This window comes from Lipophrys pholis, assembly GCF_963383615.2.
Source record: "Lipophrys pholis genome assembly, chromosome: 18".
Lineage (NCBI taxonomy): Eukaryota > Metazoa > Chordata > Actinopteri > Blenniiformes > Blenniidae > Lipophrys > Lipophrys pholis.
Window position 1 is genome coordinate 14,686,317 of NC_137646.1, and position 117,654 is coordinate 14,803,970.

Consider the following 117,654-nt stretch of genomic DNA (forward strand, 5'->3'; position numbering starts at 1 on the left):
GGTGGCCCTCATTCTCAAATGTTTGTGCCAACAGACATCATACACTGTAAATCTATTTCATTACAGGCATGAATTGTAAATCAGTCCCACAATGGAAATACTGTGTATATATTAACTTCTCTGTAAAACACACATGGAAGCTATAAACATACATCACATGACTTTTTTTTTTTTTGGTGTGAATTTCTCAACATTAAATTGTAGAAACATCATGCCTATTAAATTAATCTTAACCCTAAAGAATACTGCTCCATGAACTGATTAGACTGCAGATGTTTAACAGCTCAAAAAGCTTCCGGGGAGCCACATTTTCTTCTCCAGTCTGCTGCGGATTCCCTTGTGAGGGTTGAATGTGAAATCAAAATTCCTTTTGTCAAACCCAAAGTGCCCCGAGCAGCCACTGAGGGCTGGCTGGGGTCTGAGGGATTCCCATGGCCTTACTGCCATCCAGTCCACTCTGCCAGCTGCTGATGGGAGCCTCGATTTACACCCAAATCTCCTGCGTTCTGCTCAAACCTCCGCGTTTCGAAAGGCTGGATTGTGCTCCGAGCAGGGTCTGCTGGTGCCTTCTGGAGGGGGAGACGCAGCTCGCGCACTGTGAATTGTTTTCATCCCCACCACAAGTAGTTAATTTTTAAGCAATACAATCTGATGTAAGTCTGGGCATGGCTGCGGCAGATTTTTTTCCCAACCCCCCTCTCTCAATCCCTCCCCAGCACTCACTCTCTCTCTCTCTCTCCCTCTCTTTCTCTCTCATGCACGCACTCTCTCTCTCATGCACACACACACTCCTAATTTTTTTTTTTTTTATATATACAACGGTGGGGGCTCTGGAGAATTTAAGGTGGCCATATTTGATAGATTTGTGTCGGGCTCTGCAATGCAGAAAGCGAGAGTTGTTGCGTGTGATCTTGCAAGTGACAGTGACACCAGGCAAGTCTGTCGGATTCGTGACTGATCCGGACTTGGAGAGAGAAAGAGAGAGAAAGAGAGCGAGGGAGGGAGAGAGAAATAGGAGCGAGAGAGAGAGAGAGAGAGAGAGAGAGAGAGAGGAGAAAAAAGGGAGGGAGGGGGGCAGACAGAAAAGAAACAAACAAGTAACAATGTAACTTACATGCAATCACACACCCCTTTTTTTCTTGTAACAATGTGTACGTTTTTAAGGAGGGAGGGGGCGCGCGGAGGGAGAACGAGAGACGGAGAGAGGTAGAGAAAGGAGGAGGGGGTGCGTTCTGAAATAATATAGTCAGCCATTTTTTATGTAAGGGGATTTTTTCTTATTGGGGGGGTTGTTAAAAAATAAATATAAGAGGGCGGCCATCTTTGTTGCTCTGCCTAGTGTAAAATATTCCAAAACGCCCCCCACTTTTTTCCCGTGCCGATTTGAATATTAAATAAATATCATATATTCCGGCGAGATAGCGCTTTTTTGAATACAAGGACGGACCCAATGACAGGAATATAATGTCCTCTCCTCTCCGGTCCTGTGAGGAAGACGAGGGCATGGTGGTTAATTCCGAGGGAGGAGATTTTGATGAAGAAGACGACGACGGAGACCTAGACGAGAACGCAAGCGACATAAACTCGCCGGCGGCGCCTCGGGAAACTGCAACACCGGCCGCGCCAGGTACAGTAAAAAGAAAGCTGGCGGACAGGTCGGGAGCGCGCACACAGGGTAGAAAACACTCCGTTTTTCGGGGGGGAACAGAAGCAGAAAAATGACAGGAGAGAGCGGCTGGTTAGGAGCAAGGCGAGAGGCTGCAGTTTGTGCCCCGTGTCTGTGCCTCTCCAGGTCCGGTAACAGTGAGCCACCGCAGCCGGGACGCCGAAAACAAACACATTAGTTGGAGATCTCAAAAAGACACGCATGTCGCACTACATTTAAAAAAAAAATTGAAATAAATGTGCTTAACCCCTCGTATTTCCACACAAAAGCTCATGTATAGGTGCCATATTTGCATCCGAGAGAGAGGAGCTGGAAAAGCGTCGAGAGCGCGCTTTTGGAAAAAACAAGCACAACTCCCAATTTTCGAGATTAAATAATAATGTTAATAATAATAATAATAATAACACGGCCGAGTAATGTGTCTCTGCTCTGTCGTGTGCACGAACATTGTCATGTCCGCTTCCTCTTCACTTGCAAAGCACATCCCCAACAAAAGTTTAAACTTAACTTGGCACAGCTGGCTTTTTTTCCCCGTCGCGAGCTCGCTTGTGAAAAGTTGCAGCTTTTTTTTTTTTAAAGGGGATTTAAGATGTCCGTTAAATCCATCCTGACAAGCTGATGAGACATGTAAATATGAGCTCGGACTGTAAGGTCGCCCTGAAGGGTAAAAAAACCCCAAACAAACAAAAAAAAAACCTCAGGGCGAGAAAACAGCCTGGATGAAGAAACATGGAGTCCCGCAGCCCGCAGGCTATATATATTTGATACTCGTCTGCTGAGGAGCGGAGATGATGCGTTTATGTGCAGACATGAGCGCCGGGTGACAGTGTGCGACTGAAACTTGCCCCACTGTCACTACACCCCCGTCATTGTGGCTGTGACAGGTCAAAATAGGACAGTGCTGCTTGCTGGCTGCTCACGTTGGGGACAGCAAAGGTGTGACAGCTCACTGTAAGCAAATCACACAAATTACACCCCCATTAAATGATTAATCTCCCCCCGTTGCTGCTCGCTTGCACATGGCCGGATGCTCCATTTCTGCAGAAATGTGCAGCACTGATCCTTTTCAAGCAATGAATGAATGCACACGACATTCTGGAAGTTTCTGTGACTTGCTTGGACAGTGAAAGTGAAAAGTAGAAATTATTTTAAAATATTATTTTAGTCGAAAGTGGGGTTATAGTTTGGTAATAAAACAGAAAATATTTCGAGTTTGGATGTGATATCAAGGGTTTGAAAGTCACGCATCATTAATCTGACAGGAACCCTCCGTGGCTTTGTCTTTAGATCTAATTAGCTCGCTCGTGCTCCGGACCCGCCGCCATGCCGTGCCAGACAGATAAATGAGTGTCGGGCTTCCCGTCGAGGACCTTAACCTCGTCACGACCTCTCGCGGTGGTCGCCGCGGTGGTGGTCGGGGTCCCGGTGAGGGAGCGCGCGCTGGACGGACCGGCGGCGGCCTCTGAATCACCGGGACCCGCGTGCGCGCTGCTGCCGCCCCCGGCGCGTCTTCGGCGGCTCGTGCGCTGCGCGGGTTCGCGGGAAGAATCGGGTCTGGTGTTTGTTGGACGGGGGTGGGAGTGAAGAGGAGGAAGAGGAGGAGGAGGAGGAAGAGGAGGGGGGTGCTGCTGCTGGTGGGAGCGCGCACCAACAAAGGCAGGCAGACAATAAAAATCCGACAAAACCCGGCGCCTATCAAACACGCTGGCTGCCTGGCTGTAACCGCAGCGGCCCATATTTTGGTTCTGCTTTAACGCTTTGCTGCTTTCCCCTCTGGAGCCGAGGCTGCTATCTCTCTCTGTGTTTCCCTTTTCAGCTGCAAGCCAGGTCAGGTTGCAGGTTAAATTGCTTTTCCCCTGGTTGGGATATTGCCCGGGTTCCATGGGGAATAACTGGCCTGACATTTTCTCATCATATGCTTCCCGAAAGCAGAGATAAAGTCATGTATTTTAGATGCACCGAGTCCTCAGTGATCCCAGTCAACCACAAGCTTTCAGACTTGCCTGCATATCTTGCCTGCATAGACTTGCCTGCTATTTACATTAATCAAATTCAACATTTCCACTTGTGACTCCTCACTTGAACCCATGAAAGTTGATGGTCACACTCTGGTTTTTCCCCCAAACCAATTATCCCTTTGTTAGAGAAACTCAACTAACTCCAGTCAAATCTGCTTACAGCCTCCTGACAAACTGTATCTAATTCAGCATGTGTCATGATTCAGAGAAGGTCAGAGGTCATGGCGACTGCCACGCAGCTTTTGTTGTGTGTAATTATGTTCAGCAGGGATTAGCCGGCTTGTTGGGAAATGTTTTCAGAAGATTATTGTTTAGCCGATTCTGATAGCTGTCTGTCTGCCTTCACGCCTTTCTCTTCCACGCAGTGGAGGAGGCCGAGATATCAGACAGAGAGGTCCCCATCAGGAAGAAAGGCCGGCCCAAGAAGAAGAAGGACACCAAAAAGAAAGACAAAGAGGGGAAACCTGTCAAAGCAAAAAAGCGCAAGAAGATCGTAAGTTATTTAAGCTGTTGTCCGCTGGATTTTTAGAACGACGTGACCAAATTAAAATGTCTTAATCAATTTTGTTTCGATCTGCCGTGCACAGGACAGCGATGTAGAGAGAGACTCTGACAGAGACCGAGACTATGGCGAGCATTCAGACAGTATTGGTAGCGACTATGGCTCTGGTGAGAAAAAGAAGAAGAAGAAACACAAAGAAAGAAAAGAGAAGAAAACTAAAAAGAAGAAAAAAGACGATGGGGACCGAGACAGCAGTCAGGAGGAAACAACTAAGGTAAACGACTCTTTTACCTATCGGTTACCGTTGATCCTGTTCGTGGTCTGATCGTGTTTTTTTTTTTTTTTCTTCCCAGCAACCGATCGAGCAGAAGACCTCCGCCCAGCTGGCGAAGGAGTGGGGTCTGGAGGATGTTGATCATACCTTCACCGAGGAGGACTACAGGGAACTCACCAACTACAAAGCCTTCAGCCAGTTTATGAGGTACGGCGTTGCTGTTTTCACTCAATCTTGATCTGCATTACTGGCTGTATTGTCGATGGCGTCTAAACAAACTACAGTCTGTTTTGGGAATTTATTGGACAGATTTTAGAATTTTCGGTGTCCCACAAAGGTTGTCAGCTGAGTGCGATACTATAACTGATTTATGAGGCAGAGATGATGTTGGGCTTTAAACGCCACCTTCCGGGGTTTGATTAAACTATATAACTCTTTGTTTAGCTGATGAGCGGAGACAGAGTTGAGACGCTCTCAGTGTGATCAAAAACGATGTTTGAAACAGTAATGTGCCGTGACTAACCCCCTGGATGTTGATCAGCGCTGATGGTTTGAACAGTTGCTCAGTCAGATTATATGATACTGTTAGGTTGAGCATGTATGTCCATCTATTTTCTCGTTTTGTCCACATTTTCCACATAATTTCATATCATAGTGGCAGGATGAAGGGCAGAGGCTTGGTGGACCTCTGTGGGAGACCGCCTCTACTAGCTCATGTCAATGTTCAGGGGTGGTGGCTCGAGTTTAGTCTTCAGAATAACCAGCTTCTCTCGTCCTCTCCCCAAATGTCACCTTCTTTTGTGAGGAAAATATGGACTCAAACTTATAAGTGCTGATTCACATCTCTGCGTACCACATAATGAAGTACAATTTCTTAGTTGCTGTGCATGATAGAAGTTCTCAGGTGTCAGTACTCTGAGATGTTTCATTCTGTTTCATTCTGTTTTTGTTGCACTGAATCACCCAAAAATATATTTTCAATTAAAAATTTTATTTTGCACCTGCATGGAAATTTTTCATCGTAGCGTACAGCTTACAATTTTAAAGGATGTGACAATAATCAGGAAAGATGACCCCCCCACCACCACCCCCATCAGTACATTTCATGTATATGACAGACAGATGAAAATGATCTACAACACATAACTAGATGGAACAGACGAGCGAGAGATCGAACCAAGGTGAAAAAAGTGCTTATTGAATGTGACGTCTGTGGCAGCGAGAAGTTGAAACCACGCGGCTGAAAGCGACAGAGATGACAGTGAGGTTGGAGCAGAATGAGAACGACGACACTCTCCTCACATCGCAGGGCAGCACAGCGTTGTGCAGGGCTTAGTACAGATGACCTGGGTGGGAGTTTGGTTTTGAGTTTCCATGTTCTCACTGTGCATACTCGAGTTGTTTCAGGGTGTGTGAACTTTATAGTCACAACTACTGAAATCACATTTTAATCATGTTTCAGTATTTCATACAAGAATGAACAGTAACGTTAAACAGTTTGCTCGGACGTCTAAACTCGCGGCTGCATGTTTGGAATGAGGTGATACCAAAGACTTGACTTGTTCCAGAGGAATCTAAATTCTTTATGACTATTTACTTTGACCCACGCTTCCACACTACAGGTTTTTTTTTTAAAACTGAAACTTTCACCGGGTCAAGCGTCACCCGTTTCATGCAACGCATCCGTTAACCTACTTACTGCCCTCTGCTGCTTTATTATCTGATTCATCCACTGCGTCGGTATTGCAGCGTTTGCCGGAAAGAAGGACGAGGAGCTGGCTTGCGAACCGCCACTTTTATTAAAGTAAACAAACAGGTACTGTTGGAACAAAGAAAACAAGGCTCCGTCGACTGACTCCCAACACAGTCTCCAGCCCCCTTCCTCGGCCCACATTCAAGCCCCTCTACTCACTCAATGTCTTCACTCAGCACAGGCAGTCTAAACAGTTTCATTTCAGGTCATAGTAGATTAATTTATGCAATGAACATCATAGTCGATATGCCAGGAAGTGAAAAGGAACTTTTGTGTTGTCGTGTGAAAATAAAGGACTATTAATTGTGTTAAATAATTTCACCTTGTGTTTTTTTGGTCACTTAATAATCAAAAATATCGTGTTGAAGTGCCAGCCATGCACAGTACTATTTTAGAAATGACAACTCCAAATATTTCCTTTAGGATTTAGTGCAACAATATACAAGCATGTTGTATATAAAAAAAAAAAAAAAGTCCACTTTTAATCAAATATCGTTCTACAAAACTGTGAACACACAAGGCTTTTGAGGCAAATGTTATGCCAGTTGTGCAAATTGAATTTTTCTCTAACACCTTCTAAAATCCCTTCTGATTACAAAAGCTTGTCACCATTTATCTTTTTGATGGCTGGACTTGACCTACGGGTCATACATTTAACAGCTCTGCTTTAAATCATCTATAGGCAAATTGTCCGTCACTGTGTGTTTTCCACGTGATGAACTGGTAACTTGTTCTGAAAAATACTCAGTCGAAGCTTTCCCTAATTTGGATAAAGACAGAATCACTGCTGAGGTCTGTGGACCACAATGTTTGCAGATGACGTTATAATCTGTAGCCAGAGAAGAGATCTGGTGGAGGATAACCTGGAGATGTGTAGATCTGCACTGGAGAGAAGAGGAATGAAGGTCAGTATACGAGCTTGTAGCGGGTTGGAGTGGGTGGAGATGAGTGTCAAGGCTGGTGTGTATAAGGGTATTTACTAGAGTGAATAGGAAGCTTTACAAGTGTGATTGTAGGCTGAGCTGGAGGTGGCAGAGATGGAGACGCTAAGACTTTCATCACGAGTGAGCACCATGGGCGGGATTCAAAAGATCAGATCAGAGAAACAGTTTCGAGGTGAAACTCAAAGAGACGGGTTGAGATGGCTTTAACATGGGAGATCTTAAGGGACAGATAGTGGATATATTGGACAAAGGCTGCTGGAGATGAAGCTGCCAGGTGGGAGGAGGAGATGAAGACCTCAGGAAGATTCATGGATGCAGTGAAGGAGGACATGGAGATGGTTGGTGGAACAGTAGAGGAAGCAGAGGATTGAGGGAGATGGAGGCAAACATGTCACCCTGGAGACCGCTGAAGGGAGCAGCCAAAGGACGAAAGAGTTGACAAATCCATAAATAAACTTAGGAGCCTATACAAAACATAATATAATACTTAGGGTGACTTCAGGGTGTATGCTAGAGTAAAAAAAAAAAAAACACTCCATCCATCCATCCATCATCCATCCATCCATCATGCTGTCCAAGTGGTCTGTTTTTTCACCTATTTTATAATATATTCACATTTATCTAGTCATGCGCCACCTCATTCATATGACACCAGCTGCGAATTTCCTCAAACACATGTGTTATCAATTCAACGGTTGATGAGAAAAATCTCCCCAGAGGACCTTATGGCTGGTATACAGCAGAGCCCCAACAGAATTACACAGGTTGGAAAAATTACTTAGATTAAGTTTGACCTCAATTTTGTGTCTACTGGTATCTTTTTTATTTAACCAAAGTATCTGAAAACTATCTTATGTTCTGAAATGTCAACTTCGAGCAAACAGCTTTATAATCAATGCTAATTTTCATGTCAGAAAAACAAGATGACAGTGTGAGAAAATGGAAACAAACCCTTTAAACCAGCTTCTTTATATATGTGCAAAGTAATGTGAGTGATTTAAATTGAGCTACAGCAGCAAGCAAAAGACAAAGTCTTGCAGGATCACTAATCCCACTTTAATATCTTCAGGCGCTTCATCATCTCTGCTCTCCGTTTGCAGTGGTTATTTGTGTCTGTTGAACTTGACCGGCTTCATTTTGCAAAGCCGTCAACATCCATCTGAGCTGTCTGGAGTGAGACGACCAGCCCCGTGTTAACACAGATTCACTATTACCCGCCCCCTGACTTCCCCTGGCAGCCGCGTCTTCATCACCGCGGCTCGTTGTATTAGTCAGGCGCTGACATCGTGTCGGTGGCACCCTGAGCCTCGCTCTCTGTGGCTGACTCATACCTGCTTTGACTCTGATAATATTAAATAATCTGTTATCCTCCGCCACGTGTGTGTGCTGTGGAATTATTGGCTCGTCAGTTTTGGCTGTCTCCGCTCCACTCAGTTGAATTGTTTGCTGTTCATTTTAAGTAGTTTCGACACTCAAAATCTAGTCTCTTAGTGGTTAATAGAGTATATTGAACAGAGGTGATAGATGATAATGCATGCACGCTATTCAAAAGGGGATTTCTTTTGTTTTACATGAGTGATAGGAACCTTGATTTCACATACATGCATGAAGTGGCTCGAACACGCACTTCTTTGTGTGAGAGAGCTCTTATGACTAGGGCTTCTGACTCATTTTCCGAGGTAACTTTCTTCAGTATTACTGTGTGTTTTGACGGGACAGAGAAGGTGATGTTGCAGCTAGTGAGTCTTGTCTGTTGCACAGCAGAAATGGCGGGAGTCCTATGAGTAAGCTGTTCTCTGGTTTTGGGTAGTTTTTAAATATTATCAATACCAGCAGGATAGAACTATGTACATATAAAAGCTTGCCTTCACTTTGTGTGATTGATCTCTGTTAACATGCTTCAGCAAATCCAGACTTTGGGCCTTCCATTTGGAGTTTGCATGTTTTCCCTGTGCTCATGTGGCTTTTCTATTGTTTGGAGTCCAAAAACATGCATTTGAGGGGAATTGGTGACTCTAAATCTACTGTTTGTGTTAATGAGTGTTTGTGGTTTTCTGTCTATGTGTTTTCCACTGGAAGGTGAACCCTGCGTAATGCATAGTGCATCCGCTATAGGAGAAGTTCTTTTGTTTTTGACATTTCACTGTATTTTGCATCAGCAGGTATTACAATTTATGCTTTATGTTAAGATTGTTGTCATTTTCCAAAGTAATTGTTTGGTTCTGTGAAAATATAGACATTGTCGTCACCTATACTCTGCACCACAACAAAGTTTAAACTTAAACCTTATTATGGCATTATTTTATGGTCCACTCAAGGTGAAGTTGGGCTATATGTGGCCCATGAACTGAAAACTGTTTGACACCCCTGGTTTAAGTGATGTAGAGGATGGATATAAATTTGCTTGCAGCTTATACTGAATTTCAAACAACCAAAATAATAAAATTTTGATAAAATACAAGTATGAAATGGAACCTAGCCATTCATTCTTTTTCTTTTCAAATATTTTATACTGTACACAATGAGTCTGTTGAGATCTATTCTATTCTATTCTATTCTATTCTATTCTATTCTATTCTATTCTATTCTATTCTATTCTCCTCTGTTCTGTTCTATTCTATTCTATTCTATTCTATTCTATTCTATTCTGTTCTGTTCTGTTCTGTTCTGTTCTATTTTATTCTATTCTATTCTATTCTATTCCATGTCAAAATAATCCTCCTTCCCAGGCCGATGATAGCCAAGAAGAACCCGAAGATTCCCATGTCAAAGATGATGACCATCCTGGGAGCCAAGTGGAGGGAGTTCAGCTCCAACAATCCCTTCAAAGGCAACGCGGCTGCCGTCGCAGCGGCCGCCGCCGCCGCCGCCATCGCTGTTGCTGAGCAGGTCTCTGCAGCGACCGCCTCACCCGAGCCGCCGCCTCAGCCGCCACCGATTAGAAAGGCCAAGACGAAAGAGGGCAAGGGTCAGTGGTCTGCTTAAGATCTGTAGCCTTCTGCCTCCTGCACTCTTTCTGCTTCTGCAAGTATTAACCTTCACAGCAGCGGTCTTTGTGATGAGTCAGATGATGATATTTTACTCGTATGCGTTTTGCCAAAATCATTAAAACTCTCAAATGTAATTTTAACAGGAAAGTGACCCCATATCACCAGGATAGTTTTGAGTTTTAGAGCCATATGATGGGACTTTCTTCTGTAACACATAAAAGTCTAGCAGGCAAGGCTAAACTTTGATATGATATATTCATCTATAGCCGGGTTACAAACATCACATTTACACCTTCTCCTTTGTTAACACAGTACATACACCTGTGTCTTTCTTGTTTATTGAATACTAGATGTGATTTTATCTTGTGTTCAGGCCCCGGCTATAAGAAACGCAGTAAAAGTCCACGAGTTCCAGACAAGAAAAAAGCGTCAGCTGTTGCCAAGGCTAAAAAGATGGCACCGATTCGTATTAAACTATCGCCCATCGGTGCCAAGAGGAAGAAGAGCTGCTCGGTCAGTAAAACCTTCACACAATGCTAAAAATACAGAATGGCTGGAGATAGATAAAAGTAGTTGCTCTCTTTTATCCTGTGTTATATACCTCCTGTTACCTTTTCCTGTTTTTGCTACCTGTTAATCCGACTTTCCTTCTTCAACTCGCCCCAACCCTCCCCTCTTCACGCCTTTCCTTTGCTCCGTTAGAGCGAGGATATGGACGAGGATGAGTCTGAGCAGGAGGACTCCAGCGTTCACAGCTCCTCGGTTCGCTCTGACAGCTCCGGCCGAGTGAAGAAGAACAAGCGGGGACGGCCTGCCAAGAAGAAGAAGAAACGTAAGCACAGTCTGTTTGTTAAATAAGCATCATGTAATTATGAATGACGCACAGTGTCCGCATCCACATCAAGCTTATAACTCTTTATCAGGTTTAACACAGCGACTTTTTTCAAGTTCCATCTCAAACAACAACAAAGACTCACCTCAAAGTGATTACGTATATTTCTGGAGACGGTTTTGAATGTTATTGGCTCTGAATGCCAGAGAAGCACACACACGCCAGGCTCGTCCTTGACGCTTTACATGTGAACCATGTGACTGGCGAGAGAGTTGGCGGATGGAGGTATTTGAAGCGTTCAAGTACCACTTGCTCTTCTCGCTTGTCTGTCAGCTTTGAGGTTTGATTTCTCACTTTAGGTGGATGAATAACGTGTTCATAATAGACAACGTCAGTTCATGTGGCCAACTCAAAACACCTTAAACGGGACAAAATTACGCTTCAAATTCAAGGTTTTAGCAGCATTTGTGGTTGTGTTTTTCTTCCTCTCTTAATGAGTACACATCAGTATGAGCACACGCAAGAAAGTCCATTTTCTCTGTTGTTACAGATGTAAAATAAACTGAAACACAGTGAAAACATCTATACATTTGAGTATATATAGTGTAGTACATACTCATAGACAACTGGAGAGATTAAATGTGCTTTGGAACGGACAATTACAATATTAAATATTTGGTTCTATTTGTAAAGACAAAGATAACAAATCTTTTACTTCCAGTCCCAGGTGAGGAGGAAGGTGACGGCTATGAGACTGATCATCAGGACTACTGCGAGGTCTGCCAGCAGGGCGGCGAGATTATCCTGTGCGACACTTGCCCCCGAGCGTACCACCTTGTCTGCCTGGAGCCTGAGCTGGACAAAGCCCCCGAGGGCAAGTGGAGTTGCCCCCATTGCGTGAGTACTGTTTCCATTTTCTGCGAAGCTTGAGTCAGCGATGCACTTTTATTCCGGTATCTTTCTTTGAGGGACATGTTTACTTGGCGAACTTGCATTAACAAAAAGAACCCGTGATTTGCTTTGAGAATCAGATGAATAGGAACTCTCGTCGCATGACACATTTTGAGTGAAAAACTGGCTGCAGTCCTCTTCAGACAAGGAACGACACCTAAAGTGGTGCTGCTGGTGTAAATCTATTCTGTCATCTCACAAATAAACCTGAAAGGTAATCTGTATCTGCCTTTTCACAGTGATGTATACATAGTTGTTGCTCCAAATCATTAAGGGAAGATGAGTTGCATTCATCGGGTCAGGTGATTTAACCATTTGTGGTCCTGCAGATAAGATGATGCCTTTATTTCTATTGGAGGTTTTATCAGGAAAAAATACAAACACGGCTTAATGTTGACATTCGTTATACTTATACTTGAAGCATATGTAGGAGAAATTCCAGATTTAATTTTGTCTTGCAAGCAGCAAGTATGTATAAAAAGAAAGTGTTACTCAGTTTGCATGTTTGCTGTGGTTGCAAAAGAACCCTGGACGCTCAATAAACGATTCATATTCTCCTTTTATTCTGCGGAGCAGTAGAAAATGTAGAAAATGTCCATCAATCATCACAGTTCAATGATTTCTATCCTCTGGAGTGTTGACTTTCAGTTTGTCTGCTGGATAATTTTACAAAACGTTGCCAGTTTGTGCAGACGTCTACCAGACACCAAAACTGAGCTTTAAATCAGATCCGGTCATTTTAACTCGTCCTGCCTGCTGCTACCTGTTTTGCTGGGTTGCACAGGGATAGCTCGCCACGGATATGGGTTACACAGGTGTTACATAAATCATGCAGTTCTTTTTTTAACCTTTATTCAGCCAGGATAAGTTCACTTGGAGCAGCAATCTATTTTTCATGAACTCCATGCTTCACACTCACATGCTTAAAACAGTTCCCGAGCAGCTCCACCGGAGGTCTCCTGAGTCTTCCTCCCGCTTATCCTCCATCTCTGAGTCACACTCACTGTAGAGCTGAAGCCTGAATTCATCAAAGCAGTTTTGTCCTAAAAGCCTCCCTGCTCTGGAGCTCCGGGGTTGAGGTGGTAGTGCACTATCACGGCTCTTATTCCTTGTCATCTATACGTCAACCATAAATAAACTCCTTTGAGTGACTGCTAAGCACCTTTCCTCTGGTTACTCATGTTTTCGCTTTCCCAGGAAAAAGAGGGTATCCAGTGGGAAGCAAAAGATGAAGATTTTGAGGACTTTGAGGAGGACAGTGAGGACAGGGTCATATCGGAGGTCAGTGTGGGGATCCACGCGGGGGTGGAGGAGGAGGATGACGACCACATGGAGTTCTGCCGGGTGTGTAAAGATGGCGGTGAACTGTTGTGCTGCGACACCTGCACGTCCTCCTACCACATTCACTGCCTCAACCCGCCGCTGCCCGAGATCCCCAATGGCGAGTGGCTTTGTCCACGATGCACGGTCAGTCATTCCACTATTCCCATCTCTAATGTGTGGCTTTTTATCTGATCTCTGACTTTGTTCTTGCCTTACCCGCTTAAAAACCATATTAGGATCTGATTTGCGGATTTGTTCTCCTTTCAGTGTCCGCCCATCAAAGGTCGCGTCCAGAAGATCCTTCACTGGCGATGGGGTGAGCCTCCACCTCCCATTCCTGTCCCTCCTGCTCCTGACGCCCCACCCGACGCCCCATTGCCCCCGCCCATGAAGGGAAGAGCCGAGAGGGAGTTCTTTGTCAAGCTGACCGGGCAGTCGTACTGGCACTGTACCTGGATCACTGAGCTGCAGGTGAGAGAGGAACGATCAGCAGAGAGATGAGTGGGAAGTGAAGATCACATTCCAGTGGAATGAGATGAGAAATCTGTTTTCACATGTTTTAGGAAGACTTTTTTTACAGATTAGAATACGAGGTGAGACCTAAGCACCGCAGGCTTAGTGTTAGATCCCACAGATATAGTGTTGTTAGGCTGTTATGGGGCATTCAACACTAAGAAGTTGTCACAGTTTGTGTAAAATAAGCAAACACTAAATAATATATCTCCATTCAAGCTGTTTATCTTGCATAATTTACATCCAAATCAACACAAAAGACCAAATAACTGCCAATTCTGTAGCATTAAAATCCTCAAGTTTGCGAAAAGACTTCAATAAAGATTAATTTACATTCACTACAGTTAATTCCTCCATTATAACAGTTCATTAAACATCATTCAATGATTATTATGTTGTTACCCTCCTTCAGATAGAATTTTCTTTTGTAATGCCTCTGCTTTTGCAGAATAACGAAAGAGAAAGTAAGGAACTAACCCACCATGAGTTCCTGACATGATTTATGGGATGCATGGAACAATGTGACTTGCAGAGTATTTCACAGGTCTTGAATGCTTAATGCAAGACATTACTTGATAGTAAAGCTCAGAAAAATCTAGATTTTTAGCACTTTTAGCACAGAAAGGTTGCAGGGTGCCTTGCCCAGCTGACTTTGTGCAAAGGCAGGTATGAACTGGCATGAACGCCAGTCTACGGCAGAGTGAACAACTTTTAGACACTCTATGAAAACATGCAAACTCTGCACAGAAACACACTCCTTTCCTGAAAATGTCATATTCTGCCCAATTGATTCAATTCAAAACATTTTCTTTCCCTCTATCGTCAGCTGGAGATCTTCCACTCGGTGATGTATAGAAACTACCAGAGGAAAACGGACATGGACGAGCCTCCCAGCCTGGATTATGGCTCAGGCGAGGATGAGAACGGAGTGGGAAAGAGCGAGAAGAGGAGGGCCAAAGACCCCCAGTTTGCCATACTGGAGGAAAAATACTACAAATATGGCATCAAGCCTGAATGGATGATGATTCACCGCATCATCAACCATAGGTAAACAAAATATAGGCTGTGCAGAGCGTGTAAGAGGGGAATTTCTGCACCTCCACTCACCGTGCTGCTCATGTCTCCCTGCCAGCATGGATAAGAAGGGGACGTACCACTACCTGGTTAAGTGGAGAGATTTGAACTACGACCAATGCACTTGGGAACGAGACGACCTGGAGATCCCAGACTTTGCAATTTATAAGGCCAGCTACTGGAGACACAGGTAGGACCACTGAGAATGTGTTTGACCTCCACTGCCTTCATTATGATATAAAAAACAACGAGGGCTGAGGGAAGAAATCCCAGAAATTGTGTGGAATGACCTCTGGAAAATGAGCAAAATGACAACGCAGTCCCAGAAATGGAGAGAACAAACCATACATATATATTCTAGTCCTGTGCAAAAATACCAAAATGAAATAAAAGAGGCAAAAAAAACTCCAAACAAACTGTATTTTCAACTATCGGTGAAAAATGTTGTGACGACAGTAAGCAAATGTAAATATCTGTGATTTAGAGCAGTTTGTTTGCTATGGAGTTGTTGTATGTTATTACTGTATTATTTGATTACGTTTCTGAATGGTTCAGGTAAATTTAAGAGTCGCCTGTGTAGTAACTCTACTTTTTTTTATTTTTACCTTATAAGGGACGGCATCATGAAGGAGGACCCCGACAAACCCAGGAAAATAAGAAACAAGACTGCAGAGGGTGAAGAGGAGTCTCCGGCCTCACCAGTAACTGACGTAAGCTTCTCTCTTAGTCAAGCTTGTATTTGATCTCTAGTTTGTATTCTAGGAGTTCTTTTATTTCCACCCTAGTTGGTACAGTTTTAGGGTCTTCAGTGGATTCTTGTTTTCTGTCTTTTCAGCCGACAATTAAATACGAGGAGCAGCCCGACTTTGTCACGTCGACGGGCGGCACGCTGCATCTCTACCAACTGGAGGGTCTGAACTGGCTTCGGTTTTCTTGGGCTCAGGGCACTGACACCATCCTCGCAGATGAGATGGGCTTGGGCAAAACTATCCAGACCATCGTCTTTCTCTATTCGCTCTTTAAAGAGGTGCTGGACACTTTTGTACGTCAGCTTCTCGGAACTCACACAGCGCAGCCCAACATTGAATCCTTCTCTTTTGCCCTCCTCAGGGTCACACGAAGGGTCCATTCCTCGTCAGCGCTCCACTTTCCACCATCATCAACTGGGAGAGGGAGTTCGAGATGTGGGCGCCTGACTTCTACGTGGTGACGTATACGGGAGACAAGGACAGCCGGGCCATCATCAGGGAGAACGAGTTTTCTTTTGACGACACCGCTGTGAAACAAGGAAAGAAGGCCTTCAAGCTGAGGGTGAGGAGCGGTTAGCGACTGGAAACTGAGGTCACCATTACAAAGTGACACCTGCTCATCTCTCCTCTGTTGTTTATTCTCTCCCGCAGAGAGAGGCTCCTATTAAATTCCACGTGCTGCTCACCTCCTACGAGCTGGTGACCATTGACCAGACGGCGCTCAAGTCTATCGACTGGGCATGTCTGGTGGTGGATGAGGCTCATCGGCTGAAGAACAACCAGTCCAAGGTTCGAGGCTTGTGATTGTCTTGATTTAGTACACTTTGGCGCTCTCTGGTGGTTAATCTATGTTAAAACAACACTTTTCCTGAAGCCAAGCAGCTTTAACCTTTCATTCAACTGACCTTATTTTGTTACTTCTTCTCTTCGTCCTGTTTCTTTCAAATCAGTAATGACATTGATCATATAATATATGATATCATTGGCGTGTTTTTAATTTAAAATAAACTATGAAAAACGGAACTAAACCAAAACATTTCCACATAAAACATTTCCAAATGTTTTTAGTAATTTTTTTTGTTGTTGCAAATAATAAATTTTTTAAAAGGACAGTGAGAAATGCATCCAAAGTTTTGAGAGTTGTTAATGTAGAAATAGTGAAATATATGTGAGTTTCAGGCATTTACACATATTTTATCAATTGTCAGTGGTGCAAAAGGTGTTTTACACATGTTAAAGTAATTAAACATCCTTGCATAAAACTCTTAGGTATAATTCTTCATTAAATGCACTGTAATGCATTAACTTAAATTCAATTTATCATCCCAGAACAATGTGATAGTAGTATTTCGACAAGTCATGATGATGTTTACTATCTACTATTTTTATTATTATCATCTCCTTTCTTAATAAGTGCTCATGACTTGTTAGGAAAGGAGATAATAAACTGTCACCAGATGCATCTGGACTCGAGTGTAGTTATTTATAGTATGATTAATAGGGTATGATTATTATTTCCCCTAAAGTAGCTTCTTAATGAGATTTATGTGTCTGGATTTCTAGTTTTTCCGGCGTCTGAACGACTATAAGATCGACCACAAGCTGCTGCTGACAGGAACTCCCCTTCAGAACAACCTGGAGGAGCTTTTTCATCTGCTCAACTTCCTCACACCCAACCGTTTCAAGTAGGACCTCTCCCTTTTAAAACATCCACTCACACAATAACATTAAACATGCTTTTTTTTTTGTTTTGTTTTTGTTGCAGGTTTGGCAATGTTTGAATCATTATGTTTCACACACTTCTCTTCAAATAATACACTTCTATTTATAGCTACCTTGATCAAATACGTTAATTTGCTCCAATTTTTGAGACGCCACGTGATTGTGCCAGAAGGTTTCATTAAAATGGGCTTTATTGTTTTCCCAATGCAATGTCTCTTTCTCTCCGTGCAGTAACCTTGAGGGCTTCCTGGAAGAGTTTGCTGACATCTCCAAGGAGGACCAGATTAAGAAGCTGCACGACCTGCTTGGGCCTCACATGCTGCGGAGACTGAAGGCTGACGTCTTTAAGAACATGCCCGCCAAGACCGAGCTGATTGTCAGAGTGGAGCTGAGCCCTATGCAAAAGTAAGACACAGGCACACATGTTTAGGTAGGATATCACTTCATGGGTCAACTAGTTGTAGCAGTCTTGTTTAAAAGGTTCCCATCTCATAAAGAAGGTAGATTATGGGACTGTAATGTGTCCATGTAAAATGAGCAGATTTCATCAGTTATTTCCCCGTTACTATTTTATATTTGTTTCATATTTGATGTAAATAGTGTTAAACTGCCCCACGATTATTTTGCGAATTGTAGAGCTTTAGTATCTGTCATACAGGGCTGTAAAAATAAGTTTTGCAGAAAAATCCAAACAAATGCTTTTAAGAATTAATAAAGTTTCACAACCAATTTCATTTGAATCATTTATGCTGGAGGATTAGACTTGTCAGCAATTTTTTGCAACCCCATGAATAGTTAATCCTCTATAAAAAATGTCCCATGTTTTGTTTTGTGGAAATTTGTACAGAAATGAAATGATTAAATTAGTTATTAAATTGGTGTGTTGCATTTTTCAACTAAATCCAACACATTTGGACTTGTTCTGTCTGATTTCATATAGAAATCAAAGCCCTTCTTTATACTTACCTTTGCAACTGCTCTGTACATGTAACAATCCCTTTAATTTCTTGGAAATCTATGTCACATGGGATTAGAAACTGGGCCAGCTATTTAGCAAGAGTTAGAGAAAACAATCCCTCCCCAGTGTTTGATGCTATCACTCTAAACTGAACAATGTAGCAGAGAGGAAAAGGAAGGAAGTTTATCTCACTCCTCACTTGGTTTACACTCAATTGTTGCAGCTCTGATTGCATTGGTTTTTTTTTTTCATTATTATTTTGCATTTTCAAACACAGGAAGTACTACAAGCTGATCCTGACCAAGAACTTTGAGGCGCTGAATTCCAAAGGTGGAGGAAACCAGGTGTCCTTGCTCAATATCATGATGGACCTAAAGAAGTGCTGCAACCACCCCTACCTCTTCCCCGTCGCCTCCATGGTGAGACCAGAGTAATGAGCCAGCCCGTTTGACACCACATCCTCCACGGCAAACCTTTATGTAAACAAACAAAACAATAGCAAACAGCTTCTCAAATGTGGATATTATTTGATTTCTTTAGTCCGCTTGTGATGGTTAACTGAATAGCTCTGTGTTTTGGACGTAACAAGACATTTGAGGACATCAACTTTGGCATTGGAGTTTCTCACCATTTCCTGACATTTTACAGACCAAATCACTGATTGATTAATTAAAATAATTGATGGATTAATCAATGATGAAAATAATCATTGTAACTCATCCTGTTAATCCAGTCTTTGAAAAGACTGTTACCCATAGAAAAACATACACAAATGCATGCTAAGACTGTTTTTAACAGCTTTTTGTTCCTCAATAAAAATGGATTTAGTTGGCCTGTTATTGCAAGGACTTCATCTCTTCTCAAGCCTTATCTTAGAATTGTTGCGGATTTGCTGGACACTGCCACCTTGTGGTTGTGTGTGGGGGTGTACATACCTCAAATTTGCACTTGTCGGGCTGAAAGTGAGACAGCACTAATAGAACACAGTTAGAAGTTGTTAGATTATGTTAAAATGTAGTTATTTAAAATTGTAAGACCATGCCTCACTTGCATTTCTATGTAAATATGTCAATTGTAATAGTTATGTGATGATATATAAGTGTTAACGCTGCCCAAAAACCCCCAAAACACTGAGCATACCTGGCAATATAAATCCGAGTAATAGTTGTTTGTGTGTGTTTATAGGAAGCCCAGAAAACTCCCAGTGGCGCTTATGAGGGCTCAGCCCTCACCAAGGCCTCTGGAAAGCTGACGCTGATGCAGAAGATGCTGAGGAACCTGAAAGAGCAGGGCCACCGAGTTCTTGTCTTCTCACAGGTACCCACCTCACACCAACATAAACACACACACTCCAGATGGGCAGCTACCCACGCAGATGTTATAATCGTCCCGGGACGCCTCCAGGGGCCTCAGCAGCAGGCTGTGATTCCAGCTGTGCAGCTGCAAGGGTAATGAAGTATAGACACAAACACAAGCACATGACCAGCCGTGAACAGCTTCTCGTCTCCCTCTGCCGTGTCTAGATGACAAAAATGTTGGACTTACTCGAAGATTTCCTGGACTATGAAGGTTACAAATATGAGAGAATTGATGGCGGCGTCACGGGAGCGCTGAGACAAGAGGCCATCGACCGCTTCAATGGTGAGACACTGTCGAGTGTGGCGTAAGTTCCAACCGTCCCTTCAGTAAGAGCTGAATTAATACATTCATCATTCCTGTGTTGGATTCAGCCGGCGGAGAGTTTGTCAAATGATGCCTGAAACAAATGTCAAAAGATGAAACATTGCTCTGCTCTTTGACTTTTGTGCGTCCGTGTCTGAACTAGTCAGGTGGTGTGGGGAATCAAATTGATTCATCAGAATGATTCATCTGTGTAGGTAGCTCCTCAACTTTTTGTTGTATGTGCAGAACAAAGGATACTGGGTAGATGTGAAATTTACTGGCGTGCCGAGGCGTTTGCTGGCAATAAAGGCCATTTAATTATACAGTACGAGGAGAAGCCCGGGGGTGTGTGAGGCATCTTGTGGAGCTGGTACATTCACATTGGGCTTGTTTAGAAGAAGTTGAGACATCAGAAACTGTACGATGAACTGTAATAGAAATGTTATATATCAGAATATTTCATCTGGTATTTGTTATTGTGTACCTGAGAAACACGAGTCAGCGTTTAAAAAAAATGGATCACCATTTAAGAAATAGAATTAAAGAAATTATTATACAAAGAGAAGAGGATGGGTCCTGAGGAAGTGTTTTATGATTTTGCTTTGGAGAAAGAAACTCTGGCACGACATAGCAGAAAGTGCCAAACATGAAGATCCCTGATAAAACACCAGGTGGTCCTCCATAGTCCCAAAACAGCCTCGCAATTCAACTACCTTTCTAAAGCGTTCAGCTTTTCATTCCAGTGTCAACACTTTTTAGCTGAAACAGTCATTATTAATCCTGAACCAACTCAGTCCACCTTACTTGTCAGCTTGTCTCTACAGTACCTGTGACGCAGTAGCAGCCTTAAATAAACTGAAGCCAACTTTCAAAACACAAAGCTTCTGCTGTCGGCATGTTGGTAGTTTAGCTCGGCTGTTTTGTTGCTGATTCTTCTGGCTGTCGTCAGTTTAGGAAGGTGTCCTGTCAGAAAGCTGCTTCCATTCTGGTTTTAGAGCTTCTTAAAGTTGTAACGTCCGCTGACATAATGAATAAATCAGTTCTTAGACTGACCCACACAATGTTGATAGCTCAACTTATGTGTCACAGCGACAATGAAAAAACATGTAAACACTGGGTGCCGCATGCACAGACGGGACAAAGAGTGTTTTTTTCATAAATATTATCATTGATAGTTAGTTTTGCATGAAGTAGTGAATTTCTATGTGGAGTTTGTATGTTGATTCAGTCCAGGTTGTACTGTGTCGCCCACAGTCAGCTGACGTCAGCTCCAGAGCCCTGTAACCATAAACTAGATAAAGTGCTAATAAAGATTGTTGGGAAGGACATTTCTGAGAAGGAAATGACAATATGTACAAATGTAGATTTAAATCAAGAATTACATTAAAAAAATAAAATAAAATCTCAGAAAATGCTGATTAGAGTGTTTGAATACAGAAATCAGAACAAGAAAGAAAGTGAATGGAAAATACTGCTTATTCACAGTGAAGTATCTCCTTGTTACAGCTTGAGAAACACTTGACAGGTTAATTTGAAGTTGTTAGCTTTTTTTTCACGGCTGAAACACAGAATGATGAGTGTGGTTGTGATTTTGAACCGGTAGAAACGTCAGATGTGTGCCGTGAATTTTCAGAGTCAGAAATATTTTGGTGCAGTTTTACTTAACAGCAACTTAATATATATTAATCTCCTTGATCTAATTTTCTCATTAGTCTGTCTCTCTTCATCTCCTCTGTTTTTCCAGCTCCTGGTGCTTGTCAGTTCTGTTTCCTACTTTCCACGAGAGCAGGAGGATTAGGTATCAACTTGGCCACGGCCGACACTGTCGTCATCTTCGACTCTGACTGGAACCCTCACAACGACATCCAGGTAGGGTTTGACCGCCACTTGTGGAACAAAAGGGGATTCTCATGATATAAAGGTGAATCGTCCGTCTCCTGGCAGGCCTTCAGCCGAGCTCACCGTATCGGCCAGGCCAACAAGGTGATGATCTACCGCTTTGTGACGCGGGCCAGCGTGGAGGAGCGCATCACCCAGGTAGCGAAGAGAAAGATGATGCTGACTCATCTGGTGGTCCGGCCGGGTTTGGGCTCCAAAGCCGGTTCTATGTCCAAGCAGGAGCTGGATGACATCCTGAAGTTTGGGACGGAGGAGCTCTTCAAGGACGAGGGAGAAGGTAAAATCAGTTCAGCTCCAGAACAACAAGCACAAAAGCTTGAGTCTGTGTTTTTTTGTCAGATTCAATGAGGATTTTCAGTAAAACAGAATAATATGCGGTTTTGGATTAAAGTTTGAGTGCGGCTGATTCTAATAGGGAAGCTTTGGCAGGAGTCTTCTCCTGAATCAAATTATTTTGTCACACAGCCTCCTTTTAATGTCTTTCTTCTTGACAAGTTTGGCTGCCGGGTGCTTTCGGTTTCCTCTAACGATATGATTGGTTCAACTGGTTTGGAAGAGGGGAGTCGCATCATTCTCACTTTTCTCCTCCACGTCTGCCAGGTATGAAAAATAACTCGGGCGATAAAGTTGAAGATGAGGGCAACGTCATCCACTACGACAGCACGGCCATCGAGAGGCTGCTGGACCGGAGTCAGGACGCCACGGACGACTCCGACGTCCAGAACATGAACGAGTACCTCAGCTCCTTCAAAGTGGCCCAGTACATGGTCCGAGAGGAGGATAAGGTGAGAACAAAGGAAGAGGTGGAGGATTTACTCCCCCCCAGACATGATTAGTTGGGTTGAATAGAGAGTGAAGGTTTACTGCACAGCGTCTCGTAACACTTATTTGAACTTAAAATTGATCATTTTGTGAACACATGCTCACAGTTTTGGTTCATGTCATGTATTAGGTTACACTTGATCCACATTTATGGTGTGTAATGGGCAGCATAATTGCAGAGATTATCCATAACAATGTCCAGTGCTGTTATTTGGTTTCTACTTTCTAAAGTGATCATTCCAGATGCAAGGGCCACACAGTGGTTTAGTGGTTAGTATTCTCACGGGGGGGGTCCAGGGTTGAGTTTCAGGGCCTTTCTCTCTAGTGTTTTCATCCTACTGATGTTTTGGCTTAGAGTTTTTCTTCCTTCAATCCATTAAACATGAAACAAATAAAATGAGGCTAATTGTGACGGTGACAGTCGGGGTGTCACTGAGGGTCTGTAATTGACTGAATGCAGTGACTTTCAATTCTGTTGTCAAATTGAATGTCATAATTTCAAATTAAAAGTTCCATATAAAAGATTTCAAAAAGACCTTCAAACTTCAGTTCTGTTCAGTCGGATTTTGAACTACACAAGACATTCCCTGACTTGGAAAACGATCAGAACTCTAACTGGGAACAATCAGAGAGTGTTGTGATTTGTATCACCACTACATTCATACATGGCGCACACTGAAGAAGAGAAGAGAGCTCCAACCATGCATAGTTCCTGCTGCAGTACACCTGATCGCAATGCGATCACTTTATTTGGCATTCTTCGGTGGTTGGTGATGAAATCCTTCGATTTCAGCACGTTGAACATCTGATGTGGGGATCTCCAGGATCTGAGTTGGAGGCAGTATTAGTAGAACTATGGGCAAAGGCAGAGTCCATTCTGGACAGGTTGTCACAGGGCAAACATAGTGAGAAAACTTGTCTCGAAAGAGAAACTTGTCTCGAAATTTTAATTCTATTGCTTTCTAACTTGTGCACATCTTCCGGTGCAGATTGAGGAGATCGAACGGGAGATCATCAAACAGGAGGAGAACGTGGACCCGGATTATTGGGAGAAACTACTGCGGCATCACTACGAGCAGCAACAGGAAGATCTGGCCAGCAAACTGGGCAAAGGCAAGAGGAACCGCAAGCCGGTCAACTACAACGACGCGGCGCAGGAAGACCAAGGTAGGGACCGAGTGCCACTCCAGCGTGGCTGAACTGGGTCAACTCCTATGAACGGTTTCCGATCTGTGGCACCTGGAGAGAAGACTCTTTTAGTGATCCGTGGATGCATATATACAAAGCTTATTTATTACACAATGCTAAAAATCATCATAAAACACAACATTTCATTGTCAAGATTTGTTGTTTTAATCTCATAATCTTATGGGAAAACGGCAGGATTTGACTGTACTGTTTGAGTTATTACATGCACAGTGGAAGTGAATGGGCCTGGCCTATTGACAGACCACCATGTGCTGTTTCAGAGTGGCATGCTGACATTTCAGATAACCAGTCCGAGTATTCAGTGGGCTCCGAGGAGGAAGACGAGGACTTTGATGATCGGCCAGAAGGTAAGGCAGGCACGGCAGATGAAACAGAGACGTCAGATCCAGTAGAGCTTCTCATAAACGGTGAAAGATGTGTGTTGTAAGGAAATCTCTTCGGGTCTGCGTTGAATTACCGTTCAAAATTGAATCTGCAGTTGCAGTTCACTGGCAGACCCAAACAACTCATGTTGCCAAAAAGGCAAAAACACTATTCAAACTCAGACAGTTTGAAGAGAATGCCTGAAGCTCCTACATCTACTAATTGAATTAGCCTCATTAGAAACAAAATAAACATTTTCCGGGCTTTCTCCGTCTTCCTATCAATAATAATCCTCTGTGTCCAGGTCGAAGGCAGTCCCGCCGCCAGTTGAGGAATGAGAAGGATAAACCTCTGCCTCCTCTTCTGGCCAGAGTTGGAGGCAGCCTTGAGGTCTGTACATCTCTGGAAAGACTCTTTCATTTTGGACTTTTTTTATTATTATATTACAAAAATCTGTCAGTTTTTATTTAAGGCAAACTGGCACAGTAACATATTTTTCAAACAATTCAAACATCAATTATTCTAAATTGGAGATGGCAGCAGAGCTAATTTATCTCCCAACAACTCTGTAACTCCAAAGCTCATTAATCATCCTGATAATAGTGGACGGGATTTAAATGGGCCGCTTTGTGCTCGGTGGGATTCAGAGTTTATTTAAGCATTATCAGGCAGACAGAGTTATTCAAGGACAGGATTTGGGAGGTCTGAGAAATACACAGATATCTGCTGGAAGATGAGAAAAGTTTGGCGCATTTTAGCATTTTCATTTTAAATTCTATTATAATAATAAGCCACTCGTAAATTTTTTAGAAGCTAAAGTTGGTTTTGGTCTGAAGGATCATTGAATTATGGCGCTTTCCTTCAACAGGTGCTCGGCTTCAACACGCGCCAGCGGAAAGCCTTCCTGAACGCGGTGATGCGCTGGGGGATGCCATCCCAGGACGCCTTCTCCTCGCAGTGGCTGGTCAGAGACCTCAGGGGCAAAACCGAGAAAGAATTCAAGTAAGAACATTTCCGTCAAGAAAGAACTGACTTCCAACTGCCTCCTCGAAATCCACCGTTGTGCTCTTCTTTCCACCAGAGCTTACGTGTCCCTGTTCATGCGTCACTTGTGCGAGCCGGTGGCTGACGGGGCCGAGACGTTTGCGGACGGCGTCCCAAGGGAGGGTCTATGTCGTCAGCCGGTCCTCACACGCATCGGCGTCATGTCGCTCGTCAAAAAGAAGGTCAGATTCAAGCCGCTGGCCGCCATAGATCAAGACAAATAGGGTGAATCAAGCAAGTTATGATGTTTAACATTCCAGAATTCACTGTCAAAGCATAAACGGGACGACAGTGGACACGTCTGCTTATAGTTCCGCCAAACCAACACATGATTTGTTTTCAAATCATAATTGCACCCAAAATCTTTTATGAGAAACTCACTGAAACCCTTGAAAGTTGACCATTTTAGGAACATGCACTGTCTGAAGCATGTTTTATGGGTCAGTCTTTTTGAAGTCAGTCTTCAATAAATGTATTTCAAGCAACACTACTTTTATTGTGTTATATATATTATATACATATTTTTCATTAACTCAGAATCAGGATGAAATGAAGACGGTACCAGACATGGGTGACAGATCAGTGTGGCAGCCCAGTATTAGAAAACCAGGTACACCTTAAAGTAAATCGACTCTGTCTCCACTCTGGATCGGCTCTCAAACATTAAAAGCTTTGAGCAACTCTGTCATCTAACTTTCCACAATTTTTTTTAAAACCTGCTTGAACTGAAACTAATCCCAGGATCCACTTTGTGGCAGTCCATCACAGCGCTCTCTGCGAGAAAAGTGTCTTTATATTTACTATTAAAGCTTTAGAATAAAACCTCATAACTCTTTTATTGCTCTTGAGGACACAGAAAGTGTTCAATGTGTATCGGCAGTAAATTTCTGAAACTCTGAAGCAGCTCTGGGACTGCAACCATACATTTGTGGTAAAAAAAAATATATATAAAAAATCACAATAGCACGAGATAATGTTTCTGAAACTGTAAAGTGAATATTGTGCTTCTGTCAACCAGGTAGTCTGGTTTCTTGTGAAGCAGTAAGTCACCATTAAAATGTCAGAATCCTTGTTTTAGTGAAGCAATCATCCTGATATCTTAAGAGATGTTTTGATTGCACCAATACTTTTGATTTGTCTGTTCACTTGAAGTTATCCAAACAGATTTTTCTGTCCAACATGTTGTAACCTGACGACTTCCTGATGTGTTATCGGTGCCACAGGGGATGTGTGTTATACTACCAGACACCACAGACATGTAGGTGGTGTGTTTAACTGAGGTGGCATTAGGTAAAGTGACTTATTTTTTCTATTTTGAATGTTTTGTGTTCAGATCCAGGAGTTTGAGCACATCAACGGGCGGTGGAGTCTTCCGGAGCTCAAGCCCGAGGTCAGTGTGGACAAATCCTCCTCCAGGGCTTCCTCTCCCATCGTGAAGACCTCCACTCCCACCCCAGACGCCAGCTATAACAATACACCCTGCGCGTCCAAGCCAGGTGACCAACAATGCACACATGCCAGGTCCAGCAGGGGGCGCTCCCAACAAGTATGATCGGCTGTGTGATGGGCATGTGTGTTTATTTGTGTGGACAAATGCAGCAACCCCGGCTCCTGTGGAGAAGCCTGAGAAGAACGGGAAGGAAGGAGAGAAGGAAGAGGAGAAGGAGGAAGACGAGGCTGCGCTGGAAAAGGAGAAAGTAAAGGAGAAGGATGAAGGGAAAGAGATGGACAGCACCAAGAGTGCAGAGGAGGTGCGGCATGCTCCTAGATACATCTCCACAACGAAAACACCCGAGTTGACCACCCAGTCACTGACCATGTGCGGCTGTTTGCACTCCTCAGAGTGAGAATGTCCTTGGTTGTAATCTCGGATGAGCTTGGGAGTATTTCTGTGTTTGCATATCATCCCTCTGCATGTGTAGCTTTTCCCTGCTCTCCTTCTACAGTTACTTCACTCTGAAATAATTTTGTAGGTTTGTGTGATTGGCTGGCGACCTGTCCAGGGTGTACACTGCCCTCATCCTTTATCAGCTGTTGTCAGCTCCAGCGTCCTGTCACCTAAAACATAGTAGATATATGGACAGAGTCAATGCACATGCATTTTGTTAATGTCCAGATACATTTCTTACCGAATGAAACGAAACCTTGGAAGGGAAACTTTGATTATGGCGAGAGCCACAAAAATATCTAAATTGTTTTAGATTAATGAATGAACCATCTGAGTGTTTATGACTCTTATTAAATCAAAATAGTGTATGCATAACAACTTTGAAATGGAATTGTTCAAATGTGCTTAATTGAACTTCTCCTTTGCATCGCTATTTGAAACTATCTCATGGGCTGTGAAGAAGACAGGTGATCATCTAAAGGGACATCTCATATTTCCCAGGAGGTCATTTCTTTGACAAGAAAACTTTAATCTGTTTTTGCAAGTGTTTTGCTAAAACACAGTGCAATCATGAAATATTTCAAGCATTCAATGTAATTTGAGAGGTATTGTAAAACATTTTGAGACTTGATTTAAAGTTGTGTCTGTGTGGAACTTTGAAAAACAAACATATATCGCTAATGCAAGGTTTTAAATGTGAAGATAAACTATATTGCCAAATGTATTCGTTCGCCTGCCTCACATGCATATGAACTTTCCACAAAGTTTAGGAGTGTGTTCATGGTATTTTTTGACCATTCTTCTAGAAGGACTTTAGTGAGGTGGGACACTGATGTGGGGTGAGAAGCCCTGGTTTGCAGTGTCTGCTCTAGTTTATCCCAAAGGTGTTCTGTCGGGTTGAGGTCAGGACTCCGTGCAGGACAGTCAGACGGGCTCTTCCGTGTCTTTATGGACCTTGCTTTGCACACAAGTGCACAGTCATGTTGGAAAAGGAATCGAATGTCTCCAAACTGTTCTCCAAAATGTCCCTGCACGCTGAAGCTTTCAGAGTTTATTTCACTGGTACTAAGGGGCCGAGCCCAACTCCCCAAAAACAAGCCCACACCATAATCATAAAAACCATAAACCATAAAAACCCTCCATGAAGCTCTGTACACTCTGTTCTGGAGCTAATCTGCAGATTACATGAAGTTTGGAGGTCTGTAGCTATTGACTCTGCAGAAAGTTAGTGACCTCTGTGTTCTATGTGTCTCAGTATCCGCTGACCTCTCTCTGACTTTTCATGGCCGACCACTTAATGGCTGAGTTTCTGTTGTTCTTAATCGCTTCAACTTTGTTATAGTACTACTAACAGTGGATTGTGGAGTACTTAGTCATGAGGAAATTTCACGGCTGGACTTATTGCACAGGTGGCATCCTATCACTGTACCACGCTGGAATTCACTGAGCTCCTTAGAGCAACACATTCTTTCATAATTAGTCTGCATGCCGGGGTGCTTGATTCTTATACACCTGTGGCCACGGAGGTGATTGGAACTCCTGAATTCAACGATTTGGATGGCAGAGCAAATACTTTTAGCAATATAGTGTATCTGTTACTGAGCAAAAATGTCTTCTTTTCAGGTTTCAACAAAAGAGGCGACACAAAGTACATCTCCTGGTCAAAAAAGTAATGAGAGTGACGTGAAAGACAATGAAAAGAAGGGAACGAGTGACGCCTCAGCCGCTGCGATTGAAGAGAACAAAGTACAGGAGGAGAGCAAAGAGGAGACGAAACAGGCATCCAAGCAAGACACAGACGTGAAAGAGGAGAAATCAGGTGAAGCGAAAAAGAACAGAGATCTAAATTGACGGGCTGAAAAGTGAAGCTTCGCTGTCTTTTATTGAGTGAGGTCGAAATTGGCCATTTGTGGCTAAGTTGTCTTTGCTTTTACAGAAGGAGGAAAGGCAGAGACGGGGAAGGAGAAAGAAAAGGGGGAGGAAACGGCGACGACAACAGAAGCGACGGACGTCAAGGAAAAAACCGAGGCAGCTGATGTGAAGAAAGGTGGGTGTCACCGCATTTCCTGTTTAGTAATCAGTGCTTTAAATCAATGGCTCCCATCCCTTTCCGCTAATAGTGTCTAGAAAATGTTGGTTGGGAATCAGTGCTTTAGATGATGCTGAATAACCTGTTCCCTGTGCTTCTTCATAGAAGAGGTCAAAGGTGAAAAGGATGCCGCAAAAGAAGTCAAGCCAGCGAAGGAGGAGGCGCCCAGGGGGAACGGGAGACCTCCCAGCGAGCGACCGCGTTTCATGTTCAACATCGCAGACGGTGGCTTCACCGGTTAGTGCGGAGTTACTGACACTGAATGTGGAAATGATAATGTGCATATATGTTGTGTGTTTAAAGACTACTATCAGGTCCCTGGCCGTCGTTCGTCTCCTTCGACAGCTTTGACGTGATGTGTAACTTGTAACTCATCCTATATTTACACCACATGACCCACTGACCAGTGATGCAGAAATGAAATGACATTTCCAAGTTAACTCGATTTCTCAAATATACGTGCATCACTCAGTATGAAGCAACCTGCATGTGAAGATGTGGTCACATTATATTATAAGTTGAGTTTTCATAGAAACGGCAAAAAAAAAAAAATAGTGATGTCATGCTTTTGCTGACCGATATTGTGATGACTCTTGTTTAAGAACTTCTAACTTCTGTTTTCTTTTGGCACTTCCTTCTTTTCCCTGAATGTTCCACAGACAATTTAAAAGAAAAAAGATGTTTCACAGATCAGTTTAGTGCTAAAACTAGTAGATTCTGACCTTTACTCACAAGAGTGTCTAACTACACATCCCAGCTACTGTAGTAGAAAATGAGCATTATGTCTCCTCGCCGATGGAAGGAGAAAGAGGGTAAAAGGTGTGAGTGCTAAAATAACTTAAAAGTTCCCTGGAAAAGTTACTGAACAGTTCACACATCATAAACTGGACTTGTAAAATTGAACAAACAAACCCTTCCCCTTGGTCCCCGGAGCTTTTCTGTAAAAGCAGCGGTGAGTCAAATTTATCTCCGCCGCCATCACACGAGTCCAGGAAAAGATCTGGGCGCGCAGACACGCCGCAGAAAACACCTGCAGCCAGGATTCAGCTCACTAAGCACTTTGAGATCAGCCTCATTTTCACTCTGTGTCTGGCTTCGCCCCGCAGAGCTGCACACTCTCTGGCAGAACGAGGAGCGGGCCGCCATCTCCTCGGGGAAGATGAATGAGATCTGGCACCGCCGACACGACTTCTGGCTGCTGGCGGGAATCGTGATGTATCCTTGACAGCGGTTGCCCGGGCGATGACCCTGCTGTGTTTATTTTTCTATCAGGCCGGCAGAAGCCCGGCGTAATAAGTCAACAACGCGGCCAGCGCTTCGCTAAACAGCAAACCTTGTCTGCGGGACGCTGGTGTACTGGGTCGTTTAGTTCATGTTGTTCTTCTTCACGGTAATTAAGGCCATTGAGTGATCACACAAAAAAAACCTTGTTTTCATTATTCTGCAAGCTAATGCTGAGTCCCAAATAAAATTCATAGGGTAGAAGTGCTTTGGCTTGGAAGCTGCCTACAATAAATCAAAGTTCTGCATTTCAATGGGAAGAAATAAATCATAAGAAAAATAAAATCATCACACTGCTTAAAGGTGTAGAAGATAAAATGGATTCAAATATTTTAACTCCACTTTCAAATGTGAACGAAAACCTGCAGAAAAATGTCATCAAATGTCTAAATGTGCTTGAGTAAGACAGTAAACTCCATGTTCATGTAAAGTAGACTGAAACCATTAAAAAAAAAAAAGTCTTGAATTTCCTGTTATAACTGGGAGTGTTCGTGAGCCTTGACTCTTTGGTGTGGCAGTCACGGCTACGCTCGGTGGCAGGACATCCAGAACGATCCGCAGTTTGCCATCGTCAACGAGCCTTTCAAGTCACAGGCCAACAAAGGCAACTTCCTCGAGATGAAGAACAAGTTCTTGGCACGGCGCTTCAAGGTAACCCGAGACGTAGCTGCTCCTCCCGTGCTGGGCGGAGCTTAGGACTTCGGTGTGTGTGTGGTCGAGGGTGGGCTTCTCATAATTCAATGATCTCGATGGATGTTACGATATCTTGAGAAACGCTGGAGGAGCCGCCTCTTAGAGCCGTAGGAGTTAAATTCACACAGTGTTGGACGCTTTCGTTTGCTAATAAAATCTCCCGAGGTTCTCCGTCTTCGATCACCTGACCTTCCCGATGGTCGGATGACGGTTGCCCCTAGACCCACATATTGGCTGAATGGTATTGCTGACCACTGCATTTCCGGAGGAGCTCTCATCCTGTTTTCGAGCGGCTCACATGTTTCAGATCCTTCCTTCAACATCCTCATTTACTGTATCCCTCCCTGCCTCACTTGCATCATTTCTCGTTATCTCTCTTGCTAAATTAGTGGAGCTTTTTTTTTTTTTTCTGTGTAAATCTGCCGCCAAGAACGCCAGAGGCAGCACAATTCTCTTCAATCTTACATGACTGCTTCTTTTGCAATATGTTTAAATCTGTCCTTCTTCCAGGGTCCAGATGAGTTCTTTCTCTTGAATTTTACTTTCAAACTGAAAAGACCCGTCACAGATGATTGGAGCGGTCATCAGGCAAAATATAGTGAGGCCAGAGGTCAAAAAAGGTGCTGGAGAAGCTATTTTATCATTTTGTTTCTTGAAGACAAATGAAATTCCTTTTCTGCCTTTGAGTTCTGCTTCAGTCTCATGTTAGAAACTACACTGGGTCGGTTTTTTTTTTAAATATTCTTATTATTAGAGCTTGTTTTATTGTAAAGATCAATTCATTTTGGAGATAGAGACGATCTTAATTGTAATCTTTGCACAGCTGAAGGTATTTATCTGGTGTGGCACAGAGAACTCTTTATCGCTTATAATATGGATTCACAGGGACAGATACACTCGGTTTGCAGTTACTTTTCAGAATCTTTAATTCCGCCCTCTTATCTCATGTATGTTGGCTGCTTTCGCTGGAATGAAGCAGATGTCTTTGGTAAAAATCACATCCTGTTGCGAGATAACAGCGTTTCACATATGAAGCGTGTTTACACCTGAACACAAAAAAGACGAACCAAAACATCTCATTTTTGAAAAGAGGTACAGCTGAAAATAGAGCAAAGTCTAGATGGTGGGAGAATTTCAAGACTTCCCATGTTTCTTCCTCCTTTTTTTTAATGGTTTGAAGTTATGCAATGATAAAGTCAGTTGCAATAATTTTTCATTAAAATAGACCAAAATAAGTCGGTTTCAATTGATCAGGAATTTAAAAAATTATTATACAATAATGTCAAATGATATCAAAGTACTCTCTCTCTCAATGGCTTAATTGTAAAGTAAATGATTTATATTTAAAATTATTGCAATGCTATTTGTAGAGCTATTTGTAGAATTAGTCTTTTGTGTTGAAATATTACACTAGTTTTTGTTGTATTGAAGGTTTGTGAACAAAACCTTTTTGGAAAAATAAAAAACTAGTGTACTTTGTCTGCTGTGTGGGTTTAAAACAGTGAATAATACTATAAGAAAGGATATGAGGTGGTGAAGACAAACTGAGCAAGGAAATAATTAGCAAGCGATCACAAATTCTATTTCTTTTCCCCCCTTATGTTATTTTCACATTTAGTTTTTTTCCTAATTTTTTTGTTTTTGTTATTTTTGTTTTTTCATTTTTTTTCTATTTTGTTATTTTCCTTTTGTCATTTAATTTTTGCTTTTTTTCTTCTTTTGCCCATTTTTCACAGATGATAGATTTTTTAATTTAAAACCTGGTGTGTGCAATTGATGATCTTCATTTTATTATTCAATGATTGTAATTTCTTTTTATGAGTTCATCCCAGCGGTGTCTGATCATCTCTCCCGTCCTCACCAGGTCTAAAGGCAGCAACAGCCTGCGCCACCGAACTCGTTTTTCTAGGAGAAAGAAGAAAGAGAAAAGAAGTTAGAAATAAAATAAATTGCTATTTGATGAATACAGCACTACAGATAATGCTAGAGGAGACTTTGTCTTTAGATTTAGAGTCGTTCTGAATCTGAACAATCCATTCACAGATACAGGAGACGAGACATTATGACATTAATTTTCCAGAAACTACAGCTGAAACTAGATATTTACTGCCTCTTTATGCCTCTTGCAGCTCACCTAAGCCTGTGATAATCTCTCTACGAGTGAAGCTGCTTCGCTTGAGCGAATCGCACAGAAGACAAGTTGCTCTTATTTTCTATAAAAACATTTAAATCACTGATCTTTGGCTGTCTGACTTGAATTTGTAGCCCAAAGCAGCTCATTGGAAAATTGTAGCCTCTTAAACCTTTTTCATGATTACCTACTAAGTGAAGCTGCGAAGGCTCCATCATTAGGTCAGCTACAGACTATCTGCATCGTTTCAGCGGTGCACAATGTGCTGGAGGGGCGCCAACCTGAGTGTTAAATTACTAAAAATGAGGATTGTTCACGTGTTTATAACATTTTATTTTAGTAGAAGAGGGCAATTATGGCATATTGAGCCCCATAAATCTGAGTAACAAGGTATTTTTGGAGGAACGCTCCGGCCAACTGGAAGCAGCAGAGTTGCAAAACATCGAGAATAATACTCAGGAAAAACAGAAGATTAAAGCCATCTTAAGTTGAAATCAATCATCTGTGTTTGTCAGACGTTTATATCAACAAAAATAACGTTGTTTTTTTTAATGTAAAGCATTGCCTTTTTACTCTCGTCTTTCCCGTTTTCCTGCAGCTGTTGGAGCAAGCGCTCGTGATAGAGGAGCAGTTGCGGCGGGCGGCTTACCTTAACATGACCCAGGACCCCAGCCACCCCGCCATGGCCCTCAACGCCCGCTTCGCAGAGGTGGAGTGCCTGGCGGAGTCACACCAGCACCTCAGCAAAGAGTCACTGGCGGGCAACAAGCCCGCCAACGCCGTCCTCCACAAAGGTCAGTGACGGCGGGATGACACGGACAGTCGTGGTCAAACTGTTTCCTCCTGCGTGGTCAAAACAAAGTACATTTCTACACAAAGGTTGCTGTTGCGTCCATCAGAAGAATAAACGAGGATTCAGAGAAAGTGGAGCCGATTGGCCGATTAAAAGTTGCACGTCGACATTATCCCACCGCAGCTGTTGCGCAATCTCTGCGGCCGCGCTGACCGTATCGCTCCGCCTGCTCACTTCACCACCGCCAGGCAGATAAGCTTACGCCACGATAAGTGAGCGCTCCAAACATTTCCTCAGCGGTTCTCCGGCGAGTCTGTCCATGTTTACATCGCGCCGCTGAAACAATAACAACCTCGGCACACTACCGTTCTTGTTCCTGTGTGTCTGCATGTTAGAGCCCCGAACTTAAAGAGTTGCTCAGACGCTTTTATCGCAACGCGAGCGACTCTGACAGTCTGTGATTTATTCCATGTAGGGATGTGATGACAGAAAGGTCCGATAATAAAAAGACGGGAACTGTAATCACTTATGAAAGCAGCATCAGAAATGTGCTATTTATGCATCTGTGGCTCAACATTACAAGCAGCTAAAGTAAGAAATCTTAGAAAGAAGACTGCATAAACACAGTATTCATAGTCTTGAGATCTCTAAAATTATACTGACAACCATAGTCGTACTAAGCTTATTTGTTTAAGAACAGTGAAACATGTTTTGGCGCAAGAGCAGAAAAGAACTATCTCAGTAATCTACTATCACTTCTCAAGTTTACCATTGTAAGCGTCGATTTTTAAAAAAAAAATTTTTTAAAAGATTATTTGCAAAGACATTTTTCCAAAACAAAAAGGAAAACTTGTAACCATAAGTTCACTGGTTCAAATCCTACTATCTGTGGGTCCCTGAGCAAGGCAATTACCCTCAAGCTCTTCAACAAAGAAGGCATCAAACCTGCGCCAAAACAAACATGTGGATCAGCCGGTGAAACCCCCCGAGGGAGCAGCCGGATCGGGATCTGTCAAGCCAGAGAAGAAACAAACCCACAAGAACCGCTGGCTGACCCCCTCACAGGTCAAACTAACCCACAGAAGGCTGCACTTTCACATTAAAGGTCTTGTTATCAACAGCTGATCAATACCTGAAACTTGTTTGTTGAAACGAGTTAGATCAGGGGTGTCTAACACATTTTAGTTCAGGGGAAACAGAGTCCACTTTCATCTTGAGTGGACCGGACCAATAAAATTGTTCCATAATTACCTTAAAATTTTAACTTTAAAGTTTTTCTTTGTTGTGCCGCAGAGTGTACACGTGATGGAAATATTCTCGCAAAACCAAACAATTACTAATAATGAAATGACTACAATCTCAACATTAAGCCAATTTTGATTAAACATTCTGGTGCAAAATACAGTGAAATGTCCCAAAAATACATTTCCTATATCAGTTGCATTATGCATGTTTACAATCGCACCCTGACAGAACGACTTTGAGGCTAATGCTAGTTCGCTATCTTTCATAGCAGCATCACTGATATCTCAGCTCAGTGTCGTGTTGTGTCCACTACTCTTAAGAAATCTGTTAAACATTTTATGTTTTCTATGAAATGTTTACAATTTTCTTGTTGGTTTGGCCGGATCGGAGCCTCTTGCAGGCTGGTTTTGGGCCGCGGGCCTTATGTTTGAAATCCCTGACTTACAGACTTTGAGATTGCCAGGTATAGTAGGTCTCTGTATATAACCTGCAACAGGCACACACATTTATTACGGCCATACATTTTATTATTTTTTTTGCAGTACAGCGTCATTGTATTTATTATCACATTTTACTACCGTGTTTTTTTGTTTTTTTTGTCTTACTTCTCCAACTGAAAACGTATTTCTTTTCGGCATTCATCAGAAATTGCGCCCATGAGTCACTGTCAACCTCGTTTTTCAGCTATTAAAATGGATTTCACTCGTACTCTGATCTTTATTAAACAGAAAGAATTTGAATAAGTCATTACCTTTTTTCTTTCTACCTTTTTTTATATATATACTGTATATATATATATATATATATATATATATATATATATATATATATATATGGAATTTGTTCCTGGAAAGAAACATGAACCAGGCTGTTGTCGATGTCGTTGCAGTGTTAAACCAGTTGGAGGAGCTGCTAAGCGACATGAAGGCCGATGTGACTCGGCTACCGGCCACGCTGTCCAGAGTCCCGCCCATCGCCGCTCGCCTGCAAATGTCTGAGAGGAGCATCCTCAGCCGGCTCGCCAGCAAAGGCACTGAGACGCACACACCCCCGGTCAGTGGCCTCGTTATTTTTTATTTTCATTTAAAAAAAATTTAGCGCGCCAAGAAAAACAAACACACACACAGGTGCAAGCAGCAACACTCACGAGTTACAACCTGCTCGCGTTGCACGGTGCACATAAGGGGGAAAAACTCGATGGCGGCCATCCAATGCAAATCCAGAGCCTTATTATCTTGTCACCCACCTGCGTGTTTTCCTTACTGCTGAGTCAGCTTTTTGTTTGGCAGCGTGCACGACTTTTAAGTGATTTATTGTTACTAACGGGTAAATCTTCTATTCCTCAAAGTCCTGTATGTTTCATTTCCCTTCCAGCCCATACCTCCAGGACCCTACGCAATCCCTCAAAACTACGGCGCCCCCTTCACCCCGGCACCCCCGAGCGCCCTGCACATGGGAGGGGCCAATTACAGTCAGATGCCACCCGGATCGTTCATATCAGGTCAGTGTTTGCATCTTTGTCAATACTAACATCCTTTTAAATGGCAGTGTGGTCTGGACCTGGAGTGTCAGTGTTTACTTCGTGATGCGACAGCAGTGAAAGTTTGCAGATCGGCGGAAAGGAAATGACCCTGAAACTGCACATTTGTGCAGGAGTGAGGAGGTGTTGTGTATAATCATCATGAGGTATTAGGGATTTGATAATTATAGTACTCCACATAATTTAAGGAAGAAGAATACCAGGTTGTTTGATCTGTTTGACACTTGGCAAGCACACGATTTAAGCCAGATTAATGCTTCTTTGTGGAGGTGTTATTGTAGCTCCACTGTAGCCGCCTCTGGCACAGGAACCGATTTCTATCTCAGCATTTAAGAAGATGACTGTCATAACACTTCTGCATTAGTAGATTTAGTTTGCACCGTCGTGTACATTAGTTTATTTACTACAGAAGGTTCTGTTGTTATTCTTTCACTTTTTACCTTCTAATAACGGGCGGTGTTCGAAGTGGCTTCACTAACTTGAGTCAAAAAGACTCCAGCTTGAGTTCACTTCAGGTGACGTTCGCTTTACTCATCATGAGGAATGCTCCTCGGCCTGTCAAACAGAGACTGCATCTAAAGATGGATGAAGTGTCCCTGCTTCCTCCCAACTGAACTAAAGGAAGCCAAGATATCGCACTCATGCGTCTTTCTTGTCACATCATTTGTGGACCATCAGAGAACTCTGGAAAACAATTGAACAAATCCAAAAGGCAAAAAAATAAACCATTAAAATGTGTTTAAGATGTGGCGTATTGGTCTGAATTTTAAATTGATCCTGATTATAAGACCACCCCCTCCCAACCTCTTCGTTAGCCGCTCCATCTAGTTCATTAGAGCTGAGCAAAGTACAAACTTCTAGAGAAAACCAACTCGTTCAGACTCGAACCCCAGACATCCTCGCTATGAGATGACAGTTCTAACCACCATGGAATAAAGGTTGTGAGGACCAAATCATACATTTTCTTTTGGACAACAATTTTATTTTTGACATTAAAGTTATTGAAAACACATGGATTTGGAACATCTGTTGTTCACTTTTTAATTTGACACAGACACTTATTTAACTGTGCTACTTTACTTGACACCTCAGATGTTTCCTGGTGATTGAAGAGTCTTAATATTCAGTGTCCAGGGTCCTCAGCACATATGTTGGTTCAACCTGCTGCTCACGAAGCCTCATCCTCGCTGCCATCCAAAGCGTTTGAGATGCAGCATCATAAAACCCTTTGAAAGACCTAATAAGAGCAACATCCAGCGCCTGTAGCTGGATTGTCGTTCCTTTGGTAGGATGAATGTCACCGTTCATCGCACACACAGATCTAGTCCTGCGTACCAGCAGGAGCTCATCATTAGACACCAAAGACAAGATGGCCCCACTTTTTCAGGCCTATTCTAAGAAAGAAAAAGAAAAAATCATTATTTGTGTTCAGACCAATATGGTACAAATTAGTTAGTTTTAATAAACGCCCTCTGCTAACATGCACAGAAACATTCCCATCTTCCATCTTTTAATGCAGTCGCTGTTTTGAAAACAGCTGTGTAAGGTATGTTATGATGATGTCTGATGAAATAACCCTGCTAAATGTCGTAGTGATGTCAGAAGAATTATCTGTGCTTTGGTGTGAAATTCTGAGTTTTTAAACAAAAACCAAACCAAACTCTTTATGTGCTTCTCAAATGGTTCCATTTTCCAAGTTGGGGAGTCAATCATTGGACTTTGATATGTTTCTGTGTAGAACTGCATTGAACCTTGTAAAAATGATGTATTAAAATGATGAAGAACGATGTGGTGTTTGTACTATAGGAGTATATAAACCAACAGGAATGGCTTTTCACAGTTTGTACTCATTGATTATAGACTCACAGTAAATACGTTTGTACCAATTCTTAACCATTTTTCTTCCTTTTAGCCAAATTTTTACTCTTTTCTGGGATTTTTTTGTTTGTATGTTCCCAAAATGTACAAATATTTTATATTGTTTAAAAAAAAATTTGGTTTGGTTTGTTTTCTCCTATTACACGATGGGGCTAGTAGGCAGTGGTCATGTCAGGATAACTTGGCTTCTGCTGAAGCAATACTGCTGATTTTTATTTAATTTGTTTCATGCATGCTCACCATCTCTGTGGAATGCGAAGCTGCGATGCTGCTGCGCTACTTCGACTTCACTTTGCAACAAATAGGCAACACGGTTTAAAGCAAAATTGCTGCATCGTAAAACAGAAATGTGTTGAGGGTCATTTTTTTTCTTTCCCTTCTCCTTACCCTCAACAATTTCTCCTGGCGTCAGAAACCTGTAGGCAAACAGAAGCAGGCCCGTGTGACCAGTTCCAGTTCTTGCGGTCTCCATGTGGCATCTGTGTATTTAAATATTTGAGAGCTCCGGAGCCGACTCGCACAGCACCCCGACGGAGAGGCACAAGTCTGGCCTCAGAGATCAAGACTTGATTACTTGGCAAGTGGCACTGATGACGGGCAGAACCAGTCCAAAATGTTGCTCCTATTTTTAAAGATATCATCTGAGGAATTCCATCTTTATATGGTTATGTTGTTGTGGAAAAACATTTTACGAAAGAAAATGGAAAAATATGTCCTGGCCTCATGGAAACCACTGTCTCTGGGAAATGGGTATTTCAGGATTTCAATGCACTGGACTCACTTTTTTTTTTTTTTGGGTGATCAAGAACGAGCTTTTTTTCAAGTCTTAAGTTTCATTATAATCCTCAAACGTGTGGAGAACCTGATGACTTCTAAAGCGGTTCTGTTTCGAGCACTCTGAATGGACACTGTATCTCCCCAAGCAGCTTTAGAGATGAAACCTTAAAAATCCAGAACGGAGTCCATATCGGAAAAAAAAACATCTGTAGCAGAGTTTCAGATGTGGCTGCCAGATAGACACCTGAAATAGACATTACCAGAATCAAACACAAACTTTCTGCAGTGCTATATTAAGGCTTTTTTTTTTCCTCCTTCTTAACATGTCCAGCCTCAAAACCCCAATACTCCGCTCAGCCATTACGGGATCTAATGGCACATTGTGCAACAATACAGCACCGTCTGGAGCACTATCAAACCTGTTGAGGGCCTATTTTCTTTTTCAAGAATGTTTATTTTTCTCTCGTGAAGTCCGATTGTAGCTCCCATTACTTACTGAGTTGAAGTCTTAAGAAATAAAGGGGAGAAAGAAAAAAAGCATCAAATTTTTTAGTCTTGGCTTCTTGTCCTGCTCCACTCGCCTGCAGTCTGTCAGAGACCACTGGCAGTTTGTGAATTTATTTTCTTATAATTAGTTTGGTAACAGCATATGCTCTCCAGATACGCTCTCTGCTCTGCATGTGCATTCGTGTTCAGAGATGTTTAGATAGCAGAGATGTGGCAGAGATAACTGGTAAAACCTGATATTCCCCAATAGCTTTGCCCTAAAAAAAAACCGCAACACCAAGCTCCCTCCTCGGAGCTGCGCCTGCCTCTCTCGCTCCGTGTATCTTGATTTTTGTAATTGTAGACTGAGACATCTGTCAAAAGCATTGCATTTTAGAGAGCCAGGGCCTATCTCTGAAAATGTCATTATGCTCAGGCTGTCTGAGGCCGCACGCTGCCAAGAAAACATTCGGACTTTGTACCAAGGTATTTTGAGAGGGACAGAAACCACAGGAGTTTGGTTGTGTAAACGTCGTGTTGTGACTTGTGAAACGGCGGTGGGCTGGGCCGAGCCGAAGCGCTGGCTGTTCAGAAATAGTCGCGCGTGAGTTGTATTGCTCCGTGGGTTTTTTTTCTTTCTTTCTTTCTTTCTCTCTCTCTCTCTCTCTCTGTCTTTCTCTCTCTGCTCGCCGGGGCCTCACGGTGAGGTGCAGCCAGGTCCGGGCTGAACCGCGTGCAGTCTGAGCGCTCTGGCAGGGCACAAGCATGCAGCAAATGAGACCGCAGTTATGGTCTTGATTGGGGTCACATTGGTTCCTGACCTCTTTAGGTTCAGCCGGAGCGAGAGGGGGAGAAAAAAAAATAATAAAAGGGAACGAGAGTAAAAACAACAGGAATTCTCTGATTTTGTGACCTTCTAACTTTTCCGCCATTAACGGAGCTTTCTTGAGAGAAGCTCCCACACTTGAGTACACAAAAACCTCTCCAAAAATATGCACGTCTGCTGTGGCACGTTTAAACTCAACATCTCCGCTGCTTCGGCTACACTCTGTGAACTCTGCGATGCACAATGCACCAGTGGAGGACTGTTGTGTGCTGTCTCACACGTGGCAATAACGCCAGCATTTGCACAATATCTTGAATTGCATTTTGGAAAACCTGTTTCAGCCATCAGGAAGCTGCACATCTGCGCTAGAAGGAGTCCCACATTCTAGACAAAACACCGTCTTTTAGAGGAGTAGCGAAAAAAACAAAAAGAAAAGAAAAAGAGAGATGGAGCGGAGCACCTGGACACTGGACCCTCGCCAGCGTCGGTAGCCGGCCTCCGACCTCCCCCGCGGAGGAGGCAAGCTAAAAGAGAAATCCCTACGGGGACCAGTAAAGTGTCACATTGTCCTGCTACCTCTCCCTCCCCATCTCCGAGTCTCCACTACAGTCTGCCGCTTGTCTGCCCCCACAGAAGCCGCTGCCGCTGCTGGGGCCACCGGGGGAGCTGCCGGTGGAGCCGCCGGAGGGCCAGCCGCCGCCGGCGTCTGCCAGAAGACCAAGGAGCACGATGTGGTGCAGCGGCAGCGGGTGGTGGACCTGTGGAAAGACGGCAAGTCAGAAGGGGCCATCGGGCAGGAGCTGAAGATGCCCAAGTCCACAGTGCACAGCATTATTGTTAAGTACCGGCTCAGCAACACGGTGGAGAACCTCCCGCGCAACGGGCGACCAAAGAAACCCTGAGGGGCCGAGAAGAAGGCGGAAAACCTTTGAATGTAACGCTTAAAAAAAGAAAAAAAGAAAAAGCGACTCAAAAAGAGATGAAAACCTGCATGAATGAGCTCCAAAAGGACCCAGAGACAAAAGCACTTTGACACTGTTGGAATGTGAGAAATGTGAGGAGAGCGAGAAAAGAAAAAGGCTCTCGAGATGCGTTGAAATGTAAAAATGAAAAATACTTTGAGCCACTTTCATCCTCAGAAATTAGCAGAAAGTGGCTCTAAAATGAAAAGGGAGAGGCTACGAGCTCTAATGATGCTGGTGGTGGTGGTGGTGGGTGGGTGGGGGGGGTGGGGGGGGGGGGGGTGTTGAGGAAGAGACGGAAAATGAGAGACACACAATCTGGGAGAAACAAATATTCAAGCAAAGAAAAGAAGAGAAAAGTCTGACTTTGAAGCTCCAGACTGGACGACAGAGGGACACAGCATGTTAATGCAATCACAGGCATTCGTGAATACAGATTTGAAGGCTAAATCGAAGGAAAATGCAACAAAGGAGGATTTTTTTTTTTTTTTTTTTTTTCTTAAATCCTCCTCAAACAGACTTCTTTTTTTTTGTTTCTCCCTCTGAGCCGAGAAGAGATTTCCCCTTGGATCAATTCTTCATCCGCCGGCTGACTGAACAAGCCTGTCCCCTCAGTCTGACCCTGTACTCCCTCATTCCTCCGCAGCCCTACACTCCTCCGTCTCTCTGCATTGCACACACATTAATATATATATATATATATGTATATATATAGACACACACACCGGACCTCATGTACAACCTAAAAACCTGAAAAGATGCTGCGTGTCTGCTGAGCATGGGCAGACGACATCCAGAATAGGGAGGGACAAACTGGATACAGCTTTTCTTTGCACCAGAACGAGGGAGGCAAGGAAAGAGTTTTCTAATTATAAAACACTACTTCTCATGGACTCCGGTGCCCTGGCATTCCTCTGTCCAAATAAGCATAAACCCAATGAGATAGAAGAACAATCAGTAGCAACATCCAATGGGCTGCTCTTCAGATATGTACTGTATTACAAGGCGTATTTTACTGTTGCACCTTTTTTTTTTTTCTTGGAAGGTCACTTGAAGGGGAATATCACTCTACTGAAGAATTTACACTTCCTGTTTTTAAGCCTTATCACGGCGAAAATCTGTATTTATGAGTTGCTCTTCCTCAAAGATAAAGACGCTCATCTATCAGATAGAGAGGAAATGGAGCGGGGGGTGGGGGGGTGGTCTTTGGTCTTTGATGCTCCAAGAGACGTTTCTGTTCTTCGAGCCGCTTTTATTGTGACAGCGTGATGGATTCCAAGCTGGAAAACGTCCCCCTGATCCCTGAGAAAATAAAACACTCTGGACTGTGTCATGGTTTTTCCAGCTTGATGTGCGCGCAGCGGTGGAGCTGTACATCAGGGTGACATCTGAGGCAGGATGAACTCTGCCGCCTCCTTTCTGGAAGGGGGAGAAATGAATTATCAGTCACACAGTCCAAACTCTTCTGGGACGTTTGAGGACTTTCAAGCTGGAACAGAGTGATATTCCCCTTTAAGTTCAACACATCTCCGGACCAGTGAAGTATGGCCCGCAATGAGTGAGTGTGTGTGTGTGAATGTGTGTTCTTCCATTTTTAACAAAGCTAGTCAACATGGTGATACTTGAGATTATTTACTAAGACTGAACGTTTTATTGTATAGAGTATAAAAAAAAAAAAAAAAAAAAAAAGTTTTTTCTATGAATACTTTTTGTATTCCTCAAAATAAGCTTCTCTCATGCATTATTAATCTTTAAATTAAAGTTAATGTATTGCAGCCTTGTGATAATTTTGCTTTAAGATACAGTCAAAAATAAGCAACATTTCAACTCAAATCTGTACTTATTGATATTTTTATATTAAAAATGGATAGAATAACTCATGCATTGTGAATGGTGTTGCTCATAGCGACAAACCCACATAATTGCTCAGCTGAACATGCAGTTCTGGTTTAATTAAAGGGAGCCGTTTAGCATATTTGAGCTTTTTTTTTCTTTTTTTTTTTTAAATCTTTGCGGTTTCAATGTGTGGTTCACTCTGCCATTGTTTTCCAGCTGCGGGCAGCTTTTTTCTACTGAACATGAACCCAAAAAATGTCGAAAACAAGCTGGCAAACGTGGTGGGGCACCAGAATAGAGCTGAAGATGGAAGGACTCGGTTGATAGCCTCTGCATTTGTGAACACGACACTAATATGTCCGCCGTGGTGACTCGCGTACTCCCTTGGCGACCTAAAACAACCGGGCGCTATTTCCGAGACCAATAAGTGAAGCGGATTGGAGGTTTTTGAGAGTCAAAAAAACTGGATAAATCTTGAATGACCCGCAGCAAAGTATGTCAGAGCAGCGGGGCAACGTTACAGATTCATCATTTTTTGTAAACACATGTTCAAGTTGACTAGATGAAGAGCGACTCTTCTCAAGGCCAGTAAATCCTCGAAGCCAAGAGTAGCACCAATGGAGGTTGTTGTCTTCACTGTGGAGGGTATTCCTCCGTCTCTTTGCTGCTGTTTATTTTTTGCCTCCACTGGCAAACATGTCATTGCAAGTTGTGAACGTACAATGACATAACTCTAGTGGCTGGAATACTGTCCTTTTTAACTTTTTATGGCAGAACTAATCCAGTGCTGGTGGTAGGTAGAGTCTTAGAGGTTGAATTTAGTGTATGTCCAACATGGCAGCCATGAGAACCGTCTTCCTCTGGACCAGAACTGGCAACCTGCTCTTTCAAGTCAAAATGGGGTATTAGGCGATATTCAGTGGCTTGATGATCTACCGTAGTTTTTACGTCTCAGTCACGCTACATATTCCAGGCAATATTCATAAGTACTAAGGTACACGTGTGCATTTTCTCAGAAGACCATAAACATGCAAAGATATAATTTAATGCTGAATTACTTGACTTATATTTTTGACCTCCATCTGCATCGTGTCCCACCAGCTGATTGTGAAACTCCTACAACTCTCAGACCTATAAAACACTTTCTGCTCTTTGGACGGGTTCATGATTCTGAAACAAGGTCGAACTCTCTTTCTTTCTTTTTTTTTTCTGTGTGTGTGAAGTTGACAGTTCAGAGGCACAAGGTTGTTCTCCGTTAAAGGTTTTGGCAGCGAAGCAGTCACGCGAAGCATTTCAGCGGACAAAAATGCAGCGTCTCCTGCCAAGATGGCAGCATTCGCTTCTATCAGATAGTAGGCAGGACCTACACGGGAGAGACGCAGACTGACATGTTGGCCAGGAATGCTTATTTTATTGCCTTTTTGGACTTGAGATGCTCCATCTACTGCACTCCAGAGTTTAGGAGAGGAATAAAATGACTGAAGTTTAAGATGTGTCCTTTTATGGGCTGTTGGATTTATCTTTTTCTTTTACTCCAACTGCAACTTGTGCTGCCAAACTAATTTGGAGATGGGAAAAGAAAAAGGTTTTATCTGTCTAACGATGTCTGCCGCTACTGTAAAGCTAAAAGGCCGATGAGTGCGAGCGGGGAGGAGGAGGAGGAGGAGGAGGAGGAGTTTGGATGGAGAGAGGCGAAATATTGCAGAATGACTTTGGCAGCAGAGAAAAAAAATGTACGATGTTGGATGCTGGAGAGGAAATTTGTTATCTGCTGTAGTACAAGTGCTTTATTGAATTCCTCCTCCGGTTTTATCTGCATGGCTCCTTTACCTTATATGCCTTTTTGGTGGAGCACAGCTGACTCTGTGGTTTTCTGAGGCCAGTGTCAATATTGCAAGTTGTAATATTTTTCATTTCGTTCCCGGTTGATGTGGAAACACTTGAAGGTTTTCGTCTGGCTGCTCTTGTAAACAGAAGTGACTCCTTCTGTTTGCTTTCAAACACACCAACCTCTCAATAAAGAAGCTGGTGGCAGTTAAAACTTATTCTCAGGCAAACTTTGTTGATGAATAGTTGCAGCCCTGCTGACCTCTGTGACACCGTGGGCTTTACTTGACTCCTGCACAATAAGAAATGCCTCATATTTTACCAGATGACTACTTTTAATGAGAGAGTGCAACATCAGGTAATTGTTAGGCTGCACACAGTAACTTAAGTCAGAGATAAAAAAAAAAAAAAAAAGAAGAAAATCCAAACTACAAAGATGGATTAAATGTTCATTGTTTCCTGTGCTTCCTTGGTGTTGCTGGCAATGTCAGCTTCTGGCAATAAAAAGAGCAAAGCTTAAAGATTAGTGAACGTTGATACACTAAAGAGTCATTTCTGACTGATTAAGACCCACAGACACAGTTGTAGGCCCCGTTTACATGACATTTCAACAGATCGTTTTGCCATTTCGGTTTCAGAAAAGTTGCGTATTTACAAGGCAACATTTTCAAAACGGTGTCCATTTAGACGGCGTTGGCGCCGTTGTTTGTTTTTGTACTAAAAACCACACACACATGCGTGCAGAGAAAAATACGCTATAAATAGAAATATTGGTATGGACAGATGATGAAGGTGGAGTGTTATTCCAGGAGACTCTCAACTATAAAACTACCAAGTCCCAGGAGAATCTGGACTGGGAGTCACGACACTCTGGAGGAAACGTTGTCGTTATTGTCTTACTTGTGCGCAGAAGAACTATTTACTATGGTTGTGGTGCGCATGCACATTAGCAGCATTTCAGAACGGTTGTGTTTCCCACCCCAATTCCTCGGAGGTGGAGCGTTTTCCAAAAATACCGTTTTCACCCATTTAGACAGAGATGGAGTCAGAGAATTTTTGAAATGTTCCACCATCGGACTATTGTCGTGTAAAGACAGTCTTCACTTGAAAACGTCACGTAAGCAGGGCCCCAAACATGCAGACTTTAATGGTACTTTTTTTTTTTAAATGAAAGCAATACCATTTCTTTCCTATGGGGGCAGCGCTGTGTCAATGTGCCGGTTTGTTTTCCCTCAGTGTGACTCAAGAAGGAGAAAAATGTTGGCTACAGTTTTTTCGTAACTATAAAATAATATGATACTCCCCCGTGGGGAGACAGGAAGCAACAGTGACTCATTACACCTCCACGTGGTACAAAATGGTATCACAAGGCTACATGGGCAGGAAATGGACGCTTTGTAGTAGATACCTTGGGCACAATGCATAAAGATCCTGTAGATAGTGTCGCTGCCGAGTTATTTCCACAATCTTTTTTTTAAAATGATGCACGTTTAAGAATAATTGCATTTTGTAGAGTTCAAAGATTTTTCCAGAAAGCTGCTCACTTACACTTAGCAATAAATGCATAGCAGGCTGCACAGTGGTGTCGTGGTTAACAACCTGACCTCATAGTGGGAATGCAAGCTGGGGAGGGGACCGGGGGGGGGCTTCTGTGTTTAGTTTGCATGTTCTCCCTGTGTGTGTATGTGATTTCACTCCCACTCGCACACCTCTGAGTTGTCCAATGGTTTTGTCATTGTTTTTCCGTCAAAAACCATTTGTGTTTGCAATGCACATGTTTCGTGCTCTTTCACCCAGTCTTCACCTCCATTTGTTTTGCCCTTTATCAGATTTTGTCTGCACCCTCCACACACACACACACACACTGAGTCGTTCTTTTCATCCTCTCCACTGGCCCCTGTTGGCCAAGTGCCATACGTTTTCCCATAAGTGGTCCCCCTCTGGTTTTAGACAGACACGCCCCCCCCCACCCCCACCCTTTCCCCTCTCTCCACAAACGTCCTCAGCTCAATACACTCCTTATCACATCTTTGATCTGCACGGGGGTGTTATGACAGTTTATCTTTTCCCGTGGCGCGAGTGAGCGCAGTGTGCTGTTGGTCTATTCTTGGCTTTGTTTTGAAAGCAGCACTAAACTCGCCTCTCCACTCCCCGAGCACGTTCATGATAGCGCACAAATGTGGGAAACGCAGATCCCTTCGCCGGCCAGCTGTGCAGTCGCGCAGAAAAAGAAGTAGCATGTGTGTAGTGGTGTGTCTGTGTCCTCATGTGCCTGTCTACACGTGTGTGTGTGTGTGTGTGTGTGTGTGTGTGTGTGTGTGTGTGTGTGTGTGTGTGTGTGTGTGTGTGTGTGTGTGTGTGTGTGTGTGTGAGAGTGTCTGGACTCATTGCTGGCCTCACTTTCAAACGTCGTGTCATTATTGTAAACACAATGCTGTATATGTAATATGATATATTAATGTACTGTATCATTCAAGTTTTCTCATTAAAAAGATATTATAAGGCTCATTTCATATTAGTTATGTGTGTAAAGAGGATTTTTCTTTGTGCAAAATAACATTACAAAGCCACGGCATCATTGACAAGCACCACATAAGCACCAGAGGTATTTTTAGTGCTCACACTTCTCGAACTCGGGCCACATTTCCCACAATGTTAAGAGGATGTTCCTCCCTTTTTCAGCTTTGCAAATATTTCTTTTCTCCGGGATAAATGTTTTGAAGGAGATGTGTGTGGGGTTGTTTTTTTTTGTCTCCAGGTACGTGAACGTTCAGCTTCAAAACTGTCAAGTTCAATGGAGTTCTTATAAACACAACGACCTCGGTCTGTTCAGTATTTATAAAAATTGAGCAATTGCTTTTGTAAAGAGGATTTTCACACAGAGTGAAAATGTTAAAAGAGCAAAAAGGATCTTTTTGTCTGAAACGGGAGAATCTCACTGTTATTCCACCTCGCAGCCTCGCTTTCTTTATTTCTCCCTCCCCCGAGAGCCCCAGCTCTCGGCTAGAAATGCATTAAAATTCTGTTTTAAAAACACACTAACCTCAAATTCAACGTTAAATCGTGAAGTAAATTGAGTTCAAAAGATTAGGAGAGTGTGTGATGTCCAGACTGGTGTCCAGATGTTGATTCTGAAGAGAAACTTGAGGCTGAGAAAAAGGTTGATTGGTGGAACATCAAGGATAAAGTCAAACGTTATCCGCAGGGACTTGCTGTGTCTTCACCTGTAAAAGGGAGCAGCCAAGTCCTTTCAAGGCACAGCAGCACTAATCTGTCTCACATTGTTTCCATCCTTCAAGCCAATAACATTTCAACCGAGATGCTCAGTCAGCACTTTTACTCACCTTTGTCATTGCTTGTTTTTTTTTTTTGTTTTTTTTTCCTTCTGCTGCACAACTCGCTGAATATTCCGCAAGTATCTGTCTCACCTCATCACAATAACGTATATTCAATGTCTTCACATCAGAAGACAAGCGGCTTCTCACTTCTTTCGCCTTGACTTAGACACACATGGGTCACATTTATTCAAGTTATTCAGGAGATTTGCGTTTCGGGTCAAGTTATTCATCTCCAAAGGACTTTTCTGTGCTCGCTCTGAGGAAGAATAATCTGCTTTTCGAGCGTTCTGAGCTGAACTGATGTCTTTCTCTCTCTCTTTCTCTCTCTCTCTCTCTCCCCCTCTTTCCTTTTTTCCTCCTCTGCAGTCCTGAACGGGCCTCCCATGTCTGTAAAGAAGGAGCGTGAAGTGGAGCTGCTAGTCAACCGGCGGGAGCAGCGCAGCGGAGAGGTCATCTGCATCGACGACTAGACAAAACACACACACACACAATCATGCATGCACACGCACACACTAAACACACCCATCTGCTGCAGAAGATCTCTTCCACTTCTGACCCACGTGTTGAGTGTCCCGACTAACCGACTGGGCGAAGGTGATTGGAGTTGTGCCCTTTAATGCACGCTGGAGTCATCTACGTTTCACTTCTTCTGACTGGTACTGCCCCGAAAACGTGCACTCACACACACACACACACGTGCACTTACTGTGCACAGCCGCACACACACACACACACACACACACACACACACACACACACACACACACACACACACACACACACACACACACACACACACACGACTTGTCTCGTAACTTCTTATGACCTTCTCTCGTCTGCCTCAAACCATTATACTCCTCATGAACGGGCCTCCTCACACAGGCCTCCTCCTCCTCCTCCTCTAGGGACGCTTCTAACCTCACACACCCACACACACACACACACCCATGCACACGCACACACACGCACACAACGCTAAACTCACCTCAACCTTTGTAGAATCTCTTTATAATCCATATAACCCCCCCCCCCCCCTTTCCCCCCGCCCTTTTAAACTCTCAACGGAAGCTGCATGTGAAACTAAACTCATTTTTAGCATTGCCCTCCATCTCCTGAAGCATGCTCTAATCACACTAATGCTGTCTCGTGGAAAGGAAAACAAAAGAAAAACAAAAAAAAAAGACAAAAAACAAATAGAGAGGTATCAAGCTGTGCCTACAGTCGTTTTAATACTGTTTCTAATTCTCAGAGAGAGGCTGAATCTCTGGTTTCTCAGTCCGAGCAGCTCCAAGCACAGCTCCAGCTTTTCCTTTTCTTTTTCTTTTTGAACTTTTGTTTAGATTTTTTATTTTATTTTTTTCCCCAAAAGGTACATGTGGAGATAAAACACCTGTAGAAAGTTATGATATGATAAATGTCCCCCCCCACCCCCCTCCCCTTCCCGATTCTAGTTGATGTACAGAGCTTTGAGGTATTTTTGGGGTTCGTTCCAGAAAGAGGGCTTCACCACGACGACGCCATTTTTCAGAGACCTCCTATGAATGTTTTTAACCTTTCATAAGCAGTGTTATTAAAAAAACCCGATGGAAAAACCCTCCGCACTCCCCTCGCTCCCCTCCCCCCGTCTCCTTTCAATCAACTCTTTTTCCATCTTTTTTTTTTTTTTTTTCCATTTCTTTCTACGACATCCTGTGATATACTTTGCATATTTAAACAGCTCATGCGTGTTTCTCTTGTGTTTTTACTCTCGCAATTATGAGTATTGTTGTCGTCGATGTTGCTGTCGTTCTCGCCGTCGCTATTTGAGAAAGAGCTTCTACCAAAAGAGACATTTTTTTTTTTGGTTTTGTAACAAGAAACTAAGTGAGAAACAAAAACAACACGGCGCGTGCGCAACAAGCGACGCACCTCTTCGCCATGTTCATCCAAGAGCGCGCAAAAAACGAAGAAGTTGAGCGAACTTCAGAAGTAGATATATTACGAGAAAAACTCGTGTTTTTTTTTCCTCTTGCTTACATTTTAGATTTGGGGCTTGCAAGTGACATACATATATAGAGAAATAGGCCATATGTAACCCTGAATGCTTCTATGAGCAAAAAGAAGACGCATACTATCTAACGCCAGTAAATAAAAAGAAATACACGCGTATTATCTGGAAAATCAAAGGCTGGAAACCCATTTTATACAACGCACCGTTTAAAAACGCCTTAATAATCATAGCTGAACAAATGTAACATCATTCAAATGAATTAAGAACCTGATGTCAACCTGTAAATCCTCGTCAGAACTGTTGATTTCTCCCAAGGATCTCCCTGCAAAGTACTCTGAATCCATGTTACTGAAGGTTTTGTCAGCCCGGAGCGAAGATGTTGCATCAAAAAGAAAAAGAAAAACCCCAACAACAACCAAGCACTTATTATTATTATTTTTGTTTTGTTTGTTTGTTTCCACTTTTACTTTGTCCTATTTCCGGAACTTTGTGTTGATTTCTGGGTATCTGGTGTCACAGTGTATGTAATGGTGCCCATCAAACGATGAATGGCAGCGAAAACATGTCGACGATGACGCGTCTCCTTTTATTTCTTTTTCCTTTTTTTTTTTTCTCTTTTTTTTTTTTTTTTTTGTTTGTAATAAAACTGAATGAAATGATGAGACTCCCCGTGTCCATCGTTCTTTCTGCTCCCTCCCAGACATCTCCGCTTCCCACGTTCAAATGAGCTGAAATCACATTTTCGAGACTTAAACTGAAAACAGATTTGTGTCTGAAATATATTCTCCTTTTTTTTCCCCGATGACCTCCCCTGATATGTTGGCTCGCTTTGTCGCTCCACAAATGAGCAACTATTGCCAATTTAATACATTTTTCTAATACTTGCAGTACTTCTAATGGCTTACAATCACATCTCCATATTGGCACTTCTATTTAACATCTATTTAGCCAATAACAGTCACAGAACACATCGTTTTTCTGATTAAAAGCTTTTTTTTTTGTCGCAGGACACAAACAACACTACAAACAATTGTGAATTATAAATATACATGCACAAAAGGATCCTGTACTAAACAAAAAAAGTAATGCCATTGCATATAAAATGCATTTGATTTAAAAAAAAAAAAAAAGGAAATTGGGGTTAAACTTTCATGAATACATAATCCTCTCACCTGCGTTCATTCAATTCAATTTCATTTCAAGGCATTTTCACGGAAGAAAAAAAACAAAACCAGCAATTCTTCTACATGAGCAAGCTGGAGAAGGTGGAGAGCAAAAACTACCTTTCCCAAACTTAGAGGTGGAGACTTTCTTCTTTTTCCGGTCGGAGTTACGGATGAGAGGGGAGAAAAGTGTAAGACGGAGGTTAGACATACAACAACATCCAGCTGTTAAGAAATCAATGTTTTCATTCTCAATGTTGATTTATTTGATAAAGATCCTTGTGGCGGGACGACAGGTGGAAACACTTCTATGGGTGAAGGATTCATCCATCCATCCATCCATCCATCTTCGATACCGCTTCATCCACTCATGGGAAGAACATGCAAACGCCACACAGAAGGTGAGAGCCTCACCACGGTTCCACTGCGCAGCCATGAAGGATTCAGGTTCTAACATAAAACAAATCCTTGAAAATATTCATGTTCTTAGTATTTATTTTTTTTTCCTCATATTAGTCTTTGAGAAGAACTTGTGATGAAAAAAAAAAAAGACTTACCAGCTTCGTTAAATCTACATGATTCATGCTTTTTAGCTGGTGGACGCCATCGGCCATCGGCAGTAATGTCTCAGACAATCCGGGGGGGGGGGGGGGGGGGGGGTCAATGTGTTCACGTTGAATTATTCTGCATTAAGAACTTTGCTGCTTTTCATTGACAACAGTCGACTTGAATCTGAATCCCCCGTCTGAGCAAACAGCTTGAACATCCTCGGAGACTAAAAGCTGCTGAGTCGGCGTGCTTTGATGGCAACGGTGGATTCTGCTGCCTGAGAGGGAAGAAGTTGCTGATGTGGGATGTTGTGAGAACAAGTCATTGATTCAGTGTCTCCTCTCCATCACTCTTTCCCCTCTCTCTCTCTCTCTCTCTCTCTCTCTCTCTCTCTCTCACACACACACACACACACAGACACACAGAAACTGAAGAAGCAGATGGTCCATGATTCAACATGACTAGCGGTGAGGAGTCGTCCCGCTTTGTTATTCATTGATGCCACGCACTTCACTATTTACTGTTATCACGGCTTTACGAGTCCTGAAGGCCGAGGCTGCAGATTATGTCAAACTCCTGCGAGGTGCAGACTGGAGCTCATGGCAGAGAATGAATCGAGCCTCTCGGGGGGAGGCTCCTCTGTCCTGTACGTTCACTTCATATGTGGGAGCGACTTGTCATATAGCTAACATATGATAAGGAGATTTATTTTAGTAATTTTTTTTAAATCACACTGTGAAGCTGTTTGGAGATAAAAAAATAAAAAAAATAAAAGTTGATTTACTCACGTCCTCCAGACAACAATCAAGATAACTTTTTATTTGTACTTTTTCAACCATAAGTTTAAATCAATTTTATTTTTTATTAACAATAACAACAGGGGCAGGGGGTGGGACAAGTTTTTTTTTTATTCCCTGTAAAGCACTTTGTGCTGCATTCTGTGTGCAAAAAGTGCTCTATAAATAAAGTTTGATTTGATTTCAGTAAGGATTGCCAGCCTGACAGTGAACTTCATCCATTCTCCAGTCAGCTTTAGGCGGCCACACACACACACACATTCACACTCACACCTGCGGGCAATTAGGAGTCATCAAGCGCAGGAAGAACATGCACAAGAAGCTGTGACGTCTGCTATAGAACGAGAGGGTCGTCTTCCATTCTGATGGTTAGTAGTTCCACCTGTCTGTCTGTGTGTGTGTGTGTGTGTGTGCGCACCAATGTGTATATATGATCAGTATAAAGTATGGCTCAATTCATCACCAATTTGCCATTTTGGCTGTTGTGCAAGTTGCACTGACTTAAACAGACTTGTTCACATTTTGAGAATGACCAGTTTTTTTTTTTTGTAAACAATAAGGAAGGTTTATTCAACAGTATTTAGGAAGAGTGACACAAACACTCGCATACATCCTCATTTAACAGACAACTTCTTCACAAGAGTTCACAAGAATTTCCGAGGTGGTAATAAACTTTGACATTTTAGTTAAAGACAAAAAAAAAAGAAAAAAAGAAGGAATCAGGGCAAGGAAGTGTGTTTAAGACTGTGTGTGGTGACGGGGGAGGGCCAAGGCATGTTTTCCCTCAAAGACTTCAAGCTATGTGGTTCAGGTTCAGATTCAGGAAGTGAAAATTTAGATGGCTGGTGTGTGTGTGTGCACAGAGAGGACATTCAGGGGTGTGTGTGTGTGTGTGTGTGTGTGTGTGTGCGGTCTGATTGGTGCTGACAGGGAAATATGAGGTGCGCGGGGATGTGGAGAGGGGCGACAGACACAAGAAGGGAAACGATGAGGAAATCACACAGGATATAATGTCTGCGCTTCTTTTTTCTTCTTTTTTTTTTTTTTTTTCCATTTGAAAAACATGAAGGTCCAATTAAAAAACACTAGCGTTTCTGCAGTAAAGTGCTGAGGAGAAACCAATGTGGTCCATCCACAAAAACTACTTATAAACAAGAGTGGGAGTGCAGAAACCCACTGCTAGAAATACACACTGTTTGTATTGTTGCAGGGAATATTACAGAACGCAGCAGCGTGTGAGAGAATGGAAGGAATTTCATTTCTAAAAAAGAAAAAAAAAACACATAGAGCTGAAGAAGTGATTAAAGAACAAGCTGAATATCTCAAGTGGGTAAAATAGATATATATATTTTTTTCAATTAAAGCTTTTTACTTGTGCCATTTCCAAATAAGCGGAGCTTTCTGGATATTTTCTGAGGTTATCAAGAACAGCGTGTGTGCCTGCGTAACCTGGAACTGCGCCATTCGAAGTGGATTTTGGATCGACTCCACACTTTCTGCAGACTTTGGAGTCACGCGTATGATTTACAGTGAGGACAAAACAATCTCCCGCTATCGTGAATTCAGCGGTGAAGAGAAATGAAGAAGCGCCGCAACAAGCTCTGGAACAGGACCGGCTGCTGCGAGCACACGCGCCAAGACAATATAAATATAATAATATCAACATTTAGGGCCCAAACAAAGGTTAGATTTTTTTCCTGTTGTTGTGGGATTGCATGAGTTAAACTGTAGTAGCAGCAAAGGCAGCAATGTTTTAATAAACTTCTTGATTCAAAACCTAAACGTGCCATGCTCAATGGTATCCTAAGAAAACGTCTGGATTCCGTCACGTTAACCGTGAAACATTTGAATTATCCCTACGAAACAAGTGTGGACCAATGAGGAATCTTCAAACTTCTCATGCATGCCTCATCGAAACCTCATCGGTTATTCTCGAAGCAGCAGGTGCAAGACGGTGGGGCTGGTGTCAAATTACAAGCACTGAATCCTGCATGTGGAATTCCGGGGGGGGGGGGATCATAAAGGGATCGTTCCACTTTTTTTTCCACTTTTTTTTCTTCCGATCGTTGTTTTATGGACGCCAATAGTTTCACAAACCAATTAAAAAGGCCAACTGATGTGTTTTTCTCCTTCTCCGGACATTTACATTTACAAAAACAACCTGGAGATGATGGTTATAGACATCAACAAGGTGAGAGAAAAGCAAAAAAAAACAAAAAACAAAGACAAAGATACACTTTAAGCTGCTTTTCTTGCCAAACCTTGCACCTACTTTTCAAAACTATACAGTCATTTCATCTTAGAAAAGAGAACAAATTCACATCCATGTCGTATAAACATACTTTTGCCAGCTCCCGTCTTGTTGCACGTATGTAAAATGTGTGTGACATATATATACAAAGTATTAAAGGAGAAGGCTTGCAGTATTTCACACTGGTACATACAGATTGCATTGTAACGATCATAAAATCAGTATTTGTAAAAAAAAAAAGAAAAAGTTGATTCATTAGATTTTATACGCAAAAAAAAAACAAAAATACTGCAATATATAAAATATAGATATCAATCCGTGAAGGCTTTTATAGACGCTCGCAGAGGCGCTCTGAGCTGTGGGAGTGGAAGTGCATGCACAGCTTTACAGTCAGTCCTTAAAAAAAGTGAGTTTAAGCACAATTTATTGCATGATACGAAGACTAAGATGAACATCCAAGGAATTTTCTTTTTATATGACGCTCTTTATCTACAGAGCAGCTTCCATCACATCTGTTTTCCCGGCTCACATTCATCCAGGCTCTGCGTTCGCTGCGGGTCTTGGTCTTAATCCAACAAAATGGCGTTCCAAAACAGCCAGTCCAGGGAAAGAAATTCCACAACAGCTTCCACAAATGTCAGGTTTGTCCTTCAAATTAATGTCTACGGCAGGAAGCTGCACTATGTGATGCCTCAACTGCTTCGGACTGTTTCACCACGTAGGAAAAAAAAGAAAGAAAGAAAAGAACAGAAAACGAGCCTCGTCGGGACAAAAACAAGTCAATTCTGTTGTAACTTGCGATGAGTTTGTGCGCTCGTAAAAAAAAAGAAGAAGAAAAAACAAAAAGAAGAAGAAGTTTCCAGGCCAGATCAGACGAGCGCCGAGCCTCAGTTGACTCTGAAGATGCTGAAGACGTGCGGCGAGGCCGAGGTGCTGCCCACGGCGTGGAGTCTGAAGGACGAGCCCGTGATGGCCTGCAGCTCCGTGCCGCGGTCCAGCCGCAGGAGGCCGGACACCTGGCACGGCTTCAGGAAGTGGAACGGGTGCGGGCCGGCGGACGGGGTCGTCCCGTATCCCTCCATGCACTGCAGCTTATGAGGCCTCTGGCCGCTGGTCACCACGTCCAGCTTCACGTACTGAGACTGCTGCTCGTTGAACAACACCTGGGAGGGGAGGGGTGGGGGGGCGGGGGGGCAACGTCTCGTCAGGAGGAGGCAGACACACACACACAACCTTGTCCTAGACTGTTTTAATGAATACTAAACAGAGTACATCAGTATTTCAAAGGTTCCTGCTATCGTGGCTCGGACTCTCTTTTTTTTCTCTTCTTCTTCTTCTTCCCCTTTTAGTGAGATTTTCTCCAGACTTCTGTCAGCCTGACAACACCGAAGTCTGGATACATGAGATTTGTTGAAACCCGATATCCACGTCTCCAGAAAACACTGAGTGCTAGAACAAAATGAAGGTTTAATTTGTAGACCAACCTTTTCCAAATCCTTTAGTTTCAGGACTTTTTAAAGACGCGTCTAATCTCACCAGCTTCGGCAGATGATTTCAGATAAAAGGAAAAATGTCAAACTCATCTATTCATGAAGAACCTTCTCATCATGTGTTCCCACCAAATTTTCAAGCGTCAGTACAGGCCTCTTCTCCTACCTCCGTCCACTTGAGGGTCACGGGGATGTGAAGTCAGTCTCAGCTGACTGTGGGCGGAGGCTTGGTAAACCCTGGACGGGGCTGCCAGTCCACAGACACACACGTTCACATTTAGAGTCGTCGATTAACCTCAAACGCATGTTGTTGGACTGGAATCAAACCGGGGATGTTTTTAACTGCGAGGCCCACTGCGATTTTAACGGTCGTTCTTTTGGAACTCGTGGCGGCTGCAGCTTAAAGTGGCTGTTTAAAGTTTGTAGTTGAAACTAAAACTACAACTCCCAGCAGAGGCTCACCTGGCAGAAGAGGAAGTAGACCCCCGCCTTCTCCACAGTGAAGGTGCCGTGCTCCTTGTTGTACCTCACTGCTTTCGTCATATTCAGTGTCCTCTCCTCCCAGCCCTTTATCACACCGCCTTCTCCGACTGTCACACACACACACACACACACGTCCAAAGTTATTCATCCTGCAGACCAAAGACTGGAAGGTCATCCCCCGTGCTTCAGTTTCATGACTCTTACCTTGCTGAGAGGAGACTTTGGTTACTGGTGGAAAGCGAAAGAGACATAGAAAGAAAGAGGAAAGTCAATTAAGGTTTTATGAGCGCAATCGTATAGGGGTGTATGATTGAAACCACTTCAGCAGATGCTACGCGAGACGGCTACGGGGGGATCTGCCAAGCCACTTACTCTCAAAATGAGACGCCGCTTTCTTTCCACTTCCATTCCTCCCGCGCAGCGTCCCCCCTTTCAGAGAGGCAGAGGAAGGAAGAATATGAGCTTCAATGCAAAGAAAATAACCTCTGTGGGTTTTTTTGATAAAACAATCATTGCCATGTGTATGTGTCTAATAACATAGTGCGTTAATTTGCCGCCATTTCGACTCGACCTGGCTGGTTTTAATGCGGTTAGCAGATGGGCAAAGGATTTCCTTTCACGTGCGTCGATATATTTCCTCAAACTGTTATTTTCGGTGAAAAAAAAGAGTGTGCCTCTTTTATTTTATTTTTTTTGTTCCCCTGTGGGGGCTAATCTCAGTGCCAGCTGGTAGCAGTCATCTAGAAAACACAGAAGGCAGAGAGAGAGAGAGAGTGGAGAGCAGCGAGCGTGGAGGGTCAAGCGGTGAAAAAAAAAAAAAAAAAAAAGAGATGTACAGCAGACAAGAGAGCATTAAAGAGCAGCATTAAGAGACAAAGCTGAAGGGCTCGAGGGCTGAGGAAGAAAAATGGAGTGCTGGAAAAAGAGAGACAAAAAGGTCTTTGGCTGCTGCGCGACCCGACAAGACTCGACTGAGAACAGAGCGAAGCAGCAGCTAAGTCTCCGGCTGGGATAAATACAATAAATAAAACACACACACACTGAAAGGCCGGCGCTGAGGAGCGCCTGCTCCTGTTACTCACCGAAGGTTTATTTTAGCCTCGCGATCTGGCCTGCGGGGAGCGATTTCAAACGCTGATACAACCCGAGTATGGACTGTGGAGTACATACTTTATGTCTCAGCCAAACACCGGCCCCTCGCCATCATTCAGGAATATTTAAGCCCCTGCTTTAAAAAGGCTCACAGGTGGCTGACCTGCAGACGGAGGATTTGCTACGGGCCAGCGAAAAGCCCAAAGAGCCCAAAAGGCTGGCAATGCCTTTTTCCTGACTTGAACTGTCAGTCACCAGCAGAGAACGTAACGGCCGTGTCCTGCCGCACAGAGACAGTCGCATTTACACAAGATGGATCAAAATAGTTTGAGAGGATTGTTTTGTCACGTTTGGACATTGACCCCTCGACGGAGGCGAAGCACAAAAGCGCCTGAAGGTTCACCCTCGGACAAACTGTGCACAATAGAGCGGTCCCATGATGGTGACGCAAGCGGGAGCTATAAATACTGCAATGATAGGTCATCAAATATCGCTGCTTTCACAACAAATCATAGCTGTGTCAGTCGTGTGCTCAGGGCGGAGACAAAATCAATTTCATTGCCCAGAAGCGTGCGACAAGGCCTCCAATCTCGCGCCAGCTGGTTTTCTGGGCTCCGCGGCTGCTTCTGGTCGGACCTGTAATTTTTGAAACAGTCATCCAGCTGCCTACTTTTTCCTGTGTCAACTTTTAGCAGCGGGTAGTGGCTGCGGCCCGCTCAGACCCAACCAAAGTGGCATGTGGGCCAGGACATGGCCAGGGTTTGTGTTAAATGTTCTTCCCAAAAAAAACAACAGTTGGTACGCATATTGTGTCTGTGGTGATTTTTTTTGGTGTATGTGTGTGTGTGTGTGTATGGAGGGGGCATCTAAAAAGCACAAAACTTCCATATGTTAGTGGCGCTGGAGTCAAGAATAAGTTTGGAGTCGTAGTACCGTCTCTTTTCACTCGCTGTCCCACCAGCAGCTCTCTCTTCTCCAGAATGAGCTGAACAATGGCTTTCCTCTGCGTGTTGACCTGTCCAGAAAGGGAGAGCAATAGAGAGCGAAAGAGGGAGAAGGGAAAACACATTATCAACAAGTATTCCGTTTGTCACTCGCAGCTTTTTCTCTGCTGGCACTGAACCACAGGCGGCCTCTTGAAACCAGCCACATAAGCAGGCTGGTCTTTTCCAGTCCTCTGCCCCACGCTGCCAGGCCAGCTTTAGATCCACCACTTCCTCAGAGACCGGTTGCGACACCTAATGCATGTTTTCAGCGCTTTACATTCCTCACGTCTTTTCCCTCCTCTTTGCTTTTTCTTTTTCTTTTTTTTTTTTCGAGAAAGAAATGAATTTTGTCCAGCCAGCAAAGTTTTTAATTCCTTGGCTTGAGAGGGGCCCAGCTGAATGACCGAAGGAGAGTTTAGATTAAGAAGGAGACGAAGTCGCTCCGGGGGAAAAAGTGTGTTTAAATTTACTGCTACTGTTGAAATGGAGGCAGAGAGTTGCACTCAGCTCTCCAGACGTTCACTGACTGGCTCTCATCAGAAGTTGGCCACTGGTCAAATGGACAGAAAGGGCCCCCCTTGGGAAAGGGTCCAGCATCAACACTCCACGTGTCCAATTTTGTGTACGTGCTCATATATATATGTGTGTGTGTGTGTGTGTGTGTATGTGTGTGCAGGTTTGTCAACATGATACACAGCCAACCTGCCCCCCCCCCCCCCCTCCCCCTTTCTGAAATCCAGTGCAACCTGGTTTTGTAAATAGTCTGAACTTGAAACCAGAAGAATTTCCATCAGCTCCTTTTGGCTGCTTTTAGGAAAATAATCTGTCCTGTGATGCAACCTTGTGCTGGAGTCTCACAACTGCTGCAAGTGCAAGGGCTCTAAAAAAAAAAAAAAAAAAGTGCACTTTGCACGAGACAGTGCCCGGATTTAAGACGATTTACTGCGAGTTGGAGTCAGATTGAAGTTGCACTTTCATCCAGACACATGCATGAAAAGTGGCTTTGCAGGCTGCAGCTGATTTACACTTGCCACACTTCATCTTCCTGCCTGTTTCACGCCTCCAGCCTGAGCAGCGCAGTCAGTGGGGTATAAAGTGCTTATGAGCCAAATAGTTTCCAGTAAATTGAGATAAAACTGGAGCACAACTGGCACCAGGGTGATTAAATATGGCGGGGGGGGGGGGGGGGGGGGGGGGTCGGCACACAAAATAAGCTTTGCACAACTTAAATGCATTTATTGGTAAGAGCAAAGGAACTAATGCCAAGCAGGGAAACGGTGCCACAAAGCGCAGTACGTGCAAAAAGGCGAGAGAAAAGGGGAAAGGGGGGGGTTAAGTGTGGAATTGAATTTGTCCATAGACCCCCCGCCAGGATTCCCGTAACCGCAGCCACGAAAGAAGTTGCATAACTTGATAGGTCTTTAAAACAAAAGTTTAAAGTAAATATTACTGTCGGTGCAAATATGCACGCAGTCCCGAGAGGAAGTGAAGCTCGGATGTTTATTTTATAAAGTCCAAACACAAACCTGCTCGAGTCGGTCCTGCAGGATCTTGAAGGACTGAGACAGGTCCCGCGTCTGTCGCCAAGTCCACGCCGTGAAGACTGCGCTGCATGCGGCCAGAGACAGAGCCAGCAGCGCCAGAGAGACCCAGACGACCCGCAGCTTGCGCACTCGCCTCCTCTGCAGAATCCGATGCATATTGTGGTGCGCAGGCTTTGCACTGCTTCCTACTCACCGCCGCGGCAGACCATCCAAGAGCCACACTTCAAGTCCATTCCAGCAGCAGAGCATGAAGTCCCCTCAGACGCATTGCGCACGGTCCAGAACGAGTGGACAAGTCCGTAACTTTACACCCACCGCTTGGAATCAGGGCTGATCTGTATCTGCTCCTTGATTTTGAACTGACGGATGACTTTTAAAGCAACAAAACATCCGACCCGCCGTCCTCACGGGCCACAGCCACCATCCTTCATGTGCTCCAAACTGGAGGAAAGTGTGCGCATCAACTGTTGCATCCTTCTGCTTGTGATTCGTTGACTCAGCTCTCTTGTCTTCCCTTTAAAACAGCGCGCCGGGGGGTCAGGCTATTAGACAGAAGAGTGGATTCACGCGCGCTCGCGCAGCCAGAGGTGAACTTCGCGTGCGCCCCCGGAGGAGCTCCGACGGTCAGACACCGGCGAGGTGAGGAGAAGGGGGAGAAGAAGGAGCTTCCGCTGCTTGTCAAATCACTTTCATCAACTCGCATGGCTTCGAAATATGTGCAGCTCATGTGTGCGTGCGGTGCCGCTTGTGGCCGCAGGGTGGCGGTGTGCGTAAAGGCACCACAGGCCGAGTGCGCTTTTTTTCTTCTGTCCACTCAACAGGGTCAGAGGTGAATTCAGGGTACACTCCCGACCTGTCAGCAGTTCATCTCAGGGTAAAAACAGAGACAGACACTCACACACATCAATTTGGTGCCACCCATCAGCCTCAAATACATGTTTGTTTGTTTGTTTCTTTCTTTCTTTTTTTCAAAAACTATGATTAGAAACCAGAGTACCAGTTGAACCACGCATGCACAGGGAGAACCTGCAAACTGCACACTAAAAATGAGGAACTTCACACCTTAAGGTGGGAATGCAAAGAATTCGACCACTCTGCAGCACTTAACTGAAAATCAAACTTCAACAATTGAAGTTATCATTACTACTAAAACTGCCGTCGCATGGTAGTTTAGTTAATTCACTCTTGCCTCAAACAAAAAAGGTCAGGAGTTCTAGTGTGGGTTTCTATACTGCTTTATCGTGTGCAGGGGCGCCAATGGACAGGTACCAGGTGAGAGAGACAGACAACCACACACACACACACACATATGGGTAATTTAGGGTCACCAATTAACCTCACATGCACGTTTTTGGACTGTGGGAGGAAACCAGAGTACCTGGAGGAAACCCACTCACACATGGGAAGAAGGTGCAAACTCCACAGCAGTATTTGACCCCAGACCTCCTCGCTGTAAGGCGAGAGTGCTCACCACCGCCTTTCTGCGTGGAGTTTGCATCTTGTCTGTGTGTGTGTTCATTGGTTTTCTTCAGTCCAAAACAACCCTGACTGTGTGAATGGAAGAGTGTGGCTTGACTTTTACCTTCATCCATTGTTAGCTGGGATCACGCCCAGGGCCCGGGATTGTACAAAATATGGATGAATTTGATATTTTTTTCAGGTTATGAAGATCTCAGGTCCGTCCCCTGCATGTTCTGACACCAGCCTGACCCTGGAGTCATGTGATCCTCTCTTGAACTCTTTATCAGAGGGATACACTTTGCACGGATGTGTCATACTAACTTCAAACTGTTTTTAAATATGTTCAAGATATACACAAAATAAAATTCAAAAGGTACATTTTCAATGTGGTAAACCTATATACTAGTATAAATGCTATGAAGTAAACCAAATGCAACATCAAGCACTTAAATGATAGCAACCGTGATGTAAAATAAAATGTAATGAAAATAAATGTTGAACTAATCTTTGAAACAAAAAAATCAATACATTTATCCTCTTAAAATTGTAATATTGAAGCTTATTTCACTTCATTTGAGCCATTGTTTTTCACTGATGCGTTACGAGCGCCCCTCGTGGTTCAGTACAATATTGCAGGACGTACAATCCTCTGCAATGAGTCTTGAAATACACAATTTCATATCAAAACTTTAAATGCTTGTTCATTTAGCAATTTTAAATAACAATGCTATAATTAAGTAGACAACTCATCCTTTTCTCCCTTTGAAAAAAAAAATCCAAACACTCAAGGACACTTTATATCATTAAGGTGCATTTTATTAAGCTTGTAACAATGAACAGTAAAAAAAACATTTCAGACCAAAACTGATTGTCTTTCATTAAGATTAAAGCAAAATTAAAAATAATCGATCCATCACTCAAATAACCAAACAACAATATTGCTCTTTTGACAGATATAAAACAAAACCACTAAACAATGTGTGCGAGACTAAATACTTCAAATCTGCCTTTCAATTTTTTTTAATTGGTGAAAAGTTAAATTCTTTCTAAATGAGACATCCTGAATTAAAAAAAAATGTTGGTACTTCACTGAAAAACATGAGAAGGGTGTGGTGGAATTGGTTTTTAACCCAATCGCCATCATTTTTGCCTTTTGAACGGCACATTTTCATTTATTTTGACTTTAGTACAGTTGTGCACATGCTTTTCTTTTAACCCATCGTGCATGTTAACTATAGTGTCTAATGTGTGTGAATGCTGAGCATCTTTGGAACTGAAATTCTGCAACGCTGAGATCAAAGAAAGTGTGAGTGCGCCCCCTGTAGGGCACGTGTGGCTGCACTGATCAATAATCACATTATTCCAATGATTGCGCAGAAAAAAAGTCACAGCTGCATGCGCACACATTTGATATTACAGCGCCAGACTTTACTCCCCTGACTGCACTTTTAAGTAACGTGACAAACTCGTGACTTCATATTTCAGCATCAGTTTTCGATTGATATCTTCCACATGCAAAGTTTCTCTATAAAGACTGATTGCAGCTAAAACTGAGAGGAAACAGACTTTGAAGAATCCATACTGGTCAGAGACTTAAACTGTATAATACATCAGAAACTGCAGGTAGTAAAAATGACTTAATGTTCATTATTGCATCAAGGCATGTCAAATAAAAAAAATAAAAAAAATCTATATTAAAACGACCATTTGGCATCATGAAGTCAGCGGATTCTGCATACAAAAATGATCTTAAAAACAAAAGAAGAACGCAAATGTAAACCACAAACAGTGACAATGAATTGTTAGTGTTTCCTCTTTGTTTAGAAAGAAAAAGGACCAACTAAATATAACCTGCAACTCAAGGCGGTTTTCATTAAATTGATGGAAATGAGACAAAAAGCCTCTTTTTTTCTTCCCCCCCCTTCTCCTCTTTCAGGTAGAAAACAGAGTGAATAAAAACCAGCAGTGGAGACCAAAGTGATGCCACTTTCATTTTAGCAGGACAGGTTCAAAGCGGCGCGCTGAGCGCCGTCCAAGATTCCACCAGATGGATCATTGTTTGATTCCCGTCTTCATCCCTTTCTTTGAAAGCCGCCCCGAGAGCTTGGCTCCACGGAGGGAGGCTTTAGGTCCAGTCCAAATGACTCACTGGGTTCACGGTTCCGTCGTGACAACGCCACATTTATACCTCGTCAAAAAGAAGGAAAACAGTGGGAATACCAACATTTTGTGCTTCACAACAGCAAGTGTGGCTCTTTGGTGGTTGAACATACAATTAAAGGGATCAAAGTCTCACAGCAGACAAACGATGAAACATCCGTTAATTTCTAGGTAACGTTTTGCACGTCGAGCCAAAACTATTTCCTGGATTATACACACACACACACACACACACACAGTCACGATATTTTTAACCAACAAGTAAACACACTTAAGGTGGATCATTATAGCACATCAAAGGGGGAAAAACACCAACCACAGGTCTCAGTGCTACTTTAGTAGTGTGCCGTCTAAATGCCTTGCCAGGTTTCCTCAAGAGAACTTAAATCCACGCGGCGGTGCGTCGTCTGCATAGTTACAACTGGAGATTGACCATCAAATCTCGCCTTTTGAGAGATAAATAAAACTTTATTTGCTCTTAAAACTACAAACGCATCTCGCGAAGAGGCTAATCAGCAATAAAGAGCCCAAAGCTATGATCCAAAAAGCCTGATTGTTTATAGTAATCTGCATTTGATCCTTTTTAACTATTGATGTGAAAAGAGACCTCGATCTCAGTGGGTTCTTATTCCTGCTTAAAAATAATAATAAAAAAAATAGAAATACAAGCGGAATCATGAAGAAACTTTACTGATCTGAAAGTGAGAAGGTTAACATTGGGTCCTGCACTGAACTAGGAAAAATACGCAACACATCAAGCACGGATGACGACAGAACACTCTGCACTGCACCAGGGGTACTTTTATACTTCCAGTGATCAGCCTGGGCTCGTATGACAAAGTATTGATCGTCTGCGGGGTCGTTTCAGTGGAGCGGTGTGCTTTGACCTCATCAGATTAGGGCTGTGCAAGGTGCGCCATCGCCTCGCCCTCGCAGCGCATGCAGTGGTATCCCTGGTTCTCCGTCACGTCGAAGCAGCCTACGCTGACGTAAAAGTCCATCGCCGACTTGTTCGTGTCCTTGACGGCGAAGTTCAGCTGGTTGCAGCCGGCAGCCATGCCAAGCTGCACGATATAAAGCAGTTAATAATTAAGGGGCTTTGCAGAAGAGAGACCAAAGGTTTGAAGACGACAGTCCACCTGTTGAGGAGGTAAACTCACCTGGGTTACCTTGCTCATGAGTGCCTTGCCGATGCCGTGTCCTGAAAGACAGGAAGCGCACGTTACTGGGAGATCATTTAAGCGTACATAAGATATTTCTCTCTTCGCCCTTTTTAGACGGGAGCTCCCACCTCTGAACTCCGGCATCACGTACAAGTCTTCCATGTAGACCGATCTGCCCGAGCACGAGTTATAGGCGTAAAAGTAAAGTGCATAGCCTATCTTTGTGTCGCCTGAAAGACAAACGGTCATAATTATAACGCAAAACAGCAGAAAGTGTATAACCCCCCCCCCCCCCCCCCCCATCACAATGTTGTCAAAAATAAAAACTTAAATAAAGACCAGTGCAGGAGAAAAGTCTATTATTGATTGTTTTGCAGCTTGTTTCACTGCTACTCTAACCGACGTATCCCAACCACATCATCGCTCCCCTTCCGCCGCCGCACACCAGTGTGCATCCGGTCGTAACAAAATATACCCATGATGCACTTGTCCCGGTTTATTTCAGTGCAGCGAGTTCGAGACGCCGCTGCTCAGCAGGAAGTCAGACGTTGGGAGTCCAGAGGAGAGAGGACCGCGGTGGCCGAATGGAAAAAAAGGCCGTGTCATGGAAAGAGACGGCACAGCTGGGCAGCAGAGCGGAAGGTGATGGCGTTTTATGAGGGGGGAAAAAAAGAAAAGAAAAAGAAGTGCAATTGCTTTGTTACATAAGAGGTGTGTAAGAAGAGGCGGTGCCGCTCGGCTATATTAGGTAACAGAACTAAGAAACGCTGATCAAGCTATTCACTGCAGCAGAGGATCAATGACAGGTGTTGACTTTTTTTTTTTTTTAATTTAACGAGACTGACTTTAACGTTTAAAAGTAACGATGGACGCTCGTTTCTCTTCAGTTGAGCGGTTCTTGCCACGACATGCTTGTGAAACAGTCAAATGGGGCAATTTATTGGCACACCTTCATTTGTTTGACATTTATAGAACGAGGATTCTTTCATCAGATCGCTTCTTATTTGGGAGGCTTAAGGGAAAATCTCAACAATTATTTAGCAAAATATTGGCACGCAAAATTATTTGCTAACTAAATGACATTTGATTATTTTCATCTGTTGAAGAAAAAGGGTTTGTCTTGTCTGCCAGAGTCTAATAATATATCGCAATACCCAATGTAACGCAACAATAAAAGCTTATGTTTCAGAGTTTTCCTATATTGAGCTTGTTTTGTGGAATAGAAATATTATATTATAGTATTTATTACTGAAATGCTCATAAATAATTCACTACCCATCAGAAATAGCCATTTAAAATAATCTAATAAAACACTTTTAGTTGAAATATAAGTTAGATTTGCAGGTTGGACTGAGGACAGTCAGGACAATGTTGAATGTTAAAGTTTGGACGTCTTGCCCAAAGCCAAGAACAAACACCGCTTCTAAAAGCTCCGGGTTCAAGAAAACACCTTGCAGCAAATCTGACGGGTGAAAATTAGAGATGCTTTCGTCATTTAAAGCCTGAAAAGCAACCGTCTGCAGAAGCTATAGCAGAAGTCAACCTTCTCAAGAAGGTTAGTTGACTTATAATTTGAATGAATAAATGACCTCAAGCACGGGAAGGTGGAAAAACAACTCAGGAGCCGACACGTGTTGTCGACAAGAGACAAACAATAACCTCCACCATCATTTGTTCAAATATTTGTCCAAGTGGTTTCGTGACGCCGTTTGTGGAGTAAAAACACAGTTACTGAAGGATCCGTCTCACCATTGGTGGACTTCTGATTTTCGGGCACCTCGGCGATGACCACGTGGAAGAACGGGTTCTTGGAGAAGCCGTCCTGCTCCAAATCTGCAAAAATGATCCGAGAGGTATTTTAATAAAAAAAGAAGACAGACTTCTTTTAGATATGGACGTTTTATGTACGACCCCAGATCCAAAGAGGTTGGGACATGATGTCATCATAAACAAAATGCAATAGTTTCCAAATTAAATAAACCTGTACTTATTATTATCATATTCTTATTGGATGTTTTTAAGAGAAGACATCATTTTGTTTTGTCAGCCTTACTCTTACACACTTCCACTGATCCATTAGCAGTGAAATGCACCAACATGTTTTGGTGAATTTTGGAGAAAAAAAGAATGATGGTACCCCCCCCCCCCCGAATCACTGCACGGAGACTGCCAGTGGCAGCAGGTGTTTAGGAGGAAAACGTACCTTTCTGAGTCAATACCATGTGATCTGACATGCTGTCATGTTTTGCCAGAGCCTATGGAGGAAAAGAAACAAAGGCCAGTTGTCAACGATACCTCAAACATCAGATTTCATTAATCAGCCCTGAATGTGTGGATAAGCATTGTGATAACCAAGAGAACCCATCTGCGTCTTTACACATCACTCCAGTGTGCACATTTGGTTTAAATATTTAATGGATTTGAATTAAGAAATTAAATGGAATAACGTCACTGTTCTGTACTGTAGACCAATGAAACTATCACTGTACTGCAACTATCAAAGGGATCCTGTTGATCACAGGACAACACCTGGGTTGACTTTTTCCAACAATTTTAACTAATTTCTATTCGTAATAACTTTTAATACCTTCACTCTAATGTACTGGAGATCAATGAAACTCTTCATGATCTTCTGATCACGCCACAGTGTCCAAATAATAAAAAAAAAATAATACTGTTTCATAATTTTAAGGGATTATTTAAGGCCACCTTCTCACAAGGTTTCAGTGTTAATTGCCTAATTTAAACCATAATCTTTGAAATTATTTAAAAAAAAAAAAATAATTCTCTAAAATAAACCCAACTCAAGTGAAGGCTGCAGTGGTGTTGGGGACACAGCAGTGAATATCGGTCACGTTATTAGACGGTCATCTGTCTTCGCTGTTGCAGCGGTTTATAATTTGCAGACGGTCCCTGGCTGCACAGAACCCTATTTCTGACAGACACCGAGCCGCACGTCTGATGCGGTCAACAATCCAGCCAATAACACTGTAATCATCTGATCCCAAACAGACGGACGGTTATCAACCGTGTCCCGAGCCCAGGTGGTGTCTTCTTACCGCGACCATCCGCATGATGTCCTTGCAGTCGTCGACGTTGGCCGCGCGCAGAGTGAAGTCCATGTTTGGCTGCTGGAGGCGCCGAGTCGCTCGGTGGGCTGGTTCACGTGCAGCTCGATCGGTTCAGATCCCCGTTTCCTTCAGAGCCTCGCCACAGAATTCAAGCAACCGAGTCGTGTGTGCTCCCGTGGGCTCACCACCTGCAGGAAAGGTTCTTAATCGGTGCAATGTGATCTGGGTGACAGTGCTCAGACTGCCACCCGGAAACGGATAAGCAGGAGAAAAAGGGGTGGGTGGAGTCTTGTGTCCGACAGAGGGCGCCCTCCTCCCGGACAGTCGGGAGAGGAGCAGAGGTCAGAGGATGAAGGCTGAAGGGAGAGATTAGATATTGGATCTATGCAATTTGCACAAGCGGATTGGCCTGCATTGCCTGAATACTAAACTGAATCTAATCAAATTCCAAATAATTACATAATACAATGTGAAAACATTTACACCTAATTTATATAATAAACAATTTAAAAAAAATGGAGCAAATTCAACATTTTCAACAGTGCGTGCTTGTGTAAAATACAGTAAAGTGCCACTAAACCAAATTTCTTTGTTATTTTGCATGTTTTTATTGAAGAAACTCCCTCCTAACGTTGTGGATGTGTTAGTGAAACAATAAGACAGTTAGCTGCTGCATCACAAACCGTTCATTAAGTGTTGTGGTATTTTTACCCAAACTCCAACATCGTCAGTATATTTATCTCAATGAGGTGTCCTGGTTCTATAGAGGAGAAAAACAGAGTCCTGTATTAGTATTAGTAGGTTTCTCTGTGTCCTCCCATTTCAAAACTCTCATGTTAACATACCAGGATGGTTCTGAATAAAATTGGTTGGGAAAAATCTACTGGAAACACTTGATTTTACACTTATTTATAAATTCAATTATCAATTAATGTTTTGAATAGTGTCCAATAAGGATTATCAGTGGCTTTGATTGGTGGAACCGAACACACAGGAGTGTCGCAAAAAGCAAGGAAAGGCAATATTCGTTCAGTTTGGGCCAAACTAAAACATTTTTAAACCAGGTGATGCTGCTCTTTGGCCAGTTTTATACCAATTTACTGGAGATTTAATTGCACGATTGGCTTAATACTATTGGACCGTTGCAATGACTTTCGATTTTGCATTTTTAATTTAGGCACCAGTAAGTTTTACAAGACCAACACAAGTTTTTTTTCCCTCAAACTTTCCCAATACAGAAATAAAAATGAGAGAAAAGTTTAAAAGATACAAGTTTAAAGATGTTCAATCATTGCTGTGTTCTCGTAAAAGATTTCCATCAGGTCTAACGGTGCCTCTCTGGATTTTACTGAAACGACCCAGCTTATAGAAATCCTGCTTAACAGCAGTGTGAATTAAACAAACTCACTTAGAGCGATGTTTTAATTCTGAGGCTCAAACACTTCAGCCTTTTCGCTCAGTAGTAAATTACAGTGTTTTAATGACGCTCGCAGACCTTGACTGTAAAAGGTTTCTTTTTCCAAACTGACCTTCTGAAGCTGGCACAGAATAGTGAATAATCCTCGTCTGTATTCAGAGGCGTGAAGAGTGTCACAGTTATGTAACGAGTGATGCATTCATTTGTCCTTAATGTCGTGGGTTTATTTATTCAGGGCGTGAATGTACTTTGCAGCGATATAATGAGCTCAAGAGACAAGACGGAATATGAATGTTCTGGGTTTCTATCAGGATGAGGTAGTAAGCTAAAGGGTTTTTTTTGTTTGGTTTTTTTGAAGGAACTTCAAAAGGAGCGGAACAAAACCAAAAGGTCTGCTACCCTGCCGAACCTGGACCATGACTGAAATCACAAGCACAACAAAGCTCCAGTTGCTTGTGCAGCATTATGAACTGGTGAGGACGTCACTGTTCCAGGATTTCTCGTGAAACACTTGATTGGCGTTAGAGTTGCTGGTGATTCGTCATAATGAGTAAAAAGCGATATGTGTGATGTTTGCATCGCGCAATCAATGTGAAATAATCCAGAAAGCTCTTAAACTAACACAAGATATTCAAAGTGGGATTATTCTCCTGTTGCCATCCAAGCAGTTTTTGATGTATATTTCTTGATTTTTGCCCCAGATTCTCTTTGAGGGGTGTTGTTGATATCAAACACAATACCACTAAAGTACCTTTGTCACATATCTGTACCTCACCCTCTAAAATGCTCTTTTCTAAAAAGAGAATCACGCTACTTGCTGTAATCAGAGCCTGTAAATCTTTATATTCTTTTTTTTACAAAACAGTAGTAATCCTCTATTTTCTCTTACATCTTTTCACAAGCCTGTGAAGAGTATAATGACTTTCAGTGACACCAGACAGTGAAAAAAAAAGCCACAGCTGCTTCACTCCTGTGTAAAACGTGACGGGTGATTCAGCAGTTAAATATCTCAGAGCCTGATTTCGGTTCAGTGCACAAACATGCTTCTCCAATTAGACACGTATGTGTTGATTCTACACACAAGTAACAGTTTAGATAGGAGCCTGCGGGAGCCCGGCGCTAAAAATACATTTTTGCGAGAGATTTGTCACAGTACATGGCTTTCTATACCGGGGAGGGCGGGGAGGAAATGAGCAGAGCGAAAAGGGGGGGATTTTGCTGGGCTGACTTCGAATGCCCCGTCGGCAGCTTTCTCCTGGAAAAAAAAAAAGAATAAAAAAAATGAGGCAGTGCTGTGTGTCTATTAATAGCTGAAGCGGGACGGTGTGGCTCTTTAAGGGCTGACTAACGGCTCCCTTCATACGACGCAAACGGAGAAGAAAAGGCCAGAGCCTCGCCGGCGTTTTCATCAGCGGCCTCTCTCGGCCTGCCGCGGTGACGTGCGTGAGCCTCCCCCCGGGCCGTTTGACGCAGACGCACATGAGGACCGGCAAGCAGACGTAGAAACGCTGTGGGTTATGAGTAAGACGGAGTGGGGGGGCCTCGTGCTGGTCTAGAAATATCTGACAAACGCTAGAAAAACCCCGAGAGAATAATGGCTGGTGTCCAACGGCAGTGTAACTCTGATGTCATGTTGACTTACTGATAATAATAGCTGCAGAGAAGGTCAGGGCTCGGGAGGTTTGGCTGTGGATCAGTGCTACTCCCTCACCTCACTGACGATCGTCTGACTCAGGGCTCCATACTACATCCCCCACCCTGCTCCACACAGAAAGATCCTCAGTCTGTTCGCCTGAGCATCACCAACACCCAATACTAATTCTCAACATGTTCTCATTCGTGCTCCTCCTGAAGACTTAGAGTGGGCGATCGGGGGAACCAGGAAGACTCCCCTTCAAATTAAACTCAATGTCGCCGACGTGATTGCTCAGGACTAAAACACGATAAGCGTTGCGCCATCCATTGACAAGAAAAAAGAAAGTAGGAAAGCATGAATGGAGCGAGTTCTCTTGTGGTGTTTACTTACAACTCTACGAGGCTGTCTTCTTTGTTTCCGCCCCACATATTGGGGATTTAGCGTCTGCGTCAGTACGTCAATTCACTCTGCATTTCTATTGGTTAGTTAGTTGATGTGGTTGCAGCAGCAGTCCCACCGTGAGATGACCATCCCAAATTTGTGACACTGTCGCAATTTCATCTCGAGTTGTTTCTGGTCGCGAGACGATGACCGAAGCCGACCTCGAACCATTCTCACAGTGGGACGTAGAGAACCCAGAACTGAACGCATTGGTAATTCTTCCAGATTTCGGGTTCACTGTGAACATTTAAAGAAACTCTTAGATAGTCTGAATGAAATAGTAAAGGACGAGCAACACATTTTGCTTTCCTCATTTCAAACATCAGACATAATTCGGAATTTCCTGTTTGAATCTGCCTGGAAACTGTTTTTCTTCTGCTAAACTTCCGAACTCTTCTATCACTCAAGCAAAACAGAACTCCCACTTCTTGTTCTCTGCCACCCAGTTTCTCTTGGCAAAGCAATCATGACAAACATTCCCACGGAAGTTCCATAAACCGTTTGGTCATGTGAACATTGTTACTGTAATCAATAACTCACTGACATCTGCTGTCGCCTTTCATACTTCAAACATACTATTCAGTCAGAAACTAGTCTTGACTCTTCAGTTACTGCAAACTACAGGACGATCTACAAGCTGCCTTTTATTTCAGAGGCTTTTGGAAAAGTTGTCTTCAAACTGCTTACATATGCTTTGGAGGAGCATATTGATGTTCTGTTCTGTTTTGACAATGTGGAGAACATATTTAATGCAAACACTTTTGTTTTGTCACTGCTGGTAAATATGTTTCCAATAAGTCCCATCTTGTGGCGTCCCTCAGGGTTCTCCTCTTGGCCCTTTATTATCATCTCTGTGGTATCTAATGAGACATTTTCTACCATTTCGCTGCTGGTGAGTTTCAGTTTTATGTCTCCTTTAAACCCGAAACACATATTGACGTCTAAATGATCCATCTTGCGAGAATGTGTCAACTGTATGAAATATTGGAACTAAAATCCTCAACATGTCAAATCTAATGTGGTTCAACGTCTTGGATTTGTATCTGCTCCTCTTAAACCTGCTGCGGAGATCAGTACCAGATGGAGATTGGTGAGTTACACGGAGGTGAGTCTGGAGTCTGCGGACACGCAATGTGTAAAGCAGTGAGGGAAGGCGGGGCGAGTACGTCACCTTTTTTACACAGATGATCGTCTTTGCCGTCCACACCTCACAGCCGAGCCGGGGTTTTAGAATGTCCCCACTCTGGGACCCATGTTAAAAAAAAACACAACTGCTTTCTGACTTCTAGAACGCTGCCTCGTGTGGATGATCGGCCAAAAACGGTGCGTTTATGTGAACCGCCATTCTCATGTGGACGCCCCTAAGAGATGTGATTCCACCCAACTAAGTGCAGTGTCCTACCCAGATTTATTTGTTTAAACCTTTTGAATTTGCTGTGGGACACTTTTTACAGTCCACTAATGGGGGTTAGGAATTAAATTAAATTAAATTAAATTAAATTAAATTAAATTAAATTAAATTAAATTAAATTAAATTAAAAATTATTATATTAATATATTTATTAAATTAAATTAAATTGAATTGAATTGAATTGAATTGAATTGAATTGAATTGAATTGAATTGAATTGAATTGGATTGAATTGAATTAAAAAAAATTTAATTAAATTTAATTTAATTTAATTTAATTCTGAGAAACTTGTAGTTTCACAATTTATTCAAACACAAGAATCTTTAATTTGGTTGTGTGTTCATGTGAGGGAGTACCACCCCTTAGTTAACCAGTTAATTTTTCCACGATTGTTGATGACTGTTGATAGTGAATGCTCAAGTATGTTGGGATGACATTTTTTGGTCTGTTTATGCGATGTCACGTTACCACCATTTTCTTTTTCCTCCTATGTATGTCAGTTGATTTTGGTTTCAGCAATTTGAAGGAAGTTGGATTTTCTCATGCTGCTGCTCTTTTCCACAGCAGGTGTTGGAGCCTTAATCTGGTGAGATTAACCTGAACTGTCTGGACTGTGTTGCTTTCCAGATTTTGGGAGGAGGGACCGTTTTCAGATATCCCGATGGGATTACTAACTTACCATGGTGGGATAGTCGGTATGTTTCCAGGAAAGCTCGAGCTATGTCACCTGGAGTACTACACTCTTCGGGCCACCCAAGCTGAACAGGTTGAAGGGTAGAGGCCAGACGAAGAGTGATCCCGGCCCTGCAGGTCGGGGGTTGGGTGGTGGGCCAATAAACTGCTCCCGTAAAACCTGCGTATTACAGAAACCGCGCCCTGATGTAGGGATGCTGAGGTACAAGATGTTACTTCTCTTATTTCATGGCACCGACTACAAGGACCACAACCTAAAGAGAGGTTGTCCCATTACCACTTCTTGCTTTTTGGGCGGTTGAGGAAAAGGCATTTTCTGCTGTTGTTTAAGATGCGCTATGCAAATGACATATCATACTTTTTTTTCATTTCTCTTTTTAAAAGTGTTCAATGGATAAAAACATATTGTGTGGCAATCAGTATAGACCAGGGGTGTCAAACATGTTATATTTCAGGGGTCACTTTCAGTCCAGTTTCATCTAGAGTGGATTGGACTGGTGAAATACTGACATAACAAGCTTTAAATTTGAAGTTTAAAGTTTTCTTTGTTGTGGCACGTGATGAAAATGTCTGTATTTGTCTAATTGTACGAGTTATAGTGGGTTATACTGTGACGAAAAGAACAGGTTTTAACAGCGGTCATTTAGGTTTTCAAGTTCTTTGCATTATTTGATCAATGTTGCATACATGTTCAGCATGCGACCCAAGTATACGGTCTTGATGAGTTATTGTCTCACTTTACATTTCACACATTAGCTGCTTGAATTAAAGCTATTTATTTAACTGGAGATAATTCTCAGCATGTGTTGTGAAATGTGTCGCTGCAGTAAAATAACACTCACAGGGGCTTCATTGTGGCCTTGGTGCCTCTACTGACATAACTTCATGTTCATCATTTACCCGCTGGTGTCAGACGATGAGCTAATGGATGAGGTATTTTCATGGAGCTACTTCTGTTTTTATGAGCGCACCGTCATTGTCAGTCTCCTGAAAGTGGGAAAATGATTTGACAAGGTTTGTCTGGCGGAGAAGAAACATTTCCCACAATTCGTTCATATGTCTCTGCATGTTTCAAATGTAATCGATATATTACCATCTTTCTCCGCTGAGTCCTTTATGAAATGCTTGTTTGGTGCATCGCTGCTTTTGAATAACACACTTTCACTTCCTCTAGTTGTTGGGGGTCTGTGAAGTAAAACTCATGAGATCATCCACATTTCTATCTCAGGACTTCACAGTTTGAAGACATTTTCACACTGTGCGTCATTCTTTAGATGTAACTCCTCCAGTACCGACGTATTTCCGACACTTCTTCATTTTATAAGTGTTTCATCTTAATCATATGATGATTGATTTGTATAATAGACGCAAACTATGGCGAGGAGGACAATTCTAGATTAGCCGCTTTGACAAAGGAGCAGGAAGAGTTTCTTCCTGCTCCTTTTTAGCTCTTGACTGTGATAGTATGACCATAAATCCGTTATTGAATATATGTTGGTATTTACACATGTACATGTATACATTTATGTAATGTATATTACATATACATGTGCAAATATCAACATCCATTTAATAATGGTCATATGGTTACATACATACCCCACTGATCAACCGTGGTCCATACCAGACGTCTTCAGGGAAGACAGAATGAAGGTTTTCTTTGGTACATCTTTCCTGGACATTGTATGAATTGATGTTATCTAGGCCACAATGTTAGTCTAATCCCAAATCTTTTTTAAGCTTGTCATATATAAGTGACATACTTACAAAATTACTGTCAGAATGAATTTGATTAAGCGTGTGATGTTGGTCTAGTGCAGGAGGTGTCCAGCTCCGGTCCTTGAGGGCCGCCATCCTGCTTGTTCGCATCATCCAGAGGTCTTGTTTGGACATTCATAGGACGTCCAGACAGAACATCCATGCAATGTCCAGGAAAGACGTACAAAAAACTTTCATTCTGGCTTCCTTGAAGAAATCTCCTGGAGGTATGGAAATGACGTCTTGAAGACTTTGCTCAGAGGGACACAGAGAGAGAACATGTAATGTCCACACAGAGAGGCTCTGGGAGCATTGGAACTGGTGACGGCTCCCCTCTGGTCCTCTCACAGGACGTTTATGAGGTTTCCTGTCCACATCATGTTGGCTTGAGCCGTCGTCCGATTGGTCCGGATTGTGATCCGGCTCTGCGTCCCAGGATCAAAGTCAATCCCTGTTACGACCCGGCTGCATATCTTGGTGTAACATAAAGACAGAATTGTTTTTATCCCGTGTAAATTAAGGTTTATTTTAGCAAATAACAACAGAGGATACAATCATTTATGATCTCCCTGGTCGCTCCGACCGGCTGGAACTGGAGCTTCTTCATTTGTTGCAACTGCAGGTCATTTTGCACCGTCAGTGTTGAAAAGTCACTTTCCATTTAAATGTCATTTTTCAGTTTGTCTTTCAACTCCTGGTCCTGTCGCTGGAGGTCGGTTCTGACCTGCGTTAAGGCTCGGCTCCTTTCCTGCTCACGCTTGTATTTTTCTTCCAAGTAACTTTGCTTGAAGAGTTTCAGCTGGAAGTCGAGAGTCTTGTTCTGCGGGGCCTCCTTATTCTTCGGCTCAGGGCTTTGGTCTTCGCCTTTATTACGTCGCAATCCTTTATCAGTGCTTTGCAGTCTTGAGGCATCTGCTACCCATCATCTTTAGTTGTTATAAGAAATAGTATGAAATGAACGTCTATTTCAATAATTAGCTAGTATTACCGACATGTGTGAAGTGATTATTCGTAGTTCAGAAGAATACATAAGGAGATGCATTAGTTACCATATACATAATAAACATTGACAAGTACTGACAAGTATTACTCTTAATTTTTCATACCTTACAATTATGATATCTTAATAAGACCTTGGAAATGTGTATTGGAATGTCTTTATTCTTTATCTACTTAACTTTGTAAACCACTTCAACTAAAAAAGTAGGAAATGTCTAATACATGTAAAACTATTGAAAAGCCTCAAATACGAGTGAATTAACATTATGTATAATATATAAAGTAGTCTGAGAGGGGTTAGTTGGGCACATTTTTCCACAATCTTTGAACTTAACATCAAATGTCCTTTTACAAGTTGTTTCTTTAACCCATTTAAGGAATTTCCTATGTCGCTCTCCCGCTGCTCTGCATCCAGGACAGACTGTTCCCGTTTTGTTCCGAGACGAGCTACCCGTCTCCCGATTGTTTAACAGTGAGATTTGGGAAGGGGACGGATCTGAACATTTCAAAAATACTTCAAATGCACGAGTGCGATGCACACTGGTTTTGAAGTTGGTGAGCTATTGTTCGTCTGACTGCCGGAGAAAGTCGTCCCGACTCGCTGCTGGTCACTCACAAAATAACGGCAGGCAGGACGCTTCCTCCGCTTCCTGTTTAGTCTAGATTGTGATTGGTCCCCGGGCCTGAGCGCATTTCCACCACACAGCAGTCAACGCCACATTTATCAATTTCTAAAAAGAAACCAAGACAGAGAGAAAACAGTTGCTTGAAGAATGACTGCTGGCCTTCATCCTCCACAAAGTCTTCATTCAGCTTCAGAGACATTAAATAACTTGTTTAGCGAGGAGAAATCTTTTGATGATAGTGGAAGCAGTGTGAGAAAACTTTATCAGGATGACGCTGTAGAAAACCTGCGAACGCGCCTGATGATTTGAGGAATTCCCCCAGACGAAGCCATCCTCCTCGTCTCGCCTGATCAGGTCATACCAAACTTCAGACTGGGGGGGGGTGGGGGGGTGGGGGGGTGGGGGGGGGGGGACAAAGGAAATTAGCTCATGAGCAGACTGATGCAACACTCATGTAAAGATTTGAGTGAAAAAAGGAGACGCTGTGTCATTCCTCGTGCTCCGAGCGGCTTCACCCTCGCAGGCCTTATTAGGACATCTGCAGCCGTTTGTGTGCCTGAGCAGCCGGTGGGAAGATGTTGCCTTTGTTTTCTGTTTTTCTTTGGGCTCGCCTGGATTTCATAAGTTCCCCGAGACAGCGCGAGCCATGTGACTCCTGTGAACGTCAGGTCACTTAGTCACTTACTCAACAAGGGTCACTGGCTGAGTGGGGCAGTCGGTAGAACATTAAACAATAGGTGGGATTTCGGGAAAAGTTAAATATACACAACCGGCTTCCTTGTGAAGACAAGGGAGATGTTTATTATTCTAATAAAGCTCTTCACCGGGTGTCTCCATGGCTGGGCTGGAATTAAATCATCCGTACTTTCGGTAAATAACTGGCAAACTCTATCAACCGGGGATGAATTATACTGTTCTCTCACAAGTCAAACAAAAGAAGTGTTATTTACAAGGCTCATATTTCTCGTACACTGATAACACTTCCCAGCTTCCCTTTCTGACTCTGTGCACGGGAGATTTATAGGACATTGGCTGAAACATTTCCACACAACACATTACTGATCAAACTTCTTCTTCTATTTATAGATTTTCTCTGAAATATGATTTTGCTTCTTCTTAGAGATCATTACTGACTTCTATTGTCTGAAATTAAAATGTGTTATTCGCAAAAAAGACACAGAATTTCGCCTCGTGAGGATATTGGGTCTGTGCTTGATAAGATCTATTGTTATGTGCAATAGTATTCTGTGCTGACACACTAACTATTAGTATGAGATATAAACATAATACCCATCCAAATTATTTGTTGTAGTACTTCTTTCAGTTTACCATTGTTATTTGAGAAAAATTTTTACAAAAAAAACAGAGACGCACAAGTCAATTATGACCCCTTTAACATTTTCAGGGTAGACTTTAGAACAAACATTAGAAATAAGTACTAAAGGTGGATCAGGCTTTATCTTAATTTTCCATCTTCCAAGTTCTAATACTCAATAATACGAAACATTTCCTTCTTCTTCTTCGTTAACCTATGCACCAAAGCAAAGACGAGGCTACTTTAGAGCTCCCAGCTTCCCTCTTTCAGCCCTAAAGCCTTCAAGGCAGGTCACACCTGAGTTCAATTCAGTTTACAGACAACAGCAACTTACGTGGAAGCCTGTTGTTGCTGTACACAACACGACTGTTTCAAAGCATGAAAACGTTCCGACTAACCTCATGATATAACTTTACTGCAGACCTCGACTGCAATGAGAAATGGATTTAAAAAAAACAAAAACAAACATGAAATTTCAAAATGTGTCTGAGTTTGTTTGCTGTGGGCCGAGATGCAATAGAAGCATAAAGCAAATATGCGGCAAAAAGACACACAAACAATCCAAAAGAGATATGTGAGGATTGTTAATATTTGGTGCAAATGTATTTACTGTGAGTCTATAATCAATAAGTCACATATTGCCTTCAACAAAATGTAAATCTACAAACAAGAGTTGGATATGGTAGCCTCCCGCCTCCTTCCCCCCCGTCCCTGTGTGTCTTTTTGTCATCCCGGTAATTTTTGTTTGAAAGTTTTTACTTGGATTTTTTTCCATCAAATTTTTGTCAAACATTTATATCTCTTGTCTCTGAGTCTGAATTGTTGCATTTGGTCCATAAAATATATTAAAAAGTCCCCTAAAATGTCCAAAATTGCATGTACAAAGATGCAGAAGTAGCTATTATGAAAAAAAAAAAGAACATTAAACAACACAGAAACATCTAAAATGAGTACTCCTGATGTATTTGACACCAGAGACTAAACACAACTCAAAAAACACAGAACGGCTTACCTAAAACTGTGACTCAAAATAAGTAAAGATAAGATGCCGTGTCACCAAAATAAAAGACAAACAACCACCAAAAGATACAAAACGACTGACATGAGACCAAAAGGTGACATACAGCACCGAGGTGGAAAAATAGGTCGACAACTCATAAAAACAACCACAGTGACACACAGAATGAATGAAATCATCACCTCACTGTGTGAAGTTATGGGTTCTAATACCAGCCGCACATAAAGGACAAACTGAATTGATCTTATAAACCTTCAGTATTAGTTATTTAAATAAAATAAAAAAATCCTCCCTAAACAAGTCAAATGTGACATGGATCACCACATGAGCAAGACTGGACTAAAAATGACCTTAAAATGGTATAAAATCACCAGGAATATATTAAAAAAAAATGAATTAAAGTATTTGCATGATGAAGACAAAACAAAAGCACCAGGAACTGTCTGCAGGCTTTTGGTTGTTTGTGTCTCTTTTGAGTGTGTTTGAACCTCAGGGGCAGGACCACAACATGTTTTTCCTACTGGCCGGTTGTTTTCAAAGCCTTTCCGTGGGTAAATATCCAAATAGATATTTCAGGAGTGACAGCATGTAATACTCCCGCAGTTTCTAAAAATAAAAATACAGCAAACCCACCCTGCCAAAAAAAAAAAGCATTGGCAAAACAACATAAGCAACAAAGTTAGTAGTTCCTCTGATATTTCATCTCATGCGCCTTAATGACAAAAAAAATGATTGAGGAAGTTACACTTTGACATTTTTACTCATCTAACGTTCATCATTGTTCATCCTCCAAATGCCCTGCGACGTCCAGGGAACACAAACAGTAAACAAAGCAGAGGAATGCACAGCCGTTCCCCAAAGGTCTCCTACTTCCACATGAACCTACAGCCGGCGAGATGCACGTAGCGTATCAACACTCCCAAACATGCTGAATCTCACAAGCTTGTGCAGCAACATCCTGAGGAAATCGCCTCTCCCTTAAAGTTACCGTAACGAGACATCAAAGCTTTGGGCCGCCGCCACCGAATACCAGATAAACTGAATTTTAAACTGCCTTCGCAGCCCCAGTAACGATGTGGGATGAAGTCATTAAAAAAGTAATTTACTTGCATTGAATTATGTTAAATAACAGGATATTACGGTTTCTTTTAAACAAATTCAACCTGCACCTCCTGGGCAACCAGAAGCCTGTTGTACTTGTTCCAGAAAGTATGTGTAAGCAGAAAATACACACCTCATTTTACAAGTAGAAGATGACCCGACCAAACAACTAATCTCAACTATTACTCACAAGTGAAACCCTCACAGGAGAAGTCCTTCTTGTATCGTGGCTCACAATGTTTACTGAGCACATGTTGACCTGAAAGTCAACAAACTGGTCGTTCAAGATACTTATTCTAATCACAACGACCAAACTCTGCCTGCCCTGTCATTGGCAACGGCGAATATTTAACGACAAAATATGATCATTCAAAAGTCAGCTCGTCCCTTCAGTGCTTTCGATTCCCACCTGCTTCATCATAATTAAAAAGCCTAAAACTGCCTTTGTTGTTGTTGCGTCAAATAAGAAGAATATAAAGAAAATTTTGAGCAGAAGGGCTGTCAAATGTTTTGTTTGCAGCTTTATATTAATGTAAAATAGTCACTAATAAAAAAAAAAAAAACAACAACACACTATTTTGGAAATAAACGTGCTGTTTTTTGTATTACTCAAACACTGAGTGAGACCACAATTCCAGCAGTAACCCCTCCAATGAATGCGGCATTTAAAGGTCCCATATTGGACCGTTTTTCAACGGGTTTACGTAAGTGCGGATACACTTGAATTCGTTGTCTTGTAAACGGGCCCACAGAGGCATGAATGTTTCTTTTCCTTGTATTCTGTGAATCTCTATGATTTTCTGCTCGCAAGCAGGTTAAATGATATAGAATATAGCATTATAACGAACACGAGCATCTAGCCCTTTAAGATATAACGATATCTTATTCAGAGACAGCGTTGTGTGCGTTAAACATCTCTTATGATTCTAAGTCTCAAATGAAACTGCTGATATATGATTTCTATAGCTGCACTTCATTTGCAAATTAGCACCTGATAATGGAACTGGATAAACAGGAAGTTGTCGATGCTTGGGAGTCAATAGATCGTTGCCGTGTCACTCAGCCACAGACGTTTTCAAACCACGAAAGTCGATCCAAAATGTGGCGATGAGCGGTTTGACGGTGGTCAGGTGAGAGGTCGGCGCGCTCTATTTACAGTGCAGGTTGACCCAGCGGCAGGGCAGGCGCTCGTAAAGAGCCAAAGTAAATCATCCCGACACTGCCAACCGTGCTCGATGGAGAACATTTAGAAAAACAGAACCAGTCATAAAACGGTTGTCCGCTGAACTTTTTTCTGGGTGTGAGCTGTGTCATTTTACTTCCCGAATTTTCTGTTTGCCCTGTTTCCAATAATAGACGTTGTTTGTCTCAGCTCATGAAGACACTGAATGACAACTAGTACAGATTTCACAACCGGGTAAATATCGCGGTAATTTTCCGACAACGTGAACCGAGGACATGTGGCTCTGAGAAGTGATTTAGTAGGTTTCTGATCAGGGTTGGATTTCCCGTCTATTTCCAGCGCGACGCGAAGCCTAATGTTATCACCCAGGTTTGATCCTTTGTCTCTGTTGTTCTTGAAGCTCGGCCGTGTTGACTTAGACCTCTGAAGGCACTGCCCTCATTTGACGATCGGGTTTGTATGGATTGTCTATTTACACTCCTGACGCCGCTGTTTTTCCTCCCACAAAGACTTCTTTATCCCCTGAGAGGGATTTTTACTTTTGTGGGTTTCAGTCTTGAGTATCAGAGATTTGAATAATGACCGGATGTTCCTGCGGCACCAGAAACGCCCTGATAATAATGAGACTAATTGCAGCTGCCGGAGATTGACGAGAACTTCTCTCCGAACAGTAACAATCCAACTACGCTGAGTTTGCATTTTCTGAATGGCTTTCTTAACCGGGCCTTCAAAATCGAGTGAACCTGCAGACCGGCATGCCTGTTCACGCTCGGACTTGCAGCTGCCGCTCGCGCCGCGAGCCTGGATGCTGAGTCTGTTCTCGCCGCCTGGTCGTGAGACGCATCGGGGAGGGTGGGTGCGCGGCTGAGTCGGTCCATTATGTCACCGGCCGCCCCAAGAATAGCTCCAGTGTGTCCTGCGAGGCACCGAGGCGAGTGTGACGTCCACAACTTAACTGTTGTTGGGCCGAACCCAGAAGAAACAGGGGCCCTACTGTTTTCCCCCATGTAAGGCACACCCAGACGCGCACACACACATGGAAGTGTTTAAAGTTTTCCTCTGCCACTGTTAAAAAAAAAAAAAAAAAAGACTCCCGAATAAAGTAAGCAGAAGCAGATCTGAAGCAGCGAGGCCAATGATTCCCATTAGGCTGTGACGCAATGTGTCTGTAATGAAAGGTAGTGGCTTTCAGATGTTTCCCTCGGTGCAGTGTGGCCGATAATGAAGAAACGTGGACCTTTCAGTTGGTGGAACACAGTGACATGAGGCTGTGCATTAACGTCAGCTCACTTTAAAATCCTCTAAACATTCTCACTGCTTCATGTCAGTTTAAAAAAAGTTTAAATATATAATAATTTGTGCCGATTACAAGTTCAGATTTGACACTTTTTTTGCTTTTGTTTACTATATCAGTGGCTTGAATAGTTCACAATATTACATTATTCTTTGGGTAAATTTAAACACGACGCCACTGACTTTGTATTTGAATTGGCTGTGTAGAATATGCACACGTTAAACTGGAGCATACAAGTCAAAAGTTTATTAGTTTTCGATGTGTCAGGGTTGTACAACATGCAACAAAACATAAAGACATGACCTTTTTGATGCCAAATAGTTGTTGTTTTCTTTCTTCTGTTTCAGTGCTTTCAGAGGTTTTGTTTCTAATGGATATGCCTTGATTTCTATGTGTGGTTTAGGTTTTGCTTGTGAGTTGTTTCTGTCCGGTTACAGTTAGTTTAGTTAGTTAGCTTTATTTAATTTATTAATAAAAGAAAAAAAAGTTCAACACAGTACAAAACAGAAGTTTCCAAACTTCAGAATGAAAGGGAGAAAAGGAAGAATAAACTTCATCTAATCTGCCCTTTTGTAACAGACAATCCGTTGATAATGTGCATTATAAACAAACAACAGACAGCAAACACCGTGACTATAGGGGCTGAGAGGCTTGCACAGCCGCTCTCACACATTTCAGGCTTTTCTCCCATGACGACACTATGATACTCCTACTTTTTTATGTTTTTAATAAAATGCTGGTTTTAATTACATTTTCAAATCTTGCATGTGATTTGCATTCTTTTACTTCTTTGTCTAGTTTCATGAAGAGGAAAAAAAACCTTTGAAAGAAGATGAATTCCGGTGAATTATGCATCTACCCGGGCCATGTATACAACTCTCCTCCTCATCCCATAAATGCATGTACAAACATACAAACGTGACAGCAAAAGTTTGAACGCTGTTACTTGGAACAACAAGCCTATAAAAAGATGACATGGCTGTATAATATAATGTCAGTAAATAAAAGAAGGGGACAGAGATGAGTCGAGAGTCGTCCACCCTGCTTTGTCTTGGCCAAACACTGTGAGTTTCACACAGTCGATCCCCCTCATCCCTCTCCAATGAGAAGCAAGTGCGCGTCCGCGTGTGACGAGCTCGCGCCCGCGTTATTTAAACAGGTTCCTCCCACCACTGCAGCTCACACGCGCGCACACACACACCGAGAAACGTCGCGTTCCACTCCGCGTCCTGACGCGTTCCGAGCGCACACAAGGAGACAGCAGAGTCCGGCGGGAGAGCAGCAGAGCGGAAGGTCTTAACCACCCGAATCGGAGTTTTCCCACCACGTTTATATATATATATTTTTGGACGGGTTTATTTTCTTGGACGTGCTGGTTTGAAAACTCCAGCTGGAGTTATGGTCCACCTGAGGCGCACGAGGAGAGCGTGTTCTGCGTAAAAGTGTGACCAGGTGAGGAAGCGCGTTGAGAAATGCGATTGTTATTTAATGTATTACGCCAAATGCTTAAAACGATAACTTGGTGATGGTATAAGCGGGGAGAGATGGTTTCTGGTTTAGTGGAGCGGTAATCGCGCTGTAAAATACAATTTCGAATATATTTTTACGCACCTCAAGGTAAAAGTCTCATTAAAAATGTTTCTTTCGTGTTGTAGGACAACGATATATTATGGAGCAACCACATTATTTGTGTTGATTTTTTTTAAGTTACTAAACCTTTTTTAGTTTAGTTTTTGTTAAATATATTCCTGTCACGTTTTCTTTGTTTGCTGAGAATTGGCAGCACAAACAATTAAAATTCATTCAAATGATTTGCAATATATTTGGATTATGATTTTTCAATAAGATCCCATTTCTTCCCCCTAATAAATTACACCAGTTGACTAGATTGACAAATAATAATATTGAGAAATTACATGACCCAAACTTATTATAATACGGTTCGATTTAAATCTAAATCCAAGTTGTCGTTTTAAATTACAGGTGACTTCCTAATTATTGCCAAAGTCACAGAAACGTGACGTTTGCACGTGAGGCTCTTTGCACATGTCAGGAAACAACTTTTGGAAGTATTTAGTTAAACTACTATTTGGTTTACATGTTTCCTGGAGGCATAATTTGAATTCGTGTTGCATGTGAAACCTGCATTGAAACTGCTGGTGCAATTTTGCATGTTTGTGACCCACACAAGAAACTGTATGTGTGCATGTTTTTGGTCAGCTCAGGCTGTAGGTCGCCTCGCATCTTTTTGTGACATGACATGCTCACAAAAGCATGCCATTGTTTGCAGGAGAAATATTTAGGTGGGGAATGAGGAGGAGCGGGGGGTGCAAAGCTGTTTCCTGTACAGGGGTTTGACTAACAATGGTCTCACTACCTTTAGAACAGCCGGTGGTTCTCACTGCAAGTCACTTCTGAGAGGGCGCTAGGATGTTGAAAGAATGGCCAAGAAACGAGAAGGAGGAAAAAATATAGAGCAACACAATGGCGACGGGGCAGTTCTGTGGGGTTGTAGGATGGGAGACAATGGGAGGCCAGACGTGGTTGCATAATAGTTGGGTTAGCAAGGTCACAGAAGCCTTGACACTCTAGAATTGTGGCGATACTGTACGTCTCATTCCTCGCGCCGCACTTTCCATGTTTCCAGTGTGCTTGCATGTTTAAGGGTTCACTGCTTTGTGGACTAGACCAAAGCTGCCTGTGAATATTTAATGACTGGCGTCTGTGGTGGATGAATATTTCACACCGACTGCGTCACTTTTGTAACCAATCTTGTTTAAGTGACCTTTTACTTTTTCCACCCTGCACACTCGCTACCCTGATTTTTTTATTTTTTTTTGGGGATGTTTTGCTTTCCAGAGTCATCTGACTGCGTGAGATTGCAGAAAAAGGCAGTGAAAGATTTGACACAGCTGCCTCCTTGGATCTGCTCACGCCGCATTCTTCTCTGCCTCATTTTAGATAAAAGCCGTGGATGCAACTACGCTCGGTTTGCAGAAAAGAGGTGGAAGATTGGGAGCGCCTCTGAAGAGGGACACTTCCACCACGGGGAATTACAGCACCGTCCAGATTTCCCCCAAGACCGACCTGAGCCGCGCCATGTCTCTCAGCACGTTCCACCTGGTGCAGACTCTCAAAAACTCTCCCGCCGCGTTCCGGCGACGCTTCCAGCGTGACCGCACGGAGTCCCTGTCCCACGGGGACCCTCTATTCAAGGTCCACTACCTGGGCACTGAGAAAATCTTCTCGCTGGATCGAGAGCAGGCGCAGGAGGCCATTTCTCACTTGCTGGATGGGATCGCCAACGGGAAGAAGCTGAGCAAGGATCACGCCCTGGTGGTACGGCCGAGGTACGTGGAGGTCAAGGAGCTGAGTACGGGTCGGCAGCTCACCAAGACGTACCTGCAGGACATCGCGTACTGCGCCGCCGACGCCAACAGGCCCAACGTCTTCCTGTACATCTGCAAACACCACGGGCAGCAGCTCCAGTGTCGGGTGTTCTGGTGCAGCCGGGCGGAGCGGGCGCGAGACATGACGGCCTGCCTGGCGCACTCCTTCCAGCGGGCGCTGAGCGACTGGCAGCAGGACGGCTCGGCCACGCTGCCGCCGGGGGAGGGGAAGGGCAAATGCACAGAGGAGTCGGCCAACTCCTCGGCCAACAAGAAGAGCTCCACGCTGCCCGCCAGTCTGGGAAAAGGTGAGGGTTCTCCCCACTGAGTTTACTGTTCTAGTCCTTTTCTGTTGAGATTGTTCACGTTTAATCAAGTGAAGGAAATCGTAACTGCTTTAAGCGTTCCACAAAAAAAAGGCTGGTACTTTAATACCAGATCCAAATATCTTAACAATTGAAGTATATGACATACTTGAACTTAATTTACTTTACAATGCCGTGTTATTGGGCTTTTCTTCTCAAACTGGAGTCAACCTACCACAGGAGGGAGCGAGCAGATCTGTAGCAGTCCTCAAACTCCCTCCAGTGTTTCAAGGAGGAAAAACACAACTATTTTTTGATGATAACATTGATTTGATTAATAAGCACAACTAGAAGAGTATCGGAGCTAAAGTGTAGAAACAGAAAATATTGCAGTAATCATGGTTTCAAACTGGAACTACTACGATGCCTGCAGTTCAGTAGGAGAACCAGTTCCAGGTCACCCTTGTGAAAGAGGTTTTTTTTACTTTTCCTGGTTAAATAAAGGTTATTGAGAATGTTTTAGGCAGCCATTATTGTATTTTTCTCTACTATTCCTTTTATGAGTTGCACGTATTGGGAAAACATCCATACAATTGATTCCCCTCTTTCATATCTAAAATGGATAAAGTGGTACACACACCAGTTTTTGTGTGGCGTGGACCAGATTTTCAGATAAAATGTAAATCACCAGTCTGTTTTTGAGAACACCAGTACAAGTGTCTGGGTGAGACATTGGTTCCATGTTGTTGATTAACATTTAAAAACTCAACATTCGCACGACTTGACTCCTCGTTTTTTTGTTTCAGTTCGCTGGAAGAAGAGGGGGTCCGTATCTCGCAGCCCCCACAGAGGCATCACACGGAGAGGATCGTCCTCGGAGAGCTGGGACTGAAGCCTGGTTTTATCACATTAACCTGATGACAACCTCGAGGGCCACATCACTGACGGATGAGAGGCGGGGGGGGGGACTGATTACAAGACGTACCAGGAAGTGGCTCAAGCTTTTTTGTTTTTGGGTGTTGGCGACTGTGAAAGTCCAAATTTGGACATGTGCGGACCGCCAGTGAGATTGGGGCCTTTGACTCGGCGCAGTGGCTGTTTTCAAAAGCGGCGCCCAGCACAGCGCCAGATGCTGTTGACGGCTTCCTTTTGTTCACCTGTCATCACGCACACGAGGACTTGTGACTGGCTGCCAGCTCTGAATTTGGTTGAAAATGTCCCGTCTCTGGTTGGATGGCTCTTTGTTCGACAACTTCGCCACTGGAGACTTTATTCCCCCCCCCCCCCCCAGAAGGAGATGGTTGAAGTTATCATAACCCTTACTGTTGGCCAAATAAACTACGGATAAAACTGGAAAAAGACTATGAAAGCCAGGATTTTGGGGTATTTGTTTTTATTTCACTGAAGTTCGTCTTTTTTTCTTTCTTTTTTTTTTTGTGGCATTAGTAAGCTCAAGTCTGTTTTCTTCAAGATATGAAGGGTAAATGCAGACATGTCGTACAAAAGTAGAGTTGAAATTCTTCATATTTAATGCACATGAACTGGAGTTACACACTGGTAGTTATTTTTACTTTAGTCAATCACAGGTTTGATCACTTTCATGAGGTCTTTACTTTCCATCACAGAACACCTGCGACACCAGACTGCAGCTGCAACATGTAAGATTAACCGAATCCTCCCCGTCCTCCTAGAAATGCCCGACTCTTAACAGGCCGCACTGATGAATTATTCGCATTTACGTGGGGAAGAGAGAAGCGGGGGGGGTTGGCGGGGTTGGAGGGGTGAAATGCGTTTTCATCATGACTTGCGGGTTTGTTTGCGTCCCGACACTGGGAACACTGTGTTCCCGTGTTGGAGCCTCTGTGAGGAATGCGCAGCCGTGCACCTGCATTCCAATTCGGGGGGGGAAATCTGAGAATCTTCTTCAAGAAGAAGAAGGAAAAAAAAAAAAAGAAAACATCCAAATTCTTCTTCATGTCCATGCGTGACTTTGCATATGGAGCAACCTCCAGTCACAGTCCAGCGAGAAACTGCTTTTTCTTTTTCTTTTTTAAAACCTCACCAAAGCCATAAAAGGTGCCTTTTCAGCAGTTTAAGCTTATTAAACGTGACGGTTATAGGCACAGATATGTGCCGTGCTGCAGAACGGGCCTCGTGGTCGTGATTTGTTTCTAATGTTTACGTATATGAAGGAAGAGAGAATTGGTGGTGAGCCGTTAAGCGACTATTAACGTCTCCTTTTTTATGTTTTTAACCAAAATTAAGCTACAACTGTTGCCATTTTTAACAAAAAAAGGCTTCTGTTTTGTGTTTTTGTTCTCTTTTGACTGACGTTCCAGTGGGTAATCGGTTAATTTTAACATTTCGATATGTTTGCAAGTTACAAAGGCACAGCTCTCATCTCAGAAGGGATTATTTTTGCCTGCTTTTAAAGTATTTTATTAATGTTCTGTTTTTTTTTTAATGTGCTTGTACATATTTAATTAAATATGTATTGTATGAAATTAAAACCTTTTATACAGTCACATTCTGTTTGGGTCTGTTTTTGTTCCTGCAGCTGTCAAATGTTTAACCAGCTTCAACTCGCAGCTTCAACCCTGATTAATGATTCTGTTTCCCTGCTTCAACTTGAAGTTTTTTTTAAATGTTATATTTGGCTTGAAGAAAATAGCAATGTTTAGTTGTTTTTTTTTTAAACTGTGTGGGAGAGAGAGAGGTTGAGATTTCGGGGTGGTAGTGCAAGACTTTTAGAGAGGTCCTGGGATTTTTTTTTTAATCTGTCATGTGACTAATTTCCCAGGGTTATTTCTACCTTGTTTTCATGTTTTAAGAAAAAAAGAAGCATGTGACCATCAAGAAATAGGTTTTCAGAGCCTGTCTGCTCTTCTTTTTTTATCTCGTCAGAAGGTTTTTGCACATTCAAACCTCTTGGCTGCGTCTTTCTCCCCATTGGAGTACAACTAGATTAAAATATTGACGTGTCTCAAACATTGGACGTCACTCCTCCCTGGAGGAATCCCGCGCCGTGGGGCTGCCGGCCGACCCGGCGCTCTCTCTCGTCCGCTGTAGCCCCAGCAGGGCTCGGACGTGAAGACGCCTGAGAGGCTTCACCTCCTCCACCACTGAAAACAAAGAAAATTACAATTTAAAAACCTTAATGCATGCTATAACTACACTGCTTTTTTTTTTTTTTTTTTAAATGCGCAGCAGTATGTCTTGTCACACCGTCTTGAGATAAGAAGTGGTTAACCAAGCTGTGGTTGGCTGGTGAGCTTGGTAATCCGCCTTCTCTGGCTATTTTGGAGTTGTTTTTGACTAAATATTATAGTACTTTACAAGTTATTAAACAATGACAAAACTCCAATATAGTGGATAAAAAAAAAAAAACTGTTAGTGGCTGTAAGGATCTATTAAGATAGTTTTAGTCTATAAAATGGAGCAAGCGCTTTACAGTCTTTACAATCTCAAAATAGTTTCAAATGCAAAATGGCATAAAATCCTGGTTCCATTTGTTTATTAAAAAGTTTCAATAGTTGGGACACATCGAGTACAAGGAGTTAAAAAGAGACACTGAGAAAGGTTGTGTGAAATGTCGACAGTTTCACTCAGACCTGAAAAGAACAAAAGGAAAGGCTTCACAGGCAAATACCAAAATGAAAAGAAGGAAAGGTGTGTCTCCTTTCATCCATTTTCAACACCTCCTGATCCAACGAAGGACCACGGAGTGCTGGAGCTGTTCCCAGAGTACACCCTCGACCTGTCACCAGAGCAAACACTCACATTCACACCAAGCGGCCGTTCAGACGGATCAGTCGGCGCCGATGGAAGGAACCAGTGTGCTCAGAGAAAATAGGTAGAACATGCAAACTATACACAGAATGTCCTTCAAGATGGGGATACCATCATCATCATCCTGTGCGAGCACTGAACAATTGAAAGGTTTGGAGGGACGTTTTGGGCCTTCAAAGAAATTTGTTCATCAAGTATCACAAAGGAATAAACAGGACTAAATGTCTTAGTTTGAAGTGGCTAACAATGAGCCTGACCTACATTCAACTGTAATCTATTACTGCAGATATTACTTCTTCAAATCCAAGAACTTGAATGCGTTACGATGTCAAATTGTCAGAATTGTGTAGAAATCAAGTCGCTGTGGAAGCCAAATGTTAGTGAAGATTGTACTTTGATTATTTATTCCTGCTGAATGAACCTCACAGCGATCACACGGTCACCATCAAGGGCTTCGGGATCTTTCTGTGGAGAGTTTGCATTTTCTTCCTTGTGTGTTTCCTCTGGTTACTCCGATTTCTTCCCCATTTTCTCCACCTTCCCTTAACCGAAAGCAGGATAAAGCAAGTATAAAAGAGAAAGTGTTATTTTCATTTCATAGCTTGATTGCACAAAATTGTTTACACATTGTTTTCCAAATTCCTGAAAATCCATGCTCCAATTGATTTGCATTGTCACGCATGAGCTGACGCCTTCATACTGTAGCTAAACAGCACCCCCTGCAGGATCGAATGAAACTCAATAAAAGAAAGTGTGACAATCTCACTGAGCTTAAAAAAGTCCAACCTTTGTCATAGTGCAGCTCATCCCGGTCCCCGTAGACCACGTACATCTCCAGGAAGCCGAGGAGCGCTCCTGTGACCAGGAAGCGGTCGGGGAGGGGAAGACCTTTAATGTAACGCATGTCCAGGGCGAACGGGTTGGAGGGCGAGGGGACGGTGCACAGGCACACCAACTCACTGACTACGTCCCACACACGAATACCTGCAACAGAAAAGAAAAAGAAAAGAGCAGCAGTTTTGTATTTCTTGTAATTAAACTTTTTCTAGAAGTACTTGGAATAAACACACACAAGTCATCTTTCTTTTTTTTTCTTCCTTTTTTTTAATACCTTAAGCACATGCAGCTTTTTTTTTTCCACAAAAGTAACCCACACCAAACACCAATCTCCACAAAGGTCAGACTCAAGCGAGGGACATCTGCATCTGATTTAGCTCATGGAAAATGGTGTAATTATTGAATCGGTGCAGCCAAACAATAACGGATTCCACACATTGTTTCCATACCTCGTGTCTGCCAGTCTGCGATGGACTTCAGCTTCATAGGCGTGTCCTTGACCATCGAGTTCGTGCCACCGATGTTGACCAGGCGCTCGTGATTGGAGCGTATCCAGGCGTAGGGACGGCCGTACTTGACGTAGCCGGCCAATAGAAACAGAGTGCAGTTCACCTCCTGTGGAGGGACGGAGTGCTGTGTGACTGCATGAAAAGGTAAATAACAAGAAGGTTTCCTTTCTTGCCCGGACTTACTGGCACTGCAATCTCCCTTTCACTTGGAGAAGCTGGAAGAAGATGCTCCTCGTTGCTGGGCTCTCTATGAAGACAAAGAAAAGGTCAGCCAGCGTGTGCTTGAAGAGCGCATGCAAGCAGATCAATCAGCCTCGTCTGTAAAAGCTTATTCCGCCTGTTCAAGATAGCCAAGGAGAGATTCAACGTGATCATGCTCATCAGCGTTGTACTAATCTGATGCGTCTCAGTGAAGCGCATCAGGTACTTGTAATCCACATAAATACTGTATCCAAGCAGCTTAGCCACTCGGCTCGACCCTTGAACAATTGGCCACATCTGCAGCGGTCACCTGGCGGCCGGTTGCGGCAGCGTCTTGGCTTGTGCGTGCGGCCGAGAGTCCCGTGGGCCCGGAGGTTCCCCGGGCAGGGGGGAGCTGCCGCGGCTGGCCAGGCTGGGGGAGCTGCTGCTGGGGGACATGTCGCTGCTGTTACAGCTGCTGCTGGAGGAGTGGGAGGAAGCTCGGGACACCACAAAGCCCGGGGAACGCCAACCCTGGTGGGGTGAAAAAGCTTTAAATCACAGCTGTCGAGGACATTGTAGTTTATAACGGGCCGCTTTTGGCCCCCCTGCCTTATGTTTGACACCCCTACTTTAACACAAAAAGCAAAGATGAGAGTGTAAATAAATAGAGCGTGTCATAAGGGTGTAGCATACAGACAATTCATCCAATGCTTTTTGTGAGGGAGTTTATGACTAGTGTGAACACAAGCAGCGTGCCTGAGGACACGACGTGTCCACCGACTCTCACCAGATCCTCGTTGACGACGGTCAGCAGCAGCTCCTCTTTCCCTCTCAACCACGGTTGGAAGTATTTAAAACCCTGTGGGGAAAGACGACGGAGAAAAAAAATAAACATTTTGATGAGATTTGTGAGTGCGATGTCTCTGCATGCACTCACAAATGAACAGGCCCAGGAGACCAAAAGAACATTTGTGGTCATATCAAATGTACGAAATAATCCAGAGAAAAACTAAACAACCAAAACGAGACGCAGACGGATAATAATGAGACACAAATGATATCAAAAAAATGCATTCCTCCATAATAGGTCAATTTGAAAAAACAAGAAAAACCACAAAAGTTGTGCACACACATGCAAAACAACTAAATAAGTCCACAATAGAAAGATGTGAATCCTTCAAAATAGTCTGTGTGTCATAGGATGATAGAATTGAAATTCATACAAACAAAAAGAGGGATGAAATAATCAAAAGGGGACTAAAAAATAATAGACGGGTGAAACAAGTGTGACCAAAATGACCAAAAACAAATGCAAATCATCTTATCAAGATGCAGAAATGATCCGTGTCAGAAACAACAAACAAAAACAAAGGATGTGTGCACACATAAGACAACCAGAGGTCAAAGAATGAAAACGAACAAGCAAAGACGTCAAATTACGACATAAGACCACCAGGATTTAAGAACTAACTGCAAAATGAATCACGACAGCATATAAAACGACAATAAAGTCACAGAAAATGATCAATACAACATGACTTTTGACATGGAGGGAGGAAAACAAAGGGATTTTTCTGAGTGGTCACACCTGTAGTGATCCTAGCAGAGCCAGGTCATTGAGGAAGTGCTGCAGTTTCCTCCTCTGCTCCCTCTCTCTCTTCTGAAAGAGAAAGAAATGTAATTCTCAGCAGGAAGGAGGACGCAATCTGCTCTGCAGCCTCACTCCATTCATTATCCCAGTAACACACGCATCGCCTCCTCAGCATCCTGCATCTCCACCATCCGTCAATAACACACCATGCAGATGCAGGAGGACATCAGACGCTGACAGGAAATGTGAGATTCAAGCATCAGGCTGCACATGAAGTGGCTGCATTTGGAAAAACCGTGAGGACATGATGATGAAGACAGGACTCACACCGGCACTGCTCATCTTGTGCGGGATTAAAGACGACGTCGTCTCCCTCCCAGGCGATCAGGGCATGTTTATTCTGCTCGTTAACACGGATTATTCAACGCTGCAGGGATGCACTCCTCCAGATTTGTCTCCTCTCGGGTGTTGTCTTGTGGTCTCTGTCAACATGGAACTGCAGCGCCCCGAGCGGTCGTCACTGAGAACTGCAGGAAGCTGCAGTTTGGTGAGAAAAAAACCTTTCAATGGAGTTTAATATTAAGCAGTAGAAATAGAAAATAAAAGCCTTTATTGTTATTATACAATGTACAACCAAATTAGAGAGCAAATGAACAAAATGTAACAAACAAAAATAGTGTTGTTTTATTTTTTTTAAATTGCAATAGTCCAGATTTTTGAGTAATTTTTGTGAAGTGCAGAATGTGTGTGAATCAGTGAAAGTGTGACTTAAGATTCTGTGGCCGTTTGTCTTTGCTTTGACATATCTGCAAGCCAAACTCCTTAGAAAAAGTCAAACTGGTTAAAATGGCTAAAATGTCATTCCTGTGGCCACAAGACTCTATAACTCCTCCCTGTAAATATTGTTTGATGCATTTGAGTTACTTTCATCCTGTTAAGCCTGTATATTGTGATATCTTAAATTACTTACTCATCCTGTCTTATTTTATATTCAACTTCATTTATTTATTCTGTGCGAAGCAATGTTTAAACAAGTTTCCCTGTGGGATTAATGGATTATTTCTATTCTATTCTATAATGTCAAAATTGTCTGAAAAATGGAAAAGAATTATGAAACTGCTAAAGCCAGGTACATAAACAGCTGAAAGCGTAATGGAATGTTCACCATTCTAAATAGTAATTGAAACTTCAGAAATGCGCTGCTCCAGGCTTTGATTTGGTGGAAAATCACAAAAATGTCTCTATTGGTCATAAAGGTTGCAGACCTTTGGCCTAATTAGTAGTGCTTGAGCCATTATTAAAATAACAAGAGGGACCTTTCATTTCCTATGATTTGCACATATTGCTGGGCATCGAGATCCTGAAATAATACTCAAGACTATACCTGTCCTTTAACCCATGACGAAGGTGCTGTCCATATCCTGAAATAACTTCACATTCACGAGAATAAAATATTCATATACTTCCTGTTCATCAAAATCTAAATAGAGGAAATGACAGCGTTCTGTTCAACTTTTCTTTACAGCTTTAACAAATAATGACACAGCCCAGATCAACTATTTCTTACTTGTTTTTAGGTGTACTACTGTAAGTTTATGCATATTCTCCTCTGTCCAGGTAGGAAACGTTCCAAAGCAATTCAATCAGGTCAACTGGGCTTGATCATCCAGTATGTCTACAAGAAAGCCTGCTCTATCGAGGATTACATTACACAGAAAGTATCCTAGTATTCTCTACAAAGGGTCAATCAAGTTAAATGCATGCTGAATAATTTATGAAAAACAATCAAACAACCATCCAGGAAGCTCTGGACGTGAAAGACGATGTTAAGTTCCTCACAAATAGCATGATGTAGGACTGAAAATAATTGTATCTCTAAATTGATAATATAGTTTAGCCTTTCAAAAATATAATATTTCATATTACAAGATACAAAAATATATTTTTTTTAATTCTAATTTCTGGGCAGGAGAGGCAGAATAGCATTTTCATGTAATTGTTCTCAAAACTAAACAAACATATAATCCTGAATACCGGCGGTAATCCTGAGAAAGTAAGACATCTGATACACACAAGTTGAATGAATAAAAAAAAATCATTTTATTAACTTCTTCTTAACAAATCATCACAATGTGCAAAAATAGCATTAATCAACCGTGTAACAAATTCAACTATTAAAAAGACGATTTCTTGGTTGCCCATCTTCATAGAAGACAAAATAAAAGTCCCGCCTAAAGGTTTGTGGAGCTGAAGTGGATGAAGAAGGTCCTGATCTCTTTGGGCGAGATGGTCACAGTGAAGTCTTGAAGCTCCGGAGGATATTTGTCCTCTGCGAGATGGGAAAGGAAGAAAAAAAAAAAAGGGATTACACCAGATCTACTTAGTGATCTTCTTTGCAGCAGTAACTCACCCTGATCGGGTTTATCCGCAGTCTTCCACGTCCAACGCTGCAGACTGCTGATGTTCCAGGTTCCCGTGAGGGAGCGCTCCTCCAGCTGCTCCACCTCGCCCACGCCCTGAAGGACATCCTGTCCACACCACGGAACACAATGATAATTCTGTTGTGTTAAAGTATAAAAAAAAAAAATCTTGAAATATCTTTTAACGAGCTCCGTCAACTGTGATTGAGTTGAGAATTCTGGTTTGATCAACCGTCTTGCCCTTTTCTATGTGTCCATGAGCAAAACGCCGAACCTTAAGATGATCCTAATGGGCGTCGAGCACCTTGTAAGGCAGCCGCCAACAGTGGAGTGAAATACTGATAGAATAACGGCTTGAAGTATTTCAGTTTACGTGTAAAAGGAATCGAAAATACACAAAATTGAAAATGTACTTTTCCATCGTAGTGTGAATTTTGTTGTGAAGTTAATTTACTTTTAGGTTCACGGTGACGGGCCTTGACAGCTCAGGGTCGTCTCCCTCTTCGTAGATGTGCATGATTCTCAACAGGACCCGATCGTAGTCTGGCTCCACGTGCAAAGTCTCACCTGCGTGTTAAAGATACGGCTGCACAATCCAATACACAGCAGCGTGTTGACATTCTGGAGAAGAAACAAACAAACAAAAAGGCAGATATTGCCTGTAAACCTGAGCGTAAGTGGTTGAGATGCACATCGTGATTCGCACTGTAGTTCCACCCGGGAACGCTGAAGCTCAGCAGGTGGAGGTTGGGAGGGAGAACGACCGGACGCACGGGAGAGGTTTTCCCGGGCTCCTCGCCGCGCCACGGTTTCTCTGAGGAGGCGAGAGACGGTGGAAGCTTAGTCATCGAACGCTTTTCAGCGTTCTCAGGTTATGGTCTCTCCTGGTTCGAGACTCACCAGGCTGGTCTACGGGCATGACGACAGGCCGGTGCTGCAGCTCTATTGCCTGCCGTTGATGCAGCTTGGAGGCGGCCTTCAGGGAGCCCAGCAGCACCCACAGGGTCGGCCTCACCACCGAGCTGTCGTTCAGGGTCAGATTGTAGCCCAGGTTCCAGGCCAAGTTGTTCCAAAGTCGCCGATGCAGCATGACCTGAGACGAAACGGGGATGTTTAAGTTTCTAGTCCGCAAATAGGGACCCGGTAACTAAGATCCATTCATCCGTCGTCCACAAAGCTTTATTTAATCCCGCCTCTGTGTGAAGGCAGGTTACACCCTGGTCAAGCCGCCGGCGCCGCACAGGGCAAACACAGAGAGACAGACAGTCACACTTATGGACAATCAAACGCCTTCTTAAACTGTTTGCCTTTTAGCAGCAGGATCCTCCTCAAAATCTCTTTAAGGAGCTTCATGGTCAAGCGTCTGACCGGCTCTGTGTACACTTCACAGGAAATCCTTGAAGATAATATCAACAGGCAGCTTTTCTCCAACTTCTTTTTAAAATGTCTATATTTTATTACTGCTGCTGTGCTTTGTCTCATATAGATTTGTTTTCAATCCTGTGGAGCACTTTGTGAGATGGTTTGTTTACCTCAAGCTGTCCGCTGGCCGGGCTGCTGACTCCATGGGCTCTGTCGCTGAGCAGCACCAGCCTGCTCAGCTCGTCCTGGACGTAGGCCGTCCGAACCATGGGGAAGTAGTTCTGCCAAAAGCACAGCGAATATCGGTTTGCATTCGTCTTTTGGCATTTGAATAAACCCTTTAGATGTCCACCTACTCTTGCGAGAGTGTTGTTGACGTATTTCCTAAATGTCCTCTTCATCATCTGGAAGCCATTGGCATCGGTGTAGAGGGTTTTGTTGTTCTTCAGCGAGGAGCTGGTCCTGAGGACAACCTCGGTGTTGAGGTGAAGCGGTCCCACTGAGTAGGTCTGCTCCAGTCTGTGACACGGCAGTCTGGCCCCAGAGCATTCTGGGACACGGGTGGTGATGGAGTAGGCGTAGTCTTTATCGTTTTCCTCTCTAGAAAACATCCAAACGTGCATAAGTGTCTGCAGCGTTAACTGACCGTCGAGAGTTCGCCGTGGCTTGGTTCTACTGACCTGTAGAAGTACTGCCTGACCTCAGTGACGATCTTTCCAGGGATGATCTCCATTTCCACGGCGTCGTAGGCTCGCACGGCCGAACCATTGGCGCTGAAAATGTAGTTGTCAGAGATGGGCCCAGCTTTTACGTCTCCGTTTGCCTCGTATTCCCAGAAATCCTGTGTCAGCCTCACTCGCTGCTTTTCTGGGCTTTAAGTGAAGAAAGAAAAATCCAATTTCATAAATTAGAATAACCGGATGTCAGAGTAATACATAAGGACATGTAAATAACACAAGGACATATTAACGGTGAAGAAAAATAGGAATATTGGATTGTCCACATACAGCGTAACTGGATCTCAAGTGGTCAGGACCAGTAAATAATAGCATCATAATTTATGAACAACTTTAAAACTCTGTTTCTGTGCAACAAAGTATTAATCAAGGAGTTCACATTTAATGATCTATCCTTTTACAACACACGAAAAACCTGAAATTTGAATAAAAGAAATGCAATTCCAACAATATTGCAGCGTGTGCTTTACAACTTACAGACCACAGTGGGTTTTTATTAAACGATTTACATCTTCAAAGGCTTAAAAACATTTGGCCACATGTAGCTGGAACTCAAAAATATAGCAGGCTGGTTGTTATTGGGATCAGAATAATCCCAATAATAAAACCGTGTTGTAGTCCTCATCACCTGAACTGATTCTCCACATAAGAAAATAAACTGTACCCATGTGCGCCCCTGGTGGTCAAATTAAGAATTAGCAGTTAATGGCATAATTTCTCTCTCTGGCAAACCGGCCATTTGTCTAACATCTCTGATAAATCAAGAGGTTTATAAATAGTTTTTTAATGAAAAGGCAAAAAGTGATCACCAGATCCCTAAAGCTCCCTGATGCCCCACCAGGGTTGAAAACGATCACTCAAATTTTTATTTCAACCCTTTTCTTGGTATTTGGATTTAAATTTTAAAACATTTTAAAACTCTTGTCGCTCTGTTAAACAACTCAAATCATCGTATGACGGTGTTGAAAACCACTGACTCAAATCAAGCCGTGGTTTAGGCGGAGGAAAGCTCTTACAAATAGGTGATGCTGTGCAGGAGATTGGTGTCCTGGTCGAACATCAGCCTGTAGCATTCGTTGAGAACAGGGAGAAGCCGCCTGCCCGTTTTCTCGCGCTCCTTCACACGGCGTCTCTCAAACAAAACCCCTTTAGCTTCGTAGGCGCAGGCCGTCTTGGATTCTGAGTGGCACGAGCCGTCAGAAAAGCGAATCAAGTATTTCCTATGCTGGAGGCCTCCGAGTTCCAGCATCATGAAGAGGTCGTACGTGGTGTTGGACTCTGATCTTTGGATCTGTAGCAGAGACGGGACGTGAAGGCGGTAATTCAGTGCAGGAGTGTCAAACACAGGGTGGAACATACGGTCCAGTTTCATCCCGAGAGGGCCGGACCGGTCAAACTGTGCCATAATAACCTTTTTAATTTAAACCTTAAAGTTTAATTTTGTTGTGGCGCAGAGCACACGTGATGAAAATGTATATATTTTCACCAAACCACACGATTTCTACACAAAATGACTACAATCTCAAAATAAAGCCAGTTTCGATGAAACTCTGGTGCAAAGTACAGAAACGTCACAAACAGCTTCCCCTTCAGCTCACTTCTTTGTTTTGCACCAGATTCCCATCGTGTGTTTTTCTTCACACGATAAGATGAACACCTGCGGACATCCATAACTAATCTGTGTTTGTCTTTGAGAGGCTTTTGAATTCATTTCATCATTTGAATTTGACTGCTCATACTTAGCAATAAAAAAACAAGGTTTATCACCATTATTTCTCACAGAGACGAAACTTTCTGGCGCCACCCAGAGGAGGCCTGCTGCCCCACACTTTGACAACGGCTGTCCTAAATCAATCGTTTCTTTCTTTCTTTTCTTAAAAACTTTTAGCTTTGACCACACATCCAAATATATGGTGTTATCGTATCAGACGCATGTTGGCTGATGTTTGCCAACCGTCGCTCCTCTATATTAGCGGCTATTCAACATAGAAAAGCAGGAGTCTGAACGGCCAGAGACTCAATGTGAAGAAAAACTGTACCTGTGCAGGGACGGGGTGTCCGTCCTCATCAAACACGGCTGCACTCGGTAAATCTGCTGTGATGTTGATGATGGCGGTGACGTTCCAAGCTAAAGGGTTGTAAACAATGACGTGTTGCTCCAAAGACCGATGGACTCCTGGAATGACAATAACGGAGGATCATTACTCCCAAAATAACCTCAATTTGGCCTTTTTTTCCCCTTAAAACATATATTCAAGTAGAAATAATCCTGTGAGTGGGGTTTGATTGCTGTACTTCAACAGCTGCACTCTGCAGCTTCGACACTAAATCCAAACAGAGGGACTTTAATCCAAACACCACTGAATGATTATGAGCGTCTTCATTCAGACCTTTTGTGCGGTGGCGCCTGCCCAGGAGGCTGGGGACTTGCAGGTTATGGGGCAGCAGAAAGAGTGCAGCGAGCAGCTCCTCGGCTCCCATCATGCCCTGCAGGAGATGCTGGAGGTACATGTCTGCTACTTTGGGAGACTCGGTTCCAGTGATTCCATCATGGTGCTGCACCTATAAACCAGGAGGACAGTACTAGTTGGTCCCAGCGCCTCTCCAGTTTTCACACTTGTCTTGAGTTCGATTTCCTGATGGATTACCTCAGAGACAGCCCAGCGCAGAGCTCGGAGCTTGTCCAGGGCCCAGGCGCTGGCCACCGGTCCATCTGGGAAGCTGATCCGGTACCTGGTGAAAAGCGTCTCGGCTGCGTGCAGCCGGGAGCTGGCCTGTCGGGCCAGTCCTTTCAGTACATTCCTGGAGGCGTAGAATCCCGTCCAAGCCTGGAAAGGCTCTGGGAGACATAACAGTTGCAGAATATATTAGCGAGGAGGCGTTCATGAGCTCTTCCTGCCTTTGACAGACGTCCCATGTGACATACGCTTCCTTCCTTTACCTGTTGAGTACGGCAGAAAGTCTTCGCTCCCACGGACTTCCCAAACAAGGCCAGACTTGTGGATGGCTTGGAAATATTCACTCAGAGTGGCGTACTGCACTGTTACCCCGAGCTCTTTGCTGTTCTGGTTGATGTACGCCATCAGAGGGTCCATGTTGGCGAATTGCACCGATGAGTTGTAGAACTGCTTGTCGCAGCCCTGAAACCACAAGTTGTTTGAGGGTTTTATGTCCGCGACCGCACAGCTGAAACGGAAACAGCAAAATGAAACGACCTCGGGCCTCGTTTGCTCACCCACGGCCAGAGCACGTGGTCAGTCCGAAACCACGCCGCCCTCTCCTTGATGTTCGCCACCATGGTCTTGGCGTAGGCACTTATGGTGTCTTTGGTGACGGGGAGGCTCATGTTGGGGTACACTCCATCTTTAGGCGGGTCTGGGAACAGGGCGACTCCGTTCCAATAGAAACCAGAGCTGAGATGCAAGAATGACTCCTTTTCAATCAACTTTCACGACGCGTGTCTCTAGAATTACTTTCTTTAATGCAAATTTTGAGCTGGAACTGTAGAACAGTGCACATGAATACAAATGGTAGCGTAAATATATGTGAGTACCAGATGGATTGGACCTTTCGCGCACGGTGTGAAAAGCTTGAGTACCTGTTGGAGAATGGCAGGGAGGATGGAGTGCAGTAACTAAACTGGTCCATAGTGTGAGTGAAGATTTCTTGCTGGGCTTTCAAAGAGGGAGACGCTCGCCACACAAACTGTAGTTTCTGTAACAACAAAAGAAGTTTAAATGATAGTTGTGATTTATTTCAATTTTTTTCGAACAACTGTGTAATAAGAGCTCTAGATCGTTTTTTATGCAACAAACCCAAACAGTCGCTTCTCCTAATTACTGAGTTAACAGTGGATTTGAATGTGATGTTACTTGTGTTAAATAGTATCAGTCGCCACAGAGCTAATCATCACCTTGTTTTTCTGCATGTTGTCTTTGAGGTCGTAGTCGACGCGGGAGATCAGGTGCGCGTTGAAACCGGCCAGGGCGAACAACACCGGCGTGGTGGCCGACGCTCCAAACGGATCCACGTGCCAGGAGAACTGTGGGCGGACGCCGAAGGTCTGGTACAGGAAGCCGTGGCCCTCTGGAGCAACGCAGACGCTTCTGGGTTAGAACTTACAGCGGCGGCGTTAAAGGCGGAGGAGGTGTGCTGCACTACCCGTCATCTGCAGGATCTCGTCATTTAAATCGGTTACGGCCTCATCGTGCATCACTTGGCCTCCGATGATGAACTCCAGTCGACCTTCTTTCACAAGCTGCCGGACCTTCAAACGCAGAAAGATTAAATGACTACCAACGGAGGCAAAAGTACGCAAACTGGTCCCGTACGTAGAGACGCAGATGTGAAAATGAAAAGTACAGTTTAGAAATAGATAAAAGTGATAAATGACTGACAATTTAATCTTCTAACTCACAAGGCTGCGACAGAATTCACCAGAGAGTTACCGAAATACACGATGAGTTGCAGGACTTCGCTTAAATTTGGAACAAAAACACAGAAAACTCTTTTCGCAGGGCATTTTCATAATCCACAAAGAAAACTCCAGCTCATCTCAAGTTGGTTTCCACAAATCAGAAGGTGCAGGAAATGAGAAATTAGCCTTTTGTATGTCAGCAGCTTCAGCACGTCTTTTAGGAGCTTCGTCCTGCTCGACGACAACACGACCTTGTAACTTTACGGTCAACAATTGTCTGTTGCAAGACAATCGCCAGTGGCACAAATATTTAGGATAGGAAAATAGGAAAATCTTCCTTTATGGAAATAAACACATGAATGTGTAAGGAATGAAAAGGTATGAAGATGTCGGGAGTTAAAAATCTTTATTCAAGTGACGAAGTGAAACTGCACTCTTGGAAAGAAGAACAACAACAACTACAGAGAACGTTTCACATCATGCCGCTGGGCTTCGGCATCCTTACTTGTTTCTTATGGGAATCGGTGGCCACGGTGTCCCACCACAGCCGGAAGAACTCCTGCTCCACAGCGATGAACCGCCGCTCTTTGTGCTTCGAGAGCTCCTCGCTCACGCTGCTGTACACGTTGGCTGCGTAAGCGTGCATACTCTCCTGTAAAAACAAACAAAGGTTTAGTCACAATGAACAAAACACTCGTGTTTTTCTAATCAAACCTGTGGCTTTGCAGTATTTGTAAAACTTCAAACAAAGCCAAGGCTTTAGAAGCCACAGAGTTGCTATTACCAGTTAAATACAGTCTCAAAAGAAAAGTAGACTTTTGGTGTAAAAAATAAATAAATCACTTTTAAGCAAACAAAAAATGTCTTTCGGTGGTAATACTAAAATAACCTTTTTGTATCAAGATGCTCACAACAATCACTTTTTGACAAGAATAGACCGCAGGAACTGTGATCTTTCAGTATTTTTATGTCAAAAATAAGATTTTAGTGATAAGATTTAAGCAGCATCATAAAAAGGACCTGTGGTCTGAATCAGTTGAGTCAACATGGCAAAAGAGACAATATATTACAAGCAGTCACTATTTCTTACATATTTGAACACCTAGAAAGAATAAATTCGAAAAAAACCAATGAAGAGTAAAGGTATTTTAAGGCAAAAGTACCTTTCAGTCGGTACTGAAAAAGTAATAAGAACATCTGTAGAAGTAATACTTCTTTACAGCGACTGGAATAAGCAAAGGGAGTTCTGAAGTGACACTCATAGTGGTGGAAACTGTTATTTACATTCTATTTCTCCTTTTAAATCCACTTTCCACTGTCTAAGTCTAAGACATAGGTTACCTGATGTCAGTGACAGTAGTATTTAAATATTTTACCATATCAGTGTGTTTATTTCATCTCACCTGGATGGTGTAAACCCAGCCAACATCCATGTGACTGTGGGGAATTACAAATGTCTGAATCGGCTGGTTGTCGTCCGTCACGACACACGAACAACAGCAGCAAGCAACAAACAAGAACACTATGATAAACCTCATCTTTTTGGTGCAAAAAAAAAAAGGAGAAACACCGGCTTCCGTGTTATTATTATTGTGTCTTGTCTTGAGAGCAGCATGTGACACTTCATATATACGGAAACCCGCACGGACCAAACACGTTCGCGAAGTGGGTGTCACGTGACCTGTAACCCGGAAGTCATCGCTGTAAACACTGTACGTTTTGGAGGTGAGAGGGAAGTTTCACGTGTGGCAGAAAAATGTCCAAAAACACCAAGATAGCGTTGATATTCGGAGGCTTTGTGACCGTTGTGGCGGCTGCGTTCTACCCCATATTCTTCTACCCGCTGACGCACAATCACGAGTACAGTAAGTAAACCTGCAGCTTCACTTTCAGATACAGAAGGACTTTTTCATCATGGTCATGTTTTATAATCTTCGGTTCACATGAATAAATCTAGCTGGAATAACATGCATATGTTGCATGAAACTATATCGGCGTTTGGCACTAACTCAACCCTATGATCAGAAAATATGTGAGTGAAAAATAGCATTGATATATCCCTAAAATGTTATTAAAGTTGCTTTCCACACTATTTAAACATCCACAAAAGTATTGTTTATTGTCAAAGGTCATATTTCAGTGAGACTTAAGGATTGTATTTTTAAATTTGGTAGACATTTCTGGTTTTCACCTGCTATAAATATGTTTTTTTTCTTTTTGTGTTGTATTTTGTGTATGTTTTGACATGTCTGAAACGAATTAATATTGATAAACAATTAATTGTCTAAATAATCACTACCCTCCATTTATCATAAGTGTGCCTTTACATATTTGTGCATAAGTTTCTTCAATAATAGCTCGGATAAATGTAATTTCAACCCAATTTAATTTTTCATTTTTAAAAATCCCAAATTTCTCCGAATCTGAACTATTACAACCATACATTTTTCTGCAAATTAAACATAAATTAAATTTATGTGAAATGCCCCCAAAAAACATCTTTCTAAAGTGCTGAAGGAGTGAAAACATGTCCTTAAAAATGGACACAATAACATATATTCAATGATTTCTAATCTGTTTTTATCAATTTGTTAATCAAATTACAGCAATAGTTTTCATTCTGGGGCAATCATATACCTTTGCATACCTGGCTTCAATAAAATAAGAACATATAATGAGAAGACTGTTGGTCTACCTGACAGAAATGGCAAAAATCTAAAGTTTTCTCAAGATTTCAGAAATTATGAACCACACAACCATTAGTGGGAAAATGTGTTTAAAAATTCTTAATTACATCCAAAGTCATTGGGAAAAAAAAAGTTCCTTTAAAGCAAAGAACCAACAAAACCTAAAAATGTGTTGTTTTTGAGAAAATATGTTCTTCTATCTATGTGCGTATGTGATTGTGTTCTACATTATATGCGTCGAGATATTTCATGAACTAAAAAGTAAACATCCATGGTGAGAATTTGCGTTTCCAAGAACTCTAAAATAAACAAAAAAAAAACCATTCAAAACCACCAATATGTATATAAAGCAACAAAGACAAGTGACGCCGGGAAAACTCATAAACTTACCAATTGTGGTTTTCGACTTCTGCCTCACTTCTCCCCTTATTGAACGGCCTCTTTAATCCAGAGCCAGGAAGATGGAAAGTCAGGATATACATTGGACCGAAGATTGATGGTAACCAGCTGCAGTGTCTGAAACCTTCACATGTCTCACTGATGTGCTGCTGCTGTTGCAGGACAAGTCCAGAAGATGAACCGGGCAGGAATCAAACAGGCAGACGTGCAACCTGTGGGTAAGAGACGGCGTTGTGGATGAGCGCATTTAACATTTAAACTCAATTGCACAGCCATGGTGACATGGAAATGAAAGTGTTACTACACACCTTTATGTGAGCAGACAGAATGTTTGAGTCTCCACAACAGGCAGGGGGATGTATACTTAATGCTTTATAGGTCAAATCTGTTGAATTTGAGTCTCTTCGCCCTCGAGTGTTTGTTGAATTTCTCAACGCATAGTTACTTTTTTTACTTTTGTGACATTTTAAGGTCTTGAGCATATTTCAATACTTACAAAAAAAAATTAAATCCACAGGAATTCTGTAAAAGGTTTCAATAAGCCTGCTAGTTGCTGGATTCAGCAGTATAATGTGCCACAGAAGAGTCATGTTTGGTGTAACAAGAGGAATCGAGGATGTTCAGGGTGAAGGGTTTAATAAGTCAGGAATAAATCCCGCAGTTGGACTTCAGTTCCCACAAGCACTCTGTGCATGCACAAGTCAGTTTACAAAAGGTTTCTTTGGGTAGAGCTCCTCAACACAGGCTCACTCACAGCACACGTCAACACCTCATATTATATTGTATTTAGTGGGCTTCATAATAATATGAGGATTATTTATAACTATGAGTAGTTTTTCAAACAAACGCGTGCATCAGGTGTTGCAAATTGTAACTGTCCACTTCACTTCTCCCTGATGGAGCCTCACTTCTGATCCTTGCTAAGACTTTCCAGCTCAATTCGGATCCACATTTATCAAGATATTTTGGAATTATACGACAGAAAACATCACAACAAAAAGCACAGATTTAAATAAATCTATCATGCTTATGATCTAAGAATACAGTAAGATATAGTTCTACACCTAATTTATAGAGTCACGCCTTGGCCCGCAGGCTCACTCTTGTTTTTTTTTTTCTTTCCAATCTGAAGGTGTGAAGATTTGGTCTGATCCCTTCAAGTCGGAAGGAAAATGACGGCCTGAGACGTCCGGTTAATTCCGAACACTGATGAGGAGTCCGTGCAAGAAAGTGTGTTTTTGTTGAGTGGTTTGTTTGCGTGTGTGCGAATGATTTCAAGAGTGTGGTTGTTATGATTGTAACTGTTAAATTAAACCTTGACAAACTTAAAGCTGTGGTCTCGTCACCTGACGTGCTGGTTTGCCTTTGGCCACCGGGGGGCGCACTACACCCACATGTTGCCAGAACACACTTTCCAATGTTTTGTTTGTGAGCGTCAGATATTTTGGACAAACCTTTTTATTTCCACAAGCCTTGCTGTGGAATGCAGCTTTTAGGAAATGTTAATAGAATACAGAGGTTTGTTTACCCCTCTCATTCACAAGAATCCCTCTTGACGTCTTATTTTGATTTAGTTGACGTGAGAGTCATAAAATGGGTTCAGCAGATGAGGGACAATGTCCAGTAGTGTGCGGTATCATCTTCCAGAATGGAAACAGTAGAGACAGAGTTATTCCAGGACACATCACTCTGTATTTTCATTTCCCTGTCGCAGTCCTGGGGTTTAACTGTTGCTAAAATGGCATGTGACTCTGGCTGAACATAGACATAGGCTGAACGGACGGTGCAGAGCTCCAATGATCTTGTTCAAAATCCAGAACCTCTTTACGAGTCCTCGGATGCTGTAAAAGCACAGAATTCCAAAAGTACCATTACCCCCCCCCCCCCCCCCCCCCCTGTACTTTTGTGGTTTCCTGACATTGACCAGCATCCCCTTTCAGAGCGCGCTCCATCAAAGTCCTGTTGGGGGGGAAGATAGATTAAGAAACAGCTAAAGCACGTGTTTATAGTCCTTCAGAGATGCTGCATTTGAAAGTTGCCCTTAAATCTTTCACAGTCCGAGATATAAGCCTGTACTTTCAGGCTTTTAGGGCCGTCAGCGAGGCCCGCTGCCAGCGAAACTTGCTGCACAGGCCAGCAAAGGCCACTCTCCTTCACAACCCCCCAATCAACAAGCCCCATTGTTTATGAGAGGTTGTTATTGTTGGGCTGCATTCAGAAACAAGAGAAAACTCAAGAGCTCTGCTGTGCAGAGGCGTCCAAAGTAAAGAGAGCGAGGGGTGAGGGGGTGGTTAAAGAAAAAAAAAAAAAAAAAAAAAACCAAAAGCAGAAATTCCTCTCATTCCCTGCTGGTGTTTTCCAGATTCCTCAAGCGACAGCTCCTCGGCTGTGTGAGTGAAGTAAGCAACCAAAGGGGAAATTGAAGCGAGCGGCGAGAGGAAGAGAACCACATTCTTGAGGGGACGCGTCACCTACAGACAGAATAGAAAGACACTCAATCTCGGTTACTTTGCCTGGCGGTGTGCAGCAGGTTGTGCAGCGTGGCCCTTTCAAGTTCCTCAGTCCTGCCCCTCCATGAATCAGTGCCTCGGCCACTGTGACATTTCATTCCAAACTCAACGTGTGCCTGTCCCCTTTTTCTCGTCTGCCCCTCCAAGTCTCTACCAGCTTTTATGGTTCTGTGTTGTCCACATCCTCTTTATGTGCCGCCTTGTCCCATTCACTAGGATGTGTAGATAGACACCCATCTCTATAAAACGTTCAACAGGGTCACAGCTCACTATAAAGCAACACCAACTCAACAATGTCGCCTCCGCAGCACTTTTACACTCCTGCTATTAACCCATCACACAAATCTCTCCTTTCTATTGGAGAGGGGTTTTTTTGGGGGGGGGGGGGGCACATCGATGTGGCTCAGAGCAGTGTGTTGGCCGCGAGTTCAAGAGCGGCAGATAATTGGCGAGGTTTCTAACTAATCGCCATGGGAACAAGGGTTGTCAGACAGGCCGCAGGGTTGCAGGAAGAGTTTGGATCATGGCACTTAAAAAAAATACCGGCTGAAACAGCAACTTTACAAAGTTTTAAGGAATTCACTTAATGCCACAGAAATGGGTTCATAGTCTCTCGTCAGTGAACGGAGGGTGGCGTTTGGCACTTTCACCTCACGCGGCAAGAAAATCCTGTTTAGAGTCGAAGCTTTCTGTGAGGGGTTTGCATGTTCTCCCTGAGCGTGCATTGGTTTTCCGCAGGCGCTCTGCAAATGTTGTCTGTCTTCCTGCGTTTGCACTTTTAAGCTGTAAGTCAGTAACATCCAGTCATCGGCTTCTGTGCCTGCTTCATCAGCAAGTCCTTCTACACAGACACGCCAGGGGTCATTTAAAGTCACCAATCAATGAGCATAACTGGCCCGTGTTTGGGTTGTTAAAAGAAAACACACTAACCAGAGAAAAAAACAACTCCCTGTCTGCAAAGGAAGAAGATGCAAGCCTCCCACAGAAAGCCCCCAAAGTCAGACACAAACAGGACTTTCTCACTGTGGGAGAAAACGTGAGAAACGAGTTAATAATTACAGATTGCAAGTTAAACAGAGGAAAAAAGTACAGCATGTGCTCATTATTGATGTGTTTGGGTTCTGTTTTGTTTTTCCAGATTGTTTTCTTGTTTGTGTTTGTTTTGGGAAGCTTCTGTGAGTGTCACTGTGGCAGTGCTATGCTACAGTGAGTGTAGGCATTGATCATTATGGTCACACGAGGTGTCCTGTCCATACTGTGGTACCGAATATGTTGGAATGTCGCTTCATAAGTCCCCGAACTGGCGAGGGAAAGTGAAACCCACTGCTTGTCCCTCACACTAATGACCACTGTAGACCCTAAATCGGGTCCTGATATCTCTTCGGGCTACCCACTGCTTCCTCAAAATGGGTTAAAAGCAGAGGACAAATGACATTTTTTCTTGTATGTTGTCCTCTGCGATGCCCATTATGTGAATATTACTGGTCTCATTGATCAAAGATTGTAAATTAAATCCTATAGGATTAATTTGGTAAGGGACTCCTGTATTCTCTAACACAAGGGGCCGTTGAGGGGGATTCTCAGAGCAGAACATGACACTGAAGCACAGAGTGCTCGTATTGAGGTGTCTCTTCCCAGGAGGCCGAAAGGAAAAAGTTGCGAGTTGCTCCACTGCAACACCCAGACACACTCCGATGGCATTTCTTTTATATATTCCCAGTTAGAAGACTCTCAAGAAGATCAAGACAACTTCAGATAATTCACACTTCACAAAACTACACATCACCATCTTGGATACGCTGCATAGCCCTTTAAAACAATGTGCCGGAGTGTTCCACACATTCTTGGGTCAGCAGCTGTGGAAATTGAGATTACAGGTCTGAAGCGAAGTCTCTCAACAAGCAGGCGAGGCCGACTGCTCCACTGACAGTCAAGGTCCGGAGCAAACAGGGCTGCATTCACTGCTGGGTGCATGTGTGTGCATGTGTGTGTGTGTGTGTGTGTGTGTCATTCAGGAAAGAAAGTGAAGAAGTTCAGCGAGGAGGAGCCCAGCATCCCCTCGAGACTAAACTGTGGTCGTGGAGCTTACTGGAACTCCAAACATCGTGTGTGCTTTTGTGTTGTGTTCATTTCTGCCTGAAGCGGGACCACAAATAGATAATTATGGTTTTGTTTCAGCTTGCATCTCCTCTGCCCAGTCGTGAAGGCATTGCAGTTCATAGCTGCGGTGTGTCCGCTCTTTGGGGCAAAGGGGGGGGGGGGCGCATTGGGAACCCATGGTGAGGGAGGGGTGGGGGGCAGATGCTGCATTGTTTGTTCTTTCTCCCTCTTGTTTGCTGGTGTGACTTTGACTCATACAGACACGGTTAGTCATGAGCACGTCTTGTAGCCATTTGGCCACATGTGTGAGAACATGCTGTGCGGTTTTTAACCTCCTAAAGTCTGTTATTAGCTGAGCCCATTACAAACACTCATCTAGTCATTAAGTTCCATTTCTTAAACAGTGAGCCTTAAGTTCTTGTCTTGGACTTCAATAAAAAAATTTAAAAAAAAGTTCCTTGTAGTTACAGCGAGCTTTGTTGCTTTAAGTGAGTGTGGAAACACGTGTCGAGAAAAAATAGATGGCGATGCTTGTGATAATAGTCTACTGCATCAATCCAGACCGAATCGAGGCATTATCTGATGGATTTCATGTTTACTTCTTCAAAACGTTCTTTGACAAATCCTTCTGATTTCTTTGGTTTCCAGTAGAGTCATTCCTTACTCATTATTTTGAATTTCACATCAACAGATAGGTTTCTCGATTTTTATGTTAAACAGAAAATAAATGTTGCTTTTTTTTTTTGGACTCCAACATTTGCCCATCCATGCTCACCAAAATATGAACCATAATGATTGTCAGATGTTCCCTACAATATCTCTTTACCAGGCAGATAATAACACAATAACATTCATGAACCCTTGTGATCTTTTGATTTCTACTACCTCCAAAAGCAGATCATCATTTAATCATATAATTTCAAAAATCTTATTATAGATGATTTCATTAATCCTGCTTCTCAAATCCTTTATTCTAGATATTAGAACTCTTGTCTTCTCTGCATACAGGATCCTTTATTATAGTTGCTTGTCCAAATGTTCGGTTCTGTATTTATCCCCCAAAAACTCAACAAGCATTGCACCATATTAGTCATTTGTATCCTTCTGTGTGCATTTCCCCCAAAATGGTACATAATATAAATGTAATTTGATTCAGTTTGGGATTTTTTTTATCACTCAAATGTTGCGGATAGTCTCTGGAACTTTGTTTTTCTTTTAGTTAGACTCACGAAAGGCTTAAAGCCAGCTAATATTATTCCACATAAGGATTTCAAATGAGTGTTCACATTGGAATTAGGTTACAGTTCCCAGTCAGTAGTAACTTTAACCCAGAATCATGCCTGTCTTCATAAAGTACATGTAATAGTTTCATTGTGACACATTAACTGTCTGAATGTTACCCATCTCTGATCAATAAAAGGAGTTATGAATCAATAACAGTGAGGAGAAGCAGTAATTATAATAGTTTCCAAAAGTAGTAGTGTTCTATAAGACTTTACTTCAAAACTCTATGAGCATCTTTTACTTTACTTTTTTTTTTTTATTACTTTTTCAGGTTTTCTTTTGGTACCAGTAGGAAATATTACCAGCAAACAGAAAATGAACCCATATTCAGACAAGCAGTAGCAGGAAAAAAAGACCTCACACATGCTCACGAAGCATATTGAAATCACAGAAACACCTAATAATCCCAACTGTTTATGGCAAAAGTCATTGTGGTCCTCTTTCCTCGGGTTGATCGTCAGGCAACCAGCGACGGTGATTCAGCAACACCTCCCAATGAGGTAAGTAGGAAATTCTCAAATGTGGCTTGAAGAGTGCCAAAGAGGTCTGTCGCTTGGCTCCCGTTCACATATGGATCCGCCGAGGAAACGTCTCAGCAATTAGCCGGAGTTTAATGTTGGAAAGTAAAAGTTAATATTTCCTCTTTATGTATATTATCATCTTCTTCTTTTCCCCCCCCCCCCCTCAAAGGAGAGGAAAATCTTTGTTATGGACAGACCTCATCATGCAGGCCATCTTTCCCTCATCTACCATGTTGTCCCATGTTCCACTGACTCCCAGTCAGGAACCACAATTGCATTTCACTCAGTGCCGTCTGATTACCAGACTACCGCACACACGCACGCACAGATTGAATTATTACTGTCACCCATCCTAAACACACATCATTACACCATTGCAGTCTGTGCTTGTGTGAGGCTCAGCCGTCAATCAGGGTGTAGAGCAGGTTTCCGTTTTACAGTCCCATTATGATCTTCAAAATGTCTTGTGCACTAAAGCGCCAGGGCAACTGTTGATTTAGGCAAGGTGGGTGATGAAGAGGGCCAGAGCTGTAAGCAATCATGCTGTTCTTTCAAAACCTCTTGGAAAAGAGAGAAGAGGAAGGAGAAGGGAGAATGATTTATAAGGCACCTTAATACTTGACACATTCATTTGAGAAAATAAGTCTGCAGCCTATCAAATCCATTGCTTACATTATAAAAACCCACTGAAACCTCTTTTAAAATGCGTTTCTTTTTTTTCTTCTTTTTTTTAACACTCAGAGGGCCATTTTTTATTCATATTTCCTGGCACGGCACGCCAGAGTCAAAATAAACAGTTTAACCCCGAGGCAGCATTTAATAATTATACTGTGAACAATACAGAAGGTGTGCGATTTCACAGAGCCGTTTAACAGCACGTAATGCAATAAAGATTGATAAAAATGTGCAGCGTTATGATCTAATATGACACACCGAGTCTTGTTTTCGTTGGACTCCACGTGCAACAGGACTGAATGACTCACAGCGTTGAAAATATTCACAATACCCTGCTATTTTCATTCAGCTACATGAGCTCCGGCTTGTTATTAGTGGTTTTCGCTCTGAGCTAATTAACTCGATAAGTCAAAGTTATATCCTAATGGCGCAGCTGCTGTAGGGGATTAAATAGTTTCAATAGGTAATAGGCACCCAGAGTGGTAGCGGTGAGTCATATTTGGAGTGTATTTTAAGGGCGAATGGCGTGTGGGTGAGCAGACAAGATCTGCGTCTGGGTTCCTCATGGGTTTTCATTAGAGCCTCGTGGACGACAACAGAATATATGACTTGGCTCGGTCCGGGAATTCTGGGAAAGTCATGGAATTTTGGACGCCTCGACGGAACACAGGCTGTCTGCATTTGGCCCATTCCCCATTGAAGACGAGGAAGGAGGAGGAGGAGGAGGAGGAGGAATCCTCCTCCTGCAGTGTGTTTGTGTGTGTGTGGTAGGCCTTAAGGACATCCGCAGGGAGCTGACCCAGAACAATGACAGTTTTACAGCACAGCACTGGGCAGGCAGACAAGCGAGCTCACATGTGGCTAATATCAAACAAAAGGCCAGAATCTCACTGATTTCACAGATTCAACGTGTCCCGATGATTAGCGAAGGCCGGTGATCTGTGTATTTCTCCCCCAAAACTCCAAAATCTATTGAATCTGTTCAATGCATTTTCCCTAAGTACTTAAACAACCCATGTGGCTCCTCGGGAGAAAATCCAACAAGAGTCTCTTGTGCTTTTTGAGTTTTGACTTCTGTTCTGCAGTCCAACAGAGATGAAAATGATCCAGTGAGAGTGTGTTTGGTGCCGTGTGCAGCTGTTACTCTTACATGCCAGCAAGTAACTTCAGAAATGTCACTGTTGCAAATTTTTTCCAAACACGCATTGTGCAAACTTGCGTTCTCGCAACGTTCTTCATTTTTGTTTGGATTCCACAAAATGATGGTGTTTGGATTTTACGCTCGTGCTCGCAGAGATCTGACAGTTACTTTGGGGAATCGGCCTGAAGTCGAACACAAGTCGAGGATGTACGACCTGACAGTTGCAAGACTTGACTCCCGACAGACCGAGACGCAACATTTTAGTTTCGAGTGTTGCTAAAATCCTGGAAGGACTAAAAGAAAAATAGAGCAAAATGTGACTTTAACAGCTGTGGAAAGAAAAAAAAAAATTCATTATCATGTCACTCTAACTTCTGGCGTTTTAGGTCCCGAAGAGATTTGCTGCTGACTTGGATTTTCCTGGACCCGTCGTGAATGCACATTTGAGAATTTCTTCAAGAACTAAACTTGAGCTTTGCTATTTAAAAAAGTTGTGTTTGGATGTGTTCTTATTGACTGTAGCTTATCTGAGGAATCTATCGGCTATATCCAAACTTATGGTTTGTTCTGAAGATCTTGGGAAAGTGTTATTTCCAGCATCTGCAATGCTTTAATAACTTAGGACCTGACATAGAATACTTGTTGTCAAACATTAGGTGCATTCAGCAAAACTCATGACCTCACTTGAACTTGTCCTTAAACCAAAGGCAGCACATGGGGGGGTGGGGGTTTTAACAGTTTTAAGGGAGGCTCAAAAACAGAAATGAAAGGATACAACTTTGCTTATAAGTGGGAGAGTAAATAAAATGTCCTAAATGTGTGTCATTTGACGTTTCAGAGAAAACCTCAGGCGGGAAGGTTTCCATGTATTTTCTCAACATCTCAACTTAACATCAATATAATGAAGTTAATATAGCTTGCATCAGTGCTTTAGTGTCTTTGTGGTTGAAACAGCACGATCACAATGCCTCTGGTTTTAAGGAACTGAACAACACAATACAAGCAAACTAATGAGGGTCTGTGGGTGGAATTCCTTTCCAAGCGTTGTCCCAGTGGAGACTCAAACTGTGACTTAACACTTTCTGTTACAAAGTATTAAAGTGAGACTTGTACTTTTACACAGTCTCTTAATACTTGACTTGACTCTTGCTCCTGAAAAAAAAGTGTATTTATCTACAATATCTGCGACTCCTTTAAGACCTGATTTGCTCTTGTACATAAGAACAAGTGGTCTGCCAGGAAAATCTGTTACACTTGACCCTCAAAGAATCTCAAAATATCGTGAAAACAGGACAAGCCGCCGAAGACAGTTCCATAAATTTTAACACAGGATCGTGGAAATCCTATTATTGTATCCTTTTGAAACACTTGAAGGCTTTGGAAAGGATCCTCTTTCCACGACTGCTGAAGAACTTCATTATTTCCTTCATTTGTTCGCCTCTATGGAAGGTCAGAAATAAACCTTGGTCATGTCGTGTGCATAACCCTAAACCTAACCACAGGATTAAATAGCACCCATATGCCCTGATGTCAGTAGGAAATTTGCAGAAAACGATCGAGTTGCATACATAAACCTCATCCTCATATTCTGTCCAAAGGGTATGCTTCTGCCATCCCACTGAAGAAAGCCACCCTGACATAAAAGTAGAATGATATCCCACCTGAGCTACCAATGATCTCTCCCTTTGGGCTACGAGCTTACTTTGTGGTCTGCCGTTTCCCTGCGCCCTCCTCTCCCCATTCATCCATCCCTCCGTCTGAGCTCCATTCAGAGAGAGAAACAAACCACATGTTTCAGGGAGGAATCCCAAACGGGCCGCGTCCCAGACCAGAGTACCTCCAGCTCTCCTGCCCTCTGGCATCACTTAGCTCTACCCTGTCATTAAAGACAAGGTTGAATGATTTGTGTTGGAACGGAGTCCTTTATTAGATCAGGATGGGAGCGGAGAGGAAGAGACAGGGGAGTGATGTCACCTCGGGTCGCCGCTGGAAGTCTAACTGTAACAGTTGGAGCAGTGCTGCCTTTGGGTGTTGCCGGAGGCAACGCTGGTGCATGCGGATGGAGATCGAATACGGTGCATCTGATCTGTATCTGGATGAGTATTTTTGGTTCGCGCTGCGGGTACACAGGCGGGCGCATGCAACGACGTGCGGTTGGAAAAGTATAGCCTGCTTCATGTTTCGTTGGCCCTTTGTTTCAGTGTTTCTTTAGTGGGTGGATGCTTGAATGAATCATTTGGACAGGGGCTGAGGTGTCAGAGAGAGTGGTTTGGTTTCGAGGGGGTGGCGGGAGAGAGAGGGGGAGACAAGACAGAAGGAAAACCAACTTGTACTTGTGGTTTTTGGACTCCTAATGCACACGGCTGCTGAGTGATGCCTGTCTTCCTCCTGTTTACCTACGGCATGCTTCCACATCCACTTCTTTCTGTTTCCTGTTCCCACAACTTCTCGCCGGCATGTTCGTCTCAGGAATTAAACCCGATCGATTCAGTTAAGGATGAAACATAACTGCACGAATGATGATACATCTTGCGTCTTTGAGAGCGAGCAACCAGACCAGCCATAGGTGGTTAATGTGAGCGCTGAGCTGATGGATCTTTAGAAGGCCTGTGAGTGAGAAACAACTTCACTCGGATGTGCAGAAACACATCCATCAGCCTCGTACAGGAGTTTCAATGTTAGTCGTAATCACTGCTGGAAAGTCTCACTGACTTTGATATGACTTTTTGTTGTAAATGCAAACAGCTGCTGTCTTTCTTTTTGTCACCGCGCTGATTGTTATCATTAGCCAAAGTTGTTCCCGTAAAGGTTACTATTTTGATAAACCTATTTTTAACCCAAACTCTGCC

At 42.9% G+C, this 117,654-nt stretch overlaps 7 protein-coding genes and 2 long non-coding RNA genes across 12 annotated transcripts; 3 read left to right on the top strand and 6 right to left on the bottom strand.

Annotated features, from left to right (window-relative positions):
- The first annotated feature begins 640 nt into the window (after window positions 1-640).
- On the top strand, window positions 641-49,456 carry chd3 (chromodomain helicase DNA binding protein 3). Of its 2 annotated transcripts, none has more exons than XM_080486755.1 (40): window positions 641-1,627; window positions 4,050-4,177; window positions 4,272-4,460; window positions 4,540-4,667; window positions 9,887-10,125; window positions 10,521-10,660; window positions 10,850-10,979; window positions 11,701-11,876; window positions 13,128-13,397; window positions 13,521-13,724; window positions 14,593-14,813; window positions 14,899-15,030; window positions 15,454-15,550; window positions 15,676-15,867; window positions 15,951-16,151; window positions 16,241-16,378; window positions 17,153-17,274; window positions 17,543-17,716; window positions 18,547-18,688; window positions 19,455-19,586; window positions 19,793-19,910; window positions 21,676-21,800; window positions 21,876-22,107; window positions 22,431-22,615; window positions 23,642-23,819; window positions 24,122-24,208; window positions 24,529-24,614; window positions 25,093-25,226; window positions 25,306-25,450; window positions 26,602-26,764; window positions 26,868-27,019; window positions 28,780-28,975; window positions 29,093-29,203; window positions 29,351-29,482; window positions 30,352-30,460; window positions 31,045-31,177; window positions 33,949-34,144; window positions 36,278-36,441; window positions 36,763-36,889; window positions 49,225-49,456. In XM_080486755.1, the coding sequence occupies exons 1-40, from the start codon at window positions 1,465-1,467 to the stop codon at window positions 49,326-49,328; spliced, it is 6,195 nt and encodes a 2,064-aa protein (XP_080342881.1). In that variant the 5' UTR covers window positions 641-1,464; the 3' UTR covers window positions 49,329-49,456. The 2 variants fall into 2 exon arrangements, with proteins under 2 accessions (XP_080342881.1, XP_080342880.1); XM_080486754.1 differs by lacking the exon at window positions 49,225-49,456 and adding an exon at window positions 41,529-41,997.
- On the bottom strand, window positions 17,589-19,897 carry LOC308124000. The gene is made up of 4 exons (XR_013936270.1): window positions 19,815-19,897; window positions 19,595-19,709; window positions 18,668-18,742; window positions 17,589-17,706 (listed from the first exon to the last, which is right to left on the bottom strand). It is a non-coding gene; the product is annotated as an uncharacterized lncRNA (long non-coding RNA).
- Window positions 32,124-34,577, bottom strand: LOC308123999. The gene is made up of 3 exons (XR_013936269.1): window positions 34,322-34,577; window positions 34,000-34,193; window positions 32,124-33,124 (listed from the first exon to the last, which is right to left on the bottom strand). It is a non-coding gene; the product is annotated as an uncharacterized lncRNA (long non-coding RNA).
- A 4,951-nt stretch (window positions 49,457-54,407) lies between the features above and the next one.
- On the bottom strand, window positions 54,408-61,688 carry tnfsf12 (TNF superfamily member 12). The gene is made up of 6 exons (XM_080486034.1): window positions 61,186-61,688; window positions 59,607-59,688; window positions 57,954-58,010; window positions 57,786-57,809; window positions 57,561-57,688; window positions 54,408-56,771 (listed from the first exon to the last, which is right to left on the bottom strand). The coding sequence occupies exons 1-6, from the start codon at window positions 61,357-61,359 to the stop codon at window positions 56,496-56,498; spliced, it is 741 nt and encodes a 246-aa protein (XP_080342160.1). The 5' UTR covers window positions 61,360-61,688; the 3' UTR covers window positions 54,408-56,495.
- Window positions 61,689-63,453: 1,765 nt separating this feature from the next.
- sat2a.1 (spermidine/spermine N1-acetyltransferase family member 2a, tandem duplicate 1) lies at window positions 63,454-69,335 on the bottom strand. The gene is made up of 6 exons (XM_080486035.1): window positions 69,047-69,335; window positions 68,191-68,242; window positions 67,737-67,820; window positions 66,116-66,217; window positions 65,985-66,025; window positions 63,454-65,888 (listed from the first exon to the last, which is right to left on the bottom strand). Exons 1-6 carry the CDS (start codon window positions 69,107-69,109, stop codon window positions 65,721-65,723), a joined length of 510 nt encoding a protein of 169 aa, XP_080342161.1. The 5' UTR covers window positions 69,110-69,335; the 3' UTR covers window positions 63,454-65,720.
- A 1,486-nt stretch (window positions 69,336-70,821) lies between these two features.
- LOC308123515 (low density lipoprotein receptor adapter protein 1) lies at window positions 70,822-90,169 on the top strand. Of its 3 annotated transcripts, none has more exons than XM_080486037.1 (3): window positions 70,822-70,948; window positions 86,911-87,646; window positions 88,450-90,169. In XM_080486037.1, the coding sequence occupies exons 1-3, from the start codon at window positions 70,892-70,894 to the stop codon at window positions 88,533-88,535; spliced, it is 879 nt and encodes a 292-aa protein (XP_080342163.1). In that variant the 5' UTR covers window positions 70,822-70,891; the 3' UTR covers window positions 88,536-90,169. The 3 variants fall into 3 exon arrangements, with proteins under 3 accessions (XP_080342163.1, XP_080342165.1, XP_080342164.1); XM_080486039.1 differs by lacking the exon at window positions 70,822-70,948 and adding an exon at window positions 85,129-85,401 and having other exon boundaries at window positions 86,809-87,646; XM_080486038.1 differs by lacking the exon at window positions 70,822-70,948 and adding an exon at window positions 85,129-85,401.
- Window positions 90,014-95,071, bottom strand: LOC308123514 (uncharacterized protein). Its single transcript, XM_080486036.1, has 8 exons — window positions 94,880-95,071; window positions 94,550-94,621; window positions 93,749-93,820; window positions 93,290-93,492; window positions 92,962-93,025; window positions 92,719-92,884; window positions 92,219-92,416; window positions 90,014-90,765 (listed from the first exon to the last, which is right to left on the bottom strand). The coding sequence occupies exons 1-8, from the start codon at window positions 94,892-94,894 to the stop codon at window positions 90,641-90,643; spliced, it is 915 nt and encodes a 304-aa protein (XP_080342162.1). The 5' UTR covers window positions 94,895-95,071; the 3' UTR covers window positions 90,014-90,640.
- A 1,558-nt stretch (window positions 95,072-96,629) lies between these two features.
- Window positions 96,630-105,099, bottom strand: man2b2 (mannosidase, alpha, class 2B, member 2). Its single transcript, XM_080486040.1, has 19 exons — window positions 104,892-105,099; window positions 103,994-104,140; window positions 103,233-103,338; window positions 102,985-103,157; window positions 102,670-102,785; window positions 102,307-102,484; window positions 102,013-102,211; window positions 101,720-101,910; window positions 101,462-101,633; window positions 101,111-101,247; window positions 100,088-100,362; window positions 99,015-99,206; window positions 98,691-98,934; window positions 98,505-98,615; window positions 97,873-98,065; window positions 97,640-97,786; window positions 97,427-97,539; window positions 96,963-97,080; window positions 96,630-96,881 (listed from the first exon to the last, which is right to left on the bottom strand). The coding sequence occupies exons 1-19, from the start codon at window positions 105,024-105,026 to the stop codon at window positions 96,784-96,786; spliced, it is 3,045 nt and encodes a 1,014-aa protein (XP_080342166.1). The 5' UTR covers window positions 105,027-105,099; the 3' UTR covers window positions 96,630-96,783.
- An 89-nt stretch (window positions 105,100-105,188) lies between these two features.
- On the top strand, window positions 105,189-108,867 carry smim20 (small integral membrane protein 20). Its single transcript, XM_080486819.1, has 3 exons — window positions 105,189-105,353; window positions 106,736-106,792; window positions 107,707-108,867. Exons 1-3 carry the CDS (start codon window positions 105,245-105,247, stop codon window positions 107,748-107,750), a joined length of 210 nt encoding a protein of 69 aa, XP_080342945.1. The 5' UTR covers window positions 105,189-105,244; the 3' UTR covers window positions 107,751-108,867.
- The last annotated feature ends 8,787 nt before the right edge of the window (window positions 108,868-117,654 follow it).

Bases quoted from the DNA above. Each gene is read 5' to 3' on its own strand.
- chd3 (XM_080486754.1), top strand. From the start codon at position 1,465: ATGTCCTCTCCTCTCCGGTCCTGTGAGGAAGACGAGGGCATGGTGGTT. The intron at 17,275-17,542 runs GTAGGACCTCTC...CTCTCCGTGCAG, and splicing joins CTCACACCCAACCGTTTCAA to TAACCTTGAGGGCTTCCTGG. The intron at 18,689-19,454 runs GTGAGACCAGAG...GTGTGTTTATAG, and splicing joins TCTTCCCCGTCGCCTCCATG to GAAGCCCAGAAAACTCCCAG.
- tnfsf12 (XM_080486034.1), bottom strand. From the start codon at position 61,359: ATGCATCGGATTCTGCAGAGGAGGCGAGTGCGCAAGCTGCGGGTCGTC. The intron at 58,011-59,606 runs GTACTACGACTC...CCTCTCTGAAAG, and splicing joins ACAGCGAGTGAAAAGAGACG to GGGGGACGCTGCGCGGGAGG. The intron at 57,810-57,953 runs GTAAGTGGCTTG...GCTTTCCACCAG, and splicing joins AGCGGCGTCTCATTTTGAGA to TAACCAAAGTCTCCTCTCAG.
- sat2a.1 (XM_080486035.1), bottom strand. From the start codon at position 69,109: ATGGACTTCACTCTGCGCGCGGCCAACGTCGACGACTGCAAGGACATC. The intron at 66,218-67,736 runs GTGAGACGGATC...TTTGTCTTTCAG, and splicing joins AAATCAGAAGTCCACCAATG to GCGACACAAAGATAGGCTAT. The intron at 65,889-65,984 runs GTGAGTTTACCT...TATATCGTGCAG, and splicing joins TCATGAGCAAGGTAACCCAG to CTTGGCATGGCTGCCGGCTG.
- LOC308123515 (XM_080486037.1), top strand. From the start codon at position 70,892: ATGACTGAAATCACAAGCACAACAAAGCTCCAGTTGCTTGTGCAGCAT. The intron at 70,949-86,910 runs GTGAGGACGTCA...GCCTCATTTTAG, and splicing joins TTGTGCAGCATTATGAACTG to ATAAAAGCCGTGGATGCAAC. The intron at 87,647-88,449 runs GTGAGGGTTCTC...TTTTTGTTTCAG, and splicing joins GCCCGCCAGTCTGGGAAAAG to TTCGCTGGAAGAAGAGGGGG.
- LOC308123514 (XM_080486036.1), bottom strand. The intron at 93,026-93,289 runs GTGACCGCTGCA...TTGTCTTCATAG, and splicing joins CTGCCGCAACCGGCCGCCAG to AGAGCCCAGCAACGAGGAGC. The intron at 92,417-92,718 runs GTATGGAAACAA...TTTCTGTTGCAG, and splicing joins CGCAGACTGGCAGACACGAG to GTATTCGTGTGTGGGACGTA.
- man2b2 (XM_080486040.1), bottom strand. From the start codon at position 105,026: ATGAGGTTTATCATAGTGTTCTTGTTTGTTGCTTGCTGCTGTTGTTCG. The intron at 104,141-104,891 runs GTGAGATGAAAT...TTGTTTTTACAG, and splicing joins GCTGGGTTTACACCATCCAG to GAGAGTATGCACGCTTACGC. The intron at 103,339-103,993 runs GTAAGGATGCCG...CTGCGTTTGAAG, and splicing joins CCGATTCCCATAAGAAACAA to GTCCGGCAGCTTGTGAAAGA.
- smim20 (XM_080486819.1), top strand. From the start codon at position 105,245: ATGTCCAAAAACACCAAGATAGCGTTGATATTCGGAGGCTTTGTGACC. The intron at 105,354-106,735 runs GTAAGTAAACCT...CTGCTGTTGCAG, and splicing joins GACGCACAATCACGAGTACA to GACAAGTCCAGAAGATGAAC. The intron at 106,793-107,706 runs GTAAGAGACGGC...TCCAATCTGAAG, and splicing joins GGCAGACGTGCAACCTGTGG to GTGTGAAGATTTGGTCTGAT.